Raw genomic sequence first — 141940 nt, forward strand, 5'->3', positions numbered from 1 at the left:
AGAGAAGGAGTGGCACCGTGGCACTGCGGCAAGCCAGGAATGATTGTTTTCTCCAGCTATCACAGGGGTGGACCTGGGGGTTGAGACATTCCTTATACTCGATGTCTGCCCAGAAACTGGCCGTTGTTTTGTTCCAGAGCTCTGCCTTTCTCCTGCTTACCACCTTTGCATATCTAAAAGACTGTTCGGTTTCTAGCAAGTTTATTTTTTTACTGATGTTTATACCCAAACTAGGACAGTTGCTTTGTCTCTGAATTGGCTAGTTCCTTCCTATGCAGGTTAATAAGATTGTCTTTCATTGTTTAGACAGGGTTTTGATGGCCGGTTTTTTTGTATTTCTCCAAGAAATTCAACATGATAAACTGGTACTAGAAACAAAGAAAAGAATAATTTTTTGAATTTTAGGTTAAAAAAAAAAAACAAAAATGGTAAAAGGATGTTCCCAAATAAAAGACCTGCTAAGGCAGAGTTATGTCCTTACAGAGCCCCCTGTCACTCAAAACAGCCAAAATAAGGATTAATGTTATTTCAAAATATTTTCTGATATTTGAAAGTCAGAAAATTCTAACATTTCAGCCATCAGCCCTTGTTTAAATGGGTGCTATGAGTCACAGGATAAACCTCTGCATATTAGCCTGATTACTGCAAAACCGGTCTATTAGGCCTGGGAGATAAAAAGTGATATGTAGCACTAATAATAATAAGTGATAACACTACTATTGCTAAGACTTTGCTATCAAATAAAAAGAAGGGATGTGAGGTTAACAGTGATGAATAAATATTAAGAGTGTGGTATAACTAAAAAAAACTAAAGACTTTTATGAGAAAGATTAAAAAATATACCGCGAAGAAAAGCAAGCCTAGCAATCAATCAAATTCCTTTAGTAGACAGCAGTGTTGAAATCTGCAATAATGGAGTAAACTAAGCAAAAGTATTAAATGAGTGCTGTATTTAGAGAGATGACGGAAGAGGTTGCCATATTACATCTTGAAGCTCAACTGCTCTGTCCCACAGTAGCTAAGAAAGATGTTAAATAGCAGCAGATAAAGTTACTACATTTAACCTGAAGGCCGAGGTCACCTGCACCTCATACTTATAAGATCTGACTGAGATTGTCTGACTGTCTTTACACAGCTGACGTTAAATTTAATAAACTCTTGGCATACTGGTAATGTTCCAGGGAATGGAAACAGTATTACAACACCAGCTGGGATGGCTTGGTGAGAGATTATACATGATATGGCCCCAGTTGTAAGCAAAATAACGGAACTCTTGGCACACGAGTTAATTGCTCATCAGTCACAAAGTAGTAATATAAGGAACCCCAGTTCAATCTAGAGCAATGTTAATTCACACCGTTCTAAACTGTAACAGTTTGAAGGAGCCACATGGGCACCTGGGATAAACCCCTCCCCTTCTTTGCTCAGAACACTGGGGATATGGTAGAGGATAGGGAACCCTGGGATGGCTGCATTGGCCTCTTTTGGTTGGGAATCCCCTGCCTGCATTGTGACACAGGATTTGGGTCCATACGAGCAGCCTCAGACTCTCGCTTAATCCCCCATCCTCAGGCTATTAATATTTATAACCAGAGTAATAACTTTTCTGCTCAGGAAATGAAAAGCTCAAAGAAAATTCATTAACATGTACTTTTTCTTGTAAGTGTTTCAGAACCTGATTTCTCAGAAGTTTAGCCAAGACAAATACTTTGCCACACAGCTTTCTATGCTTTAGAAACTGTCAATTCATGAAAAGCAGCTTCTGTCTGAAGCATGAGATCTCTGAGGGTATCATTTCACCTTCCCAGCCTCCTACAATTGCCATCTGGCAGACTATTAACAGCAGGGGTTGCAGAAGGGGGAAAACCATCTGGAAAGCAGTAAAGTCTAGGGGTCAGGGTCGAGGGTAGCACATCAGAGGTCAGAAGCAGGGACTGAAGTCTCAGCAGTTCATTTGCCTGTGACAGAGGTGGTATGCACAAGTAGAAAAGCCAGTGAGGGAAACCATTGATGCCACTATGAGAGTTGGCAGATGTTGACATCAGAAGGATGCTGATTGTTAGAGGCAGAAGTGTGGTCCGTCACACTACCAGAGGTGAGAGCTGAACTAGGTAAAGGCCTCCTCATGTGTGATAGACAAAGAACTCAGGTGCTTCAAATAGATCTACAGTAAGGAGGGGAATCATTACAATGATAGCTCATTTTTCCTGCCCTGCTCCTATTTTTCCTGTTCTCCTATTTCTTGTATTCTGCTCTAGACATCTCTGCCCAAGCAAAGAGATGTTTTCCTTCAGCTAGGAAGGACATTTACTAAAGGCTAACTTTCTTGACCACTCACTTGATCTGAGTGTCCAGACAGTGACAATTGGCTTTATTGACTTTAATCAGCAAGGGTGACTCTTGGTCCAAGGAGAGGATCAACACAAGGCCAGAGGCTTTAAACTACACTGACCACAGTGACAATCGGGATTTGTGCCAGCCCCTTGCATAGCTGTGAGTTTCCACATCAAGCAACCTGAGACAGTCATTGTTCCCACTACAAGTGACTCCACTGACAAGGTAGCCACCTTGACATGGAGAAAGGATCCATTCAACCTGTCTTGCCTGCAGTTCCCAGGGATTTTGGCAGAAATCTTGCCAAGGTCTAATAGGATCTAAGGGTCAAAACTGTCCAAGTCACCTAAGTAACTGCACAGCCTCAAATGAATTGCTCCACATCAGCTGAGCCACAGTAACCATTGGCACATGCACTTTCGGCCCACAACGTATGTGGGTCAATTCAGTTTAATGTGGCCTTGAATTAAAGAGATTTACCTAAGCTTTATCATTTTGCACTCATCACCAACTAAAAGCACAAGCACTGATAACTCTTGGCTCAGAAAATACATGGCAATTAAGCATGGTAACCATATTAGGATGCCTAATAGGAACTCGCATTTTCAAAATTGCTTCTTCAGAAGTGGGCAAAGTGAATTGAACCATTTTAGGGACAATAGGGGTCTTTCTCTGGGATTTACTGCAAACATAGTGTTTTGGATGTTCACAGATGGAGCCATGTGCATTTGTGTGGAGCAGGAGCAGAACCTTTAACACCTGTATATGCTGATGCTAAACTTCCTATTAGGACATAATTTTATGAGCGAGGAATGCTTAACCCTAGCTATCCCCTCATAAACACTTGGGAGGACACAGTATATGAGGTATTTTAAGACAGTGCAGAAACATCAGTAATACAATTCAAATCCCGGGGAAGATGCGTGGGGGAAAGCTCCCAGTAGGTCAAGCAGTTTCCAGAGTGCTTCTCTAGCATCTTGAATATCAACCATTTTATCATAAAGCTTTGTGTAATTAATAGCTGCAGTCAAAAACAACACAAAGCTATTTCTACAAATTTTGGGGAAAACATTATGGACTAAGCTGACTGTAATGTAGAAAACATAACTCCTGAAGACTCTGGCACTGAAAAGATTATTTTATGTACAGCCTTAAAAATCAAAGGTCCTCCAGGGATTCAGGAAGTTTTCTGGCATATCTTCAGATTGCCCTGGACAACTCCGACTGATAGGCTGAGGTGTGATTGTCCTTTGACTACCAGCATTGCAATTTAAGATGCAGCTTTCCCCGAAGAAAGTTTTTTTGGTCCAGGAAGACAAATGGATGTAAGAGGAAGCACCAGAGAGAGTAGTAAAATGATTAGTGGAAGGCAGACTTGAAAAAGGAGCTGGTACTTAACCGAGAAAACAGAGCAGGTACCAAATCCAGCAGTAAGAAATCAATGAGACTGAAAGAATGAACAGGGACAGAAGATGTAGACTTTGAAACCCTTTGGTGAGAAGGCGCAAGTTATGAGTGGGGACCCATTCAGTAGAAGGAATGAGTGCTAATCATTTCAATTCTGTACAACTGTTCGGCTCTATTTGCCACAGGGAATGAAAGGAATCCCGTTTTGTTAAATGCTCATCATGTCAAGTTGCAGTTTGTTCTGGGTGCAACTCACTTCTGTGTGGAACGCATAGCACCTGTAAACCACACCTTTCCCAAGACTGAGTGACATGCAGGCTTCTTCCTGCCTCTCTTGGAATAGGTGAATGGCTCCTGGTTAATGTACTTTCTACTTTCTCTGTCTAATGCTTTATTTTCCAATGTATAAAGTTCCACTTACCCAGGAACATTACCAGATGATCTGCATATCCATTGTATGCTACAGTAAAGGAATAGCGAATGGGCAAATTAAACCACTCTGGATGCTGCTTTTTCCCATCCTTCATCTGTCCTATCTAGGACATATCTCATTCTCTTTGTGATTCCCAAGGCCTCAAGCATGATATAGTCAACATGCAATTACAGTAGTCCCATCTCCACTCCGCCAGCCTTCAGTATCCTCTGGTTTCATCCTCAGACAAGCACAGGCACGCGCTCTCAGTGGTGGGTAAAACTTGCTATAAAATTGTCAAACCACCTTGCTGCCTGCTTAAGAGTTATTAACAAACAACAGAAAGGGCCCTTGCCTTGCCTTGCCTTGCCTTGCCTTGCCTTGCCTTGCCTTCCATGTGGTCCAGTCCTCTCCAAGAACTGTCAAGGTTCTTTCCCTGCATTGTACTTATGAGGCAATGGCTGTGCCTTGCTCACATAAAATGTTATAAGAATTGGCCTAAATAAACCAGAAGGTTCCCAGCAACAGGCAGGAGGCCAGGCCCTTGTGCTGGATGTGATTCCATTTCCTGCTGCACTATCACTCTCTAGCTTTGGTAGACCTGCTCCATCAGAATTCCTTCCTCTGCACTGAGCTGAGAAAAGTGAGGGGCATGTGGCATTATCCTAGTCACTCACTCTTTTCCAACCCTACTTCCTAAGCCCTTCCTTGTTTTCTGTTGTCACTTTAAGGGTGCTTGGGAGGGTAGTGGACACCAGCTCTATTGCATGCCGAGCAGGTCAGTCTGTGGCCCTCGCCACTGAAAGGCTAGGCGCACACTCTGTCCCCTAGCCTAATGCTGAACATTATGGCATTGTGAGCCAGGCTATCTGCAGTCCTCCATTCCAGTGCTCCATTGCAGTGCAGTGCTCCATTCCAGTATGCAGCACCTTGGGGAGATGCCATTCTAAATGGAATGGCATAGTCCTGATGAAAAGCCCTTTCGTCAGGAAGCAGAGGGGTCAGCTGCTGAGTTCAAGTGGAACCCAGATGTTGAAACCTACATCCAAAGCCTCAGCAGAAGCATCAGGACTTTCAGGTAGGAAGCAGGGGATGCCCAAGTGGCTACTATATCAAACCACAGGTTCCAGAACAACGCAGTGAGAAGCTGACCCTGGCTAACAGCCACCTGCCCATCCCCTCTGGTTGCTGGCTACATAATCCTGCAAAGTCTCACCAGTCAGCCAAGCCCCATTAGTGTGCGGCTGGACTCTGTACAGAGAGAAGCAGGTACTTTCTCGCTGAAGGAAAGTGCTGAGAAGAAATTAAATTATAAGCACTGGAATGCACTTAATCTTTGGCCCACATACCTTCCAGTGCTGTCTGATGAAAGGAGTGAATGTGCCATAATTCCCCGAGTGCATGCAAGTTGGGATGTGCAGCACATAATCACCAAGTTCACAACTTCACAGGCAGCACTTCCACTGCTTTCAGATCTTCAAAGCAATCAGCTGGAAAGCACGTTAGAGACTTTTTCCTTTCATTCAGCCATGTCATAGCCAGAAAGTAGTGAGCAGTGGGGACAGCTCTGGTATATCAGGAAGAATGGGAGAGCAAGTACTCTTGCTGAAATATAAAAGGCATTCATGGTTGAGTAACTTTCATCCATAAGCACAGGGACCGCCTAAGACTAGCACATCATTCAAATCTTGAGGAAAAAGTGAGGCCTGGATAGAAGAGCTGAAAAAGATACAAAAACAGAAGCTAAAACGCTGTGAATCTGAGCAGATAGGCACAAGGGCAAATTACTGCAGGTGAGGTAGGGCATGGGCTTATAAAACATTAGCAACTCTGTGGTTTCAGCCCCAGTGTGCACTGCTCCCTCCAACAACCTGTGGATAATGTGAAGCTCATTAAATGGAAGCAATACAGTTTCTGCAAGCTAAGTGTGTTTGAGTAGGTGGTTAGGATAGAATAGTTGAAGCCTTCCTTCTTCCCTTTTGGGTGATTAATTACCATTTTTAGCAATCACCTATCATTCTACTTTTGGTCACATAGTATGCTCATGGTTTCCAAGATCCAGCATGTAAATTTGGTAGGTAGTGATGTGCTGTGAACGCATATGTTAGTTCATAGCATCTGACTGTGACATGTTCACAATGTTGGCAATGGAGGAAAAAGCACCAGGTGTCTTGGTCCGACGGAGATGTTCAAGCCAGCTCCAACTGACTATATTTTTCAGAGTGACTTGATCTGCAAGTTTCTAGCACAAGTCAGAATTGCTTGAGTGGGATGCTCTAGTTTTGTCTCAGCAAGGTGCTGAAATGACTATTCAGCTTCCAGTTCTGGGTTTACTTCATTGTATCCCAAAGCTTCTGAGGTGTGGCCCTTTTTCTCGAGAAGTGTGGCTGTTTTTCTGGTCTGTTGAGGCATTGCAGGGTTGTAGACCTTGGCTGAGAACTCATGGAGGAAAACGTTTCCGAGGGCATAACTAATGCTACCTGAAAGCACTACTTGCCTGGAGTTAAGTGCTTCTGTATCCTGGGTTCCTGTTGTAACAGAGTACTTAGACCTTCATGGAGGTGATACCAGCACAGCTCAATTATCAGATCCAGCCAGCCAGCATAGAAGAGGTCAGGTGGTGCCATAACAGGCTGAGACAGCTCTGCTGCTGAGCCAAAGAGAAAAAGCTGGTTCTTGCAGCTTGCCTTGGAACAGAGTGGAGCACAGAGGAGAGGCCTCTGGGCTTCTCATCCTGTGTCTGTTAGAGGAATTGGAGCTGGCGGATGTTATCGCTAGGCCACTCTCCATCATCTTGGAAAGGTCCTGGAGAACAGGAGAGGTGCCTGAGGACTGGAAGAAAGCCAATGTCACCCCAGTCTTCAAAAAGGGCAAGAAGGAGGAGCCAGGGAACTACAGGCCTGTCAGCCTCCCCTCCATCCCTGGAAAGCTGAGGGAACAGCTCCTCCTGGAGGTCATCTCTAAGCATCTGGAGGACAAGAAGGTGATCAGGAGTAGTCAGCATGGATTCACCAAAGGGAAATCATGCTTGACCAATCTGATAGCCTTCTCTGCTGGAAGGACTGGCTGAGTAGATGAGGGCAGAGCAGTGCATGTTGCCTCCCTGGACTTCAGCAAGGCTTTGGACACTGTCTCCCATCACATCCTCCTAGGTAAGCTCAGGAAGTGTGGGCTAGATGAGTGGACGGTGAGGTGGCTTGAGAACTGGCTGGATGGCCGAGCTCCGAGGGCTGTGGTGAATGGTGCAGAGTCAAGTTGGAGGCCTCTAGCTAGTGGTGTCCCCCAGGGCTCAGTCCTGGGTCCAGTCTTGTTCAACGTATTCCTCAATGACCTGGAGGAAGGCATAGAGTGCACCCTCAGCAAGTTTGCTGATGATACAGAAGTGGGGGGAGTGGCTGATAGTCCAGAAGGCTGTGCTGTCATTCCGAGGGACCTGGACAGGCTGGAGAGCTGGCCAGAGAGGAACCTCCTGAAGTTCAACAAAGGCAAGTGCAAGGTCCTGCACCTAGGCAGGAATAATCCCATGGCCCAGGACAGGCTGGGGGTTGACCTGCTGGAAAGTAGCTCTGCCGAGAAGGACCTGGGAGTGCTGGTGGATAACAAGTTAAACATGAGGCAGCAGTGTGCCCTTGTGGCCAAGAAGGCCAATGGTACGCTGGGGTGCCTTCGGCAGAGTGTTGCCAGCAGGTGGAGGGAGGTGATCCTGCCCCTCTCCTCAGCCCTGGGGAGGCCTCACCTGGAGTACTGTGTCCAGTTCTGGGCTCCCCAGTCCAAGAGAGGCATGGCCCTACTGGAGGGAGTCCAGCGGAGGGCTACCAAGATGATTAGAGGGCTGGAGCACCTCTCCTATGGAGAAAGACTGCGAGAGCTGGGCCTGTTGAGCCTGGAGAAGAGAAGATTGAGAGGCGATCTCATCAACGTGTACAAGTATCTGCAGGGGGAGTGTCAAGAGGATGGGGCCAGCCTCTTCTCCGTGGTGCCCAGCAACAGGACAAGAGGCAATGGGCACAAACTGAACCACAGGAAGTTCCATCTGAACCTGAGAAAAAACTTCTTCACTGTGAGGGTGACAGAGCATTGGAACAGGTTGCCCAGAGAGGTAGTGGAGTCTCCTTCGCTGGAGATATTCAAAAGCCGTCTGGATGTGATCCTGGGCAATATGCTCTAGGTGACCCTGCTTGAGCAGGGAGGTTGGACTAGATGATCTCCAGAGGTCCCATCCAACCTAAACGATTCTGTGATTCTGTGATTCTGTGTGATTCACCCTTAAAAGGGACATGTTGGCCTATTGCTTCCTTAAAATGAGGAAGTGAAGAGACAGACAAGAAAAACCTAGGAAAAGGTGACATCTGGAAGGCCAGGATAGAGCCAGAAGAGGGGGAACTTTAAGGGGGTGAGGATTTATACTAGGAGAGATAAGGGTGAAGAAGTGAGAGGGTGTTAAAGGGCTTTGGCAGATCTATTTTTTGCCAGTGATTAGCACCCCACCCACCTCCCATCCTGGTTGCCTGCAGCTACTTCTTAGTACAACACACATACCCACAGAAAGGCTCTGCAACTTGCCCCTTGCACACAATTCACCAGACCAAGGACTGGAGATTCTGATATCCTGTGGTGCCCCTGTTGTCAAAAAACAATATAAATTGTCCTGAGGAACCAGTTTCCTTGTGGATCTCCGGGCATGAGGGTTATTCCCTCCGCTTCATGATGCTGAGATGATACTGGACGAGTGTTAATGGAGAGGAGAGGCAGGGGATGAAATTGATTCTGGTTAAACAAAACAGGAGATTTCAGGGGTTACTGGCAAAGGAGAATTCTGATCTACTGCTTTGGGCTCACCCAAATGGTTTCATTTAACCAGAAAGGGAAACCTCTATCTCTTCAGGTTTTTAAAATAAAAAGATATGCTAACAGAAATAATGTTGGCCAATTTTAGACAATGAAAAAACTGTCATTTAGAAAGAAAGAAGTCTGAACACTGTCACAAGGGAAATGTCAAAATGAAGCATTTTCTCATTTCCAAACCAAAACATTTCCATCCAGAAAATGTGAAAAATGAGGTGTTTTGACATGTTCAAAGAATTCTTCTGCTACCTTCTTTGCTGAAAATATTTGGCAAATTCTATCAGCATAAATGTTTAAAAAATGCAGTCTCTGAAACTTCCAGATTTTAGATAAATCAGTTCATCGGAGAACATGGCTCACCTCTGGCAACATGAAAGCTACTGGTGCCTGGAGTAGCAGAGGGAGGACCATATATTAATTAACTATACTGATCTCTGCACCTACCTCAAAAACCCCATTCTGGCCCTCATGCTGACATGCCAGTGGGTCTTAAAGTCATAACTGGGGAGATATCAGAGAGAAGTCTAAGTGCCCTGATTGGCAGCAGAGGTACCTTACATAAAATCCCAAAACAGCAGAGGCTCTATCTACCCAGTAAAAAGGGTAGATATCCTTGCCCTCTGCTTGGAATCAAGCCCATGTCTTGCAGCTGACCTCAGACCACTTATTAGTAATACATTAAATCCTAGTCGTTTCTTAATCCTTTTGAAATGGGATAACAGGGCAGTTAATTAGCACATACCAAAACATGCAATTCTGATGAAGAGGCGCTGGTTAACATACTGACTACCAAATGTCAGGATGCATTTTTAGCACTGAATGGAATTAATTTGCCAGAGTTCCCTTGTTAAATGTCAGATCCTTATGACTTGTATACATTAAACAATTCAGGAATTGGGAAGCACTTGTGTAATCGAGTTAAGCGTGAGATGAGCAGATTTCTTTCACCTAAACAAACCTGAAACTTTCCTTTTCCAATTAATATTTCATTTTATAACAGCCGCCACATTAATTCTTAATTAAATGCTTATTTGAGACACTCTACTGATTAGTGTGAACTAATGAGAAACAATATGAATTGTTTATTTAGCTTCTAGTTATTTTCCTTCATAAAATGAAGGGAGTTTGGATGTCTTCTTTCATGTCTTGCTGTGCCCTAAAATGACTTTCTTGCAGAGTAACTTCTGTAGAAATAACACCCATTTCAACTACAAGAGTGTTTACTGAGAATCTAGTCCATGGGGATTATCAGATTGCAGGAATGTCTGCAAAACACATATTTTGGGGTTAATACAAAGGTAAGTCCCAAAAGGTGAATTCAGCTTTGAGGACACTGAGCTTTGCTCCAAGAAAGCCCAAATGGGTCAAAAACACAAATGTGACCTTATGTAAAAGGAAAAAGAATCAGCAATACTCATATTTCCAACAATATAGAATTAATGATGGTGCATAACCTACAAATTGGGACAAAGCTGCACAAGTCATGACTAAATGCTAATAAATGTGTAGATAGTTGACCAGGAGAAGCTATTATGATTGCTTGTCTGCTCTACTTTTCTGCAGGCAAGCAAAGGGCAATACTTCCCCTAGTGTATCTTCTCAGCTTTTAGCAGATCATAGCCTAGGGACTTCTTGAACCAAAGGTTACATACATGTATTCCTATTCAAATCCCAGCAAAATATCTCCAACAGGAAATTGTCTATATGCTTTTTAACCCATGAGACAGCAACAAAAAGCAGAGGCAATGATGGTGCAATCCAGCCACTCACCAGGAGTTTGAGCTGTCCCACAGAGAGGCTGTGTCATACCTGTGAACAAGTTTCTTGCCACTCTCTTAATCTCTTCCACTTCTACTAAATCTTTTTTGAGGTGGGTGAAGCACAGGTACACAATATTCGAGATTTGGTAATGATATGGATTTGCACAGTGGCATTACACCACTCTCTGTTCCTTTCCTAATAACGTTGAAATTCTGTTTGCTGTTTTTGGCACTGCTGAATGCTGAACAGATATTTTCATGGAACTTTGCCCACTACCGAGATCTATTTAATTTACACCCTCTGATTATGCGTGTATATTCAAGGCTTTCTTCTAGGTTCGTGATGCAGCATTTATTGAGCATGAACTTTTCTGTTATTTTATCATCTAGCCTTTCAGAATTGCGAGATTCTCCTTCAGCCTTTCACAGGCAGCTTTAGATTTGACTGTCCTTTAGGTTTAGCTGCTGTTGTAGATTCACAGTAAATTATGTGAACTTTATAACTCATTCCTTTACCTTAATGAAAATGTCACAAGGCACAGGGCCAAGGCCAGATCCTTCAGAAACTCCATTGGCATTTTGCCTTCAAGCTGAAAGCTCATCATTTATTTCTATCTTTTGCTTCAGCCACTCACTAATACACAAACAGACCTTCTCCCCTTTTGCGGGACATATTAGTTTCTAAAAGAGTTGTTAGTGAAGGGACCTTACTGAAAGTTTTCTGGAAAGACAAATATTTCATCTGGATTTATCATTTATGCACTTATTAACCCTTTCAGAGAGCTCTTATGCATTTCTGAAGCAAGACTTCCCTATATTTCTAGTTATCTGCTCTTTTTGACTACTTTTATTAATTTTTCTAGTCAGTGTTCAGGATTGTATTTCTCCAGATTCTTAGAAATTCCTTTAAAAGTTGATTTCTCACTTTTTGCGTTTCATTGCTATAATACTGGGATTCATTTAAGTGATAGTTTGCATAACACAATGAGTAGTTCAGCAATTTCATATCTGAATTCCTTTAAACCTCTTGGGTGAATGCCATCTGTTCCCGCTCATTTCTTACTGTTCATTTTATCAGTTTTTTCTAAAATATCCTCCTTCAGTTCTGACAGTTGGTCAGACTCACCATCTGTAAAGAAGGACTCCCCTAAGCTCTCAATAATAAGCACCAATGCAAAGAAATAACCTTTCTTCTCTTCTGGGATCTTTAACTTCCTGGAGATCTTCTTTTATACCTCTGTCATCCAGCAATTTTCTGGTAAGACTCCTTCTAATGTGTTTGGAAAAAAATCCTTTTATTTCAAGCTTTATTCCTTCAGTAGGTAGTTTCTCAGAACCTGATTTGACTTACAATATTATGGTTTCATATTTAAGTCACAAGAGCTCTTCTCTATTTTAATTTATTTTAAAATGACTTATGCTTTTTAAAGAATTTCTGTTTAACTCTAATCATGTTGTTTAAACTGTCCTTCTCTAGTTTAGGACTGTTTATATCTTTTTCAGTGGATGGTATAACCTTACCACATGCTTCTGATGCTGTATGTCTAAATACATTTAAGACACCCAAACACATTTTACCCTTTTTGCAGCTCCTTTTACTTTCTTTTAACATGTTTCTCATTTTTCTTTTTCATATCATTTCTTCTTCATGCCTTTTTAAAGTTAAACTTTAATAAAGACGATTTTTACCTGTAGCTTTCTCACTTCTGCAAAGCTATATAAATGTAAGTTATAATGATCATCATTGCAGAGTTACTCTTTGAGATTTGTATCTCAAACAATATCATTTCACAACTCAGGAATAAATAAAGAACTTATTCTTTTCTGATGGGATCTCTGGGCACTTTGAGCAAGAAGATGTCATTTACAGTGTCTAAAAATTAGTTTCTATACCTTATCTCTTTCTAACATTTAACCTGTTTACATGGATGTAACTAAAGTCTCCCATTATGTTTTGTTTATTCCTACAACAGTGCCTTCATTCCCCTACATTTTAGCAAACTACAGCCTATACAAAGATCTAAGAGCTTGTACTTCATTGTATTATGCACTTAGTGTTTGGTTATGACTAGTCTACCTGGCAGTTCTTTGTGATGTGCAGCGTTTCTCCATCCGCACTGATACTTACAACTCCATTGAACTTCTGTGCCATATGCCAGCTTAACCTACAGTGACTCAATATTTTCTTCCTTGACATCATCAAAGATATTGAACATTGTCAGGTCAGAAGTCAGTCCCTGCGGAAATTCACTATAATTTCGTCATGTGAAACTGGGCTTGAACTTTATAACAGGATTATAAGGAACAATATTAAATAAAAGGAATTATAAAACTATGGGGAGATTAAGATCAGAAATTATTTCTCCAAAACACTATTTTTAAACTTTTTGGTTCTCCCTTCCCCCACCTGCGAAACCAAAACCGGTTCCTCAAAAAGTTCAATAGCAAAGTCTACCAAATATCTCCTGATGATACCTGACCTCTGCAGGGAAGAGGTTTCTAGTGAACGTGCCATGTAATAATTCAGCAGAACTACATGTTGAATTACTGGAACTCCTTTTAGACTCTGGTGAAATTCCTGACCCTGTAGAATTTCATAGTAAAGTCCTTTTGTACTTCAGCAAGGCTATGATTTCACCTCGTCTCTCTCTCTTACTATGTGTAGGCTCTGGCACCGCACAGGCAGTGTGCCTGTAGGGGGATAGGCAGATGCCACGTTTGGAGCTTTTCAGGCTTATTGGATTATCATCTTTTCATTTTTCCTCAGATTTCTCAACTCTCCTGCCTGTGGATGGTGTCTCTTGCCGCCCACTCCATTTCTATAATCAGGCAAGAAGCAGTAGCTAGTGAAAAAAGCTCAGATTGAGTAAGTCTTCTCTGAGAGCTTAAGGATATAGCTGTAGCTCTGTCCCAATTATCATTTTTACATAATTAGCTCTGGTATAGGGGGGAGGGGGGGTTAAGCTGCAGCCATGATTTCACAAGGCTATGACAAAACTTCTCCAACAATAACCTTCCCCTGCAGTCTTCCACTGGAAGATACTGGTGTATCCTGAACAAACTGAACAGTAAATCTGATGTAGGGAGCACTAAGCAGCTCAAGCTGGTGATTAGAAACTAAGATATATCTTGAATATAACAACAGGTAGCAACAAATATCTGGGAGTTTAAGAAAACTGTGGCAAATTGGAGGGTCATGCAAGCTGCTGATGCCAGCCCTTCCCACCAACACTGTATTTGGATGAGAGCCTTCCAGGCCTTCCTGTAAGGCCAACTGACTTTCAAAGGACTTGATCCTTGTAATGAGGACGCAGGACTCAGCAGGAACAGGAGCAACCAGCTCCTTCTCAAATGGAAAGCTTTATGTTTTCTGCTGTGATGGAAGTTCCCACAGAGCAGCCCATGCAGAACAAATTCAGCAGCTGAGACAGAAGTTTTCCTTGAGGGTTAGTATTCAGTTAAGAATTTCAGAAAAACAGATATTTCTCCCCCAAAACCCAAAAAGTTTCTAATTTCAATGACTTTTTTCAGGATTTCCTTTCAAAACTGAGGATTTTTTTGTTGAGGTTTATTTTTTTTGACAAAGATCTGGAGGCTTTGGAGAAGCATTTGGTAAATCTAAACTCTTTTATTGTTTTTATCAAAAGTTTTTATGGAAAGAACAGTGCTGGATAAATATGCCTCACCAAAGGGGAAAAAAAAAAGTACTTTGTAGCTGACTCTAATTGACTCTGAAGGTCTAAGAATCCCTCTCTAACTCAGTAATGGATTCAAGCTCAGAATATCACTTGCAATAATGCCAACAGTGAAAGCAGACATAACTTTATTTTGCTGCCATGGATATCAGGCAATTCCATTTTGAAAAATCTCGGGAAGAGCCAATTTATTCCTTTATCCTGGGTGTAAGATACGAGTAGACACAAATGTGTGTGGGCTGAACTTGTGTCGTGGACAATTTCCTGCCATACAGGATTGTAATTAAAATATTTTTTAGATACATGTATCAGCAGTTCTGCTGAAGGTCTTTTTCTTCCATGTGCAACCCAGGGCCATATAGAGCAACTTCAAAAGTAGGGTAGGAGATGGCCTTGCTTCCTGCTGCACTGCAACAGACCCTGTCTCTAAGAACAGGAAAGCCATTTGCTCTCCACTAAATCAGCACTAATGCCGGCAAAGAAGTAGCTTGTCTGAAGGAAAGAAGGAATATGCCAGTTCTCAGCTGGTGTTTCACTCTCCTAAAGACATTTTTCCAGGTTATGAGGTAGTAATTTCTATATGGCCTTTAAGATCTGTTCATCTTCAACATGCATTAAACAAGCAGCAGGATTTAGGTGAGATGGATGAGTCCTCACAGTTGTTGCAGAGATGCAGGTATTCTGAATGTCTTGAAAGAAACAGACCACAACTCCATCCCTCTCTGCATACATAAGGTGGTACAGATGGGGGGATTCTGGCTAAATTGATTCTTGCACTCTTGGGAGACATAAGGTGAGGGATATTTCTCCAATATGCATATTTTAAATGGCTGTGATGCCTGCCTACATGAGAAAAAGAGACATATAGCCCAGTCCAATTGTTATATTAGTGGAACAGTGGAAAAATAACAACCCAGCTAGCCAAATGAATATTGATTTGTTCCTAATCAAACCCAGGAAATGTCACATGGTAATATCTATGCAAGGCATATGATCCCCCAAATGGCAGCTGGTAATTGCCAGCTAAAGCATGTGATCCATGCCCCGAGTACATCAGGACAGCTTGGAAGTAACACTACTGACAGGAGTGGGATTTGCATCGAATGCCTGGCTATCACTAGGCTGAGGCAAGCTTTTGTATGAGTCTTGTGGCGGTGGTTTTCATCCAGGCTAATTTGTATACCTCATTTACCCTGTCCTTACGTATCCTCATCCTCACCTTCAAGAGAGCCTTCTAAGATGCAGCTAGCACAAGCAGCTCCTGTGGACTACTGAATTCAGGAGATAAGAGCTGCCCCATGCATTGCATTGCATTGCACGGCTGGTCCTGATACTTCTATACGTTTCTGCCACAGTGAAGTATAAGCTCAGGCTCCAGGGAGCAGGAGATGTCTGTTGCACAGTAAGAATGACTCTGTTTTATTCATAGAGGCAGGTTTGCAATTGCATATGGATCTGAAAGAAGCCATTTTATCCTCCTCCTCCGTCTCTTCCTTCTTCTCCTCTTCTGGGTCATGCATCTTTCATTTTCATTCTTTAGAGTGAATGACCAAAGGATGGTGCAGCCCTGTTCCCCTTGGAGATGTCACTGGTACTGTTTCCTAACTCAGCTTGAAGGAAGCTGGAAGGATCCTCTGTGCATGCCCTGAGTATCCGCTGCTGACCACACCGGCACTGTGGCAAATTGGACTTTGATCCCTCTACCAGGAGATGTTTATCTCATCTCTTCATATCTGCATCCTAGAGGGATTCGTCCCATTTGTCAAAACGTAGGGCAAAAGCTCTCAATTCAGCAGCTAGCCCTGGAAAAATGAGGCTCATGAAAGATGATAATTTTCTGTTATTAATTTAGATAGTAAATTTATCATAACTATGAGTTCCAGTGTTATTACAGATATAATCCTACTAACAAGATGAGCTGCCCAGCTGGTCATCTTACAGATGAGATATAATCCTACTAACAAGATGAGCTGCATCTGAAACTGCGAATTATATTACTGGAAAAAAACAGGCCATGTGGAACAGGAGCAGGGGCTGGCTACTGAAGTTTAAAGCTCACAAAGGGATCTCAGAAGAGGAACTGGGGCACTGCTAGACCAGCAGAGAGAGCTGGAATTTATGTCTGAGGGGTCATGCCTGTTCAAGTGTAATGGAGGAAAATGTATTTTCCATGATACAAAGACAAGGGATTTTCAAGTTACCTGACTTCTTTTAGGAGGAGATTAGGAGGAAAACAGGAAGAATAGAATTACTAAGAAAGAAAAGGCAAATAGAAAGTGTCAGAGGGAAGGTCAAGTCTGGGAAGGTCAGCATGTAAAGTGGGGAAGAGCATCACCCTACCTTGGTGATGTATTCTTGGTGTATCAACCCATGTTTAGTCATGGAATCATCCCCAGGTATTGTTCATCACTGCATGTTCCCTGCAGAGGACTAACCTACTTTCTTCTTCTCTGTGATGGTCAAGTGAAGCTCCCTCCTGAATCCTCTGGCCTATATAGTGAGCCTCCCTGACCCCAGCTCCCCTTTTCTTGCTCTAGCTTTCAGTGCCCCAGATTTCTCAGACTTTCAATGAGATCTGAGCCCAACCTGCACATTCAGGTCACACACAGTGGCGTAGCCCCTGAATTAATATTCGTAGAAATACTTGGGGGTTCAGAACATATTCCTCCCTCCACCCTTGTCCCATGCTGCACAGGATTTTTATTTATCTCCAGTTTCCATCTAAAAAACAAATACAAAAAGGAGATGATTTTTCAAAGGTCGAAGGGCAGAATAACACTGGCACTAAATGGAAGAGATCACAGCTCTGACCTCCCCATCAATCACTGCAGCATTTGGGGCCTTTGATATGTAATTTTCTCCTACAAATGGTCCCCATCTCTGGGGATTGTTCAAGGAACCCTGCTGTTGCCTACAACATGTTTTGTCAGTCCGTGACTGTCTAACTGAGGTTTTGCATTTGCCAAGAGAATATGGATTGATGCCGTGGGATGGGTGAGTCCCATGTAAAGCTAAATGATTCAGCAAAGAAGAAGTAACATAAAGATGAGTTAGGGTAGATGGCTTAGCTGAGATCTAGAGACAATTAAGATCATACTTGTTTAGTCTGTTCTGATAGGTATTATTTCTGAGTAATAGCAATGCATCTTTCTGGAACTTGCAGGCTCGGCCTTCATCTAAACCTGCCTCAAACTCTCTAAAACTCTAAAACTGCCTCAAAGTACAGGGAAGAAATAAAGATGACTGGAATGAAAATTTCATTGATCATGCAGCAGCCGCAGAAGCTTTGTTTTCCAGTAGCCTCATTATGCCCTGCCTGCATGGCTGCTTGTAACTCTGGAGGACAAAGACACTACCAGATTACCACTGTTTCCCACTAGCTTTGCCCTGGTCCAAGCCCCAAGGAAGTGATAGACTGAGGAGGACCACTCATGTTTGCACTCTGAGCTCTCCATTAGATCAGCATATACACAGCATATACATATGGCTGTGCATTACCTTGGATTCAAATCTATGTTTTCCTTAAAATTCTCTGGTGTGAAGAGTGGTTTCAAAATGTTTGGCAAATGCTCAGTGCCCCATCTCCCAGGCAGTGACAAACCTTCTTCAGGAACTCTGAATACTTTGAAAGTTTCTAAGAGCCTGGTATACCCAGGAACCACACAACAAGGAGCTGGATGTAGGTAGGTAACACTACAGAACTGGTACAGAAAGCACCTCTTAGGAAGCATTAGACAGTACCCGTTTGCAGGTGTCAAGAAGACAAAAGGTGTTTGACTAGATGTTTCCAGAGCATTCTTCTGTTCAAAAAGAGAAAGGAGAGCAAGCAGCATGACTGGCAGTCCTGAGATTGGTAACAGAACCTTTTTTTTTTTTTTTTGTGGTTATGAGAAAAAAAAATCCTAAACATTTTGTTGAAGTTTTTATCGCAAATAAAAATTTTCTCTGAGAATGACTTCTGTTTCTGAAGCACTGGAAAGCTTTTATGTCAAAGGACAGACATTCAAAAATTAGGATGGAAACACTAGAATAGAGCTGAGGTATGGTGGGAAGGACATGGTTGGAGCAAACAGCATCTCATCACAGGGCAGAGGAATTCTTGTCTAAACTGCAGAATGTTTCTAAATAACCAAGTCCTGAAGCTCTCTGCCTTGAATCTGGGTCATGTGCTATGGAGAAAGCCATCCTGTGGACCCTAGTGCCCCAGATTGTGTCCCTTTTGCACACTGCAGCCACAAGTTTGAATTATTACACTGAGCACTGACCTTGTAAAGGACGTGCCTTTGTGACACTGATCTTTCTGGGAGCTCTGTGTCGTCACCCTCTTGTGGTGCTCTGCAGCAGAGAGAGGTTGCATATAGGCCACCACTGCGCTGCAGACGAGCCTTGCAAGGAGTCTGAGTACACAGTGCATAGGGAGGAACAGTGTGCAAACAATAGGGCTGGGAGATTCCTATTACCGTGCAGAACTAATATGTTAAGTTAATGTCTATATAGTCAAGAAAGAGCAACTAAATATTGAATAATTTGCTAGTATGTGTAACTGCTCTAAAACTCTCCAGGTCACAGGAGTGTCATCAGCATCCTTAGCAAGCATCAGAAATGGTGTTTGAGGATGCAGAGCACGGAGCCTTTTGAGCAGATATCAACTAGTTTTAAGCTCAATGGTTAGTCTTAGGAACATCATAGGCAGGATTCAATAAGTTTAAAGCAGGCAGCTGTTTATACGCCTTGCAGAACAATTTTTTGAAGAGGAAGCATCAAGAAAGTCAGCAAAAGTTACTGTGCAAGACTTAGGTAATATTTTTAATTTGGTCTCCATCTCCTTGAAGGGGTCACAACAGGGTAGGTTCTAGAAACGTTCCTCTACTGAGCACTGCAAGACCAAAAATCCAGGTCCTTTAGGACATCCAGCTGTTGAGCTTTAGCTCAAGTCTCTGTCACTATGAATGATGTGACTGAGCAGCAGATGATGTTCGTGAAGTATTGCCAAGGCTGAGGTGGTGAATCTGTGAGTCTCAGGGCAGCACTTCAGAGGACCTGTCTTGGTTCCTGAGTGTGCCTCTGGATCCTCTCTTCTGGCATAATAGCTCAAGTCCAACCTTTTTGCTAAGGTAAATGTAGTACTTAAGCTCTGGAGGCTTCCCTGTGACATTCATCAGTTGAGCTGGGTGCTTTAAGAGGGCACTGGAGCCCTAGGAGTATCTGCAGAGCTGCAGAACCTGCTTTTTTGATAAAATCACCTCCAGGTGCTGAAAAACAGCCCATGGATCTGATTTCCACCATGATATCTCAAACAAAGTCCCAGAAAATGGGAGAAATAGTGGTCCAGAATCTAAGAGAAATAGTGGTCCAGAGACCACTAAGAGAAATAGTGGTCCAGAATCTAAACATCAACTTTTAATGCATTTGGATGGTGGACATACAAACCTACACCCAACACAGAATCCCTAACAGCTATGCAATAACCACGAGGAACAGTTTAACCCCTCTCTCCACACATAATGCATACTCCAGTTCCTACACCTCTAGAGCTGTGAATGACAGATTCGTGAACCCAAGAGGAAAGCAGGCTACAGGAGACCAGTTTTGTATCTTGCTGTGTGGGATTTCAACCAGTAGGGGCACTCTTGTGGTTTAGTCTCTGCTCTTGGAGTTATTTATTTATTTATTTATTGGTGCTACCTGAAGACCACTTATAACAAAATGGGTATGATAAGAGTGACCTGTAAACATGTAAGTCACATCCTGTTCATATCAACTTCCATTACAATCAGTGGAAGGACTCACACTGACTCAGCCTGGAATTTTATAAGACCTTATCTCAGCGCCATTATTAATATGACACAATTAATTAAAGGATGTGCTAAACTAGAGACCTGACCCTGAAATGTGCTGAGCTTCTGCCACTTGCTACTATTGAATACAACCTCTTGGAAATTGTGTCAGACCCTCTGGGAATACAGACTCTTTTCTGCCATTAGGAAATGGCTGCCATTAGGAGATGGCTGGGGCTGTTTCTGAGAAATATCTACCAGTAAAAATGAAGATATCTCAGCATCCCAGTTTATTAGTACAAATGATAGTAATTACCACCTGACTGTCAGTGTCTCTACAAACGGAAGAATCATTTGTCCTCATTATCCTCAAATCAAAAGCTGAAAAAGAAGTCAATGCAATGAATTGAAGTCTGGGCTGCAAAAGGGCGTGGGAGCTAATGGATCACGTCGAAGGAAAGAGTAACATACGAAGAGCTGAGAAGGTTGTGGGTCACAGGGGGACCTGCCTGTCTAGGTGGGGGAAGAGACACATGACAGAACATCAGTTTTTCCTTCTTAGGACTCCAGATTGCACAGCCTGTTCATGTGGCAAAGGTAGACACTATTGAAGTTTGCAATGTCCTTGCAGAGGCTCTTTTCACAAATTGAGTGGGGTAGGGAAGAAGCTATCATTTTTCAACTAAAGCTCTGATAAGAAATTTATTAGATACTGCTCCAAAATAAAACTCATCACTCCATAAAATGTCTCTATAAGGCATAATGTCAAAAACAGAGAGTTTATAGGAAGAGGGAATGTGGGGCATATTCTCAAGGCATGGGGGATCTCAGCACCGCCAGCATTAGGAATTCAGATAAGAGTTTAAGATTAACATTTAGAGTAATTTTAAGCTGTCATTTCCACAGATTGAAACGTTTTTTCTTGATCAATACTGTCTTTCACAACAAAAAAAGAAAGAAAAATCAATAATTTCACATTTTGCATAAAAATAAAATTAAACTTTTTGCTGAAGACTTTTAACCAGCTCCATCTTTTGCTGTTTATAGTGCTGATTCTGTCATCTTCAAAACTTTATGACTCACTGCTGCTTCCCTTCCTCGCCATAGAGAATATGAAGATACTTTATAACACAAGCCCAGATTTGTACCATGCCTGAAGCAAAGGTCATTCCATCCTCCTCCAAACCTAGTTTATGACAGCGGTTAGTAAAAGGTAAAGGACCAAGCTTGTCTTCTTCTGTTGCTGTATGGGCAGGAGCAGGTGTGGGTCTGCAGTGTCACTACTCCTTTGTCTGGGCTTGTCAATCATGGGGTCATTAGAGGGTGTACTCATAGGCTACAGCAACCCCACAGTGTATTGGCACCGGCCATGGTGCATCTGGCTTTCATTAACTTCTGGGGAGCACCCCAGAGCAGGCGCCTCTTCTATGGGCTGCACCATCTGGAGTCCCAAGCTTGCCTGTGTGGAACCTGCTCTTCACTCCTGTGAAGAACATGGTGGGCCACAGCTGCACCTCTCACCACTTCAGTACAACATGGGCCAGCTGCTGCCTTAGGGCATGGTCTTGCTATCCTCAGGCTCCCCACCCCAGCCACAGTCCGCCTGCCATTCAAAGCTCAAATCAGAAGCTATCATGTCCAAGCAGCTGCAGATGTTGGCAGGAGTACTCCAGAGCCTTTCATTTCAGGGAAGGGTCCTGAGATCCACCCTACATTGGAATGATCTTTTACCCTCTGGTCATTTTCCAGGGGCGCTGGTCATATTTCAGAGAAAACTTCTCTGGCTGATGTTCCATAGTGTCTCTGCAACTGTCCTGAGCCTCCTCCTGTGACAAAAGAGAGGGCAGGGCCATGTCTTCCTTTGTAGACATCTTTCCATTTAATTTTCCATCTACAGCTTATAAAATTCTGGTAATCCCATACAGAGTGCACTGGTACATTCATTTCTTCTTCTTCACCGTTGCCACATAACCCGATGTAACTGATATTATCACATCCTGCAGAAGTGTCGCTTCCAAGAGCTCTCTGATTTGACAGCCTTTTACCAGAGAACTTCAGAAGCTTTAAGTTTTTTTCCAAGATCTGGATTTATGCAACAGTTTTGGGGAGGATATCTTTGTGAGGTTCCCCCTGCCTCAGCTCCATGTCCCCATGTAGGTGTCTTCAGTTCCGCAGAGGTTGTTCTTGGCAGGCATCACCAGTGCCAGTCGTGTCTTGGGCTGCCTTCAGAGGATGTGGATGTCTTCCATCACGATATTGACAAGACATTGACTGTGCTTGACATTTACACTGAAGGCTCAACTTCTGAACCTTTTGCTGAGGTTCTGGCTGCACTTCCGCCTGCCTTCGTATCTATATTCTTCTCCTCTGAGTTCCAACAAAGTCAATACACTTATGCTTTTCTTGACCCTGGCCATTTGTAGCATGAAAAAGAAGACACTTGACAGTGAAGAGCCCATGACTGTGAGATTTATTGTCATACCTTGATTTGTCACAGTCTGGGAGGGTCACTGGACAACTGGGCAGTATCTAAAGCCTCTTTGAACATCTTCAGGCAGCAATTTCTCCACCCAGCTTGTCTCTATTTCTCAAAGTTGATTCCTCTATTCTGGTTCCTGGCAGGCTTTTCCATAATTTATTTGGAGACAGGCCTAGGCCCATCCTTATCTTGGAAAACTAAGAGTCAGTATGGCTAGTTACGTACAGTGAAGGAGGAACATAAGAACAGAGTAAGCATACAAGCTGTCCCCAGTATGCCTTCCCAGGGTGTGGTGACTTGTGACTTAGGAAGTTCTTGAGTCCAATGTTGTATCTTTGAATTTATTAGCCATTAACAGATTTCCCTTTCCTGAATTTCCCTATCTGCTTTGCGAAAACACAGAACTGTTGTGTGCCTCCAGTACCTTGTGGTAAAGCATTCCTCACATTAATGCTACATTGAGTGAAAACATATTTCCTTCAGTTTGTTTTGTATCTGCCACCATTTAATTGATGTTTTATATGAAACAAGACTGAACAATCTTTTTCTACGCAACTGCTCAAGGCAAATCAGTATCTTATATACTTCATCATATCCTCTCTTAGTTTTCTTTTTGATAACCTGAATAGTCTGGGTATATTTAATCTCCTGTCATACAGAGGTCTTTCTCTACCGCTGCCATACTGTTGTCCTCCTCTTCTGTTGTTTGTAGAGATCTTCCAGTTTAGAAACTACCAGCCCAAATGGAGGGTTCTGATGACTGTACCTATAAACAACTGGCTGTGTTCAGGCATGAATGTAACTGCAAGGGCAGCCAGGTGTAAAGATGCTTCTTTTCACTCCACGGTATTAAAACAGGAGACTCAATAGATCAGAGTGCTGGATCCAGGTCAAGGCAAAATATGAAGAGTATAGAGTCTTTTTTTGATCATCCTAAAGATCATGGAAAAAGCTTCCTTAGGTAGTGTTCCTATGTGAAATTATCCCAGTAGTTAGGTACTCCCTTAATTTCTAGCTTAAATCTCCTCAGCTGCAAAGCAAGCCAATTACCTGAAGAGGAGATGGAGAACAATTATTCACTCTTTGCTTCAGAATAACCTATTACATATTTTACACCACTGTTATATCCTTAATCATGTAGCTCTACTATTCTCTAGGGAAAACAGATTGATTTTTTTCAATCTTTTCTCATACAATCTGTTTCCAGCCTTTGTTCATTGTCCTCTTGTCATTTCAGGTTTCTCCATTTTGTCTCCATCTTCCTTAAAGTGCAGTGACCCAAATGGCAGATGACGTTCCTGATGAGGCCTAAAGAACCGCTCAGGTCCTACTTCTAAGTGGGGGTCAGTGACAACACTTGCACATCATGTTTGTAGGACCCTTTCTAATGGCCAGATCAATTTCTGCAGGGTTGCTACCACCTCACTTCAGTTTGTGTATTTGATTTCTCCTTCTTAAACATTGACTTCACGCTTGCCTTTCTTGCATTTCACGTGATTGATTCTGTGAAGCCTTTTTAACTGAATCAGGTATTGGCACATCTACCCCTTACCCCCAAGTTCAGTGTTATTCACAGAGCTGACAGATTGATTCCGTTGCCTCAACATAGCTGTGTTAGTGGCACTTCAGATGTGTTGGGTACTTAGGATAGCCTGTGATTGACAAATATGACATGGGGCTTACAGGAGAAGCACACCTTTTCAAAGTGGCAGCTGGACACCAGATGGGATACCCTGAGGCATCTAAAATAGAACAGATGTCCATATTTAAGCATTTCAGCTGTGTCTGATCAGCTCCATTGTCTAAATTGTTAATAAAAAAATTGAAACAAATAGCTATCTTATCATATCTTAAAAATGTGGCAGTATGAAGTATAATATATTAAAAATGTGGCAGTATGAAATATAATGCATTGTAGTGCTGGACTAATAGCACCGTCAGGTCAGATAGCTAGAAAAGAGGTAAAAGACTGAGTAGTACCTGGAATTATAGAATGTGTTCTTCACTTACACAGAGAAAAAAACACTTTGCCAGACAATAAACTTGTGTTCCCATTCTTGTAATATTAATTAGTAAATGTATGATTCATTAAAATTAAAAATGGCATTATATATTTTTATATACATTTACATATATGAATGAGACAAAAAAGGTGATTCTTTCTTAATAAGGATTTTTGTATATTTTTTCTTTATAAAGCAGCGTTAACATCAACTCCACTGAATCTGTGTATATTCTCCATGTGGATGTTGGTCTGGTTTTCTGTTTTAAGTTGTCTGTATTATAAGTTCAAAAATTTTTAAATGAACTGAGCCCAGGACAGATGCCTGAGAGACTTGAATTGCTTTTCCTGTGTCACAGCAGATTCCTGATAGTGAATTCAAAGTCTAATTTTTCAATCGTCCCTCTGCTGTGGTGGTTCACTTTCAGTCCTATTTCCCTAGCTGTAGGAGACTCTCATGTCAGACTGTGTCAAAAGCCTTACGAAAGTCCAGATATATCATCTCTATCACTTTCTGCTGTCCATAGGCCAGTGACCCCATTAAAGAAAGAGATTAGATTAGTTTGACATGATTTGCTCTTGACAAATTCATGCTGGCTGTTTCTTATCACCTTTTATCCAATAAGTGCTTATAAAGTGATTGGTTAATAATTTGCTCCAGTGTTTTTTAGGACATCGAAGTCAAGCTGACTAGCCTGTAATTTCCCAGATCCTCCTTTTCCCAGCAGCTCCTTTTACCGCATCTCACAAGTGAGGCGTAGGAAAATCCCCTGTGCTTTGAGAAGAACAGTGTCCATTCCTGTTTCATTATGTATGAAAGGCAGAAATATTGAAGCCCACTTTGCAGGGGAAAAGCTGGCTTGGGCTGATGGCAGACATAGGTATGTGTTAGTCACAAGGACCACACAGACTAAGGGATTTATGCATTGTAATGCTCAGCAAAACTGTTATTCCTAGCTAACTTAGATTCCTAATTAGCATCTACTGGCACTATGACGTACAAATGCCTTATAAAGTGATTGAGGAGAGTTACAACTTAAATCTGGGATTCACAGCTGTCAGCATGACCAGGTAGAAGGAAACACTACAAGAGAAGTCATATCTGAAAAATGTTTTTCTTGCCTGTGTCCTGAGCAGTCATGAGTTAGGCTGCCTCTCCGGCAGTAGGATTTCAACCTAGAAACTGTTTTTCATTCTTAAGGGTCTAAATGATGCTTTTGTAGCTATGTGATCAGATCTTTGCTTTCTTCTAAGCATGAAGAAAGACATGGAGATCATGTTGTACATACTAGCTGACTGAAAGAGCTCTCATTAGGGAATAGAAAGAGTTGGGATACAACGAATTTTCCACCTCTACTGGAGAGATCACCCAAGGCCCACAGGAGTGCTGTGCAGCCAGGAACACATGTCCTAAGCCCAAAGGTGCTAGAATACAAGGCTGTAACTCTCCGGGAGACTGAGGAGTTCTGGTTCCAGTCTGCAGCCCTTGGAGCATTTCTGCTTCTGCACAACGTCTGAAACACTAACTGTGACAAGTGCAGTTTGCTTTATTCATTCTTCACGGGCCATTAATCCTGAGTGCCCAATGGTACATTTCATTGCAGTGAGGTATTTCCCTGGTCATTTCAGTACACACGCACACACGCACACACACACACACACACACAACCAACCCCCCCCCCCACCCCTCACCCCCGGCCTGCTGAGAATGGTGTCTGGCCCTGGGAAAGGAAATCTGGAACTGTGGGAGAAAGAGATTTCTGAATTTTTCCTTAGCTGTAAAACCTCCCAGGCTACTGGAATTTCCTATTTATGTTGCAGGTTGAAGTTGTACGTTGACACTGCTGAAATCTCTGGCATTTTGGAAATGGGAGGGCCGTGTGAAGCAAACAGCAGCTGTTGTCAGGATTGATAACTCAGTTGACTTTGTGCCAAGCTAAATGTTGCTTCCCAGCTTTAATTAAATCCCCCATCCCATTTCTTAATGGAAATTCAACCTATGCACAACCTCCTTGCTTGGTCACTGGAGTGCAGGGACCACACTGCAGGATTTCAACTGTGGAACAGCTGAGGCTTTGGGAAATAAGTCTGATAAGTTGGCATTTGCCTCACAGACTTTCTGTCAAGCAACTTGCTCTGGCAGTGAGACAATATTCTGTGATGCTAAAGGTGAGGTGTCCCTGAAAAATATTCCACTCCTGCAGACATACAAAGATGCTGTCAGTCAGAGGCATGGATAAGCCCTGTAACAGAGCTCATCAGCCACTGGAGGGGAACTTATCTATATTCAGTGAGTTCTTCATTGAAGGGAATTATGCAGGGAAGTAAAGTTTTCTCTCTTACTTCATATTGTTTTCAATTTACAGGAAAAAATGCAAAGTTGTCACAACCCTTGAGAAAGCCTCTCCACCTCTGTTCCCCGGATAAGAGAAGGGCTCTCAGCTCCATTACCCTCATGAGAGCAAAGCAGTCCTTCTCTTATGAGTCGCCCCACCAGTCCCCACACTCCACTGACCCTCAGTGCCAGCCAGAGCCCTGCCAACTGCAAGAGTTATAACACGACACCGCCCACAGCAGTTGTGGGCTAGTCGACACCTGGAATGGACTGTATTTGTAGGGTGTCTAGGTCCTGTTCTCGCTGTCCTGTTCACCTATGTGTGTGAGTAACAGCAGGGCTCATCTCCCAGGGTATGGGGAACTGCAGCTTCAGCACTTGCTGCCAGAGCTCTGCCGGCCTCCAGGCTGCACCCCAAGCAGGGGGGCTGACTGGGACTCTGCCAGGGGATCTTTTGGTGTGGAGATGCTGGGGCAGCGATTTCGGTTCTCAGGAATCCACAGGGAGCACAGGGCTGGTGAAACCCTTCAACTCACCCCAGGGTCACTCACACGAGGTACAGGGAGTGGCATTCCTGTTGTTTGTTATGTTACAAAAATATGTTTGTTATGTACAAAAAAATAGAAGGCAAAGACCTTCTGCAGTTGCAGGAAGAGGTGGCAACCGATGAACAGATAACAAAGGCTTTATTCTCTGTTTCTTTAGCTGTTTAGCTGGAGGAAAAAATGAGCAAGAGCTTATAGGAAATCAGTGACGTGCTTTTGGGTGTATGATAAAGTAGATCATATAAAATTCCGCTTCAGAAGTTAATTTGCTGCAGCAGCCAATTGAAACAGCAAAGCTTGGAGCATCCTTTGGTAAGTTATTCACGTCTCCAGGAAACACCTTGTGAGCCATATACAAACCTAACCCCTCCTGACTGTAGTGCAGAATAAGCCAATGAGCTACAAAGACATTTAACTGGTTCATGCTGTAATCAAGTTTAGTCATCATTATGCAAAACTAATTAGCAAGTCAGAATCCTTTTTTTGTCATCACTAAGCCATTGCTGAATTTAGAAATAAGATCTCCAAGATCTTCCCTTTCCCTGCCCTTTCCCACTGCTATCCTGGCATTAAAAATTCTCTTTCCATCATGACAAAGGATATGGGAAATATAAAAAAGTCTTCTTCAGTTCTCCCCTAAAATATCAAAAACTGAAAAATAATTAGATTGCTTTCCCAATTATTCTGTTCTACGAATTCATTACTTCAGCAAAAAGTTGAGATATTTTGAGCATTTGAAAGACTCCTGAAAAAACGTACTTACTCCTGCAATCTTTGGCAAGTAGGATTTCCAATTCACAAGAAATGTTTGTTTAATATTCCTGTTTCCAAAGTGCACTTAAGCAGTGATGTTTGTTTGTTTGTTTTTCAATTCCCATGAGTCAGAAGCATCATGAAAACATTTTACAAAGATAAAAAAAAATCCTTTCCAAACTAAAATATACCCTTAGTTCCTTCTCAGTGAATGTATGTTCTTCACTGAGCACAGCAATGGTTCCCCAGGTTTGTGGCCCCTATGCCATTGCTGCAGGCAGATGTCTCAGCAGCAGGAATCCTAGCAGCCCATCCCAGACTGCAGACTTCTGAAATTTACATCAGTAGCAGGGATCCTCAAAGCACAGTTTCCAGTTATGCAACCAAAAGCTTCATGCCAATAAGAGTTGATACCCTGAGGTTTTCAGGTTACCTGCTCAATGGCATTGCTAGGTTCCAGGGTCCTGACTTACATACTGTGGAATTCCACCAGATAGTCTGTTATAATGATTATGACCATATGTTTCCTGGGTCCCTAAGGCTGGGATAGTCTGCCTTGCAAGTTTGTTGAAAACCCAGAAGTACAGAAACCTCAGAACCTTCGAATCTAAGTTGTGAGTCTTCTCCAAGGATGGAGATGGTACAATCTCTCTGGGCAACCTACTCCAAAGCTTGACTGTCCTCATTATGAAAAAGTTTCTCCTCAACTGTCTTGTAGCAGACTGGCATACTACCAGAGACTTCCCACACACCTTAGGATGTAAAAGGTAAGATGTAAAAGCTCTGCTTTTGCCTTATGTTATGAAGGACCAACAACATTTTGGAGAACAGGACTGGAATTCTAAAGGATCTCAACAAATCAAAGAGAAGATCTGTAAAATGTAACACGCAATTCAACAAAGGCAAATAAGGATTCTGCATTTAGATGTCCAGTGGCACCAAGACAGAATAGGGAATAACTAGCTACACAACAGTACTGTGGAGGAGGACTTCATCATCATGAGCTGAACATGAATCAGATGAGTTATGCTGTTGTAAAAAGAGGTAGACACCGTTCTGGGCTTGTTAATAGGAGAGCCTCAGGAGGCATATGGGATCTGGTTTGGAGTGTTGCAGTTCACAAAGGATGCAGATCAATTGGAAAAAAGTTGAGAATAAGAATTACTGGAGGTAACCTAAAAAGAAAGGATGAAGTAATTGGAGTTATTTAGCCTAGGAAAGACTTAGGGGAAACATAACAGTCTGCAGTTACATAAAAGGTTTCTGCAAAGAGGAAGAGAATAATTTGTTCTGCATGTTCATTTTAGCTAGGAGAAGGAGTAATTAAAAAACAGTTAAGAAAATTAAGATTAGTTATTAAGAAAAATCTTTCTAACATAAAGATATTTAAATACTGCAATAAACAACTATGCTAAACGACACAGACCTTAACCGGGGCTGCAGAGCTGGAAGAGGTGATCTCTCAAGATTTGTTCTAGCCCTATTTTCTATGGCTGACAGGTGGAGAGGTGCATATTCTTCAAAAGTATTTATGCACCAATTTCAACTCTAGAGATCTTAGTATCTTTAAAATTGGATATTAAGTCCCTTCTGAAAACAAGACTTAGGGGCCTAAAGTATTTTTGAAAATATTCATCTTGTTTTCACCATCGTGTAAACCTTTGACATCATTTTAGATAACATGAACGCAGTAATTAAACTTTAAGCAAGCAGGGTATTCACAGATCAAGAAATTCTGTACCTCTCCATAGCCTGCTCTGTCTCTACACATTCCCTGGTCTAGACAATTCAGTTTGATTTATACCAGGCCCATGGGATGCAGCTTCATGTACTATTACAATTTGGATGAGCCTAGGCCAGTATGTGCTAGTGACTGACTCACTGATGAGGGGTTAAACCTCACAGTGGTGACAGGTGGGAACATTCATTAGAGCCACAACTAGCATAACCTGATTGTCTCATAAGCCTGTTTATTCTCCACAATAAAAATCTAATGGGAAGTATTTGCTCCCCTATATAATATACTTAACCTTTTTTCACTGAATCTCTTCATATTCATGGCTGTATTTATTTTAGCACTAGTTGACCACCATTTTCCTACCGTGAAACAATTATTCTAGTATCACCCTGAGAGCCAAGGACAGATATGAAAACATCTATAACTGTGGAAGCAAAGAGAAGTAACCAAGGCAACTCATTCAGCTCTGCAAAGTAATGAGGACTTTTAGTTCCCATTGCCTTTGTGTGGCAGTGGTAATAACAACTCTTTTGGGATTTACTTTGGTGTCACACAAGATATGATTCAACTAATTCCTGTTTCTCCGTGTGTGCCTCCCAAAAAAATAGATGAAGGCCTAAACCAAAACCACCACTCTCAGGATGGATCCAGACCTAAACCTCTTACATCTTTAATCAGCTGAAACTAGATCTGACAAATAGAGCAGCAAATGCGTTTCATGTATCTTCCGTTGACTGTAAAATAAATGACCTTAGCCAGGGCTCATCGCCCTTCCCTACAATTTTGCCCAAGCAACAGAACTATATTACCTTGGCGGACCATTACACAGCATGTGGAGTGACTGGGCCAGGCTTCCACTGGAAACAATGTTTTTTTGCGTGTGTCTACAAGTTTTGGTGAGTTTGGAGTCAGACTCACATGTGTTTTGCAGCCTGTGTCTCACATACGAAAGGAAGACAAGGGCTGGCCAGGGATGTCAGCTACCAAAGGTTCTCTTCAGTAAAGCTGGCTGCTTTGATACTACAAGATAAAGGTTCCAGCATCAGCTCTATGACCAAGCTTGAAGGAGCTGTGCAGTAATAGTGTCTGTTTCCAGGGTTATAAAAAGGAATCTCATGATTCAGTGAGAAAAATCTCTGAATACAAATTTCTCTCTAAATCTGCCCTTATTGCTGCAGTATCCACCATCCCACAAACACCCTAAGAACTGCAACTTGGCCACTTAATTTAAACACTGAATTTCACAGGTTGCCTATTTCTCAGGATGCACTGATGTCAAACTTTTGATGTGAGATATCTTAACAGGGAGAAGAAAGGCATATGTGAGATTTGCTTATGGTACATTTTTTAGACTGCCATTAAACTGATCTATTGCTGGAACAAACAATAAAAGACTGATTAAAACTCAGCCCTTCATAAATTAAACATCGTTGTCTCTAGCTGGCAAGCCTGCCACTTGGCAGAAAGCTAGAACAATTGAACTTGGTGCAATGTGCATCTACAGAGTGACAGGCTGGGTGGATTTATTCCTCTTCCATACCACATTACCAAACAAAAGGTACATTGGTAAAATCAGAAAATTCCTAAACCCTGCTGGACTGATGGCATTTGCAAAATAACTGTCCCAGGTGAGCTACTTTTCAAGTAGATAAGCTATCAAACTGCCTGCTTGAAGGTTCTTGGTTTTTATGAATGTAGATATTTTTATTTAGGGTGATTTTTATTAACTACAAATGTTCTGCTGAGTGAATACAATAATAAACATTGTCCCTGATGCCTGGTGCTCTCTGAGATGGCCAGAGCAGGCACTCCTGGGCTAAGCAGTGCAAGCACAGGAAAAGGAAACAGTCCCTTTTCAATGAAGTTTTATTGCAAGAAAAGGAAGAGCAGGGGCAGGAAAGACTGGTGAGAGGGTCTGCAGATTTTATTCCCATCCTGTTAGGAAAACCCTGCTGAATCCCTGTCAGGAACATCACAACTTCTGCTCTGCACTCATGCACAGATTGGGCCTAAGGTAGTATGCAGAGACTGATTTAAGCTAGCCCTTTCTCTCATTTTGCAGTTCTCTTACTCCCACTCCAGATCCTTCTCTAGGAAGCACCAAGAGAACAAAGTATTTTTTTAAAGCTGCCTTCTATGCTTTTACGGACACCCAATGGCAGCCAGCTCAGTGATGCTGCGTTCCCCATAATACTGTAATCAACTGTGATGTTTCTTCCAAGAGCAGTGCATGAGCCATTCCTGTTCAGCAAAGGATCCCCTGAGCTTCAGTGTTACCCTTCTAATTGCCAGGGTCTTGATTCCTGACTCAGCTAGTCTGCCTTTTTTAACATTCCTTCTTCAGTCAGTCTTCTTTCTGTAGGCCCTGCCATCAAGATTGTCTGTTGTCCCATGTTTCCCATAAGCTGCTTCTTGCTTAATCGTATGGACTTTTGTCTATTCATTCAGAATTATTCTCTCTTCTTTTTCCATGGACTTCCATTGGGAATAAAAAGATTAAGGTATTGGAGTTCCTGACAGGTGCAGCTGATGTAGTCAGCTGAGACGAAATGAATAACTTCACTTGGGTCTGTCCCTGAGGCTCAAGTTTGCACAAAAGTTCAACATGATTTTAAATGTTCTTTCTCTCACCAGCCATATCATGAAGTGTTCATACCTACCTCTCATGCATTTGAGGGAAGACAGGTAATCTGTTGTGGATCCGTTTGGTCTCTCTATTCATTCTTCTTTTTAAGACCTTATTTATTTGTCTAATGGATTGCACTGCTGCACTGTATCATAGCATCTGGACATCTTCCATTCATAGGTGAATACGGGTTCAGAACCTGGCTTCTCTCTATTTTCAGGCTACAGAGAACTCTTCTTGTTCTATGAGTGTGGTGAGAAGAACAGAGATTGCTAGTATTTCTGTAGACTTGCAGGTCTGATTACAGCATGAAAGAGGCGTCTAAAGAGCTGAGGTGACTAAACATAAAGTGTGAGAAGTGCTGTGTATCATGATGGTTAGCCAAGACCTTGTTCTTATGATCCTTGGACATAACTGATTCTGACCATATGTCAAACTGAATCTGTCTCCTCTCAATACTGGGACAGACAGACTGTTTAGTAACTCTGCCAGCCTGAGAGTGTCGTGCAACTTGTACGGAGCTTCTCTGGAGTCACGGACAAACTCAGTCCATCCAGAAAAGGGAGCCCTGCCTCTTGTTCCCCATTGGCTTACCTCAGCAAAGGACCAAGCTGCATGCTCAGGGTCAAGCTCTTCCTCTAGGGCTGCTGGTTTGTACATGATACCCATTCCTCCTCTTGGCAGTAGGAGTTCTGCCTGAGGCAGAGATACACCATTTGTCTTCTCCGTGACATTGCTTATTTAGTGCCCCAGCAGAGATTCATCTGAGGGTCATCTGACCAGCCACTGTCTAATGATGGTATAAACTTACATTTGTGCTAATAAAGAGACCTTAAAATTCATGTCCTTGTGTCTTTTCCTTGCTTCTGTGTAATTTCTTTTTCAGCCTTGATGTTATCTGGCTGCAGACAAATAGCTCCTCTCTAAAGGACAGCTCCTCAGTATTGATTCTGACTGCTTAAACTTTGTTATTTCATTCAATCTGTGCTCAGTACAATACCACACATGGACACCTTGGGCTGCATACTTAGGCTTCAGCTATTATTGGTTTGCTATTAAATGGTCTATTTCAACATAAAATACACACAGTATTCATCTTAATTTTTACACGATAAAAAAGTATGGAAGTAGATGACATTTTCGATCAATTAACTGGCTCCTCTTTCTTCCCCAAACTGGCTTTCCACAAAGGGCTTCTGTAGCATGCAGCAAAGCAATGATGTCTTTAGGAAGAGAGGAAAGGAACTCAGAATAGAAACCATGTTACTGAACAGTAGGCAGCCCCTTACTGGCCTGGGATATCAGTAAATGACTAGTACTTGGAACAGGGCACTTCCTGTGCTAGACCTCAGCTCAGTTCCAGACACACAGCCACATTCCTGCATTGTTCAGCATGTGATCTCTGGGACTTCAGGTAGGCACATTTTGGCTATGATTCTCATACAGAGAATTGGGAATACATTATAGAGCTTTTCCTCTGTGCTTGCTGACTCACCAGCACTGCTTTGAAGCAGCTGGTGAAAAAGGAATACTGAAAGGAGCAGCAGTGCTGCAGAGATGCGACTGCAGCACATGCAGACATGCACAGCCACCTTGGACCTCGCTTTGGGACTCGCAGCAGTAAAGCTCTGCTAAAAAGGCCCAGCCTCCTAATTCCCAGTTCTCAGGGTGCCTGGGAAGGCTGTGCTGTGCTGTCACAATCGTCCTGTGGCTGTTACTCAACCTAGATTACAGTGGCACTACTCATACTCCCTGCTGTGCTCACCTCAAAGTGCGGTGGAGCCCCTTCCTCCCCAAGCTCCAGTCCAGTGGGCGTGCATCATCACTGTGTTTCATGCATAGCAGCCCAAGGCAGCCAAACTGGCTGGAGCAGTCTAGATGAGAGATTGCAGTTGGAGAAAAGTGGATATTTGTACAGAAACACTTTATTTCAATTGAAAATGTCTGGGCTTTCCCCAATGAAAAACATTAAGTGGGGAGGGGAAAACCGTAAATCTTCCTTCTATCAGAAGATCAACATTTATTACTAAAGGTGTATTTTGGAATGGCTAATATCATATGTTCCATTTTAATCAGAAATGTCCGCAAGGACTTTGGGGATACTTAGGTATATGCATATATGTATATAAACATATACAAATACGTAAACGTATACGTATACGTATACGTATGTATGTAACTTCTGAACTGAAACTCCAAGCTGCTTTTATAAAGAATCATTCCAGTGATTTTCCCAGCTAGAGGTTGGGCTGAAAAGCCCAATAAATCAGTTGGAAGACTCCTCTGTAGGTCAGCAGTGTAGCACCCTAGGTGAATGTCTTGCATTGCCCAACCTCATGTTGCCTGAATTCCAGTCACTATGGCAGAATAGAGCTTGTGCACACCTTGAACTGGTCTATTCAATGTGTAGCTACCCTTTCTCTCTAGTGGCTGCCGTCTTCCAGTTATGCTATTCATTAACTGTCCTCTTCTGTTCTGAGACAAGTGGACATGTTAATCATCTAGTTCATCAGCTGGTGCCTTCCCATGGAGGTTGGGGCAAAGTGCAAGCCTGTATATCTTAGCCTTACTTTGCTGACAGATCTCTCCTCCATAGCTGGAAGACAACTGATGCAACTTCTGAATGTCAATAAATCTACTCTAAATCACAGCCTTTCCCCCCTCCACACTTGTGGTCAATCAGGAATGAAAAGAAGCGCTCGACATAAACCCCTCACTCTGGGAAGCCCTTCTGTGATTCTGCATGCTTTGAATGCATTTCTGCTACTGCTCTCTCAGCTCCTGTAGGTAATAGCAAATACCCTTGCCGTGGCCATGCTCTTTTCCTACAGGTACTTCATTTAGTTTCTGTGTTTGTAAGTAAGCAAGGTGAGATGTGCCTACCTACTGGTGTGACCCCTCCCCACTGACTATAGAAGGTGATGATTAGCTCAGTGTGTCTAAGGCTAGTGAGAGGTATTTCACCCTTACTTGTGCCTCTATTCTTCAGTGGCCCTAGTTTCAGATTACCTTCACAGTACTCTACAGGGGTTACAAGTTCCTAGAAGAAGGCACAGTGCTGCACCATTATGATGCAGAGATTATTTTACCACAACCTGGACCATGGGGACTTGTCTGCATTGCACATCAATGAAAGGACGGTAACATCATGGGGTTTGTATGGCTGGAGACCCTTCAGTAGCTATGTGATTACAGGATGTTTCCCTGTTAGTCATTTGGTTATTGCAGAGAAGCATAGGAAAATGTTTTTCTTCATTTAAAAAAAAAAAAAAGACAGGATCTTATCAGTTTTGATAGGAAAACTAGTCTTTTATGAATTTAGATATTTTCTGGGGTGTTCAGTTAAGCAGATTTCTGACTCAAAAGAGCTTACTCATAGATGAGTTTGAAAGTATATATTCTATGTTAGTCAGCCAATATAATTGTTTTGCAGGAGGAGGGGTATGTTTCCTGAGCAGGTGATAGATTTTAGACAAGATAGCAATGAACAGCATGGAACAAGCTATTATAATTCACTATTGAGCGAATAAAGGATTGTGATAAACTCTGTGTAGTTTTGGATGTTGAAAATATTTTCAGCCAGACTCAGCAATTATCCAACAAACTTCTTGTTGATTCTTGTGTATTGAAATAATATTTGAGAAATCCTGCAGGGCTTGAGACAGACCTTGAAGATGGCTTGAATATAGCTCCGAATCAGGCACAAAACTCAACTATTACAGGGAAGGACAGCTGATATTTATTTCAGTGGTTGAAAGCACTGCTGTCAGTTGGAGAAAGTTAGGGAACAGGGGTGGGTGGGGAATGCTTCAGTCTCATCCCAAGCACTGAACTTCACCAAGGAGAGTGGAGGCAAGCTAGGAGCTACACAGCTGGAAAGGTTGGCCATGATGGGGAAAAACATGTGAAGTGATCTGAGGCCAAGTTTATGCTGTTACATATCTCATCTCTTGAGCATTCAGAAATTAGTGTGTGACAGAGGAAGAGGAAGTTTCCACAGCAGCATAGTGGCAATAGGACATTGCACAGTGTATTGCGAACAGGCAGCTACTGCTGCTGCTTACCCGGTCTTTCAGATCATTCTTATGCTGACATGTACACTTGATAGTGCAGAGATCTTGGTGAAGGGAGCATGTATATGCATATGAGTTTGGGTCAATCTGGATATCCAGCTGGGCTCTGCCATCTTTCCTTCACTGACAGGAAAGGGGTATTAGAACTGGAGCTGGCAATTCTGCTGACAATGTGCAGGATGAACTCACATCCCTCTTCTGCTTCTGGGCTAGTTGCCATTCTGTGGTGTCAACATTAGTAAGACCTTACCTTTAACAGTAAAGGAAAAAGCTAGCTGTGAGCCTCAGAAAAAGCTGTCATATACTGCCATTTACATTCAAGTACTGCTGTTACAAGAGAGACCTGCACACTGAAGCTTAAACCTCATATTGGATATATACACAAAGAAAAAGAGAAGAATTCAGGTTCAGTATTTCAAGTCAGGCTCTGGTCTGCAAAAGACTTTGTCATTTACTCATGGATGGGGCAAAAAAAATTCAAGTTAAATCTTAAATCTACAGAACTGAAATTTCAGTGTTAAAAATTCAGTGATGGCTTTAATTCTGTATTTGGTACACAGAGTCTTTTGTTATATAATCTCAAAATGTTGGGCATCCAGACAGGCCACGTGGCAAATCTTAATTGTACATATTTAAGCACTAATGAAAGCTAACTGAAGCAATATGTCATCTCCAAAGGTACTATGGCTGTTCACTGACTTTCCACATGAAAGACTTCCAGTAAAACATTGTGATACATGGAATTACCTAAAGCCACCAAGCACTGGGCATTTGGAGAGATTTCTCCCTTGGGAACTATCACTACATGCTCGCCCTGTTCTTGTAAACCTCTACTATTGGCTATTATTCATGATACGAGACTCAGGTAAATGAGCCTTAGTCATGACTACAACCCTTTTTTCATGAACTGAGATTATCAGAGACTCTTATGTGCCAGTCCAAAGAGAGAGAAGCAGCTGCTCAGCTCAGTGCACTATAAGTAAGGAATAATTTCACTAAAATATCCAGAGCTTTGCCTGCTACTAAAATGCAGAGATATAAATTAGAATTAACTCCTTTGACTACTGGAGCTTCCCTGGATTTACACTAAAATAAGGTGTTAAGATTAGAGATTGTTCTTGCCAGTTTAAGCCAGGTTCATATATTTCAACTGGATATGAACACAAAGAGTAAAGTATGTTTAACAGCTAGTAGACATACTGACTACTTACACTGCATATTTATTTTGCCTGCATGAATTCATTAAACCAAAATGAAATATCTTTTCTAAATTATTAATATTTCTAAATGTTTATGAAGATACAGAACAAATAAATATGACACACTGTGATTCAGATGAAATAAAAGATAATGATAATCCTTATATATTTGCATATGGAAAATGAAGAATTTTGAATGAATAAGATTTATCTTTCTCTCTGACTATTTCAGTGGAATATTTTTTTAAAGTCTATTAAACTTGAGATTTCCACATAAAACAATACAAAATACTACAAGAAGGAGACATCAGAGCAAATCTATTCTTCATGCCGGTCACAAAATCAATTGCATTTATTGTTCGGAAAAATTAAAAACCTTTCTACATTTTATTAAAGTGCACATCTCACCCATATAGAGAGATAAATAATTGATACGTTCCAAATACATCACCTACAAAATATTTATTGGAAAAAAATAACTGTTTTATCACCCATTTCCTTCAATAGTAGTGCTGCACTGTTATGATGTTTACAACTTTTTTTTTTTACAAGAAAACATGCTAGCTACTTATTTTTCATTGTACTTAACATTATTTTATAACAAACCATCAAATTTGCCCAAGATAAATCTCATTATTTAATGGAAAATAGCTGTACACCAACAGGTGTCGCAATTTGGTTCTCTTAGCAGGATAGTATCTCAGCATTTTCCCATGGAGTAATTTGTTTTCGCCATGTTAATGAGTTTGTTGATCCTTAAATTGAGACTGGATGTCTGTCTAGAGGATTTGTTCAAATTCTCCTGAAGGGGAACAGTGGGGCTTGGTGAGTTCCTTGCTCTGAAATGTGAAGATCAGGCTGGATAACCAGAGAGGCTCCTTTTGGGCAATAGATCTAGGATCTGCTGGGCATGAGCATGCATCAGTGCAGACAATTGAGAGCAGTGAAGCAGAGCTCTTCCCTGCAATCACAGCAGCCTGTGTGCAAAAGGGGAAGAAGGATGGTCCTGATCTCCAGATGTTCTCAGATCTGCTGTGTCTGACTTGTCTCACATGTACCAGGACATGAGACCTCCTGCCCTCTCCAATCGCCGATATCAGATCTTGAGGGAGACGATGGAGATGGATGTGAGACCCGCCTCAGAAAGCTTGACAGGTTCTACCCTGCTTTGTGTGCATTATACCTGGACAAGGAAATCATATTATGTACTGGCAAGGGTCCTAGCAAGAGATCTCAGGGATATCCTGAGGAGTGATTTCATAGCTGCCTAAAGTACTATATAACTCAAGTCCTCCAAACAGACAGTCTAATCTTTATTTTCCTTTTTCCTGCTCCACTGACTAGCTTATCTTCTGATGGTAAGGCATTCCAGCTTTTCTGAAATCAGTAGCAAAACTATCCAGACTTCATATATCTCCTTGTACATGATACCCATCGAGCTTTTTGCATGGTCTTCAGGCAGGCTGCTTCCTCCTTCAGCTGCTATCTCCTTTCTCTGTGGTTAAGAGGGGAAACTGATTTGAAAGACTTAATAGTTCACAGGCTTTTTTTAGCACATCTATACTACCACACTTCACTATGCTATATGCATTTATTCTTCCACCATCTTTTGACTTAAGAAATTACTGTAGTTTATAGTTAAGAGTAGGAAAGCAAGCCATAGAGAAAGCATGGAATGCAGAAGAAAATGGGCCTGAATGACTTGGCCAAGGTCACACCTTGATCCAAAGTTTTCTAAGTTTCCTTTGCAATGTTCTTCTTCTTATAATCTTGTAAATATTTAGTTACTTAAGAGATCAAAGGGACTGGAAAAAAAATCCCAGTCCCTGAGTCCAGGACCTGGCTTTTGGAGTTGCTCCTGACAGAGAGAGTTGCTCTTCTGTTAGGAAGTCTTTGTTTCCTATACCACCTGTGTTCATGATCTTTTTTCTCCACAGTTCCTTCTATGTTTGTTCTGTTTAAAATTTCCAACATTCAAGAATACATTTGAGAAACAAAAGCTGAACTTGTAATTTGCTATGTCTCTGAAAGCTTTAATGACAACAGAGGGTTTAGACTCCTGCATACCCCTATTAAAGACTTAAATCTTAAATCATGAACAACTATGGCATGTTTATTGACTGTAACATCTAATTAATAAGCAATTAATAGTTCAGCAAAGTTTACTACATTGAAGTGTGTTCTGAGGAACAGAGAATCACTTCTTGGCATCAGGAAATTCAAGAGTATGATGAAAATCACCAAATATCAGTCAGTATTGGACTTTACAAAGGGTACTAAGGACAAACAAGTAAAGTTTCTCCTGCGATACAAATGAAATGAGAACAAGGAAAGATCTATATCTGAAACAACAGAGAAGTAGAGATTGAATTAAGGACAAGTTCGTACAGCATGCAAAATGAAGTACCCAGGGTTCAAATGAAATACTAAGTACTGACCATGGGTTGGCCAAAGGGAAAAAAGGCATAGACATGAGAAGAGGTCAGAATTTAAGGGAGCGCAAACCCCAAAGTATCTAATAAACTTCAGTGAAGGAAACTCAGAAATCTCCATCTACAATTTGGAATTATCCAGTATGTTCAACCATGCTTCTTGTAGCAAATGCATTAAGTAGATTTATCAAGTCTGGGGTGACTGGATATGACTGCAGTGTAACAAGCAGTATCTACATCTGAAACAGAAATAAGCACCCCCAGCAGCCCTAGGCTTGTCAGTGTGACTTCACAGAATCACAGAATGGTTTAGGTTGGAAGGGACCTCTGGAGATCATCTAGTCCAACCTCCCTGCTCAAGCAGGGACCTCTAGAGCACATTGCCCAGGATCATGTCCAGGCAGGTTTTGAATATCTCCAGGGAAGGAGACTCCACTACCTCTCCGGGCAACCTCTTCCAGTGCTCTGTCACCCTCACAGAGAAGAGCCTGGCCTCATCCTCTTGACACTCCCCCTTCAGATACTTATGCACGTTGATCAGATCGCCTCTCAATCTTCTCTTCTCCAGGCTGAACAGGCCCAGCTCTCGCAGCCTTTCTTCAGAGGAGAGATGCTCCAGTCCCCTCATCATCTTCACAGGCCTCCGCTGGACTCTCTCCAGGAGTGCCATGTCTCTCTTGGACTGGGGAGCCCACAATTGGACACAGTACTCCAGGTGAGGCCTCCCCAGGGCTGAGGAGAGGGGCAGGATCACCTCCCTCCAAACGTGTCCAAAGCCTTGCTGAAGTCCAGGGAGACAACATCCACTGCTCTGCCCTCATCTACCCAGCCAGTCCTTCCAGCAGAGAAGGCTATCAGATTGGTCAAGCATGATTTCCCTTTGGTGAATCCGTGCTGACTACTCCTGATCTCCTTCTTGTCCTCCACATGCTTAGAGATGACCTCCAGGAGGAGCTGTTCCCTCAGCTTTCCAGGGATGGAGGGGAGGCTGACAGGCCTGTAGTTCCCTGGCTCCTCCTTCTTGCCCTTTAGGAAGACTGGGGTGACACTGGCTTTCTTCCAGTCCTCAGGCACCTCTCCTGTTCTCCAGGACCTTTCTGAGATGATGGAGAATGGCCTAGCAATAACATCCGCCAGCTCCCTCAGCACTCGTGGGTGCATCCCCTTAGGGCCCATGGATTTGTGGATGTCCAGTCTGGATGAAAGATCTCTTACCTGGTCCTCCTCAACCAAGGGAGGGTCTTCCTTTCTCCAGACTTCCTCTCTTGTCCCCAGGGTCTGGAATTCCCGAGGACTGGCCTTAGCAGTGAAGACTGAAGCAAAGGCAGCATTCAATAACTCTGCCTTCTCTACATCCTTCATCACCAGGGCACCCGCCCCATTCAGCAGTGGGCCCACGTTTTCCCTAGTCTTCCTTTTGCTATTGATGCATTTGAAGAAGCCCTTCTTGTTGTCCTTGACATCCCTTGCCAGATTTAATTCCAAATGGGCCTTAGCCTTCCTTGTTGCATCCCTGCATACTCTGACAATGTCCCTGTATTCCTCCCAAGTGGCCTGTCCCCTTTTCCACATTCTGTACACTTTCTTCTTCTGCTGGAGTTTTGCCAGGAGTTCCTTGCTCATCCAGGCAGGTCTCCTGCCCACTTTGCTCGTCTTCTCACTCAGAGGGATGCACCTGTCTGGAGCCTGGAGGAAGTGACGCTTGAATATTAACCAGGTCTCCTGGACCTCCCTTCCTTCTAGGGCCCTACCCCAGGAGATTCCCCTAAGTAGGTCCCTCAAGAGGCCAAAGTTAGCTCTCCTGAAGTCCAGCGTTGCAATCCTACTCTTTGCCCTGCTCCCTCCTCACAGGATCCTGAACTCCACCATCTCATGGTCACTGCAGCCAAGGCTGCCTCCAGCCTTCACATCTCCAACTAGACCCTCTCTGTTCGTTAGTACAAGGTCTAGCAGCACACCTCTCCTCGTTGGCGTCTCCACCACCTGGGTCAAGAAATTATCATCAATGCTTTGCAGGAACCTCTTTGACTGTTTGTGCCTAGCTGTGCTGTCTTCCCAGCAGATGTCAGGGTGGTTGAAGTCCCCCATGAGAACTAGGGCCTGTGATCGTGAGGCTACTTCCAGCTGTCTGTAGAAGGCCTCATCATGGCCTTCCTCCTGATCAGGTGGCCTGTAGTAAACCCTCACCACCACCGTGTCACCCATGTTAGCCTGCCCTTTAATCCTTACCCATAGGCTCTCCACTTGCTCTTCATCCACCCCGAGGCAGAGCTCCAGACATTCTAGTTGCTCCGTCACATGAAGGGCAACTCCACCACCTCACCTTCCTAGCCTGTCTTTCCTAAAAAGCACGTAGCCGTCCATGACAGCATTCCAGTCATGTGAACTATCCCACCATGTCTCTGTAACCGCAATGAGATCATGTTCCTGCGACCTCACACAGATCTCTAACTCTTCCTGTTTATTCCCCATGCTGCGTGCATTGGTATACAGGCATTTCAGAGAGCCAGTCAAGCACGCAGGCTTCCCAGGAGAGGTGCAAGAGGATCCTCCATAGCCATGTCCCATGCTGTCTCCCCTGGCAGTATGCACCCGCTGGAGGCATCCTGACTTGAGCGGTGTTTTACTGACTCTCCTGCCACTATACCACTCCCCTTCCCCCATCTTGCCTAGTTTAAAGCCCTCCTTACCAGGCTGGCCAACCTGTTGGCAAAGACATGCATGCCCCGCTTGGTGAGGTGGATCCCATCACTCCCCATCAGCTGGTGATCTTCAAACAGGGTCCCAGGGTCACAGAAACCAAAACCCTGCTGCCAACACCAGCGGCGCAGCCAGTTGTTAACTTGGAAGACTCAGCTACTTCTCCTCCCGTCCTTCCCCCTCACAGGCGAGATTGAGGAGAAAACGACCTGGGCTCCCAGACCCTTCACCACCATTCCCAGAGCTCTGAAGGCCTGCTTGATGGTTTCCAGTTTGCCTTTCGTGTCGTTAGCGCCCACATGGAAGAGCAGCCGAGGGTAGTAGTCTGATGCATGGACAAGCCTTGGCAGTCTTTCCATGACCTCTCTTATTCGAGCCCCTGGCAGGCAGCAAACCTCTCCGGACAAGAGGTCAGGTCAGCAGATAGGCGCCTCTGTCGCCTGCAGCAGGGAGTCACCCACAACAATCACTCGCTGCTTCTTCCGGGTGTTCCTGCACGGCACAGGGTCTGCCAGGCCAGTTGCCTCCCTTGGAGCCATGCTGAGCTTCTCCTCAGCTTGGAGGGCGCTAAACTTGTTCTTCAAGGGTAACTCTTGAGGAGGAGCAAGAGCCTTTCTCCTTCTATGAGAGGTCACCAGCTTCCAGCCCTCTTCAACAGCGTTATGATGCCCCTTTACACACGGTACAGAGCCCTCCGACAACTTCGCTGCAGTGGGGGGTGGGGACTCCTGGAGCTGCACAGTCTCCGAGAATACCCTGTCAATCTCCCGCTCATCCTCTCGGATGCTACGCAGCCTACTAACTTCCTCCCGTAACTCCTTTATCTGGTGATGCAACTGGTCAACCACAGCACACCTCGTGCAGGAGAGCTGACTGTCAGCCCAGGCCTCACGGAGAGGCCCCAGGCACTCCCTGCAGCCTGACACCTGCAGAGCTGCACCTGCTGTCTGAGGGTCTGTCTGGGTTGAAGCTTCAGACACAGCCGATGCAGCACCTCCAGCAGCCACTGGGGAACATGCTCTGCAGCATGTCATGACCATGCCCCGGGGAAGGACACACCACTGTGCAAAATGGAGAGGTGCTTTTTTTTGCCTTCTGGCACCCTTCTGCGTGAACTGCTGCACAAACTTCTGCATCTGTTTGCTGCCTCTGTTGACTGCACTGTAGGAGCTGTGCTCTGGGCCTGGCTCTTATATAGGCCTCTGCCTAGCAGTGACTCACAAGGGTGCTTGACCCACCCAATCAAGGGCCACCTGAATCAAAAGCCCCAGCTCCCTCTGACCAGGGCAGCCCAGAGAGCTCGTTAGCAGCAGCCCCACCTAGCTAGAACTTCCCAGGAGAAGTTAAGTCAAGGCCCCCTGCAGTTGTCCTTGCCTAGCTCTCCCTTCCTGCTAGCAGCAAGCACTGTCTAGTTCCTTGGGGGTCCCCAGAAAGTCTCCACAACTTCCAACAAGGCCTGCAAAAGGCCCAGGCAGAGCCCAGACACTGCTGCGCAAACTGCTCAAACTGCAAAGATGCTCTAGGGTCTGTCTTTCCCAGAATCACTGAACAGTGGGTTTGGAAGAGATCTCTGGACGTCATCTGGTCCAATCCCCCTGCTAAAGCAAGGTTACCTGGAACAGGTTTCCCAGGACCATATCCAGTCTAATTTTGAATATCTGCATGGATGGAGACTTCACAACCTCTCTGGGCAACCTGTTCCAGTGCTCAATCACCCTCATAGTGAAAAGATCTTTCTTTGTGTTTTAATTTGTGCCCATTGATTCTCATCCTGTCACTGGGCACCACTGAGAAGAGTCTGGCCTCATCCTCTTGACATCCTCCCACCAAATATTTCTAAACATTGATAAAATCCCCTCTGCACCTTCTCTTCTCCAGGCTAAACAGTCCCAGCTCTCTCAGCCTCTCCTCATATGAGGTATGCCTCTTTAATAATCTTTGTAGCCACTGACTGGACTTGCTGCAGTAAATCCATGTCTTGTCCTGTGAAGCCCAGCACTGGGCACAGCACTTCACACGTGGCATCACTAATGCTGAGTAGAGGGGAAGGGTCATCTCCCTTGACCTGTTGGCAATGCTCTTCCTAATGCAGCCCAGGATGCTTGTGGCTTTCTTTGCCAGAAGAGCTCATAGCTAGCTCGTGTTCATCTTGTCCTACAGGACCCCCAAAAGCTCTCGAGCTTCTTGGCTCTCAGCCTGTACTGGTGCATGGGGTTATTCCTATCCAGGTGCAGTACTTCCCTTTATTGAATGTCATGAGGTTCCTTTCTATCCATTTCTCTAGACTGTCAAGATTTCACTAAGTAGCAGTACTAGCCTCTGATGTATCAGCCACTCCTCCCAGTTTTGTGTCACTTGCATACTTGTTGGGGGTACACTCTGTCCCATCATCTAGGTCATTAATGAAGATGTCAAACACTGTTGGCCCCAGTATCAGCCCCTGGGGCACAGAACTAGGGACTGATTACAATCCTCCGAGTCTAATAGTTCAGTCAGTTTTCAATCCACCTCACTGACTATTTATTCAGCTCATGCTTCATCTGCTTGTCTATGAGAAGGTTATGGGAGACAGCATCAAAAACCTTACTAAAGTCAAGGTAAACAATATCCACTGCTCTCCCCTCATCCATCAAGCCAGTCATGTAATTATAAAAGGCTATCAGGTTAAATGTGATTTCCGTCTTGTAAATCCATGCTCCTGATCACCTTCTCCTCCCCCAGGGGTCAGTACTGGGTCTAGTCTTGTTCAACGTATTCATCAATGACCTGGATGACAGCACAGAGTGTACCCTCAGCAAGTTTCCCGATGATACTAAACTGGGAGGAGTGGCTATCAAAAGCTATCAGCTGGAATAGGAATAGCTATTAATTCACTAGCCTCAAGACAGTGCTTAGGGAGATGGAAAGAGGTGCAGGCCTTTCCCTGCCATGTAAAAGCCTTGCTTATGCTGTGCTTCACAGCTGCTTACCACCAGGGAAAATGCAGGCAGCCAGTAACCAGGGAAAAAGTTTCATTCATCATTCCGCAGTGCATTCTATTTCTCAGCTGTGTTGCTTGTTGCTATCTCTGCCTATCTTTCCTCAGTTTTGGATTACCCACCCTCCAAAGGGCTGTTTGCAGTGAAGCAGGTATAAGATGGAGCTTTAAAACCATTGTAGTAAGTTAAAGAATTTCCATTTTGAAGTTAGCAGAACATGTCATTTCTTATCAGGGATGAGATGAGCTTTGACATTTTTCTGTGCCAGGCATAGCACCCCAGCTGGTCATCTTTTTGAGCTTGCCACTGATATACACCTTGAAAGTGGTACTTTAGAGATGCCTGGAGGAAATGAATGTATTCTGCTCCAGCTTTGGTGGAATTTGACCAGGGTCAGTGTGCAACCTGTGTTCAACAAAGCTACCAATACCAGCATCCTGTGGGATCAGATTTTTGTCCCCTGGACACACCAGAGCCAGGTGTGAAGATGCCTGGCTCAGAGCTTTACTCAGTGCTGCAGCATCCCATGGGTTGGTAGCAGAGGAAGGTCCTCCTATGCTTTAGATTTACAGATTTACTGCCTGTTAAGATCACACAGCAGCAGGGGAGGAAAAAAAAAAGAGTACACAGACAAACAGAGCTGAACACTCACCACTTCCATGAAGGGCAGCTTTAACTGAGGAATAATTTGGAAGAAAACCGCTACAACCAACACAAAGCAAAGAGAAGAAAATAACATTGCAGGAATTGTTAACCTAGAGGACAAAGGTGTCTGCAGGAAAGCACTAGGAAGTTGCAAAGGGTATGTGCAGATAGCTGGAGCACAGAGCTCAGTAGTCCAGAACAAGCTATGTCAGGACTCCCAGTCCAAAGATCGACCACTTGCCCAATGGTTTGTCTTCCTGATATTCGGAATAGAGGAGATTTGTGAGTAATTTCCAAAGTTGTTTTCCCATTTCAAGAGTGTGATTTGAATCATCTGAAGAACTTAACACAAAAAGAGAGGAATAAGCAACAGGAGGAGGTCTTGACCCTGAGGCCTTGGTTGCCTCAAAGGGGAGATTACTTGACAAAAGAGCAGGACTTACATTGACAAGAATCTGCAGGCCAGCCATGCAAGCCTACCAAGAGAGGCAAGGAAGCAACTGAACACAACCTGATAGCCAGCACCTTCCATGTCTACATGCCACATGGTATATGTACATCTTCCAGTCCCTTCCTCACGGGTGACTTGACAACCTCCAGAACACAGGTTGGCTTCTTATCATAGCACAGCTGTACTTACTACAGATCTCTCATGTTTCTAGCCAACACTTCCCATGCACGCTGTGAACATGAAAGGATCATACTTCCTTTTCACAAGGCATTAAAAGAGTAAAGAAAGAAAGCATCTTATGTCCTCTCAGCCTCTCCTCTCTTGCCCTCTTGTGTCCCACATCTGCTTTGGCCACCGCAGCCCAAGATGCCAGCCCTTGGGGTGTTTCTGTACTCTGTGGCTTTGCTCTTTTTAGAAAGCAGTATTTTGTCATCAGCAACAATGTAGGCAATAATCATTACATAGCAGCTTCCCTCTTATACAAAACTGCAATAGTTCAGACCTGGACTTAAAAGAAATGTCATATTTCTCAGGCTAATGTAGGAAAACTGATCCCTGTGATGACAACTGAGCAATCATGAAGATAGACTTTTGCCAGTCAGAAATGCCATCTTGCCTCTATTTCATGTTCTCATACACACTGCTAGGGCAGTCTTGCACAGACAGTGCAGACTGCTTCTCCCTTTCTCAGTGACCTCCTCAAACCCACCTCCCAGTACACTGCCTTGCCTTAAGAATTACACAGCCCTTTGCTACCCTAGGACTGTGTGCTCTCATCTTCTACTAGACAATACCTCTAATACTTCTAAGCCTTGTTCAGACCTGACAAGCTTCTGGGCACCTGTCTTATCTTTTCCAAACTGCTACCTTGCAAATAAAAGGCTTAGCATCCATGGCTGTCTCTTCCCTTGACTATCATTTCAGTATGCTGCCAGTGATGCAGTGGGGCTGGCAACACAGAAATGCTTAGAGAAGAGGCAATTGCTTTGCCTCCAATCCAAGCAGAGTTGTGTGCCCCAGAGAGAGGATGTTGATTCGCATGACAGTGCCCTGCAGAGCAGTCCCATTCACACTTTAGCAGAGACGCATTTTAATTAATTGTCAACAGTTTTTTAATATATAGATTTAGCAGCTCTGCCTGGGTAAATGCTGTTTGAGAGATTAAATTCTGTTTGGATTAATGGCCTCTGACAGCTTTTCCTCCTTTGCAAACAAAGTGGGTTTGAAGTGTAATAAAACAGAGCGTGGGATGCATTGAACATGGAGAGCTATTCAAGCTGCCAGCCAAGTGAAACAGCATCAGCCTCCATCCAGAGGAGCCCACAAACACACCCTCTAAGCACAGTGATGTTTATCTGATGTGGCTTCGGGCTCTCTAACCTTATAGTTGCTTATGGCAAGGAACACTAGTCCTGTCTATGGAGTTTTTGATGGTAGGGCTTTTCAGATACCTGCAACATCTGCACAAGGAAGATACTGAACAGCTTTGTTTATTCTCTGTGTATCATGGTCAAGGAGAGACTCATCCATGATAAGATAATATAGAGTGGTAAAATCTATCTCCCTAGAAAGATCAAAGAACAAATGATTCTAACCTCAGGGCTACACAGGGCTCTGGGGAAGGTGTGTTTCATTCCCATGCTTACAGCAAGCTCCCAACTGGGACAGACTTTCAGATGGATCATGATGATAATTAGCAAAACCTTTCTACCCAGATGTGTATTCAGACATGACTGTTTGTTTTTCACATACAGTCCAACTTCCCTGTTTTTGAGATTGAGGATCAATTGTTTTAACTCCTAGAATGTCTATAATGGTGAAGAAATGAATAGACTCACTGAGAACCTTACATTCAACCATCCTGCCATGACATATGTAACTCTGCATTGACTACAAGGCAGCCATCTTCCAAACTCAGGCTCCAAGGCTAAGGTAAAAGTCCCTAATAGCCTCCTTTCCACAGTGCAAACAGATTTTCTCCTGGGTTTGTTGAAACTAGAGCAGGAAAGATGTTGGAGACAATGCCCACATGTACTTGGGCATTGCAGAGCGGACAGGAAGGTACAGGGCACCTGTTCCGTTTCTGTCCTTGCTGTATAGATTCTCCAGAGCTAGGGCTGAGTCTCTAGAACTGGCAGAGCTCTTGAAAGGATGCCTAACCTCCTTAGCTGTGGAAAGAATTTTGTTTAAAAGCCATATCAACCTTGAGAAACCTGTACATTCGTGGCATTTTTTCCCTGTAGACTATGGTATAGAGAAGAGCAGTAGAACGAATTGACTCATACACATAAATGATTGCATCTTCAGTGGCTTATCAATGAGAGTTGTCATTATTTTTACCAGGCTATATGCAGCATCCTCTCTCCTCCAGAAACAGTCATGCCTTTTAAGAGAAGAACTCGAGATATTTGATACGAAGAATTATGGACAGGTTATGTATGGTTTTCCAGAGCTACTCTTCCCATGGCTACTCAGGACAAGTTTAGGCTACTTCATCCTGATGTCTTCTCTGACTATGTTCTGTTATAAAACAGCCATGCCCTTTCTAAAACATTATTTTAAATCAACTTGTTGTTCTTGTTATTATGTTAAATGTATCAATCAACACAAACAGAAACTTGCCTTCTCATTCTATTCCAGATATGCTACACTTTTATGTATTTGATCATGGGTCAGTCCCCCTAAATTGTAGAGCCCATTTTGAGCTGTAGTTCAACTATCATGACCAAAATATTGTATGTCACTCTTCATGGTGAGGTCTATTTGTTCATCTACTGAAAACAAGATCATTTGGACAGTTAGATGTTTGTATATTGGTAAACATAACTCTCCCCATGTGGTGAAACCCAATACCTCTTGAGAATATCTGTACTCCTATCTCCAGAAATGAACAAGAATGTGTAAGTGAGTCATGCTGGAGTTTTTTGCCTCAGTCCGCACTCACAACTCATTACCACTTGCATGGTGCTGATCAAGTGCCTGTGGTGAACGACTCTTTTTCTCAAGGCTTTTCCTATATGCCCTTCTCCAGATATCTGAGACAACTGCATGACTGGATGGGATAAAATAAAAAAGACCACCATTCTGTCATTTAAACGCTGGAGTAAAGTGCTTCCTGAGACTCTGGGTATCATGGAAAGCCTGGCTCTTGCTACACTTATCAGCCAGGAGAAAGCAGGTTCTTTGAAAGTGCTAAACTTCAAGTGCATTGAAGTCTCCCAGTTCCAGCACTACATTTGCTCTGCATGCATCATGAGCATATAATTGGGGAAGTGCCCTTGTGTGCAGTCAGAGAGATCATCTCTATTCACAATACAGAGAGAATATGGCGAATGGCAAGGAAAAAGGCATATCCCTGCTAGTGAAGGGAAGCTAAAGTGGCCAACAGTGTAGTGACTTTTATTATGTTGACATCTCACATCAGAGGTCAGTTTATGAGGTTACCTGCCAAGACAACAGGTAGAAAACACATTGCTTGAGACATATCCTTCTTCAAACACCAATAAATTTGCATGATGTTCTCATATTTGCTGGAATATGGAAACCACTCTTTTTTATAAATGGCCAACTTTTTCAGGCCTCTGTCCCTAGAAGGATTCTTTGCAGTAATACCGTTTTCATTGAGTGTGCAGGGATGCGACAAGGAAGGCTAAGTAAGGCCCATTTGGAATTAAATCTGGCAAGGGATGTCAAGGACAACAAGAAGGGCTTCTTCAAATGCATCAATAGCAAAAGGAAGACTAGGGAAAACGTGGGCCCACTGCTGAATGGGGCGGGTGCCCTGGTGATGAAGGATGTAGAGAAGGCAGAGTTATTGAATGCTGCCTTTGCTTCAGTCTTCACTGCTAAGGCCAGTCCTCGGGAATTCCAGACCCTGGGGACAAGAGAGGAAGTCTGGAGAAAGGAAGACCCTCCCTTGGTTGAGGAGGACCAGGTAAGAGATCTTTCATCCAGACTGGACATCCACAAATCCATGGGCCCTAAGGGGATGCACCCACGAGTGCTGAGGGAGCTGGCGGATGTTATTGCTAGGCCATTCTCCATCATCTCAGAAAGGTCCTGGAGAACAGGAGAGGTGCCTGAGGACTGGAAGAAAGCCAGTGTCACCCCAGCCTTCCTAAAGGGCAAGAAGGAGGAGCCAGGGAACTACAGGCCTGTCAGCCTCCCCTCCATCCCTGGAAAGCTGAGGGAACAGCTCCTCCTGGAGGTCATCTCTAAGCATGTGGAGGACAAGAAGGTGATCAGGAGTAGTCAGCACGGATTCACCAAAGGGAAATCATGCTTGACCAATCTGATAGCCTTCTCTGCTGGAAGGACTGGCTGGGTAGATGAGGGCAGAGCAGTGGATGTTGTCTCCCTGGACTTCAGCAAGGCTTTGGACACGTTTGGAGGGAGGTGATCCTGCCCCTCTCCTCAGCCCTGGGGAGGCCTCACCTGGAGTACTGTGTCCAATTGTGGGCTCCCCAGTCCAAGAGAGACATGGCACTCCTGGAGAGAGTCCAGCGGAGGCCTGTGAAGATGATGAGGGGACTGGAGCATCTCTCCTCTGAAGAAAGGCTGCGAGAGCTGGGCCTGTTCAGCCTGGAGAAGAGAAGATTGAGAGGCGATCTGATCAACGTGCATAAGTATCTGAAGGGGGAGTGTCAAGAGGATGAGGCCAGGCTCTTCTCTGTGAGGGTGACAGAGCACTGGAAGAGGTTGCCCGGAGAGGTAGTGGAGTCTCCTTCCCTGGAGATATTCAAAACCTGCCTGGACATGATCCTGGGCAATGTGCTCTAGAGGTCCCTGCTTGAGCAGGGAGGTTGGACTAGATGATCTCCAGAGGTCCCTTCCAACCTAAACCATTCTGTGATTCTGTGTAATGCATGAAAACATTAAGAAGAAAGGAGAATAGGTAGCAGGAAACTCACTTTATCGAATAGTTACTCGTATCATATTTTTTATGAAATTGTTGAATTTCTAATTGTTTTAAGTACAGACCTGAGAAGTCTTAAATGTGTATATGTTTTATTCATGAAAATGGAACTTAAAAGAATTAAATAACATGGTTTATATGACAGTTTTACGACTTTAAATGAACGATTTTAACAAAGAATTCAAAATGTGTTAGGAAGTAATTACCAAATAGCTTGTAAATGATGTCCAAAAGCTTTAGCATGCCAGACCATTGCTCTGAACACTAAGCCCTGAGCTGATTTTCATGCCAGGAAGGTGCATTAGCTAACCCTGAATGCTAGAACAAACTGCAGCTTCTAAGGCAATGCAAATTTTAATTAGAAATAATATTCAGTAACTAATAATGATAAGGATTAACGGCACAGACAATGATAGTTCAACTAAAAGATTTTTTTTTTTAAGTTGGAACTGTGCCATAATCATTTGAACCAAAAGTTGCTTTCCCAAATTATGGTATTCCATAGCAAAATCATTTTCTTTGGCTCTCACATACCTTCTCTCTCTCTCCCTCTGAACACAGATTGCACTTTAATATAGAAAGGGATGGAATGATTGCAGATAAAGTATACATTGTCAACAGTAACTCACTGAAGCATGTGGTGGATCAATGGGAGTCTTTAAACCTAAATTGTGTGTCTCCCTTCTAAAGGTCTGCTTTAAATCAACACCATGTTGAGGTACAAAACACAGGGTGGAAACTATGCTAAGAGCTGGTGTAAAAGTAAAATGCTATCCTATGGGAAATTTCAAGATTTCAAAATTATGTTTTGCTCTAACTTGAGTTACAAAGTGAGTTAAAAAAAGAAACTAAATATTTCATTTTGACACTGGCTAAATATTCTGCTTTGGCTGCTTTTTTAAAATTTACTTTATATTTTTTTACTGTCAGCTCTGTTATTCATAATCAGATCATCTGTGTTGTATATTATCTATGCTTCCAGCATTAGGTGGTCAACTGTTCTTCCAGGCACAGCTCTGGTCAAAAGATTGTCATTTTCCTGTACTATGGACATTACCCAGCTTCATTCAAGACAATTTGTGTTTCTCTGTAGGGTGTTCCTGGGTCTAGCCCAACATATTATCTCAGATTCGGAGATGGAGAATCACAGAAAGGAGGTGGGAGTTTCCCTCAAATCAAGAGGGGAGTGAGGAAGAGCAGTGACTGGTGTGACTGAAGCACGTTCCCTTGACTCTGGGAGGATTTACTGGTGCAGGTGTGGTGCAGTGCAAACACATAGGTACTGTGCTTGAAGTAATTAGTGTTCCAGGAACTACAGGTTGTGGGGAACATGCTGTGGATGCACTGAGTGACTCTGCAGATGGGTCCCATATGGCTGACTGGCTCTGTGCCAAGTCCTCTTTGTGCTGGTGCTATCCTTGCATTTCGTTATCCAAGGTGTCCTAGCTCCCCATTGCCCTGGATAAAGGAGAGCTGACTGTGTATAGTAGCTTATGTTACACTATACAAATATATATATATAAAAGGTTATGGCAATATATAAATATGACTAAAACCAGCATAAATAGGTTGTTATGCCATGTTCTTCATAAATGTTTTCAGCACCACTATAGGGCCCAAAGGGAAATGCTCACTATTCATAAGGATCTGTACCGTTCAGGATACCAAGAACCTTCTGTGTATCAAAGAATTGTCTGAACAGAAGGATACATTTTAATTATTTGTTTATTTTTTGGGGGAATGCCCAAGCAATGTTCTTGCTGTAATGAAAGCAATGTAAGAACTGATATAATTCTTCTGAACCTGACCATTGGATGAATATGTCTAATCTAAGAGATCCAAACTGAGCCTCTGTCTGCTTTATTTGGAGCCATGAAGATGTGGAATAAAAGCTGCCCACTTTGAGTTAGAAAGGTGGCTGTTCAACAGCTTGCTGCTGAAGAAGAAAGTTCATTTCCACTCTCAGTAGGATCTCTGGAGAGGCATCCTTGAAATCTGCAGTTCTTTCATCTAGAGAAGAAGTTTTCTTATCACAGAAATACACTGAATTATTCTGGCACAGTTTACCTGTAGTAAACTATGATATATTTAATTCCATTTGCGAGTATCTTCTCCATTTTTGATATTTTTCATTCAACCATTACTGTAGAGCTTTTGCTAACACAGAGTGCAGCCAACAGAGGCAGCAGTTTGCGCAGCAGTGTCTGGGCTCTGCCTGGGCCTTTTGCAGGCCTTGTTGGAAGTTGTGGAGACTTTCTGGGGACCCCCAAGGAACTAGACAGTGCTTGCTGCTAGCAGGAAGGGAGAGCTGGGCAAGGACTCCTGCAGGGGGCCTTGACTTAACTTCTCCTGGGAAGTTCTAGCTAGGTGTGGCTGCTGCTAACGAGCTCTCTGGGCTGCCCTGGTCAGAGGGAGTTGGGGCAGAAACTTAACCACAGGAAGTTCCACCTAAACCTGAGAAAAAACTTCTTCACTGTGAGGGTGACAGAGCACTGGAAGAGGTTGCCCGGAGAGGTAGTGGAGTCTCCTTCCCTGGAGATATTCAAAACCTGCCTGGACATGATCCTGGGCAATGTGCTCTAGAGGTCCCTGCTTGAGCAGGGAGGTTGGACTAGATGATCTCCAGAGGTCCCTTCCAACCTAAACCATTCTGTGATTCTGTGATCTTGGGCAGTTTTACACAGTGAGGAAACAATGCAGGTGGCCTTGTGGCAGCTGCAACCATGCTGCTTCCCTGGATGCCCCCACTCCAGGGGAAGGGCAAAGGAGTACAGCAGAATAGGTGCCTGGGCTCGGATACCTGTTAGGTACAGGTACCATAGTTGTTAGGCACATACAGCATGGGCATGGAGAATTCACAGTTTCCAGCTGTGGCAGTACTGGCAGTTTTCCCCAGCTGGAGCACTTCAGTAACTATATTTAAACTACAGAGCGTGGTCAAAGCTAAATAGGCTATATGCTGAAAAATCGGATCTTTACATTAGTCTTGGCTCTCACAAGATGACTGCTGTGCTGCACTGCAGTGGATTTGCAGATGGATGGCACATTGATCTCCTGGAACTACTGCATGGTGGTGGAGAGGAATTGTCTATCTATCTTCTTCACTGTCTGCCTTTCCCACACACCTCCCATCTAGCTGCCTACAGGGGCAAATAATGCTAAGATGATAGGTAGTGATAAGGGCAGTCTCAGTCTGTTTTCATGTCTAATTCTGTGACCTTTGGCAATACGAAGGTGACATATCTGTGCTGTCCATGCTAGTGATGCTGGAGAAGCTTAGCCTAAACCTCTTCAAGAACCCCAGGGTGAAAAAACAAAGGGGAGAGGGTGGGATTAGCCAGACTTTCCAGACTGGTGAGTTCAGAAACAGATTGGGTCAGTTTTGGCATTGCTAAATGATGATATTGGAGGGAATGAAATATAAACTTTTATTTGATAGTGTCTGAGTGTGAAAGGCATGTCCAGTGTGCCTGTGGGCAGGGCCACCCTGACCTTGCTGCCAGGAGTGGGAGTGGAGTGAGGTGGGGAGCCTTGAGCAAGGGAAACAGTTTTGCCTGGGAACTCATTTCAGCTGTAGTTGACAGAGATGACCTTTTTCCTTTTCCCATGAATGACCATATTGTAGGAGCTTGGTGAGAAGTAATCCCACAAGTGATACTGGTAGAGGAGCTAGTAGGTAAGAAGCTTGTCAGCTTTGGGCTTATAGAAAATTAGGGCAGAATTTCCAGGGTAGCTAATTCCACCTTTCCAGCTGGAGTAAGCAGTCAGATCCCTGAAAACTGGGTGTTCATGATGTCAAGGGATTTATCTGCCCAGCAAATGGACTCTTTCAGCTTTGGGCAGTGATTTACCGGTTTTTGAACATTCAAGTTTCCAAATGGATGTTTTAGTGTTTCATTTTTCAGGTTGTATGGGAAAAAGTGGAATGTCGAGAAGATAGGTGATGGAAGCTATCCAGACTGTTCTGCGGGAAAAGGAGCATCAAAAGGGCATGTTGACCCATAGTCATGTGGCTGAGCCCATGCCAGTGTGGCGCTACACCTGGGCTTTGAATTGGAAGTAGCAATGAGCTCAATATGCTTACAATGCATGTGTATAGTACACTAAAACCTCATATAGTGCCTCCCCCCCCCCCGGTGATCCTCGTCATCAATCGACACTCAGGGGTGCCATGGACTCTCCTGCTCCATTATTGCCTCAATCAGGAAATCGCTGGGGAACCCCTGCTGAGGCGCAGAGGTAATAAATGCTCAGTATCGAGCCTAATGTGCCTTGTGTTTGTGTATCTGTCCCTGCCAGGAGTCCAGGCGGTGCCCCTGCCTTACCCTTACACAGGTGATTAAACCCCTTTAACTCAAAATCAGTGAATGAGAAGCTTTATTCCTTCAAGCATTCCCAGCTTGTGAAATGTAGTTTTCTAGGTGTTGTGATGGGGAATGTGAGCCAGTGACAGTTGTTTTCATAAAGATATGTAGAAAATGAATCTAACTTTGTTTTGATTATCAGGACATGCCTAGGATCACATCTGGAGTAAAATTTCTAAATAAGCCATTGACTCTAAGGGCTAATGAGTACCTGGATGACATGGCCAAGGAGAGCTGGGTTCCACATCTGGTCTGCTCTGCCAGGAGCCATGCCCTTCCAACCTCCTCCATAGTATCTAGCTCCTGGATTTTCTGCAGGGGGTCCAAGAGTGCTGTGGTCAGAAAGCCTGGGAGGATACCTCAGGAGTGCCTATTTCCCTACAGGAGATGTTTTTTAAATACCTTGTCCTTCAGAAATATGTCTTTCTACAGCACCCTGCAGTTGCTGATTTATATCTTCAAAGGCAGCTTATATAACCCAAACATTCCCGGCTTCATACCATATGCGTTGAGTGATCCTCCAGAATGATACATCTCTGGAAAGAAATTTTGTGATTAGACAGAAAGTTTACAGTTTGAGAGCTGAATTAAGGCAGTAGAGAGAGATGGCGCTCCTGCTTTTTGTTTGCTCCACACCTATGAGCACAATTTGGTGTGCGCAGGGACTCTGTTTCCAAGATACCCCTGAGTGCCCTCAGAATATGGTCTGAACTAATTCTCCTCATCTTTCCTGGAGCAACATGCCCCAGGTATTATCCAGAGGACCTAGCTAGTGCAATTATTCTGAAGGAACATTGAGGAACTCCAGACAGTCTCAGAAGAAGGGCATATTTTGCAAAATAGTGTGTCTTGTAAAATGTTCCAAGTAATTCAAGGATGTGATTATGCAAATAATCCCCATCTCTGGTCTCTGAGTAAACTCAGCTGTCCCTCGTAAAAGCCTGAAATATGTTTACCTATTCAGGCTGCATTTTGTGTGGAGGCACAGGGCTATGATCTCCTTGTGATTACAGAGACATGACTGGACAGCCCACATGACTGGAATGCTGCCATGGATGACTACATGCTCTTTAGGAAGGACAGGTGAGGAGGGGGAGATGACCTTTATGTAAGAGAGCAACTGGAATGTATGGAGCTCTGCCTAGGGGTGGACACTGGGCTGGCTGAGAGCTTATGGGTAGGGATTAGGGGACAGAGTGAGATGGGCTATACTGTTGTGGGTGTTTGCTACAGGCCATCTGATCAGGAAGAGGAAGTAGATGAGGCCTTGTACAGATAGTTGGAAGTGGCCTTACAATCACAGGCCCTGGTTCTCATGAGGAATTTAAAGCACCCTGATACCTGCTGGAGGAACAACACAGCAAGGCACAAGCAATCCAGGAGGTTCCTGGAGAGCATTGCTGATAGCTTTGTGACACAGGTGATAGCAGAGCTAACGAGGAGAGGTGTGCTGCTAGACCTCGTATTTACAAACAGAGAAGGTCTGGCTAGAGATGTAAAGGTTGGGGACAACCTTGGCTGCGATGACCATGAGATGGTGGAATTGAGGATCCTGCGAGGAGGAAGCAGGGCAAAAAGTAGGATCACAACCCTGGACTTCAGGAGAGCTAACTTTGGCCTCTTCAGGGACCTACTTGGAAGAATCCCATGAGATACAGCCCTAGAAGGAAGAGGGGTCCAAGAGAGCTGGTTAATTTTCAAGGCTCACCTCCTCCAGGTTCAAGATCGGTACATCCCAATGAGCAAGAAGTCCAGCAAAGGAGGCAGGAGACCTGCATGGATGAGCAAGGAGCTCCTGGCAAAACTCAAACTAAAGCAGGAAGCGCACAGAGGGTAGAAGCAGGGACAGGCCATATGGGAGGAATATAGGGACGTTGTCCCAGTATGCAAAGCTGGGACTAGGAAGGCCAAGGCCCGTTTGTAGTTTAATCTGGCGAGGGATGTCAAGGGCAACAAGAAGGGCTTCTTTAAATACATCAATAACAAAAGGAAGACAGGGAAATATTGGCCTCCTGTTGAATGGGGCAGGGGCCCTGGTGACGAAGGCTACAGTGAAGGCAGAGATACTGAATGCCTTCTTTGCTTCAGTCTTTACTGCTAAGACCAGCCCTCAGGAATTCCAGGCCCTGGAGAGCAGGGAGAAAGCGTGGAGAAAGGAAGACTTTCCCGTGGTAGAGGAACATCACAGCAGAGATCATTTCAGCAAACTGGACATCCACAAGTCCATGGACCCTGATGGCATGCACTCATGAGTGTGGGGGGAGCTGACAGATATCATTGTTAGGAGACTCTTGATCATCTTGGAATGGTCATGGCAATGAGGAGAGATGCTTGAGGGCAGGAAGAAAGCCATTGTCACTCCAGTCTTCAGAAAGGGCAAGAAGGAGGACCCAGGGAACTACAGGCTGCTCAGTCTCACCTTAATCCCTGGAAAGGTGATGGAGCAGCTCATGCTGGACACCATCTCCAAGCACTTGAAGGATAAGAAGGTGATCAGCAGTTGTCAGCATGGATTCACACAGGGCAAATCCTGTGTAACCAACTTGATAGCCTTCTGAGATGAGATGACTGGCTGGACAGATGAGGGGAAAGCGGTGGATGTCGTCTCCCTGGACTTCAGCAAGGCTTCCAACACTGTCTCCTGTCACATCCTCATAGACAAGCCCAGAAAGTGTGGGCTAGATTAGCGGAGAGGGAGGCGGATTGGGGACTAGTTGAATGACAGAGCTCAGAGGGTCGTGATCAGTCGAGCAAAGTCTAGTTGGAGGCCTCTAGCCAGCAGTGTCCCCCAGGGGTCAGTCCTGGGTCCAGTCTTGTTCAATGTATTCATCAGTGGCCTGGAGGAAGGGACAGAGCGCACCCTCAGCAAGTTTGCTGATGATACTAAACTAGGAAAAGCGACTGATACCCCAGAGGGCTGTGCTGTGCTGCCATTCCAAGAGACCTGGACAGGCTGGAGAGATGGAAGTTCAACAAAGGCAAGTGCCGAGTCCTGCATGAAGGCAGGAATAACCCCATACACCAGTACAAGCTGGCAGGTGACCTCCTGGGAGTGCTGGTGGACAAGAAGTTGACCATGAATCAGCAGTGTGTCTTTGTGGCCAAGAAGGTCAATAGTATCCTGCGCTGCATTAGGAAGAGGTCGAGGGAGGTAATCCTCCCCCTCTTCTCAGCCCTGGTGAGGCCTCACCTGGAGTACTGCATCCAGTTCTGGGCTCCCCCAATACAGGAGAGACCTGGAGCTACTGGAGTGAGTCCAGCAAAGGGCTCCTAAGATGATGAAGTGACTGGAGCATCTCTTCTATGAGGAAAGACTGAGAGAGCTGGCACTCTTCAGCCTGGAGAAGAGAAGACTCAGGTGGGATCTGATCTGTGTGTACAAGTACCTGAAGGGAGGGTGTCAAGCGCCTGGGGCCAAACTCTTTTCACTGGTGCCCGGTGATAGGACAAGAGACAACAGACACAAACTGAAACACAGGAAGTTCCATCTGCATCTCAACATGAGGAAAAACTTGAGGGTGCCTGAGCACTGGGATAGGTTGCCCAGAGAGGTATAGTCTCCACCTTTGGCGCTACTGAAAGGTTGTCTGGATACGGTCCTGGGCAACATGCTCTAGGTGATCCTATGTGAGAAGGGGGGTTGGACTAGATGATCTCCAGAGGTCCCTTCCAACCTCAGCCACTCTGTGATTCTGTGACTTGGCTGAACTCAGGTCACCACAGTGCATGCAAGCAGATTGTTTCCTCTAGCATTTTATGTTCCAGACAGGAAGTACCTGGAAAACTATGTGGCTCAGCTCTGCTCAGGAAGGCCCACAGTTCCATTTTGCTGCACAGTCAGTAACAAGCATCCACGGGGCTAATGCTCCTTCCCTTCAGTCAGGCAAGGAGCTGTAGCTGCAGTTTGGCGAGCAAAGGGCAGGACATCAGCAACATTGCAGAAAATAGTCTTGTGAGGGCACGCAAGGGGGAACATCCTCCCAGCCATAACTCCTGAAGCACACCCAGGTTTGACAAGGTGGCCCACACAGGTCAGCTAAGGCCCAGTGTGAAGTGAACAGCATCCCCAATTGATTTGGATGGAAAAAGAGACCAAAGCGTCACACAGGGAACTGCTATTGACAGGAAAGAGGGAGTCTTCTGGCATGAATTGGTATATGTTCCAGGCTGCTGCCTGGTGTAATAGCAGCCAGGAATGAGACTGCTTACTGCAGAAAGGTTGGAGAAGGGAGCAGGGGAAAGAGCATGTTTGGAGAGATCAGCCACAAGAAAGACTCTGAGTGTGAGGAGAAGGGAACCCGGTGTCACAAAGCCAGGCAGGAACACATCGCGGAGGTATGTTCCTTGAGCTGAAGCGATGGTTGTAGCTACAGGGCTATACATGCCACAGGACAGGAGGGAAGAAGCCTCAGCGATGAGGCAGGAGAGAAGCTGTATTCTGTGAAGAGTGATGCCATATGACAGAAAAGGATTTCTGTTTGTGCTAGTTGGAAATCCCTAACAAAACACACAGGGTATTATACATGCAGCTTGCATAGTCAATGCAACGTGCACCAGCCATGTGTAAAACCCAAAAGAGTTCTGGAAAGTGACAGAATTTCACTCTTTTGAAAGTGTCATGATCAAGAGCCTGTTCCACTCAGATCAGTATCGTTTTCCTGTATATCCTCCAAAAGTTGGACATTCCTTTCCTCTATGCAGACCACAGGGATATCCATCAGGACTTGCACTGAGACTAGCTAGCAGGTCATAGTTGCACACCTTCACAGCAGCAATGACAGTGAAACACCAAAAGACTCCAGTAACTCTAATGCTGCAGATCTTCAAGAGCCCAGCAGCATGTGCACTGCAATGGCAAGCCCTGTGTGAACTCAGTGGGAGGGAGCACATGCTGCAGAAGCAGGAAGGGTCTCACCAGAGTGAAGCAGGGGCATATGGGATTCCCAGAGGTGGTCCATTCAGTGTGCAGCATGGGTGCTGCTTGGGCACTATCAAGGCTTCCAGTGTGAACACAGACAACTGTTTCAGTTTGAGGAACAGCCCTGGCCTTATTTTTAAAGGGCCTTCTTAGACAGCAGCGTGGACGTTTCCAGTCTCCTGTACAGAGTTTCTGGCAGAAGGTCTAGAAAGTATCTTCAGGAGATTTCCTCTCCTATTCACTCACTCACCACAGATACAATCACTGATCCACTTGCCTACTTGGAAGCATGTTGTAGCTCATCCAGTATTCCTTCTCCTTTTAGTTGCAAACTGGTGCTATAAAACATGCTGAGCTTCCACACGTTCTGTGAAATCTCAGGCAACTACCTGACATGAGAAGTTTTGTCTCTCCCTCTCCCAAACACATACAAACATACACACAGACACACACACACGGACACGCACATACACAGGCAAATTGCTGACTCCCCTGAGGCTGGCCATTCTTTTAAGATCTCTGATAATTCTCACTGCTCTCCATAAGGTCCTCGCCAGATGGTCTGCAACTGTCTTGAATTGCAGCCCAAAGCACAGGGAAATGAGGCCTTGCCACAGCTAAGCCATACAGAAAGCTTTTGAAAGTCTTGCAAGCCATGTTTCTGTGTACACAGTCTATGGTTATGAAGATCAGCATGGCAGCATGTTTAGCCTGGAATCCACAGTAACCTCTAGCTCTGTTTCAAACAAAGTGCTTCCCAGAAAATTGCATCACTTGAGCTTATGCTCCATTTGTCCCTACCTCCATTAAATAGAATCACAGTTTTCCACCCCACAGTTCCACTGTGTAAATAGATCTATATCTGATGTAATCCCTTTCCCTTTCTTAGACTATATCTTGCTTTAAAGATTCTGAGGAGAAGGCAGCCACACAGGAAGACCCTAAACCCTTAATGTCCCAGTTACCCTTATGTGGTCTTGTTTTATCTGGTGGCATCAGCAGCTTCACCATTCTGTCTGCCATCTTTGAATAAGGACATTGAAGCTCTGCTTTTTGAAGGCATCAGAAGTGCTCATAGGTCAGGATTTTAACTGATCTCTGTGAAGAATGCATCTCCTACTTTTACTAACAGCAGGCAGCTGATTGGAGTAGATTCTTCTGTTCAGTACCCATTAGGAACTGTAATAAGAAATGTGTTAGATAGATGGGAGACCACAAAGTCATTGAGTACTTAGGGGAATCTCATGGTGTAGGACCCTAGAAGGAAGCGGGGTCCAGGAGAGCTGGTTAATATTCAAGTATCACTTCCTCCAGGCTCAAGAGCAGTGCATTGCTCTTGAGTAAGAAGACCAGCAAAGTGGGCAGGAAACGTGCATGGATGAGCAAGGAACTCCTGACAAAACTCCAACAGAAGAAGGAAGACTACAGAATATGGAAAAGGGGACAGGCCACTTGGGAGGAACATAGGGACATTGTCGGAGTATGAGACCACCGCTCTGCCGCCTCCTCACACCACCAGGGAGACATGACAGCCCCAAGCTTCGAGCGTTCCTCGCTCACCTTGTGTGGCTACTGGGGGATGGGGCCCTGGCTGGGGATGTCCCTGCCTTGCCGGGTATGTTGCTGTGTTTGATTCCTAAAGTCACCTAGGGATAGAATGTTGCCTGTAGAATCAATGCCGGAGTTGTGTACTTAATCATGTCTCCTTAATTCATATCCTTTGAATATCTCTCTAGTTTATGAAAGGCTGAGAGCATAGAGCAGGTAACCCTCAACTAACAAGTATAAAAAATCCTGTCTAGTAGTTCTGAGGGAACTGGAACTAACCCTTTCGACAACAAACTGAGAAGAGGAATCCTGTGGAAGTTCTGAGCAGTTGAAAACCTCTGTCTTTGTTCTATGTTTGTAGCTTCTTTATAAAAAGAAAACCTAAAAGAAGAAAACTAACTAAAACCCCTCAAACTCCTTAGTCTTATTCTACATATTAATCATTCATCAAGCAGAGTATCATGTTTCCTGCTATCAGCACCCAACAATCAGGAGCAACTGTGTAAACTAACAATTAGATACCAAGATATGTAATAGTACATGAGGCTTAAGCATGCAGCAATTTTCTCTCAGTTAAGCTGTTTCAGCGCAATCCCCTTTATTGAAAGATAATGGTAGTATATGTCATGTCTCGTCTTAGATTAGCAATATTTCCTTTTTTAGGGATTGGAAAAATGTAGTCAGTTAGTACCGACAGCCCTCTCTCCGCCCTTAAGAATTCTGACACACAGTTCCTGTTGTTTCCTACTTCTGTTCCTATAGGAGGATTGGAACAGTGTACCACAAAGGAATCTGCATAGCTTGGCCCCTTTACAACTTTCTCACTCTGATTTTAGCTCTGTGCGCAGGAGACTTTGAAGGACCCCTTGAGCTGAAGCAGCCAAATAAAATTCCTGGGTCCGATGCCTTGTGAAATTGAATGATATCTCCTGCCCGTTTTGAATGCTGCTTGCTTCGTAGTGACAAAGGTGAGTCCGTGGTTGTGTTGTACTAGAAAGCATGTTTCATGCCACAACCTTGAGGGGGAAAAAAAAAACACAAAGGAGATCAAGAAAAATGCAAAGGAGATCAAGAAACAGCATTAAGATGATAGGTGTAGAAGGGGACACTGAACCTACAATATATAAAGGTACAGAGGAACAACCTTGAACACCATTCATGGCAGAAGACCATGAACAGGAGAGGAGCTTTTGAGAGGAAAATGAACCCCTGCAGCTATGTTTTCTAGGCAGATTAGAGGAACAAGGCTGCAGGAGGCATACTGATAGTGAGCTAGAAGCATAAAGAAGGCCAAAAAACTGAGGCCCAGACTATAGGAGACATCATTTCAATAGAAGAGAATAGGAGAATCTATTTCAAGTTAGGGTTGTGCAGTCTAAAAGAGACTGGATATAAAGGATATAAGGTAGAACTATATCTGTGGATATAAAGCAAGTGAGGCATGAATATGCCAATTTCTGAGGCAAAATCTGGAAATGGAATGACTGGATATCATGCAGTTTCCTAAAGTGTTTGTGGGCTGGTCAGGAAAGTTCGTAGGGCAGGGGCCTGAGGAAGGGTTATACTGGGCCACAGACGAGGGGTGGCTGGAGCTCTCCAATGACAGGACTTGGCCATGATAGGAGAGGTCACCTTCACCTCCTGAAACAGATGGCTATAGATGTGGCAAGTTGCTTGGATCATGACTTTCTACTGCAGAAAGACTGTGATCCTGGTGATGCCTAACAAAACCATGCTGACAGCCCCTCTGGGAGAGGCTCCTAGCTCTGCCCAGAGTGAAGGTTGTGCAGAAAGGGCTTAATATACAATACCCCCCCACACATCCACCTTTCCTAGTGGCTCTACAGAGCTCCAAGATCATGAGACAGTCCTAGTGGAAAACTGGCAATTTAGACAGCCTCTGGAGTCAATGGTGAAGAGCTGAGGGCTGTAGCAGAGCCCTTGAAAGCAATGGAGAATGGTGCATTCTAGCACTATCCGAACAAGTTCCCTACTCTGTCTTTGCAGGGACTGGAGGCTGGAGGCTGGAGGCTGGAGGCTGGAGGCTGGAGGCTGGAGGCTGGAGGTGTGGACCTGGAGTGGATGCAGTGCAACCCAAGTTAGAAACAGCCAGTGTTCTCCTCTGGAAGCTGGCCAGGACCGCAGGGGTTGAAGCAACACCAGAGCATGGATAGGATGAGCTAGCTGGTACTGAGGTGATGGCAAGGAAGGCAATAGATTTCTCCTCCTCCTTCTCATGGTCGGGACTATGTAGGAGGGAGCTCTATGGCAAGAGCGCCTGCTTCTCTGCAGAGACCAATGCACTCAGCTCTCTAGCTCATGGGGAGCAACAGGGCTGACCTTCTCTTTGTGCTAATCTCTGGCTCAGGGAGGATCATGAGGAGAAAAACTTCTGCTCTGACTTGGTAGGGACATCCCAAGCTCCAATGTAAGACATACTTTTCAGTTGTTTGCAGGGTACTTCTAATTTAAACTTCCCATTTCAATGCAATTCCTAGTCCAAGGCCTTGTGGAAGAGAGTGGCAAAATAGTTAACTATTTTCTGAAAAAAGTTAGAAAGTCTCATTGATCCATATTCAGTAATGTGAAATTCCAGAGTGGCTTCAGAGACCAGTAGTTGTCAGCAGGAACGGAGTTTGCCTCATCTACTTTGCCCTACAAAGGTCAGATATTTAGCCTGAGATGGTCATTCAAGATCCCTCTATGATCAGTGGAGAAACAAAGATTAAATCATTTTCCCCCAGAAGCCCGAATCTATCCCAGCAGCAACAGAAATCAGCTTAGATCAGACATTTACACCACCTCATCCAAAATTTAACTCAATAGAAAACTACAATCACTGTGACTGCAGGGCTAGAATCAGATATCAGCTCTACTAGGAACTTGCAGATATATGTAGCAATTGACAAGATATAGTAAAAAATACGAAATTATCTGACGTCCTGGGAGCAGCCACTACCACACAAAATGGCATTGCAGCCATGTACAGTGCAAGACAATGCAACTAACAGTGATATTCCAGGAGGCCCCAGGAGTACACTAGGTTATTGACATACATAAGAGAAAGCAATAAGGACACAGAGTCATCTGTGTTGCTTGAGAAGATCACTGACAGGCATGGACCGCAGCAGAATTACGTGGCTAAGCCTCAGAAGACGGCACAGAGGGAAAGGGGTTCTCACAAGTCCATGTGATACGGCAAGGGGAACAAACAGTATTGAAACATTTTTATTTGGTAGTATTGAAATGTGCTAGTGTAAATTGTTAACTGTTAGTGTTATATCCGACGGGAGAGATCTGTCCAAGGGGCAAAGTGGAAATGACTGTGGCATTATGCAAGGCTCATGTTGCATAGAGCTTTCCAGTTAAAGTTTCAGACGAGTTGTCTCTGAGTGCTTCCTGAAAAACCACAGGCTCTCATCTTCACAGAGTCTCTGCAAAGATTTTGGAAATCTTTTTTCATCTTCCCCAGTGCTGCACAGTCTGCCCACCTCCTCTCACATTTCCCTGACTTGGTAACACATGTCCTCACCCAGCACACACCCTCTGTGTGCAAGGACACCCCCTTCACCAGCCCTAGCCTCAGGGAGAGGAATCAGGCTCTGCTTGCAGCCCCAGCTTCAGGGAGCAGCCTCCTCCCTCTGGAGAGCTGCCCCAGTGTAGGTCTCCACTATCCTCCACCCTAGATCCTTTTTCACAAGCCTAAGAGCCACCAGAAAGCTTACTGCATAGGACACATTTGAGGAAAAACTTCTTTACTGTGAGGGTAACTGAGCACTGGAACAGGTTGCCCAGAGAGGTAGTGGAGTTTCCTTTCCTGGAGATATTTAAAACCCATCTGGATGCGATCCTGGGCAACATGCTCTAGAGGACCCTGCTTGAGCAGGGAGGTTGGACTAGATGATCTCCAGGGGTCCCTTCCAACCTAAACCTTTCTGTGTGATTCTGTGTGATGTGGAGCAGGTGAACATTGCTGTCACCACACACTCCTGTCACCTGTGCTGTCCACACAGTACAGCTAGTGATACAGTTGTATAAAGTCATTTGGGTAGTAGACTGGCAGTATCTGCTTGAATCAGTCATAGCAGAGAGTTTTTCTTGATCTTTCTAAGAAAAAAAGTTAATGAGCTTAGCTGATTCACTGAAACAACAGAGTGATTATCCTACTCAGAGATAACGAAGGAAAGAGAACATAGGTGTGGATTCAGCACTTCTGAAGAAAGACTCGTGAGAGTTGCCCAGCTGAGGAAAGGACTTGAGCCGAATTTTCTAATGAGGTTTTGCAAAAACATACCACTTTTTTTTTCCATGCAAAGCCTACACTGAATGACATCAGGATAGAAAAGCACTCAGCCACAGATCGCTTTCTGTATTATGTTATTCAATAATAATCACAGTGCTCAACAATTTAACAACTAAACCCCCAAATGTAACAGGCAGGCCTGACATGTTGGATAGGGCTGTGTGTGTGTGCACTCACAAAAATGGAACAGATTCCTAAGTTTGAAAAAGCTTTTTAATATTATTATGAAATTTCAGTAATCTGTCTTATGCTGTGTGAAGTTTATAAACTGACACAGTTGGAAGAAGCTTAATGTGATAAGAAAAAAATGTTAGACTCTAAAGTCTGGGGAGTTTTTATGACCAATTATTTTCTTTCCCAAATAAAAGTTCAATGCCACTGCTATTTCAGTAGATCCACCAGAAAAGTGTTCTCATTCACAATGCTACTTATGTGGTACGAATAAAATTCCAACTGCTAATTCCTCAGGCTGCTCTTGCATACTGTACGGTTGGTCTGGTATACATCTTGGCAGATGTTTTGGCAGGAGAAGGTGTTAATGAATTGAAATTGCTGCTAATATTAAAATTAGATGATTTCATTTCAAATTCTTACAAACCCCAGAAAAAAAAAGGATCCTAATTTGCCAAGTGAGAGGAAAACTTTCAAAAAGGAAGAAGCACTGTTTCAGGGGGTATGAGGGTATTGCAAACAACAGTGCAGAGAAGAAATGTAACCCCACTGCTTGTTACAACAGAGGGATGATGAGGGCCATTAGGGGCATCGCCAGCCAGGGCCCCATCCCCCAGTAGCCACACAAGGTGAGCGAGGCACGCCCACGGATGGTAGGCGGGCTCAAGCAAGAGTCCAGACGGTCAGGCGCCTTCGTGGTGATGAGACAGCTCCGAGGTCAAGCCGGGAAACCAATGCACGGGCCAAGGTCAGGCTGAGGTCTGATGAGGGTCACTAGGGTGAGAGAGAGCCCGGTGAGGCACATGCCGCCTGTGGATGATGCCCGAGGGCAGCTGAGGAGGTTACCTAAGAAGCCTGGGAGATGTGGAGAGCAGAGGAGGATGCAGACAAGGAGCGGAAGCGGTGTTTGGGGCAGGCTGAGGAGACAGGTGCAGGCATTAGGAGTGGGAAAGAAGAGGAGGTGGGAGGAGAGGCCTAAAGTGGACGGGCAGGAGAGGGCAAGGAGGCAGTGGCCGTGGTGAAGCTTCAGGGTGGTGGCAACTTGGAGAGAAGGGAGAAAAGGAAAGGAAGGTGATGACAGTACCTTTTTAGGGCCACATCTAGCACCATGTGTTTGAGGAGGTGAGGGCCCCTTCTCCCGCCACGGCTGAGCCCTGCCGTAGGAGAGCTCCAGCTCCAGCCACCCTCACGGCTGGCGCAGCGCCACCCTCGGCCAGGAGACAGTGCTGCCTGAACGTGCCTTGGACACAGGCTGCTGAGACACAGCCGGCCGAGGTAGGGTTGCGGAAAAGGCCAAGCCTCCGAGCTGGCCAAGGAGCAGGACAAGCCCCGGGGGCAGGAGGGTGCAGGCAGCTCCTGACAGCGCAGCTGCAGGAGCAAGCTCTCAGGCCCCAGCCAGGACACGCATGACACAAACAGCACACCTAGGAGAGGATCACAGCACTTCACTTTTATTGCGTGCAGGCAGGCACAGCTGACAAGTGGCAGCTCCTCATGGCTCCTCCAGCCTGGAGCCTTTCCAAACACACGGTGTTTGTTTGGCACAAGCCCCAACACCCCGACGATATGGCAGGAACGGAAGTCCCTGAGCTCCTGCTACCCACTTGCCCCAGGGCAGAGAGCCAGAGAGCTGCAGGGCACAGCTGGTGTCCTGGTCCTGCAAGAGCAGGCGGTCACTGACCTACGGACCTGAAAGGGCCCAGGGGAGCCTTGGCAACGGGCCGCGCTCAGTGCTGCAGAGGAAGGCGAAAAACCCCCAGGGACTGCTGCCAATCTGTCCTGGGGGAAAATTCCTTCCTGACCCCAAACCTGGCGATCGGCTGTTCCCTGCGCGTGTGAGCAAGGCCTGCCACCTGGCCAGCCCTGGGAGGGTTCTCACGCCCACCGGGGGACACCAGCGCTGCCCGACCCCTTTGCTCTCTCCACCTGCAGCCAGCCACCTTTGGGGCTTCAGCCAATGGCAAAAAAAATCCCACAGCCCCGATCGAGCTGCGGGGCAGGGGCGGGGGAAAATCTTTCCTGGGCCCTGCAGGAGGCCACTGGCTGCTCCAAAGCGTTACTTGAGAGGTACGGCACTGATGATGACCACCTGCAACATCTTCACATCCCATCTCCTGCCTTTCCCGGGTGCTGCATCGGGCGCTGAAGGAGATATGCATGGGGAGCTGTGGAACGGTCTCCAGCTGCCGAGAATGGATGTCCGTCCTCTTTGCAGGCCATCCAGTTAACTTTTTCCACCGATCTCCAGCTGAAAAGGCCTGGTGCCCTGGGGGAACCTCGAGGTGTGTGGGGGGGTGTGTGTGGACGGGGTGCCTTCTCACCCTGCCAAGGGCGTTGGGGCAGTCTCTGAAGGACCACAGTTACTTCCAGCTTTGAATCGGAGCCTGCTTGGGGCAGGAATTGGATCAGATGCCCTCCAGAGAACTCTTGCAACATAAATTCTTCCACCGCCTGATGGCTGCCCAGTGGCTGAATCAGTTGTGAGATGTGGCCCTCCGCCTTCGCCTCAGGAAATGCCTGGGCACAGTCTCCGCTCGCAGAGGAATGGCTGCGGAGAGTGGTGGGCGGGCGGCGGGGGTGATGTCACTTTCATTTCCCCCAGTAGGCATGCCCAGGCCAGCGGGGCCCAGCAGCACAGCACGAGTGCAGGAACACACCCTTCAAGCCTGCTTGCCTTGGCCTCTTTGGGTCAGCTCAGCTGACGGGGCTTAGCAGAGGCCTGGGCTTGCAAGAGGCTGACCTCCCTCTGCTTTCCTGAGAGCGCAAACGCTGCCATTGCTGTCACGTGCTATTGCTGTCTGTGTGTTTGGAGGAGGGCCAGGCGGAAGAGGAACAGGATCCGCGGTCTTTCTGAGGCTCGGGCAAGCCGGAGGCCCAATGTTAGAGCAGGTGCTGGGCACTGCAGCAGGACTGTCTCCCTCCAAGTACGTGGTACCCACCAAAAGCCCTTCCTGGCACAGGCCCTTGTCTCATCAGGCTGGAAACTCCGCAGGGAACCTCTTCTGTGCCCATGCTGCTGCAACCTTGCACCCATACAGCCTGGCCTGAGGCGTCCAGCACAGGCGAGCAGAACTGGTAGCCCTGAGAGTCCCTTGTGCTCGGGGGGACGTTTGTGACGTGATGGGGAAGGTCCGCCAGCTTCCCAGCTACAGCAGCTCTGTGAAGCTTTGCCAGGGAGCTCTGACCTCCGATCTCCATCAGCCCCTCTGCAGCCCTCCTCCGAGGGAGGCAAGGACAATACCCTCACACCACGCTGATCAACAGCCATTTCCTGAGGCTCTTTCAAAGACCCATCTCCGCTGCCAGAGGTCAAACTCTGCCAGAGGGCCACTTGGCTCAGCATGCCGGGGAACGTGCTGCGCGTGGGGCAGTGGCCGCAGGCCGGGTCGTGCCGCCACGCCTCGAGCATCACGAGCCGCTCTTGCTAGTTTTACTCAAAGCAAAGAGCACTGCCTCACAACACGCAGCATGGCCCCCATTGCTGACTCCTGCCACCAGATGTAGTCCTGCGAGGAGAGAGCAGGTTCCTGTGCACTGGCATCTGCGTTCCCGGGATGGCAACACTGGCCAGGAAACGGCCATTCAGAAATGGTGAGACGGCGGCTCTCTTGTGGGAGCCTGTGGAAGGGCTGCGGTTCCCTCTCCACGAGAGCAGTGCAGTGGAGCTTTCCCTGGGGAGCTGGAAGCACAGGCTCCCCCTGCGTGACACTCAGCAGGCAAGCACTCTGGAAGGACACCATTTGGAGAGGCCCGCGGGCACAGCAAACGCCTTCCAAAGAGGCCCGAGGAAGACCTTCAAGACGGGAGCGCAAGGCCCTCCGGAACACGGCTTTGCAAAGCCGCTCTTCAGGGGAAGCGGCTTGTGTTTCGGCCACATGCAAACAAAGAGGGCTACAGCTGCACCAAGTGGTGCGCCCAAATTCGAGAGCCACACAGCTTGTCAGGGGCTCAGCGTTTTGCTGCCGCTGAATTACAAACAGCTCCACTGGACACGCCCAACGGAGCAAAGTCCTCGCTCGCTGAGGTGCCGCGGCCAGGGTGGCACATGAGCCCGGCAGGCTGCTTCAGGTTGCCCAAGTCTTGGCAAGCGTTTCTGCCTTTCTTAAGACAGGCGGTCTGATTTCCTGGCTGCTCTCCCTCCTGTTACCTGGAGCAAGGGAGTGCTCCACAGTAACATCCCGCACAGCTCCTCCACAGAGCCAACCGGTCATACGAGAGCCCTCAACAGTGCACTGCCTCCAAGCTCTGCGCGAGCGCCAGAACACGGCACCATGCACCTCAACACCAGCATGTGCCCACTGACCTCGCCTGCACATTCCACTGCCACAGCTCCCAAGATGGAGCAGCCCCAAGGCAATTTCTGCCATGCCCGCTTGAGCGCCTGACAGCCACCAGATGCCTGAGGTCGCGGAAAGCTTTTAGAGGGCGGCGGCAAACACCTAGCAGCACACCCTGAGCCAGCGCAAACAAGGCAGAACACAGCCAGCCTGTGAGCTGCAGAAAGGCAGCAGGGTTTTCTGCACCCCAAAAGCACACAACAGCTTTGGCTTTGGCTCAGCGCTGCTGAAGCTCACGCAGCCTCCTCTGAAAGCTGCTGACGCAACACCGATGGCCAACCCAAAGGGAGAAGCAAGAAGGGCAGGAAGGGCAGAGCAAGGGGCAGGCCGAGGTTGGCTCCACTGCACGGGAAAGTGGGAGGGCCACCACCAGGGAAGCCAGTTCCCGGCAGTGTGCTCCCAATGGGGAGCGCAGGCCAGTGTGGCCAGATGACAGACAAGCGCTTTGGGGCTGTCATGTCTCCCTCGTGGCGTGAGGAGGTGGCAGAGCGGTGCACCTCTCTTGGCTAGGCCCTTTGTCTTGGTGTCCTTGGCAAAGAGGCATCCGAGGGGACGTCCCACCATGCCTGTCTTCTCCATCGTGGTTTCCTTCAGGCCTCCAGGCTAAGAGGTTCTTCCTGCACTGTGGCAAAGCTGTCTTCCCGCTCCGGAGGAAAGCTTCCAGGCTTCCCTCAAAGGGGTTTCATTCTGACCCCGCCCACCGAGTCCTGCTGCATGTGCCAGAGGAGATTTCTCTTGGCCTTGCTCATTGCACCTTCGCCTTCCATGACACACACACAGCCCGCCTCCCGGCTGGTGGAGCAGCTCCCACATACGCCACTCAGCCCTCTCAAATTCCCCTGGCTCCTCAAAGACTTCCTCTAAGATCGCCAAGGGATCTTCCTCCAGAGTCTCCTGCAGAGCACCACAAAGAGAGAGTTCAGCTGTCCTGCGGGGACAGCTGAAGAGCCCGAGAGCTGCGCCCCAAAGCTCCTCGAGGCTCCGCGCTTTGAAGAGCCCGAGGTCGAGATGCTTCTTTACCTGGCGGCCCCCATCAGCCTGCTCAGGACCAAGCAGCTGCTCCAGCATCGTGGGCTCCTCCACCCCCAGGGCACCGATGGGCCCATGCTCTAGCCCCCGCCGGGGCTGCCTCCGCCAAGAGCAAGTGGCAGGTCAGCACCGCAGCCCCTCGCCTGCTCGGGCCGCGCACCCACAAGCGAGCTCCTCGCTCAAGCAGATGCGATCAAGCGCCTGACTGCTGCCATTAAGAGGCCCCTCGGCCCAGAGGAGGTGGGAGGCGCAAAGGCGGGAGGTGGCACTTGTGCTGAGAGGAGGGGTTCCTGGCGCGGGTGCGGGGTGGGAGGGAAGCTGCCGTTGGAAGTGGCAGGAGCTCTAGAGGGGGGCCGGAGGTGGTCAGGGGTGGCGGGAGGAGTGGTCTGGACGTGGGGATTTGTGCTGGGGAAGCGGGAGTGGGGACGCGAGGCAGCGTTAGGCAGCGTTAGAGAGCGAGCGGCAGGTGAAGGCACTTGGCGAGGGCGCGAGGCCGGGCGGTAAGTGGTCTGCGCAGCAAAGTAGGGCAGGTAAGGTGCAAAGCAAGGCCAGGAAGTAAGGTCGGAGGGAGGCCCGGAAGAGGTCTGCGTACCAAAGGGAGGTGCAGCTGCTGAGCGCTTCCATCATTGGGAGTGCTGAGGTGCAGGCACTGGTGCCCGCGGGTGTCCTGCGATACCCGGCTCGGTACGGGTCGATGCCCCTGCTGCCCTCGTGGGGGTGTGTGCCCAAGGAGGGCCTGCAGAGAGCCTCAGGCCTTGGCTGCAGCCAGCTCTGGGCCAGCTGCGAAGCTTGGCAGGCGGCCCGGGAGGGTCCGCCTCTTCTCCTGGCCCGGGGCATTGTGACTGCGTTGCCGGGGGATGACAGCACTATGACATGGGGGCCCCGGGGCCACGCCGCAGCCTCCCCTGCCAGCTGCCTGCTGGCCCAGCGTCGGCGCGCGGCAGAAGGCCCCTGGGGTGCCAGCCCTCCTGCCGGCCCTAGCCGGACTTTTGCAGGCACAGCACAGCAGCAGGTCCAGGAAAGAAGGCCTGTCTCCTCTAAGCACTATCCTCTTCACGAGAAGCACCACCTCTTGAAGGTTACACAGCGGCTACTGTGCCTGTCAACACTAATCCCAGGGCCTGAGGTGGCTGCCGCCAGGCCTTCCAGCCGTTGGCGTATGCAGTTTGCATCGCAGGTGCCTAGGAGTTCCCAAAAGGTCGGGATCTAAACCCCATCTCTTTAATCGGCTCGTGAAGCAAGCCGTTTCCGACTGACCCCCCTGGGTTCAAGTTTGTTGAAGACAGTCCACTCCTGTAGCTAGGGGACAGCCAGATGTGTGTGTACGCTTAGCTGCCTGTGGGGGGGGGGGGGTAGAACTCAAAGTCAGCCCTCACATTAAACTCTTAGGCGTCAATGCAGGCGACCAGAGATTGAGAAGCTGTTGTCCCAACCAACCTGGCGAACCACAGGTGAGGAGGAGCTTCCCCTGGCTCATCGATAAAGCCTTTGTGAACAACGTTCTGGTGGCTTTTTCCCCCCCCTCCTTGATAGCGTTGCGCAAAGGAAATGGCAGTGAGCAAGGCTCTGGAAGTGCAAAAGCCTGCGCGCTCTCTGGACTTGGACTGCGCAGGAAAGTTCCGATTTCCCAAGCGTCTTGAGCAGTGCTGGCAATTGTTGGTGTAGGCTCAGTTTACTGCCGTCAGCCTCTCCACTAGACCGAGCTCTCAGCCCCCTCTCAGCTCTGCAGGAGCTTTCTGAGGCCTCGCACATTCACCACTGTCTTCTTGTGGGCATGCCACCTTGTTCAGCAGCTAGCTGAGCTGCGCAACTCTCCAGGAGTTGGAGCAGACATCTTGTTGGGCATGACTGGTCTCTTTTCAGGAGACTGCACTTGACCCGTGCAGGCCCATTTTCTCGTTGTAGCTTTGACATTGTCAGGGCGCAGCAAGGGCCAGCTGCTCCCTCAGAGGCTGGGAGCTGGCAGCCAAACGCCAGCTGGCAAGGCAGGGACATCGCCAGCCAGGGCCCCATCCCCCAGTAGCCACACAAGGTGAGCGAGGCACGCCCACGGATGGTAGGCGGGCTCAAGCAAGAGTCCAGACGGTCAGGCGCCTTCGTGGTGATGAGACAGCTCCGAGGTCAAGCCGGGAAACCAATGCACGGGCCAAGGTCAGGCTGAGGTCTGATGAGGGTCACTAGGGTGAGAGAGAGCCCGGTGAGGCACATGCCGCCTGTGGATGATGCCCGAGGGCAGCTGAGGAGGTTACCTAAGAAGCCTGGGAGATGTGGAGAGCAGAGGAGGATGCAGACAAGGAGCGGAAGCGGTGTTTGGGGCAGGCTGAGGAGACAGGTGCAGGCATTAGGAGTGGGAAAGAAGAGGAGGTGGGAGGAGAGGCCTAAAGTGGACGGGCAGGAGAGGGCAAGGAGGCAGTGGCCGTGGTGAAGCTTCAGGGTGGTGGCAACTTGGAGAGAAGGGAAAAAAGTACCTTTTTAGGGCCACATCTAGCACCATGTGTTTGAGGAGGTGAGGGCCCCTTCTCCCGCCACGGCTGAGCCCTGCCGTAGGAGAGCTCCAGCTCCAGCCACCCTCACGGCTGGCGCAGCGCCACCCTCGGCCAGGAGACAGTGCTGCCTGAACGTGCCTTGGACACAGGCTGCTGAGACACAGCCGGCCGAGGTAGGGTTGCGGAAAAGGCCAAGCCTCCGAGCTGGCCAAGGAGCAGGACAAGCCCCGGGGGCAGGAGGGTGCAGGCAGCTCCTGACAGCGCAGCTGCAGGAGCAAGCTCTCAGGCCCCAGCCAGGACACGCATGACACAAACAGCACACCTAGGAGAGGATCACAGCACTTCACTTTTATTGCGTGCAGGCAGGCACAGCTGACAAGTGGCAGCTCCTCATGGCTCCTCCAGCCTGGAGCCTTTCCAAACACACGGTGTTTGTTTGGCACAAGCCCCAACACCCCGACGATATGGCAGGAACGGAAGTCCCTGAGCTCCTGCTACCCACTTGCCCCAGGGCAGAGAGCCAGAGAGCTGCAGGGCACAGCTGGTGTCCTGGTCCTGCAAGAGCAGGCGGTCACTGACCTACGGACCTGAAAGGGCCCAGGGGAGCCTTGGCAACGGGCCGCGCTCAGTGCTGCAGAGGAAGGCGAAAAACCCCCAGGGACTGCTGCCAATCTGTCCTGGGGGAAAATTCCTTCCTGACCCCAAACCTGGCGATCGGCTGTTCCCTGCGCGTGTGAGCAAGGCCTGCCACCTGGCCAGCCCTGGGAGGGTTCTCACGCCCACCGGGGGACACCAGCGCTGCCCGACCCCTTTGCTCTCTCCACCTGCAGCCAGCCACCTTTGGGGCTTCAGCCAATGGCAAAAAAAATCCCACAGCCCCGATCGAGCTGCGGGGCAGGGGCGGGGGAAAATCTTTCCTGGGCCCTGCAGGAGGCCACTGGCTGCTCCAAAGCGTTACTTGAGAGGTACGGCACTGATGATGACCACCTGCAACATCTTCACATCCCATCTCCTGCCTTTCCCGGGTGCTGCATCGGGCGCTGAAGGAGATATGCACGGGGAGCTGTGGAACGGTCTCCAGCTGCCGAGAATGGATGTCCGTCCTCTTTGCAGGCCATCCAGTTAACTTTTTCCACCGATCTCCAGCTGAAAAGGCCTGGTGCCCTGGGGGAACCTCGAGGTGTGTGGGGGGGTGTGTGTGGACGGGGTGCCTTCTCACCCTGCCAAGGGCGTTGGGGCAGTCTCTGAAGGACCACAGTTACTTCCAGCTTTGAATCGGAGCCTGCTTGGGGCAGGAATTGGATCAGATGCCCTCCAGAGAACTCTTGCAACATAAATTCTTCCACCGCCTGATGGCTGCCCAGTGGCTGAATCAGTTGTGAGATGTGGCCCTCCGCCTTCGCCTCAGGAAATGCCTGGGCACAGTCTCCGCTCGCAGAGGAATGGCTGCGGAGAGTGGTGGGCGGGCGGCGGGGGTGATGTCACTTTCATTTCCCCCAGTAGGCACGCCCAGGCCAGCGGGGCCCAGCAGCACAGCACGAGTGCAGGAACACACCCTTCAAGCCTGCTTGCCTTGGCCTCTTTGGGTCAGCTCAGCTGACGGGGCTTAGCAGAGGCCTGGGCTTGCAAGAGGCTGACCTCCCTCTGCTTTCCTGAGAGCGCAAACGCTGCCATTGCTGTCACGTGCTATTGCTGTCTGTGTGTTTGGAGGAGGGCCAGGCGGAAGAGGAACAGGATCCGCGGTCTTTCTGAGGCTCGGGCAAGCCGGAGGCCCAATGTTAGAGCAGGTGCTGGGCACTGCAGCAGGACTGTCTCCCTCCAAGTACGTGGTACCCACCAAAAGCCCTTCCTGGCACAGGCCCTTGTCTCATCAGGCTGGAAACTCCGCAGGGAACCTCTTCTGTGCCCATGCTGCTGCAACCTTGCACCCATACAGCCTGGCCTGAGGCGTCCAGCACAGGCGAGCAGAACTGGCAGCCCTGAGAGTCCCTTGTGCTCGGGGGGGACGTTTGTGACGTGATGGGGAAGGTCCGCCAGCTTCCCAGCTACAGCAGCTCTGTGAAGCTTTGCCAGGGAGCTCTGACCTCCGATCTCCATCAGCCCCTCTGCAGCCCTCCTCCGAGGGAGGCAAGGACAATACCCTCACACCACGCTGATCAACAGCCATTTCCTGAGGCTCTTTCAAAGACCCATCTCCGCTGCCAGAGGTCAAACTCTGCCAGAGGGCCACTTGGCTCAGCATGCCGGGGAACGTGCTGCGCGTGGGGCAGTGGCCGCAGGCCGGGTCGTGCCGCCACGCCTCGAGCATCACGAGCCGCTCTTGCTAGTTTTACTCAAAGCAAAGAGCACTGCCTCACAACACGCAGCATGGCCCCCATTGCTGACTCCTGCCACCAGATGTAGTCCTGCGAGGAGAGAGCAGGTTCCTGTGCACTGGCATCTGCGTTCCCGGGATGGCAACACTGGCCAGGAAACGGCCATTCAGAAATGGTGAGACGGCGGCTCTCTTGTGGGAGCCTGTGGAAGGGCTGCGGTTCCCTCTCCACGAGAGCAGTGCAGTGGAGCTTTCCCTGGGGAGCTGGAAGCACAGGCTCCCCCTGCGTGACACTCAGCAGGCAAGCACTCTGGAAGGACACCATTTGGAGAGGCCCGCGGGCACAGCAAACGCCTTCCAAAGAGGCCCGAGGAAGACCTTCAAGACGGGAGCGCAAGGCCCTCCGGAACACGGCTTTGCAAAGCCGCTCTTCAGGGGAAGCGGCTTGTGTTTCGGCCACATGCAAACAAAGAGGGCTACAGCTGCACCAAGTGGTGCGCCCAAATTCGAGAGCCACACAGCTTGTCAGGGGCTCAGCGTTTTGCTGCCGCTGAATTACAAACAGCTCCACTGGACACGCCCAACGGAGCAAAGTCCTCGCTCGCTGAGGTGCCGCGGCCAGGGTGGCACATGAGCCCGGCAGGCTGCTTCAGGTTGCCCAAGTCTTGGCAAGCGTTTCTGCCTTTCTTAAGACAGGCGGTCTGATTTCCTGGCTGCTCTCCCTCCTGTTACCTGGAGCAAGGGAGTGCTCCACAGTAACATCCCGCACAGCTCCTCCACAGAGCCAACCGGTCATACGAGAGCCCTCAACAGTGCACTGCCTCCAAGCTCTGCGCGAGCGCCAGAACACGGCACCATGCACCTCAACACCAGCATGTGCCCACTGACCTCGCCTGCACATTCCACTGCCACAGCTCCCAAGATGGAGCAGCCCCAAGGCAATTTCTGCCATGCCCGCTTGAGCGCCTGACAGCCACCAGATGCCTGAGGTCGCGGAAAGCTTTTAGAGGGCGGCGGCAAACACCTAGCAGCACACCCTGAGCCAGCGCAAACAAGGCAGAACACAGCCAGCCTGTGAGCTGCAGAAAGGCAGCAGGGTTTTCTGCACCCCAAAAGCACACAACAGCTTTGGCTTTGGCTCAGCGCTGCTGAAGCTCACGCAGCCTCCTCTGAAAGCTGCTGACACAACACCGATGGCCAACCCAAAGGGAGAAGCAAGAAGGGCAGGAAGGGCAGAGCAAGGGGCAGGCCGAGGTTGGCTCCACTGCACGGGAAAGTGGGAGGGCCACCACCAGGGAAGCCAGTTCCCGGCAGTGTGCTCCCAATGGGGAGCGCAGGCCAGTGTGGCCAGATGACAGACAAGCGCTTTGGGGCTGTCATGTCTCCCTCGTGGCGTGAGGAGGTGGCAGAGCGGTGCACCTCTCTTGGCTAGGCCCTTTGTCTTGGTGTCCTTGGCAAAGAGGCATCCGAGGGGACGTCCCACCATGCCTGTCTTCTCCATCGTGGTTTCCTTCAGGCCTCCAGGCTAAGAGGTTCTTCCTGCACTGTGGCAAAGCTGTCTTCCCGCTCCGGAGGAAAGCTTCCAGGCTTCCCTCAAAGGGGTTTCATTCTGACCCCGCCCACCGAGTCCTGCTGCATGTGCCAGAGGAGATTTCTCTTGGCCTTGCTCATTGCACCTTCGCCTTCCATGACACACACACAGCCCGCCTCCCGGCTGGTGGAGCAGCTCCCACATACGCCACTCAGCCCTCTCAAATTCCCCTGGCTCCTCAAAGACTTCCTCTAAGATCGCCAAGGGATCTTCCTCCAGAGTCTCCTGCAGAGCACCACAAAGAGAGAGTTCAGCTGTCCTGCGGGGACAGCTGAAGAGCCCGAGAGCTGCGCCCCAAAGCTCCTCGAGGCTCCGCGCTTTGAAGAGCCCGAGGTCGAGATGCTTCTTTACCTGGCGGCCCCCATCAGCCTGCTCAGGACCAAGCAGCTGCTCCAGCATCGTGGGCTCCTCCACCCCCAGGGCACCGATGGGCCCATGCTCTAGCCCCCGCCGGGGCTGCCTCCGCCAAGAGCAAGTGGCAGGTCAGCACCGCAGCCCCTCGCCTGCTCGGGCCGCGCACCCACAAGCGAGCTCCTCGCTCAAGCAGATGCGATCAAGTGCCTGACTGCTGCCATTAAGAGGCCCCTCGGCCCAGAGGAGGTGGGAGGCGCAAAGGCGGGAGGTGGCACTTGTGCTGAGAGGAGGGGTTCCTGGCGCGGGTGCGGGGTGGGAGGGAAGCTGCCGTTGGAAGTGGCAGGAGCTCTAGAGGGGGGCCGGAGGTGGTCAGGGGTGGCGGGAGGAGTGGTCTGGACGTGGGGATTTGTGCTGGGGAAGCGGGAGTGGGGATGCGAGGCAGCGTTAGGCAGCGTTAGAGAGCGAGCGGCAGGTGCAGGCACTTGGCGAGGGCGCGAGGCTGGGCGGTAAGTGGTCTGCGCAGCAAAGTAGGGCAGGTAAGGTGCAAAGCAAGGCCAGGAAGTAAGGTCGGAGGGAGGCCCGGAAGAGGTCTGCGTACCAAAGGGAGGTGCAGCTGCTGAGCGCTTCCATCATTGGGAGTGCTGAGGTGCAGGCACTGGTGCCCGCGAGTGTCCTGCGATACCCCGCTCGGTACGGGTCGATGCCCCTGCTGCCCTCGTGGGGGTGTGTGCCCAAGGAGGGCCTGCAGAGAGCCTCAGGCCTTGGCTGCAGCCAGCTCTGGGCCAGCTGCGAAGCTTGGCAGGCGGCCCGGGAGGGTCCGCCTCTTCTCCTGGCCCGGGGCATTGTGACTGCGTTGCCGGGGGATGACAGCACTATGACATCGGGGCCCCGGGGCCACGCCGCAGCCTCCCCTGCCAGCTGCCTGCTGGCCCAGCGTCGGCGCGCGGCAGAAGGCCCCTGGGGTGCCAGCCCTCCTGCCGGCCCTAGCCGGACTTTTGCAGGCACAGCACAGCAGCAGGTCCAGGAAAGAAGGCCTGTCTCCTCTAAGCACTATCCTCTTCACGAGAAGCACCACCTCTTGAAGGTTACACAGCGGCTACTGTGCCTGTCAACACTAATCCCAGGGCCTGAGGTGGCTGCCGCCAGGCCTTCCAGCCGTTGGCGTATGCAGTTTGCATCGCAGGTGCCGAGGAGTTCCCAAAAGGTCGGGATCTAAACCCCATCTCTTTAATCGGCTCGTGAAGCAAGCCGTTTCCGACTGACCCCCCCTGGGTTCAAGTTTGTTGAAGACAGTCCACTCCTGTAGCTAGGGGACAGCCAGATGTGTGTGTACGCTTAGCTGCCTGTGGGGGGAGGGGGTAGAACTCAAAGTCAGCCCTCACATTAAACTCTTAGGCGTCAATGCAGGCGACCAGAGATTGAGAAGCTGTTGTCCCAACCAACCTGGCGAACCACAGGTGAGGAGGAGCTTCCCCTGGCTCATCGATAAAGCCTTTGTGAACAACGTTCTGGTGGCTTTTTCCCCCCCCTCCTTGATAGCGTTGCGCAAAGGAAATGGCAGTGAGCAAGGCTCTGGAAGTGCAAAAGCCTGCGCGCTCTCTGGACTTGGACTGCGCAGGAAAGTTCCGATTTCCCAAGCGTCTTGAGCAGTGCTGGCAATTGTTGGTGTAGGCTCAGTTTACTGCCGTCAGCCTCTCCACTAGACCGAGCTCTCAGCCCCCTCTCAGCTCTGCAGGAGCTTTCTGAGGCCTCGCACATTCACCACTGTCTTCTTGTGGGCATGCCACCTTGTTCAGCAGCTAGCTGAGCTGTGCAACTCTCCAGGAGTTGGAGCAGACATCTTGTTGGGCATGACTGGTCTCTTTTCAGGAGACTGCACTTGACCCGTGCAGGCCCATTTTCTCGTTGTAGCTTTGACATTGTCAGGGCGCAGCAAGGGCCAGCTGCTCCCTCAGAGGCTGGGAGCTGGCAGCCAAACGCCAGCTGGCAAGGCAGGGACATCGCCAGCCAGGGCCCCATCCCCCAGTAGCCACACAAGGTGAGCGAGGCACGCCCACGGATGGTAGGCGGGCTCAAGCAAGAGTCCAGACGGTCAGGCGCCTTCGTGGTGATGAGACAGCTCCGAGGTCAAGCCGGGAAACCAATGCACGGGCCAAGGTCAGGCTGAGGTCTGATGAGGGTCACTAGGGTGAGAGAGAGCCCGGTGAGGCACATGCCGCCTGTGGATGATGCCCGAGGGCAGCTGAGGAGGTTACCTAAGAAGCCTGGGAGATGTGGAGAGCAGAGGAGGATGCAGACAAGGAGCAGAAGCAGTGTTTGGGGCAGGCTGAGGAGACAGGTGCAGGCATTAGGAGTGGGAAAGAAGAGGAGGTGGGAGGAGAGGCCTAAAGTGGACGGGCAGGAGAGGGCAAGGAGGCAGTGGCCGTGGTGAAGCTTCAGGGTGGTGGCAACTTGGAGAGAAGGGAAAAAAGTACCTTTTTAGGGCCACATCTAGCACCATGTGTTTGAGGAGGTGAGGGCCCCTTCTCCCGCCACGGCTGAGCCCTGCCGTAGGAGAGCTCCAGCTCCAGCCACCCTCACGGCTGGCGCAGCGCCACCCTCGGCCAGGAGACAGTGCTGCCTGAACGTGCCTTGGACACAGGCTGCTGAGACACAGCCGGCCGAGGTAGGGTTGCGGAAAAGGCCAAGCCTCCGAGCTGGCCAAGGAGCAGGACAAGCCCCGGGGGCAGGAGGGTGCAGGCAGCTCCTGACAGCGCAGCTGCAGGAGCAAGCTCTCAGGCCCCAGCCAGGACACGCATGACACAAACAGCACACCTAGGAGAGGATCACAGCACTTCACTTTTATTGCGTGCAGGCAGGCACAGCTGACAAGTGGCAGCTCCTCATGGCTCCTCCAGCCTGGAGCCTTTCCAAACACACGGTGTTTGTTTGGCACAAGCCCCAACACCCCGACGATATGGCAGGAACGGAAGTCCCTGAGCTCCTGCTACCCACTTGCCCCAGGGCAGAGAGCCAGAGAGCTGCAGGGCACAGCTGGTGTCCTGGTCCTGCAAGAGCAGGCGGTCACTGACCTACGGACCTGAAAGGGCCCAGGGGAGCCTTGGCAACGGGCCGCGCTCAGTGCTGCAGAGGAAGGCGAAAAACCCCCAGGGACTGCTGCCAATCTGTCCTGGGGGAAAATTCCTTCCTGACCCCAAACCTGGCGATCGGCTGTTCCCTGCGCGTGTGAGCAAGGCCTGCCACCTGGCCAGCCCTGGGAGGGTTCTCACGCCCACCGGGGGACACCAGCGCTGCCCGACCCCTTTGCTCTCTCCACCTGCAGCCAGCCACCTTTGGGGCTTCAGCCAATGGCAAAAAAATCCCACAGCCCCGATCGAGCTGCGGGGCAGGGGCGGGGGAAAATCTTTCCTGGGCCCTGCAGGAGGCCACTGGCTGCTCCAAAGCGTTACTTGAGAGGTACGGCACTGATGATGACCACCTGCAACATCTTCACATCCCATCTCCTGCCTTTCCCGGGTGCTGCATCGGGCGCTGAAGGAGATATGCACGGGGAGCTGTGGAACGGTCTCCAGCTGCCGAGAATGGATGTCCGTCCTCTTTGCAGGCCATCCAGTTAACTTTTTCCACCGATCTCCAGCTGAAAAGGCCTGGTGCCCTGGGGGAACCTCGAGGTGTGTGGGGGGGTGTGTGTGGACGGGGTGCCTTCTCACCCTGCCAAGGGCGTTGGGGCAGTCTCTGAAGGACCACAGTTACTTCCAGCTTTGAATCGGAGCCTGCTTGGGGCAGGAATTGGATCAGATGCCCTCCAGAGAACTCTTGCAACATAAATTCTTCCACCGCCTGATGGCTGCCCAGTGGCTGAATCAGTTGTGAGATGTGGCCCTCCGCCTTCGCCTCAGGAAATGCCTGGGCACAGTCTCCGCTCGCAGAGGAATGGCTGCGGAGAGTGGTGGGCGGGCGGCGGGGGTGATGTCACTTTCATTTCCCCCAGTAGGCACGCCCAGGCCAGCGGGGCCCAGCAGCACAGCACGAGTGCAGGAACACACCCTTCAAGCCTGCTTGCCTTGGCCTCTTTGGGTCAGCTCAGCTGACGGGGCTTAGCAGAGGCCTGGGCTTGCAAGAGGCTGACCTCCCTCTGCTTTCCTGAGAGCGCAAACGCTGCCATTGCTGTCACGTGCTATTGCTGTCTGTGTGTTTGGAGGAGGGCCAGGCGGAAGAGGAACAGGATCCGCGGTCTTTCTGAGGCTCGGGCAAGCCGGAGGCCCAATGTTAGAGCAGGTGCTGGGCACTGCAGCAGGACTGTCTCCCTCCAAGTACGTGGTACCCACCAAAAGCCCTTCCTGGCACAGGCCCTTGTCTCATCAGGCTGGAAGCCCTTGCCCTGAAGAAAGAATGCTATCATCGGGCCAAACTCCGCAGGGAACCTCTTCTGTGCCCATGCTGCTGCAACCTTGCACCCATACAGCCTGGCCTGAGGCGTCCAGCACAGGCGAGCAGAACTGGTAGCCCTGAGAGTCCCTTGTGCTCGGGGGGACGTTTGTGACGTGATGGGGAAGGTCCGCCAGCTTCCCAGCTACAGCAGCTCTGTGAAGCTTTGCCAGGGAGCTCTGACCTCCGATCTCCATCAGCCCCTCTGCAGCCCTCCTCCGAGGGAGGCAAGGACAATACCCTCACACCACGCTGATCAACAGCCATTTCCTGAGGCTCTTTCAAAGACCCATCTCCGCTGCCAGAGGTCAAACTCTGCCAGAGGGCCACTTGGCTCAGCATGCCGGGGAACGTGCTGCGCGTGGGGCAGTGGCCGCAGGCCGGGTCGTGCCGCCACGCCTCGAGCATCACGAGCCGCTCTTGCTAGTTTTACTCAAAGCAAAGAGCACTGCCTCACAACACGCAGCATGGCCCCCATTGCTGACTCCTGCCACCAGATGTAGTCCTGCGAGGAGAGAGCAGGTTCCTGTGCACTGGCATCTGCGTTCCCGGGATGGCAACACTGGCCAGGAAACGGCCATTCAGAAATGGTGAGACGGCGGCTCTCTTGTGGGAGCCTGTGGAAGGGCTGCGGTTCCCTCTCCACGAGAGCAGTGCAGTGGAGCTTTCCCTGGGGAGCTGGAAGCACAGGCTCCCCCTGCGTGACACTCAGCAGGCAAGCACTCTGGAAGGACACCATTTGGAGAGGCCCGCGGGCACAGCAAACGCCTTCCAAAGAGGCCCGAGGAAGACCTTCAAGACGGGAGCGCAAGGCCCTCCGGAACACGGCTTTGCAAAGCCGCTCTTCAGGGGAAGCGGCTTGTGTTTCGGCCACATGCAAACAAAGAGGGCTACAGCTGCACCAAGTGGTGCGCCCAAATTCGAGAGCCACACAGCTTGTCAGGGGCTCAGCGTTTTGCTGCCGCTGAATTACAAACAGCTCCACTGGACACGCCCAACGGAGCAAAGTCCTCGCTCGCTGAGGTGCCGCGGCCAGGGTGGCACATGAGCCCGGCAGGCTGCTTCAGGTTGCCCAAGTCTTGGCAAGCGTTTCTGCCTTTCTTAAGACAGGCGGTCTGATTTCCTGGCTGCTCTCCCTCCTGTTACCTGGAGCAAGGGAGTGCTCCACAGTAACATCCCGCACAGCTCCTCCACAGAGCCAACCGGTCATACGAGAGCCCTCAACAGTGCACTGCCTCCAAGCTCTGCGCGAGCGCCAGAACACGGCACCATGCACCTCAACACCAGCATGTGCCCACTGACCTCGCCTGCACATTCCACTGCCACAGCTCCCAAGATGGAGCAGCCCCAAGGCAATTTCTGCCATGCCCGCTTGAGCGCCTGACAGCCACCAGATGCCTGAGGTCGCGGAAAGCTTTTAGAGGGCGGCGGCAAACACCTAGCAGCACACCCTGAGCCAGCGCAAACAAGGCAGAACACAGCCAGCCTGTGAGCTGCAGAAAGGCAGCAGGGTTTTCTGCACCCCAAAAGCACACAACAGCTTTGGCTTTGGCTCAGCGCTGCTGAAGCTCACGCAGCCTCCTCTGAAAGCTGCTGACGCAACACCGATGGCCAACCCAAAGGGAGAAGCAAGAAGGGCAGGAAGGGCAGAGCAAGGGGCAGGCCGAGGTTGGCTCCACTGCACGGGAAAGTGGGAGGGCCACCACCAGGGAAGCCAGTTCCCGGCAGTGTGCTCCCAATGGGGAGCGCAGGCCAGTGTGGCCAGATGACAGACAAGCGCTTTGGGGCTGTCATGTCTCCCTCGTGGCGTGAGGAGGTGGCAGAGCGGTGCACCTCTCTTGGCTAGGCCCTTTGTCTTGGTGTCCTTGGCAAAGAGGCATCCGAGGGGACGTCCCACCATGCCTGTCTTCTCCATCGTGGTTTCCTTCAGGCCTCCAGGCTAAGAGGTTCTTCCTGCACTGTGGCAAAGCTGTCTTCCCGCTCCGGAGGAAAGCTTCCAGGCTTCCCTCAAAGGAGTTTCATTCTGACCCCGCCCACCGAGTCCTGCTGCATGTGCCAGAGGAGATTTCTCTTGGCCTTGCTCATTGCACCTTCGCCTTCCATGACACACACACAGCCCGCCTCCCGGCTGGTGGAGCAGCTCCCACATACGCCACTCAGCCCTCTCAAATTCCCCTGGCTCCTCAAAGACTTCCTCTAAGATCACCAAGGGATCTTCCTCCAGAGTCTCCTGCAGAGCACCACAAAGAGAGAGTTCAGCTGTCCTGCGGGGACAGCTGAAGAGCCCGAGAGCTGCGCCCCAAAGCTCCTCGAGGCTCCGCGCTTTGAAGAGCCCGAGGTCGAGATGCTTCTTTACCTGGCGGCCCCAATCAGCCTGCTCAGGACCAAGCAGCTGCTCCAGCATCGTGGGCTCCTCCACCCCCAGGGCACCGATGGGCCCATGCTCTAGCCCCCGCCGGGGCTGCCTCCGCCAAGAGCAAGTGGCAGGTCAGCACCGCAGCCCCTCGCCTGCTCGGGCCGCGCACCCACAAGCGAGCTCCTCGCTCAAGCAGATGCGATCAAGCGCCTGACTGCTGCCATTAAGAGGCCCCTCGGCCCAGAGGAAGTGGGAGGCGCAAAGGCGGGAGGTGGCACTTGTGCTGAGAGGAGGGGTTCCTGGCGCGGGTGCGGGGTGGGAGGGAAGCTGCCGTTGGAAGTGGCAGGAGCTCTAGAGGGGGGCCGGAGGTGGTCAGGGGTGGCGGGAGGAGTGGTCTGGACATGGGGATTTGTGCTGGGGAAGCGGGAGTGGGGATGCGAGGCAGCGTTAGGCAGCATTAGAGAGCGAGCGGCAGGTGAAGGCACTTGGCGAGGGCGCGAGGCCGGGCGGTAAGTGGTCTGCGCAGCAAAGTAGGGCAGGTAAGGTGCAAAGCAAGGCCAGGAAGTAAGGTCGGAGGGAGGCCCGGAAGAGGTCTGCGTACCAAAGGGAGGTGCAGCTGCTGAGTGCTTCCATCATTGGGAGTGCTGAGGTGCAGGCACTGGTGCCCGCGGGTGTCCTGCGATACCCGGCTCGGTACGGGTCGATGCCCCTGCTGCCCTCGCGGGGTGTGTGCCCAAGGAGGGCCTGCAGAGAGCCTCAGGCCTTGGCTGCAGCCAGCTCTGGGCCAGCTGCGAAGCTTGGCAGGCGGCCCGGGAGGGTCCGCCTCTTCTCCTGGCCCGGGGCATTGTGACTGCGTTGCCGGGGGATGACAGCACTATGACATTGGGGCCCCGGGGCCACGCCGCAGCCTCCCCTGCCAGCTGCCTGCTGGCCCAGCGTCGGCGCGCGGCAGAAGGCCCCTGGGGTGCCAGCCCTCCTGCCGGCCCTAGCCGGACTTTTGCAGGCACAGCACAGCAGCAGGTCCAGGAAAGAAGGCCTGTCTCCTCTAAGCACTATCCTCTTCACGAGAAGCACCACCTCTTGAAGGTTACACAGCGGCTACTGTGCCTGTCAACACTAATCCCAGGGCCTGAGGTGGCTGCCGCCAGGCCTTCCAGCTGTTGGCGTATGCAGTTTGCATCGCAGGTGCCTAGGAGTTCCCAAAAGGTCGGGATCTAAACCCCATCTCTTTAATCGGCTCGTGAAGCAAGCCGTTTCCGACTGACCCCCCTGGGTTCAAGTTTGTTGAAGACAGTCCACTCCTGTAGCTAGGGGACAGCCAGATGTGTGTGTACGCTTAGCTGCCTGTGGGGGGGGGGGGTAGAACTCAAAGTCAGCCCTCACATTAAACTCTTAGGCGTCAATGCAGGCGACCAGAGATTGAGAAGCTGTTGTCCCAACCAACCTGGCGAACCACAGGTGAGGAGGAGCTTCCCCTGGCTCATCGATAAAGCCTTTGTGAACAACGTTCTGGTGGCTTTTTTCCCCCCCTCCTTGACAGCGTTGCGCAAAGGAAATGGCAGTGAGCAAGGCTCTGGAAGTGCAAAAGCCTGCGCGCTCTCTGGACTTGGACTGCGCAGGAAAGTTCCGATTTCCCAAGCGTCTTGAGCAGTGCTGGCAATTGTTGGTGTAGGCTCAGTTTACTGCCGTCAGCCTCTCCACTAGACCGAGCTCTCAGCCCCCTCTCAGCTCTGCAGGAGCTTTCTGAGGCCTCGCACATTCACCACTGTCTTCTTGTGGGCATGCCACCTTGTTCAGCAGCTAGCTGAGCTGCGCAACTCTCCAGGAGTTGGAGCAGACATCTTGTTGGGCATGACTGGTCTCTTTTCAGGAGACTGCACTTGACCCGTGCAGGCCCATTTTCTCGTTGTAGCTTTGACATTGTCAGGGCGCAGCAAGGGCCAGCTGCTCCCTCAGAGGCTGGGAGCTGGCAGCCAAACGCCAGCTGGCAAGGCAGGGACATCGCCAGCCAGGGCCCCATCCCCCAGTAGCCACACAAGGTGAGCGAGGCACGCCCACGGATGGTAGGCGGGCTCAAGCAAGAGTCCAGACGGTCAGGCGCCTTCGTGGTGATGAGACAGCTCCGAGGTCAAGCCGGGAAACCAATGCACGGGCCAAGGTCAGGCTGAGGTCTGATGAGGGTCACTAGGGTGAGAGAGAGCCCGGTGAGGCACATGCCGCCTGTGGATGATGCCCGAGGGCAGCTGAGGAGGTTACCTAAGAAGCCTGGGAGATGTGGAGAGCAGAGGAGGATGCAGACAAGGAGCGGAAGCGGTGTTTGGGGCAGGCTGAGGAGACAGGTGCAGGCATTAGGAGTGGGAAAGAAGAGGAGGTGGGAGGAGAGGCCTAAAGTGGACGGGCAGGAGAGGGCAAGGAGGCAGTGGCCGTGGTGAAGCTTCAGGGTGGTGGCAACTTGGAGAGAAGGGAAAAAAGTACCTTTTTAGGGCCACATCTAGCACCATGTGTTTGAGGAGGTGAGGGCCCCTTCTCCCGCCACGGCTGAGCCCTGCCGTAGGAGAGCTCCAGCTCCAGCCACCCTCACGGCTGGCGCAGCGCCACCCTCGGCCAGGAGACAGTGCTGCCTGAACGTGCCTTGGACACAGGCTGCTGAGACACAGCCGGCCGAGGTAGGGTTGCGGAAAAGGCCAAGCCTCCGAGCTGGCCAAGGAGCAGGACAAGCCCCGGGGGCAGGAGGGTGCAGGCAGCTCCTGACAGCGCAGCTGCAGGAGCAAGCTCTCAGGCCCCAGCCAGGACACGCATGACACAAACAGCACACCTAGGAGAGGATCACAGCACTTCACTTTTATTGCGTGCAGGCAGGCACAGCTGACAAGTGGCAGCTCCTCATGGCTCCTCCAGCCTGGAGCCTTTCCAAACACACGGTGTTTGTTTGGCACAAGCCCCAACACCCCGACGATATGGCAGGAACGGAAGTCCCTGAGCTCCTGCTACCCACTTGCCCCAGGGCAGAGAGCCAGAGAGCTGCAGGGCACAGCTGGTGTCCTGGTCCTGCAAGAGCAGGCGGTCACTGACCTACGGACCTGAAAGGGCCCAGGGGAGCCTTGGCAACGGGCCGCGCTCAGTGCTGCAGAGGAAGGCGAAAAACCCCCAGGGACTGCTGCCAATCTGTCCTGGGGGAAAATTCCTTCCTGACCCCAAACCTGGCGATCGGCTGTTCCCTGCGCGTGTGAGCAAGGCCTGCCACCTGGCCAGCCCTGGGAGGGTTCTCACGCCCACCAGGGGACACCAGCGCTGCCCGACCCCTTTGCTCTCTCCACCTGCAGCCAGCCACCTTTGGGGCTTCAGCCAATGGCAAAAAAAATCCCACAGCCCCGATCGAGCTGCGGGGCAGGGGCGGGGGAAAATCTTTCCTGGGCCCTGCAGGAGGCCACTGGCTGCTCCAAAGCGTTACTTGAGAGGTACGGCACTGATGATGACCACCTGCAACATCTTCACATCCCATCTCCTGCCTTTCCCGGGTGCTGCATCGGGCGCTGAAGGAGATATGCACGGGGAGCTGTGGAACGGTCTCCAGCTGCCGAGAATGGATGTCCGTCCTCTTTGCAGGCCATCCAGTTAACTTTTTCCACCGATCTCCAGCTGAAAAGGCCTGGTGCCCTGGGGGAACCTCGAGGTGTGTGGGGGGGTGTGTGTGGACGGGGTGCCTTCTCACCCTGCCAAGGGCGTTGGGGCAGTCTCTGAAGGACCACAGTTACTTCCAGCTTTGAATCGGAGCCTGCTTGGGGCAGGAATTGGATCAGATGCCCTCCAGAGAACTCTTGCAACATAAATTCTTCCACCGCCTGATGGCTGCCCAGTGGCTGAATCAGTTGTGAGATGTGGCCCTCCGCCTTCGCCTCAGGAAATGCCTGGGCACAGTCTCCGCTCGCAGAGGAATGGCTGCGGAGAGTGGTGGGCGGGCGGCGGGGGTGATGTCACTTTCATTTCCCCCAGTAGGCACGCCCAGGCCAGCGGGGCCCAGCAGCACAGCACGAGTGCAGGAACACACCCTTCAAGCCTGCTTGCCTTGGCCTCTTTGGGTCAGCTCAGCTGACGGGGCTTAGCAGAGGCCTGGGCTTGCAAGAGGCTGACCTCCCTCTGCTTTCCTGAGAGCGCAAACGCTGCCATTGCTGTCACGTGCTATTGCTGTCTGTGTGTTTGGAGGAGGGCCAGGCGGAAGAGGAACAGGATCCGCGGTCTTTCTGAGGCTCGGGCAAGCCGGAGGCCCAATGTTAGAGCAGGTGCTGGGCACTGCAGCAGGACTGTCTCCCTCCAAGTACGTGGTACCCACCAAAAGCCCTTCCTGGCACAGGCCCTTGTCTCATCAGGCTGGAAGCCCTTGCCCTGAAGAAAGAATGCTATCATCGGGCCAAACTCCGCAGGGAACCTCTTCTGTGCCCATGCTGCTGCAACCTTGCACCCATACAGCCTGGCCTGAGGCGTCCAGCACAGGCGAGCAGAACTGGTAGCCCTGAGAGTCCCTTGTGCTCGGGGGGACGTTTGTGACGTGATGGGGAAGGTCCGCCAGCTTCCCAGCTACAGCAGCTCTGTGAAGCTTTGCCAGGGAGCTCTGACCTCCGATCTCCATCAGCCCCTCTGCAGCCCTCCTCCGAGGGAGGCAAGGACAATACCCTCACACCACGCTGATCAACAGCCATTTCCTGAGGCTCTTTCAAAGACCCATCTCCGCTGCCAGAGGTCAAACTCTGCCAGAGGGCCACTTGGCTCAGCATGCCGGGGAACGTGCTGCGCGTGGGGCAGTGGCCGCAGGCCGGGTCGTGCCGCCACGCCTCGAGCATCACGAGCCGCTCTTGCTAGTTTTACTCAAAGCAAAGAGCACTGCCTCACAACACGCAGCATGGCCCCCATTGCTGACTCCTGCCACCAGATGTAGTCCTGCGAGGAGAGAGCAGGTTCCTGTGCACTGGCATCTGCGTTCCCGGGATGGCAACACTGGCCAGGAAACGGCCATTCAGAAATGGTGAGACGGCGGCTCTCTTGTGGGAGCCTGTGGAAGGGCTGCGGTTCCCTCTCCACGAGAGCAGTGCAGTGGAGCTTTCCCTGGGGAGCTGGAAGCACAGGCTCCCCCTGCGTGACACTCAGCAGGCAAGCACTCTGGAAGGACACCATTTGGAGAGGCCCGCGGGCACAGCAAACGCCTTCCAAAGAGGCCCGAGGAAGACCTTCAAGACGGGAGCGCAAGGCCCTCCGGAACACGGCTTTGCAAAGCCGCTCTTCAGGGGAAGCGGCTTGTGTTTCGGCCACATGCAAACAAAGAGGGCTACAGCTGCACCAAGTGGTGCGCCCAAATTCGAGAGCCACACAGCTTGTCAGGGGCTCAGCGTTTTGCTGCCGCTGAATTACAAACAGCTCCACTGGACACGCCCAACGGAGCAAAGTCCTCGCTCGCTGAGGTGCCGCGGCCAGAGTGGCACATGAGCCCGGCAGGCTGCTTCAGGTTGACCAAGTCTTGGCAAGCGTTTCTGCCTTTCTTAAGACAGGCGGTCTGATTTCCTGGCTGCTCTCCCTCCTGTTACCTGGAGCAAGGGAGTGCTCCACGGTAACATCCCGCACAGCTCCTCCACAGAGCCAACCGGTCATACGAGAGCCCTGAACAGTGCACTGCCTCCAAGCTCTGCGCGAGCGCCAGAACACGGCACCATGCACCTCAACACCAGCATGTGCCCACTGACCTCGCCTGCACATTCCACTGCCACAGCTCCCAAGATGGAGCAGCCCCAAGGCAATTTCTGCCATGCCCGCTTGAGCGCCTGACAGCCACCAGATGCCTGAGGTCGCGGAAAGCTTTTAGAGGGCGGCGGCAAACACCTAGCAGCACACCCTGAGCCAGCGCAAACAAGGCAGAACACAGCCAGCCTGTGAGCTGCAGAAAGGCAGCAGGGTTTTCTGCACCCCAAAAGCACACAACAGCTTTGGCTTTGGCTCAGCGCTGCTGAAGCTCACGCAGCCTCCTCTGAAAGCTGCTGACGCAACACCGATGGCCAACCCAAAGGGAGAAGCAAGAAGGGCAGGAAGGGCAGAGCAAGGGGCAGGCCGAGGTTGGCTCCACTGCACGGGAAAGTGGGAGGGCCACCACCAGGGAAGCCAGTTCCCGGCAGTGTGCTCCCAATGGGGAGCGCAGGCCAGTGTGGCCAGATGACAGACAAGCGCTTTGGGGCTGTCATGTCTCCCTCGTGGCGTGAGGAGGTGGCAGAGCGGTGCACCTCTCTTGGCTAGGCCCTTTGTCTTGGTGTCCTTGGCAAAGAGGCATCCGAGGGGACGTCCCACCATGCCTGTCTTCTCCATCGTGGTTTCCTTCAGGCCTCCAGGCTAAGAGGTTCTTCCTGCACTGTGGCAAAGCTGTCTTCCCGCTCCGGAGGAAAGCTTCCAGGCTTCCCTCAAAGGGGTTTCATTCTGACCCCGCCCACCGAGTCCTGCTGCATGTGCCAGAGGAGATTTCTCTTGGCCTTGCTCATTGCACCTTCGCCTTCCATGACACACACACAGCCCGCCTCCCGGCTGGTGGAGCAGCTCCCACATACGCCACTCAGCCCTCTCAAATTCCCCTGGCTCCTCAAAGACTTCCTCTAAGATCGCCAAGGGATCTTCCTCCAGAGTCTCCTGCAGAGCACCACAAAGAGAGAGTTCAGCTGTCCTGCGGGGACAGCTGAAGAGCCCGAGAGCTGCGCCCCAAAGCTCCTCGAGGCTCCGCGCTTTGAAGAGCCCGAGGTCGAGATGCTTCTTTACCTGGCGGCCCCAATCAGCCTGCTCAGGACCAAGCAGCTGCTCCAGCATCGTGGGCTCATCCACCCCCAGGGCACCGATGGGCCCATGCTCTAGCCCCCGCCGGGGCTGCCTCCGCCAAGAGCAAGTGGCAGGTCAGCACCGCAGCCCCTCGCCTGCTCGGGCCGCGCACCCACAAGCGAGCTCCTCGCTCAAGCAGATGCGATCAAGCGCCTGACTGCTGCCATTAAGAGGCCCCTCGGCCCAGAGGAGGTGGGAGGCGCAAAGGCGGGAGGTGGCACTTGTGCTGAGAGGAGGGGTTCCTGGCGCGGGTGCGGGGTGGGAGGGAAGCTGCCGTTGGAAGTGGCAGGAGCTCTAGAGGGGGGCCGGAGGTGGTCAGGGGTGGCGGGAGGAGTGGGCTGGACGTGGGGATTTGTGCTGGGGAAGCGGGAGTGGGGACGCGAGGCAGCGTTAGGCAGCGTTAGAGAGCGAGCGGCAGGCGCAGGCACTTGGCGAGGGCGCGAGGCCGGGCGGTAAGTGGTCTGCACAGCAAAGTAGGGCAGGTAAGGTGCAAAGTAAGGCCAGGAAGTAAGGTCGGAGGGAGGCCCGGAAGAGGTCTGCGTACCAAAGGGAGGTGCAGCTGCTGAGCGCTTCCATCATTGGGAGTGCTGAGGTGCAGGCACTGGTGCCCGCGGGTGTCCTGCGATACCCCGCTCGGTACGGGTCGATGCCCCTGCTGCCCTCGCGGGGGTGTGTGCCCAAGGAGGGCCTGCAGAGAGCCTCAGGCCTTGGCTGCAGCCAGCTCTGGGCCAGCTGCGAAGCCTGGCAGGCGGCCCGGGAGGGTCCGCCTCTTCTCCTGGCCCGGGGCATTGTGACTGCGTTGCCGGGGGATGACAGCACTATGACATTGGGGCCCCGGGGCCACGCCGCAGCCTCCCCTGCCAGCTGCCTGCTGGCCCAGCGTCGGCGCGCGGCAGAAGGCCCCTGGGGTGCCAGCCCTCCTGCCGGCCCTAGCCGGACTTTTGCAGGCACAGCACAGCAGCAGGTCCAGGAAAGAAGGCCTGTCTCCTCTAAGCACTATCCTCTTCACGAGAAGCACCACCTCTTGAAGGTTACACAGCGGCTACTGTGCCTGTCAACACTAATCCCAGGGCCTGAGGTGGCTGCCGCCAGGCCTTCCAGCCGTTGGCGTATGCAGTTTGCATCGCAGGTGCCTAGGAGTTCCCAAAAGGTCGGGATCTAAACCCCATCTCTTTAATCGGCTCGTGAAGCAAGCCGTTTCCGACTGACCCCCCTGGGTTCAAGTTTGTTGAAGACAGTCCACTCCTGTAGCTAGGGGACAGCCAGATGTGTGTGTGCGCTTAGCTGCCTGTGGGGGGAGGGGGTAGAACTCAAAGTCAGCCCTCACATTAAACTCTTAGGCGTCAATGCAGGCGACCAGAGATTGAGAAGCTGTTGTCCCAACCAACCTGGCGAACCACAGGTGAGGAGGAGCTTCCCCTGGCTCATCGATAAAGCCTTTGTGAACAACGTTCTGGTGGCTTTTCCCCCCCCCCTCCTTGATAGCGTTGCGCAAAGGAAATGGCAGTGAGCAAGGCTCTGGAAGTGCAAAAGCCTGCGCGCTCTCTGGACTTGGACTGCGCAGGAAAGTTCCGATTTCCCAAGCGTCTTGAGCAGTGCTGGCAATTGTTGGTGTAGGCTCAGTTTACTGCCGTCAGCCTCTCCACTAGACCGAGCTCTCAGCCCCCTCTCAGCTCTGCAGGAGCTTTCTGAGGCCTCGCACATTCACCACTGTCTTCTTGTGGGCATGCCACCTTGTTCAGCAGCTAGCTGAGCTGCGCAACTCTCCAGGAGTTGGAGCAGACATCTTGTTGGGCATGACTGGTCTCTTTTCAGGAGACTGCACTTGACCCGTGCAGGCCCATTTTCTCGTTGTAGCTTTGACATTGTCAGGGCGCAGCAAGGGCCAGCTGCTCCCTCAGAGGCTGGGAGCTGGCAGCCAAACGCCAGCTGGCAAGGCAGGGACATCGCCAGCCAGGGCCCCATCCCCCAGTAGCCACACAAGGTGAGCGAGGCACGCCCACGGATGGTAGGCGGGCTCAAGCAAGAGTCCAGACGGTCAGGCGCCTTCGTGGTGATGAGACAGCTCCGAGGTCAAGCCGGGAAACCAATGCACGGGCCAAGGTCAGGCTGAGGTCTGATGAGGGTCACTAGGGTGAGAGAGAGCCCGGTGAGGCACATGCCGCCTGTGGATGATGCCCGAGGGCAGCTGAGGAGGTTACCTAAGAAGCCTGGGAGATGTGGAGAGCAGAGGAGGATGCAGACAAGGAGCGGAAGCGGTGTTTGGGGCAGGCTGAGGAGACAGGTGCAGGCATTAGGAGTGGGAAAGAAGAGGAGGTGGGAGGAGAGGCCTAAAGTGGACGGGCAGGAGAGGGCAAGGAGGCAGTGGCCGTGGTGAAGCTTCAGGGTGGTGGCAACTTGGAGAGAAGGGAAAAAAGTACCTTTTTAGGGCCACATCTAGCACCATGTGTTTGAGGAGGTGAGGGCCCCTTCTCCCGCCACAGCTGAGCCCTGCCGTAGGAGAGCTCCAGCTCCAGCCACCCTCACGGCTGGCGCAGCGCCACCCTCGGCCAGGAGACAGTGCTGCCTGAACGTGCCTTGGACACAGGCTGCTGAGACACAGCCGGCCGAGGTAGGGTTGCGGAAAAGGCCAAGCCTCCGAGCTGGCCAAGGAGCAGGACAAGCCCCGGGGGCAGGAGGGTGCAGGCAGCTCCTGACAGCGCAGCTGCAGGAGCAAGCTCTCAGGCCCCAGCCAGGACACGCATGACACAAACAGCACACCTAGGAGAGGATCACAGCACTTCACTTTTATTGCGTGCAGGCAGGCACAGCTGACAAGTGGCAGCTCCTCATGGCTCCTCCAGCCTGGAGCCTTTCCAAACACACGGTGTTTGTTTGGCACAAGCCCCAACACCCCGACGATATGGCAGGAACGGAAGTCCCTGAGCTCCTGCTACCCACTTGCCCCAGGGCAGAGAGCCAGAGAGCTGCAGGGCACAGCTGGTGTCCTGGTCCTGCAAGAGCAGGCGGTCACTGACCTACGGACCTGAAAGGGCCCAGGGGAGCCTTGGCAACGGGCCGCGCTCAGTGCTGCAGAGGAAGGCGAAAAACCCCCAGGGACTGCTGCCAATCTGTCCTGGGGGAAAATTCCTTCCTGACCCCAAACCTGGCGATCGGCTGTTCCCTGCGCGTGTGAGCAAGGCCTGCCACCTGGCCAGCCCTGGGAGGGTTCTCACGCCCACCAGGGGACACCAGCGCTGCCCGACCCCTTTGCTCTCTCCACCTGCAGCCAGCCACCTTTGGGGCTTCAGCCAATGGCAAAAAAAATCCCACAGCCCCGATCGAGCTGCGGGGCAGGGGCGGGGGAAAATCTTTCCTGGGCCCTGCAGGAGGCCACTGGCTGCTCCAAAGCGTTACTTGAGAGGTACGGCACTGATGATGACCACCTGCAACATCTTCACATCCCATCTCCTGCCTTTCCCGGGTGCTGCATCGGGCGCTGAAGGAGATATGCACGGGGAGCTGTGGAACGGTCTCCAGCTGCCGAGAATGGATGTCCGTCCTCTTTGCAGGCCATCCAGTTAACTTTTTCCACCGATCTCCAGCTGAAAAGGCCTGGTGCCCTGGGGGAACCTCGAGGTGTGTGGGGGGGTGTGTGTGGACGGGGTGCCTTCTCACCCTGCCAAGGGCGTTGGGGCAGTCTCTGAAGGACCACAGTTACTTCCAGCTTTGAATCGGAGCCTGCTTGGGGCAGGAATTGGATCAGATGCCCTCCAGAGAACTCTTGCAACATAAATTCTTCCACCGCCTGATGGCTGCCCAGTGGCTGAATCAGTTGTGAGATGTGGCCCTCCGCCTTCGCCTCAGGAAATGCCTGGGCACAGTCTCCGCTCGCAGAGGAATGGCTGCGGAGAGTGGTGGGCGGGCGGCGGGGGTGATGTCACTTTCATTTCCCCCAGTAGGCACGCCCAGGCCAGCGGGGCCCAGCAGCACAGCACGAGTGCAGGAACACACCCTTCAAGCCTGCTTGCCTTGGCCTCTTTGGGTCAGCTCAGCTGACGGGGCTTAGCAGAGGCCTGGGCTTGCAAGAGGCTGACCTCCCTCTGCTTTCCTGAGAGCGCAAACGCTGCCATTGCTGTCACGTGCTATTGCTGTCTGTGTGTTTGGAGGAGGGCCAGGCGGAAGAGGAACAGGATCCGCGGTCTTTCTGAGGCTCGGGCAAGCCGGAGGCCCAATGTTAGAGCAGGTGCTGGGCACTGCAGCAGGACTGTCTCCCTCCAAGTACGTGGTACCCACCAAAAGCCCTTCCTGGCACAGGCCCTTGTCTCATCAGGCTGGAAGCCCTTGCCCTGAAGAAAGAATGCTATCATCGGGCCAAACTCCGCAGGGAACCTCTTCTGTGCCCATGCTGCTGCAACCTTGCACCCATACAGCCTGGCCTGAGGCGTCCAGCACAGGCGAGCAGAACTGGTAGCCCTGAGAGTCCCTTGTGCTCGGGGGGACGTTTGTGACGTGATGGGGAAGGTCCGCCAGCTTCCCAGCTACAGCAGCTCTGTGAAGCTTTGCCAGGGAGCTCTGACCTCCGATCTCCATCAGCCCCTCTGCAGCCCTCCTCCGAGGGAGGCAAGGACAATACCCTCACACCACGCTGATCAACAGCCATTTCCTGAGGCTCTTTCAAAGACCCATCTCCGCTGCCAGAGGTCAAACTCTGCCAGAGGGCCACTTGGCTCAGCATGCCGGGGAACGTGCTGCGCGTGGGGCAGTGGCCGCAGGCCGGGTCGTGCCGCCACGCCTCGAGCATCACGAGCCGCTCTTGCTAGTTTTACTCAAAGCAAAGAGCACTGCCTCACAACACGCAGCATGGCCCCCATTGCTGACTCCTGCCACCAGATGTAGTCCTGCGAGGAGAGAGCAGGTTCCTGTGCACTGGCATCTGCGTTCCCAGGATGGCAACACTGGCCAGGAAACGGCCATTCAGAAATGGTGAGACGGCGGCTCTCTTGTGGGAGCCTGTGGAAGGGCTGCGGTTCCCTCTCCACGAGAGCAGTGCAGTGGAGCTTTCCCTGGGGAGCTGGAAGCACAGGCTCCCCCTGCGTGACACTCAGCAGGCAAGCACTCTGGAAGGACACCATTTGGAGAGGCCCGCGGGCACAGCAAACGCCTTCCAAAGAGGCCCGAGGAAGACCTTCAAGACGGGAGCGCAAGGCCCTCCGGAACACGGCTTTGCAAAGCCGCTCTTCAGGGGAAGCGGCTTGTGTTTCGGCCACATGCAAACAAAGAGGGCTACAGCTGCACCAAGTGGTGCGCCCAAATTCGAGAGCCACACAGCTTGTCAGGGGCTCAGCGTTTTGCTGCCGCTGAATTACAAACAGCTCCACTGGACACGCCCAACGGAGCAAAGTCCTCGCTCGCTGAGGTGCCGCGGCCAGGGTGGCACATGAGCCCGGCAGGCTGCTTCAGGTTGCCCAAGTCTTGGCAAGCGTTTCTGCCTTTCTTAAGACAGGCGGTCTGATTTCCTGGCTGCTCTCCCTCCTGTTACCTGGAGCAAGGGAGTGCTCCACGGTAACATCCCGCACAGCTCCTCCACAGAGCCAACCGGTCATACGAGAGCCCTCAACAGTGCACTGCCTCCAAGCTCTGCGCGAGCGCCAGAACACGGCACCATGCACCTCAACACCAGCATGTGCCCACTGACCTCGCCTGCACATTCCACTGCCACAGCTCCCAAGATGGAGCAGCCCCAAGGCAATTTCTGCCATGCCCGCTTGAGCGCCTGACAGCCACCAGATGCCTGAGGTCGCGGAAAGCTTTTAGAGGGCGGCGGCAAACACCTAGCAGCACACCCTGAGCCAGCGCAAACAAGGCAGAACACAGCCAGCCTGTGAGCTGCAGAAAGGCAGCAGGGTTTTCTGCACCCCAAAAGCACACAACAGCTTTGGCTTTGGCTCAGCGCTGCTGAAGCTCACGCAGCCTCCTCTGAAAGCTGCTGACGCAACACCGATGGCCAACCCAAAGGGAGAAGCAAGAAGGGCAGGAAGGGCAGAGCAAGGGGCAGGCCGAGGTTGGCTCCACTGCACGGGAAAGTGGGAGGGCCACCACCAGGGAAGCCAGTTCCCGGCAGTGTGCTCCCAATGGGGAGCGCAGGCCAGTGTGGCCAGATGACAGACAAGCGCTTTGGGGCTGTCATGTCTCCCTCATGGCGTGAGGAGGTGGCAGAGCGGTGCACCTCTCTTGGCTAGGCCCTTTGTCTTGGTGTCCTTGGCAAAGAGGCATCCGAGGGGACGTCCCACCATGCCTGTCTTCTCCATCGTGGTTTCCTTCAGGCCTCCAGGCTAAGAGGTTCTTCCTGCACTGTGGCAAAGCTGTCTTCCCGCTCCGGAGGAAAGCTTCCAGGCTTCCCTCAAAGGGGTTTCATTCTGACCCCGCCCACCGAGTCCTGCTGCATGTGCCAGAGGAGATTTCTCTTGGCCTTGCTCATTGCACCTTCGCCTTCCATGACACACACACAGCCCGCCTCCCGGCTGGTGGAGCAGCTCCCACATACGCCACTCAGCCCTCTCAAATTCCCCTGGCTCCTCAAAGACTTCCTCTAAGATCGCCAAGGGATCTTCCTCCAGAGTCTCCTGCAGAGCACCACAAAGAGAGAGTTCAGCTGTCCTGCGGGGACAGCTGAAGAGCCCGAGAGCTGCGCCCCAAAGCTCCTCGAGGCTCCGCGCTTTGAAGAGCCCGAGGTCGAGATGCTTCTTTACCTGGCGGCCCCAATCAGCCTGCTCAGGACCAAGCAGCTGCTCCAGCATCGTGGGCTCCTCCACCCCCAGGGCACCGATGGGCCCATGCTCTAGCCCCCGCCGGGGCTGCCTCCGCCAAGAGCAAGTGGCAGGTCAGCACCGCAGCCCCTTGCCTGCTCGGGCCGCGCACCCACAAGCGAGCTCCTCGCTCAAGCAGATGCGATCAAGCGCCTGACTGCTGCCATTAAGAGGCCCCTCGGCCCAGAGGAGGTGGGAGGCGCAAAGGCGGGAGGTGGCACTTGTGCTGAGAGGAGGGGTTCCTGGCGCGGGTGCGGGGTGGGAGGGAAGCTGCCGTTGGAAGTGGCAGGAGCTCTAGAGGGGGGCCGGAGGTGGTCAGGGGTGGCGGGAGGAGTGGTCTGGACATGGGGATTTGTGCTGGGGAAGCGGGAGTGGGGACGCGAGGCAGCGTTAGGCAGCGTTAGAGAGCGAGCGGCAGGCGCAGGCACTTGGCGAGGGCGCGAGGCCGGGCGGTAAGTGGTCTGCACAGCAAAGTAGGGCAGGTAAGGTGCAAAGTAAGGCCAGGAAGTAAGGTCGGAGGGAGGCCCGGAAGAGGTCTGCGTACCAAAGGGAGGTGCAGCTGCTGAGCGCTTCCATCATTGGGAGTGCTGAGGTGCAGGCACTGGTGCCCGCGGGTGTCCTGCGATACCCCGCTCGGTACGGGTCGATGCCCCTGCTGCCCTCGCGGGGGTGTGTGCCCAAGGTGGGCCTGCAGAGAGCCTCAGGCCTTGGCTGCAGCCAGCTCTGGGCCAGCTGCGAAGCCTGGCAGGCGGCCCGGGAGGGTCCGCCTCTTCTCCTGGCCCGGGGCATTGTGACTGCGTTGCCGGGGGATGACAGCACTATGACATCGGGGCCCCGGGGCCACGCCGCAGCCTCCCCTGCCAGCTGCCTGCTGGCCCAGCGTCGGCGCGCGGCAGAAGGCCCCTGGGGTGCCAGCCCTCCTGCCGGCCCTAGCCGGACTTTTGCAGGCACAGCACAGCAGCAGGTCCAGGAAAGAAGGCCTGTCTCCTCTAAGCACTATCCTCTTCACGAGAAGCACCACCTCTTGAAGGTTACACAGCGGCTACTGTGCCTGTCAACACTAATCCCAGGGCCTGAGGTGGCTGCCGCCAGGCCTTCCAGCCGTTGGCGTATGCAGTTTGCATCGCAGGTGCCTAGGAGTTCCCAAAAGGTCAGGATCTAAACCCCATCTCTTTAATCGGCTCGTGAAGCAAGCCATTTCCGACTGACACCCCTGGGTTCAAGTTTGTTGAAGACAGTCCACTCCTGTAGCTAGGGGACAGCCAGATGTGTGTGTGCGCTTAGCTGCCTGTGGGGGGAGGGGGTAGAACTCAAAGTCAGCCCTCACATTAAACTCTTAGGCGTCAATGCAGGCGACCAGAGATTGAGAAGCTGTTGTCCCAACCAACCTGGCGAACCACAGGTGAGGAGGAGCTTCCCCTGGCTCATCGATAAAGCCTTTGTGAACAACGTTCTGGTGGCTTTTTTCCCCCCCTCCTTGACAGCGTTGCGCAAAGGAAATGGCAGTGAGCAAGGCTCTGGAAGTGCAAAAGCCTGCGCGCTCTCTGGACTTGGACTGCGCAGGAAAGTTCCGATTTCCCAAGCGTCTTGAGCAGTGCTGGCAATTGTTGGTGTAGGCTCAGTTTACTGCCGTCAGCCTCTCCACTAGACCGAGCTCTCAGCCCCCTCTCAGCTCTGCAGGAGCTTTCTGAGGCCTCGCACATTCACCACTGTCTTCTTGTGGGCATGCCACCTTGTTCAGCAGCTAGCTGAGCTGCGCAACTCTCCAGGAGTTGGAGCAGACATCTTGTTGGGCATGACTGGTCTCTTTTCAGGAGACTGCACTTGACCCGTGCAGGCCCATTTTCTCGTTGTAGCTTTGACATTGTCAGGGCGCAGCAAGGGCCAGCTGCTCCCTCAGAGGCTGGGAGCTGGCAGCCAAACGCCAGCTGGCAAGGCAGGGACATCGCCAGCCAGGGCCCCATCCCCCAGTAGCCACACAAGGTGAGCGAGGCACGCCCACGGATGGTAGGCGGGCTCAAGCAAGAGTCCAGACGGTCAGGCGCCTTCGTGGTGATGAGACAGCTCCGAGGTCAAGCCGGGAAACCAATGCACGGGCCAAGGTCAGGCTGAGGTCTGATGAGGGTCACTAGGGTGAGAGAGAGCCCGGTGAGGCACATGCCGCCTGTGGATGATGCCCGAGGGCAGCTGAGGAGGTTACCTAAGAAGCCTGGGAGATGTGGAGAGCAGAGGAGGATGCAGACAAGGAGCGGAAGCGGTGTTTGGGGCAGGCTGAGGAGACAGGTGCAGGCATTAGGAGTGGGAAAGAAGAGGAGGTGGGAGGAGAGGCCTAAAGTGGACGGGCAGGAGAGGGCAAGGAGGCAGTGGCCGTGGTGAAGCTTCAGGGTGGTGGCAACTTGGAGAGAAGGGAAAAAAGTACCTTTTTAGGGCCACATCTAGCACCATGTGTTTGAGGAGGTGAGGGCCCCTTCTCCCGCCACGGCTGAGCCCTGCCGTAGGAGAGCTCCAGCTCCAGCCACCCTCACGGCTGGCGCAGCGCCACCCTCGGCCAGGAGACAGTGCTGCCTGAACGTGCCTTGGACACAGGCTGCTGAGACACAGCCGGCCGAGGTAGGGTTGCGGAAAAGGCCAAGCCTCCGAGCTGGCCAAGGAGCAGGACAAGCCCCGGGGGCAGGAGGGTGCAGGCAGCTCCTGACAGCGCAGCTGCAGGAGCAAGCTCTCAGGCCCCAGCCAGGACACGCATGACACAAACAGCACACCTAGGAGAGGATCACAGCACTTCACTTTTATTGCGTGCAGGCAGGCACAGCTGACAAGTGGCAGCTCCTCATGGCTCCTCCAGCCTGGAGCCTTTCCAAACACACGGTGTTTGTTTGGCACAAGCCCCAACACCCCGACGATATGGCAGGAACGGAAGTCCCTGAGCTCCTGCTACCCACTTGCCCCAGGGCAGAGAGCCAGAGAGCTGCAGGGCACAGCTGGTGTCCTGGTCCTGCAAGAGCAGGCGGTCACTGACCTACGGACCTGAAAGGGCCCAGGGGAGCCTTGGCAACGGGCCGCGCTCAGTGCTGCAGAGGAAGGCGAAAAACCCCCAGGGACTGCTGCCAATCTGTCCTGGGGGAAAATTCCTTCCTGACCCCAAACCTGGCGATCGGCTGTTCCCTGCGCGTGTGAGCAAGGCCTGCCACCTGGCCAGCCCTGGGAGGGTTCTCACGCCCACCGGGGGACACCAGCGCTGCCCGACCCCTTTGCTCTCTCCACCTGCAGCCAGCCACCTTTGGGGCTTCAGCCAATGGCAAAAAAAATCCCACAGCCCCGATCGAGCTGCGGGGCAGGGGCGGGGGAAAATCTTTCCTGGGCCCTGCAGGAGGCCACTGGCTGCTCCAAAGCGTTACTTGAGAGGTACGGCACTGATGATGACCACCTGCAACATCTTCACATCCCATCTCCTGCCTTTCCCGGGTGCTGCATCGGGCGCTGAAGGAGATATGCACGGGGAGCTGTGGAACGGTCTCCAGCTGCCGAGAATGGATGTCCGTCCTCTTTGCAGGCCATCCAGTTAACTTTTTCCACCGATCTCCAGCTGAAAAGGCCTGGTGCCCTGGGGGAACCTCGAGGTGTGTGGGGGGGTGTGTGTGGACGGGGTGCCTTCTCACCCTGCCAAGGGCGTTGGGGCAGTCTCTGAAGGACCACAGTTACTTCCAGCTTTGAATCGGAGCCTGCTTGGGGCAGGAATTGGATCAGATGCCCTCCAGAGAACTCTTGCAACATAAATTCTTCCACCGCCTGATGGCTGCCCAGTGGCTGAATCAGTTGTGAGATGTGGCCCTCCGCCTTCGCCTCAGGAAATGCCTGGGCACAGTCTCCGCTCGCAGAGGAATGGCTGCGGAGAGTGGTGGGCGGGCGGCGGGGGTGATGTCACTTTCATTTCCCCCAGTAGGCACGCCCAGGCCAGCGGGGCCCAGCAGCACAGCACGAGTGCAGGAACACACCCTTCAAGCCTGCTTGCCTTGGCCTCTTTGGGTCAGCTCAGCTGACGGGGCTTAGCAGAGGCCTGGGCTTGCAAGAGGCTGACCTCCCTCTGCTTTCCTGAGAGCGCAAACGCTGCCATTGCTGTCACGTGCTATTGCTGTCTGTGTGTTTGGAGGAGGGCCAGGCGGAAGAGGAACAGGATCCGCGGTCTTTCTGAGGCTCGGGCAAGCCGGAGGCCCAATGTTAGAGCAGGTGCTGGGCACTGCAGCAGGACTGTCTCCCTCCAAGTACGTGGTACCCACCAAAAGCCCTTCCTGGCACAGGCCCTTGTCTCATCAGGCTGGAAACTCCGCAGGGAACCTCTTCTGTGCCCATGCTGCTGCAACCTTGCACCCATACAGCCTGGCCTGAGGCGTCCAGCACAGGCGAGCAGAACTGGTAGCCCTGAGAGTCCCTTGTGCTCGGGGGGACGTTTGTGACGTGATGGGGAAGGTCCGCCAGCTTCCCAGCTACAGCAGCTCTGTGAAGCTTTGCCAGGGAGCTCTGACCTCCGATCTCCATCAGCCCCTCTGCAGCCCTCCTCCGAGGGAGGCAAGGACAATACCCTCACCACGCTGATCAACAGCCATTTCCTGAGGCTCTTTCAAAGACCCATCTCCGCTGCCAGAGGTCAAACTCTGCCAGAGGGCCACTTGGCTCAGCATGCCGGGGAACGTGCTGCGCGTGGGGCAGTGGCCGCAGGCCGGGTCGTGCCGCCACGCCTCGAGCATCACGAGCCGCTCTTGCTAGTTTTACTCAAAGCAAAGAGCACTGCCTCACAACACGCAGCATGGCCCCCATTGCTGACTCCTGCCACCAGATGTAGTCCTGCGAGGAGAGAGCAGGTTCCTGTGCACTGGCATCTGCGTTCCCGGGATGGCAACACTGGCCAGGAAACGGCCATTCAGAAATGGTGAGATGGCGGCTCTCTTGTGGGAGCCTGTGGAAGGGCTGCGGTTCCCTCTCCACGAGAGCAGTGCAGTGGAGCTTTCCCTGGGGAGCTGGAAGCACAGGCTCCCCCTGCGTGACACTCAGCAGGCAAGCACTCTGGAAGGACACCATTTGGAGAGGCCCGCGGGCACAGCAAACGCCTTCCAAAGAGGCCCGAGGAAGACCTTCAAGACGGGAGCGCAAGGCCCTCCGGAACACGGCTTTGCAAAGCCGCTCTTCAGGGGAAGCGGCTTGTGTTTCGGCCACATGCAAACAAAGAGGGCTACAGCTGCACCAAGTGGTGCGCCCAAATTCGAGAGCCACACAGCTTGTCAGGGGCTCAGCGTTTTGCTGCCGCTGAATTACAAACAGCTCCACTGGACACGCCCAACGGAGCAAAGTCCTCGCTCGCTGAGGTGCCGCGGCCAGGGTGGCACATGAGCCCGGCAGGCTGCTTCAGGTTGACCAAGTCTTGGCAAGCGTTTCTGCCTTTCTTAAGACAGGCGGTCTGATTTCCTGGCTGCTCTCCCTCCTGTTACCTGGAGCAAGGGAGTGCTCCACAGTAACATCCCGCACAGCTCCTCCACAGAGCCAACCGGTCATACGAGAGCCCTGAACAGTGCACTGCCTCCAAGCTCTGCGCGAGTGCCAGAACACGGCACCATGCACCTCAACACCAGCATGTGCCCACTGACCTCGCCTGCACATTCCACTGCCACAGCTCCCAAGATGGAGCAGCCCCAAGGCAATTTCTGCCATGCCCGCTTGAGCGCCTGACAGCCACCAGATGCCTGAGGTCGCGGAAAGCTTTTAGAGGGCGGCGGCAAACACCTAGCAGCACACCCTGAGCCAGCGCAAACAAGGCAGAACACAGCCAGCCTGTGAGCTGCAGAAAGGCAGCAGGGTTTTCTGCACCCCAAAAGCACACAACAGCTTTGGCTTTGGCTCAGCGCTGCTGAAGCTCACGCAGCCTCCTCTGAAAGCTGCTGACGCAACACCGATGGCCAACCCAAAGGGAGAAGCAAGAAGGGCAGGAAGGGCAGAGCAAGGGGCAGGCCGAGGTTGGCTCCACTGCACGGGAAAGTGGGAGGGCCACCACCAGGGAAGCCAGTTCCCGGCAGTGTGCTCCCAATGGGGAGCGCAGGCCAGTGTGGCCAGATGACAGACAAGCGCTTTGGGGCTGTCATGTCTCCCTCGTGGCGTGAGGAGGTGGCAGAGCGGTGCACCTCTCTTGGCTAGGCCCTTTGTCTTGGTGTCCTTGGCAAAGAGGCATCCGAGGGGACGTCCCACCATGCCTGTCTTCTCCATCGTGGTTTCCTTCAGGCCTCCAGGCTAAGAGGTTCTTCCTGCACTGTGGCAAAGCTGTCTTCCCGCTCCGGAGGAAAGCTTCCAGGCTTCCCTCAAAGGGGTTTCATTCTGACCCCGCCCACCGAGTCCTGCTGCATGTGCCAGAGGAGATTTCTCTTGGCCTTGCTCATTGCACCTTCGCCTTCCATGACACACACACAGCCCGCCTCCCGGCTGGTGGAGCAGCTCCCACATACGCCACTCAGCCCTCTCAAATTCCCCTGGCTCCTCAAAGACTTCCTCTAAGATCGCCAAGGGATCTTCCTCCAGAGTCTCCTGCAGAGCACCACAAAGAGAGAGTTCAGCTGTCCTGCGGGGACAGCTGAAGAGCCCGAGAGCTGCGCCCCAAAGCTCCTCGAGGCTCCGCGCTTTGAAGAGCCCGAGGTCGAGATGCTTCTTTACCTGGCGGCCCCCATCAGCCTGCTCAGGACCAAGCAGCTGCTCCAGCATCGTGGGCTCCTCCACCCCCAGGGCACCGATGGGCCCATGCTCTAGCCCCCGCCGGGGCTGCCTCCGCCAAGAGCAAGTGGCAGGTCAGCACCGCAGCCCCTCGCCTGCTCGGGCCGCGCACCCACAAGCGAGCTCCTCGCTCAAGCAGATGCGATCAAGCGCCTGACTGCTGCCATTAAGAGGCCCCTCGGCCCAGAGGAGGTGGGAGGCGCAAAGGCGGGAGGTGGCACTTGTGCTGAGAGGAGGGGTTCCTGGCGTGGGTGCGGGGTGGGAGGGAAGCTGCCGTTGGAAGTGGCAGGAGCTCTAGAGGGGGGCCGGAGGTGGTCAGGGGTGGCGGGAGGAGTGGGCTGGACGTGGGGATTTGTGCTGGGGAAGCGGGAGTGGGGACGCGAGGCAGCGTTAGGCAGCGTTAGAGAGCGAGCGGCAGGTGAAGGCACTTGGCGAGGGCGCGAGGCCGGGCGGTAAGTGGTCTGCGCAGCAAAGTAGGGCAGGTAAGGTGCAAAGCAAGGCCAGGAAGTAAGGTCGGAGGGAGGCCCGGAAGAGGTCTGTGTACCAAAGGGAGGTGCAGCTGCTGAGCGCTTCCATCATTGGGAGTGCTGAGGTGCAGGCACTGGTGCCCGCGGGTGTCCTGCGATACCCCGCTCGGTACGGGTCGATGCCCCTGCTGCCCTCGCGGGGGTGTGTGCCCAAGGAGGGCCTGCAGAGAGCCTCAGGCCTTGGCTGCAGCCAGCTCTGGGCCAGCTGCGAAGCTTGGCAGGCGGCCCGGGAGGGTCCGCCTCTTCTCCTGGCCCAGGGCATTGTGACTGCGTTGCCGGGGGATGACAGCACTATGACATCGGGGTCCCGGGGCCACGCCGCAGCCTCCCCTGCCAGCTGCCTGCTGGCCCAGCGTCGGCGCGCGGCAGAAGGCCCCTGGGGTGCCAGCCCTCCTGCCGGCCCTAGCCGGACTTTTGCAGGCACAGCACAGCAGCAGGTCCAGGAAAGAAGGCCTGTCTCCTCTAAGCACTATCCTCTTCACGAGAAGCACCACCTCTTGAAGGTTACACAGCGGCTACTGTGCCTGTCAACACTAATCCCAGGGCCTGAGGTGGCTGCCGCCAGGCCTTCCAGCCGTTGGCGTATGCAGTTTGCATCGCAGGTGCCTAGGAGTTCCCAAAAGGTCGGGATCTAAACCCCATCTCTTTAATCGGCTCGTGAAGCAAGCCATTTCCGACTGACACCCCTGGGTTCAAGTTTGTTGAAGACAGTCCACTCCTGTAGCTAGGGGACAGCCAGATGTGTGTGTACGCTTAGCTGCCTGTGGGGGGGGGGGGGGGGGGGTAGAACTCAAAGTCAGCCCTCACATTAAACTCTTAGGCGTCAATGCAGGCGACCAGAGATTGAGAAGCTGTTGTCCCAACCAACCTGGCGAACCACAGGTGAGGAGGAGCTTCCCCTGGCTCATCGATAAAGTCTTTGTGAACAACGTTCTGGTGGCTTTTTCCCCCCCCTCCTTGATAGCGTTGCGCAAAGGAAATGGCAGTGAGCAAGGCTCTGGAAGTGCAAAAGCCTGCGCGCTCTCTGGACTTGGACTGCGCAGGAAAGTTCCGATTTCCCAAGCGTCTTGAGCAGTGCTGGCAATTGTTGGTGTAGGCTCAGTTTACTGCCGTCAGCCTCTCCACTAGACCGAGCTCTCAGCCCCCTCTCAGCTCTGCAGGAGCTTTCTGAGGCCTCGCACATTCACCACTGTCTTCTTGTGGGCATGCCACCTTGTTCAGCAGCTAGCTGAGCTGCGCAACTCTCCAGGAGTTGGAGCAGACATCTTGTTGGGCATGACTGGTCTCTTTTCAGGAGACTGCACTTGACCCGTGCAGGCCCATTTTCTCGTTGTAGCTTTGACATTGTCAGGGCGCAGCAAGGGCCAGCTGCTCCCTCAGAGGCTGGGAGCTGGCAGCCAAACGCCAGCTGGCAAGGCAGGGACATCGCCAGCCAGGGCCCCATCCCCCAGTAGCCACACAAGGTGAGCGAGGCACGCCCACGGATGGTAGGCGGGCTCAAGCAAGAGTCCAGACGGTCAGGCGCCTTCGTGGTGATGAGACAGCTCCGAGGTCAAGCCGGGAAACCAATGCACGGGCCAAGGTCAGGCTGAGGTCTGATGAGGGTCACTAGGGTGAGAGAGAGCCCGGTGAGGCACATGCCGCCTGTGGATGATGCCCGAGGGCAGCTGAGGAGGTTACCTAAGAAGCCTGGGAGATGTGGAGAGCAGAGGAGGATGCAGACAAGGAGCAGAAGCGGTGTTTGGGGCAGGCTGAGGAGACAGGTGCAGGCATTAGGAGTGGGAAAGAAGAGGAGGTGGGAGGAGAGGCCTAAAGTGGACGGGCAGGAGAGGGCAAGGAGGCAGTGGCCGTGGTGAAGCTTCAGGGTGGTGGCAACTTGGAGAGAAGGGAAAAAAGTACCTTTTTAGGGCCACATCTAGCACCATGTGTTTGAGGAGGTGAGGGCCCCTTCTCCCGCCACGGCTGAGCCCTGCCGTAGGAGAGCTCCAGCTCCAGCCACCCTCACGGCTGGCGCAGCGCCACCCTCGGCCAGGAGACAGTGCTGCCTGAACGTGCCTTGGACACAGGCTGCTGAGACACAGCCGGCCGAGGTAGGGTTGCGGAAAAGGCCAAGCCTCCGAGCTGGCCAAGGAGCAGGACAAGCCCCGGGGGCAGGAGGGTGCAGGCAGCTCCTGACAGCGCAGCTGCAGGAGCAAGCTCTCAGGCCCCAGCCAGGACACGCATGACACAAACAGCACACCTAGGAGAGGATCACAGCACTTCACTTTTATTGCGTGCAGGCAGGCACAGCTGACAAGTGGCAGCTCCTCATGGCTCCTCCAGCCTGGAGCCTTTCCAAACACACGGTGTTTGTTTGGCACAAGCCCCAACACCCCGACGATATGGCAGGAACGGAAGTCCCTGAGCTCCTGCTACCCACTTGCCCCAGGGCAGAGAGCCAGAGAGCTGCAGGGCACAGCTGGTGTCCTGGTCCTGCAAGAGCAGGCGGTCACTGACCTACGGACCTGAAAGGGCCCAGGGGAGCCTTGGCAACGGGCCGCGCTCAGTGCTGCAGAGGAAGGCGAAAAACCCCCAGGGACTGCTGCCAATCTGTCCTGGGGGAAAATTCCTTCCTGACCCCAAACCTGGCGATCGGCTGTTCCCTGCGCATGTGAGCAAGGCCTGCCACCTGGCCAGCCCTGGGAGGGTTCTCACGCCCACCGGGGGACACCAGCGCTGCCCGACCCCTTTGCTCTCTCCACCTGCAGCCAGCCACCTTTGGGGCTTCAGCCAATGGCAAAAAAAATCCCACAGCCCCGATCGAGCTGCGGGGCAGGGGCGGGGGAAAATCTTTCCTGGGCCCTGCAGGAGGCCACTGGCTGCTCCAAAGCGTTACTTGAGAGGTACGGCACTGATGATGACCACCTGCAACATCTTCACATCCCATCTCCTGCCTTTCCCGGGTGCTGCATCGGGCGCTGAAGGAGATATGCACGGGGAGCTGTGGAACGGTCTCCAGCTGCCGAGAATGGATGTCCGTCCTCTTTGCAGGCCATCCAGTTAACTTTTTCCACCGATCTCCAGCTGAAAAGGCCTGGTGCCCTGGGGGAACCTCGAGGTGTGTGGGGGGGTGTGTGTGGACGGGGTGCCTTCTCACCCTGCCAAGGGCGTTGGGGCAGTCTCTGAAGGACCACAGTTACTTCCAGCTTTGAATCGGAGCCTGCTTGGGGCAGGAATTGGATCAGATGCCCTCCAGAGAACTCTTGCAACATAAATTCTTCCACCGCCTGATGGCTGCCCAGTGGCTGAATCAGTTGTGAGATGTGGCCCTCCGCCTTCGCCTCAGGAAATGCCTGGGCACAGTCTCCGCTCGCAGAGGAATGGCTGCGGAGAGTGGTGGGCGGGCGGCGGGGGTGATGTCACTTTCATTTCCCCCAGTAGGCACGCCCAGGCCAGCGGGGCCCAGCAGCACAGCACGAGTGCAGGAACACACCCTTCAAGCCTGCTTGCCTTGGCCTCTTTGGGTCAGCTCAGCTGACGGGGCTTAGCAGAGGCCTGGGCTTGCAAGAGGCTGACCTCCCTCTGCTTTCCTGAGAGCGCAAACGCTGCCATTGCTGTCACGTGCTATTGCTGTCTGTGTGTTTGGAGGAGGGCCAGGCGGAAGAGGAACAGGATCCGCGGTCTTTCTGAGGCTCGGGCAAGCCGGAGGCCCAATGTTAGAGCAGGTGCTGGGCACTGCAGCAGGACTGTCTCCCTCCAAGTATGTGGTACCCACCAAAAGCCCTTCCTGGCACAGGCCCTTGTCTCATCAGGCTGGAAGCCCTTGCCCTGAAGAAAGAATGCTATCATCGGGCCAAACTCCGCAGGGAACCTCTTCTGTGCCCATGCTGCTGCAACCTTGCACCCATACAGCCTGGCCTGAGGCGTCCAGCACAGGCGAGCAGAACTGGTAGCCCTGAGAGTCCCTTGTGCTCGGGGGGACGTTTGTGACGTGATGGGGAAGGTCCGCCAGCTTCCCAGCTACAGCAGCTCTGTGAAGCTTTGCCAGGGAGCTCTGACCTCCGATCTCCATCAGCCCCTCTGCAGCCCTCCTCCGAGGGAGGCAAGGACAATACCCTCACCACGCTGATCAACAGCCATTTCCTGAGGCTCTTTCAAAGACCCATCTCCGCTGCCAGAGGTCAAACTCTGCCAGAGGGCCACTTGGCTCAGCATGCCGGGGAACGTGCTGCGTGTGGGGCAGTGGCCGCAGGCCGGGTCGTGCCGCCACGCCTCGAGCATCACGAGCCGCTCTTGCTAGTTTTACTCAAAGCAAAGAGCACTGCCTCACAACACGCAGCATGGCCCCCATTGCTGACTCCTGCCACCAGATGTAGTCCTGCGAGGAGAGAGCAGGTTCCTGTGCACTGGCATCTGCGTTCCCGGGATGGCAACACTGGCCAGGAAACGGCCATTCAGAAATGGTGAGACGGCGGCTCTCTTGTGGGAGCCTGTGGAAGGGCTGCGGTTCCCTCTCCACGAGAGCAGTGCAGTGGAGCTTTCCCTGGGGAGCTGGAAGCACAGGCTCCCCCTGCGTGACACTCAGCAGGCAAGCACTCTGGAAGGACACCATTTGGAGAGGCCCGCGGGCACAGCAAACGCCTTCCAAAGAGGCCCGAGGAAGACCTTCAAGACGGGAGTGCAAGGCCCTCCGGAACACGGCTTTGCAAAGCCGCTCTTCAGGGGAAGCGGCTTGTGTTTCGGCCACATGCAAACAAAGAGGGCTACAGCTGCACCAAGTGGTGCGCCCAAATTCGAGAGCCACACAGCTTGTCAGGGGCTCAGCGTTTTGCTGCCGCTGAATTACAAACAGCTCCACTGGACACGCCCAACGGAGCAAAGTCCTCGCTCGCTGAGGTGCCGCGGCCAGGGTGGCACATGAGCCCGGCAGGCTGCTTCAGGTTGCCCAAGTCTTGGCAAGCGTTTCTGCCTTTCTTAAGACAGGCGGTCTGATTTCCTGGCTGCTCTCCCTCCTGTTACCTGGAGCAAGGGAGTGCTCCACGGTAACATCCCGCACAGCTCCTCCACAGAGCCAACCGGTCATACGAGAGCCCTGAACAGTGCACTGCCTCCAAGCTCTGCGCGAGCGCCAGAACACGGCACCATGCACCTCAACACCAGCATGTGCCCACTGACCTCGCCTGCACATTCCACTGCCACAGCTCCCAAGATGGAGCAGCCCCAAGGCAATTTCTGCCATGCCCGCTTGAGCGCCTGACAGCCACCAGATGCCTGAGGTCGCGGAAAGCTTTTAGAGGGCGGCGGCAAACACCTAGCAGCACACCCTGAGCCAGCGCAAACAAGGCAGAACACAGCCAGCCTGTGAGCTGCAGAAAGGCAGCAGGGTTTTCTGCACCCCAAAAGCACACAACAGCTTTGGCTTTGGCTCAGCGCTGCTGAAGCTCACGCAGCCTCCTCTGAAAGCTGCTGACGCAACACCGATGGCCAACCCAAAGGGAGAAGCAAGAAGGGCAGGAAGGGCAGAGCAAGGGGCAGGCCGAGGTTGGCTCCACTGCACGGGAAAGTGGGAGGGCCACCACCAGGGAAGCCAGTTCCCGGCAGTGTGCTCCCAATGGGGAGCGCAGGCCAGTGTGGCCAGATGACAGACAAGCGCTTTGGGGCTGTCATGTCTCCCTCGTGGCGTGAGGAGGTGGCAGAGCGGTGCACCTCTCTTGGCTAGGCCCTTTGTCTTGGTGTCCTTGGCAAAGAGGCATCCGAGGGGACGTCCCACCATGCCTGTCTTCTCCATCGTGGTTTCCTTCAGGCCTCCAGGCTAAGAGGTTCTTCCTGCACTGTGGCAAAGCTGTCTTCCCGCTCCGGAGGAAAGCTTCCAGGCTTCCCTCAAAGGGGTTTCATTCTGACCCCGCCCACCGAGTCCTGCTGCATGTGCCAGAGGAGATTTCTCTTGGCCTTGCTCATTGCACCTTCGCCTTCCATGACACACACACAGCCCGCCTCCCGGCTGGTGGAGCAGCTCCCACATACGCCACTCAGCCCTCTCAAATTCCCCTGGCTCCTCAAAGACTTCCTCTAAGATCGCCAAGGGATCTTCCTCCAGAGTCTCCTGCAGAGCACCACAAAGAGAGAGTTCAGCTGTCCTGCGGGGACAGCTGAAGAGCCCGAGAGCTGCGCCCCAAAGCTCCTCGAGGCTCCGCGCTTTGAAGAGCCCGAGGTCGAGATGCTTCTTTACCTGGCGGCCCCCATCAGCCTGCTCAGGACCAAGCAGCTGCTCCAGCATCGTGGGCTCCTCCACCCCCAGGGCACCGATGGGCCCATGCTCTAGCCCCCGCCGGGGCTGCCTCCGCCAAGAGCAAGTGGCAGGTCAGCACCGCAGCCCCTCGCCTGCTCGGGCCGCGCACCCACAAGCGAGCTCCTCGCTCAAGCAGATGCGATCAAGCGCCTGACTGCTGCCATTAAGAGGCCCCTCGGCCCAGAGGAGGTGGGAGGCGCAAAGGCGGGAGGTGGCACTTGTGCTGAGAGGAGGGGTTCCTGGCGTGGGTGCGGGGTGGGAGGGAAGCTGCCGTTGGAAGTGGCAGGAGCTCTAGAGGGGGGCCGGAGGTGGTCAGGGGTGGCGGGAGGAGTGGGCTGGACGTGGGGATTTGTGCTGGGGAAGCGGGAGTGGGGACGCGAGGCAGCGTTAGGCAGCGTTAGAGAGCGAGCGGCAGGTGAAGGCACTTGGCGAGGGCGCGAGGCCGGGCGGTAAGTGGTCTGCGCAGCAAAGTAGGGCAGGTAAGGTGCAAAGCAAGGCCAGGAAGTAAGGTCGGAGGGAGGCCCGGAAGAGGTCTGTGTACCAAAGGGAGGTGCAGCTGCTGAGCGCTTCCATCATTGGGAGTGCTGAGGTGCAGGCACTGGTGCCCGCGGGTGTCCTGCGATACCCCGCTCGGTACGGGTCGATGCCCCTGCTGCCCTCGCGGGGGTGTGTGCCCAAGGAGGGCCTGCAGAGAGCCTCAGGCCTTGGCTGCAGCCAGCTCTGGGCCAGCTGCGAAGCTTGGCAGGCGGCCCGGGAGGGTCCGCCTCTTCTCCTGGCCCAGGGCATTGTGACTGCGTTGCCGGGGGATGACAGCACTATGACATCGGGGTCCCGGGGCCACGCCGCAGCCTCCCCTGCCAGCTGCCTGCTGGCCCAGCGTCGGCGCGCGGCAGAAGGCCCCTGGGGTGCCAGCCCTCCTGCCGGCCCTAGCCGGACTTTTGCAGGCACAGCACAGCAGCAGGTCCAGGAAAGAAGGCCTGTCTCCTCTAAGCACTATCCTCTTCACGAGAAGCACCACCTCTTGAAGGTTACACAGCGGCTACTGTGCCTGTCAACACTAATCCCAGGGCCTGAGGTGGCTGCCGCCAGGCCTTCCAGCCGTTGGCGTATGCAGTTTGCATCGCAGGTGCCTAGGAGTTCCCAAAAGGTCGGGATCTAAACCCCATCTCTTTAATCGGCTCGTGAAGCAAGCCATTTCCGACTGACCCCCCTGGGTTCAAGTTTGTTGAAGACAGTCCACTCCTGTAGCTAGGGGACAGCCAGATGTGTGTGTACGCTTAGCTGCCTGTGGGGGGGGGGGGGGGGGGTAGAACTCAAAGTCAGCCCTCACATTAAACTCTTAGGCGTCAATGCAGGCGACCAGAGATTGAGAAGCTGTTGTCCCAACCAACCTGGCGAACCACAGGTGAGGAGGAGCTTCCCCTGGCTCATCGATAAAGTCTTTGTGAACAACGTTCTGGTGGCTTTTTCCCCCCCCTCCTTGATAGCGTTGCGCAAAGGAAATGGCAGTGAGCAAGGCTCTGGAAGTGCAAAAGCCTGCGCGCTCTCTGGACTTGGACTGCGCAGGAAAGTTCCGATTTCCCAAGCGTCTTGAGCAGTGCTGGCAATTGTTGGTGTAGGCTCAGTTTACTGCCGTCAGCCTCTCCACTAGACCGAGCTCTCAGCCCCCTCTCAGCTCTGCAGGAGCTTTCTGAGGCCTCGCACATTCACCACTGTCTTCTTGTGGGCATGCCACCTTGTTCAGCAGCTAGCTGAGCTGCGCAACTCTCCAGGAGTTGGAGCAGACATCTTGTTGGGCATGACTGGTCTCTTTTCAGGAGACTGCACTTGACCCGTGCAGGCCCATTTTCTCGTTGTAGCTTTGACATTGTCAGGGCGCAGCAAGGGCCAGCTGCTCCCTCAGAGGCTGGGAGCTGGCAGCCAAACGCCAGCTGGCAAGGCAGGGACATCACCAGCCAGGGCCCCATCCCCCAGTAGCCACACAAGGTGAGCGAGGCACGCCCACGGATGGTAGGCGGGCTCAAGCAAGAGTCCAGACGGTCAGGCGCCTTCGTGGTGATGAGACAGCTCCGAGGTCAAGCCGGGAAACCAATGCACGGGCCAAGGTCAGGCTGAGGTCTGATGAGGGTCACTAGGGTGAGAGAGAGCCCGGTGAGGCACATGCCGCCTGTGGATGATGCCCGAGGGCAGCTGAGGAGGTTACCTAAGAAGCCTGGGAGATGTGGAGAGCAGAGGAGGATGCAGACAAGGAGCAGAAGCGGTGTTTGGGGCAGGCTGAGGAGACAGGTGCAGGCATTAGGAGTGGGAAAGAAGAGGAGGTGGGAGGAGAGGCCTAAAGTGGACGGGCAGGAGAGGGCAAGGAGGCAGTGGCCGTGGTGAAGCTTCAGGGTGGTGGCAACTTGGAGAGAAGGGAAAAAAGTACCTTTTTAGGGCCACATCTAGCACCATGTGTTTGAGGAGGTGAGGGCCCCTTCTCCCGCCACGGCTGAGCCCTGCCGTAGGAGAGCTCCAGCTCCAGCCACCCTCACGGCTGGCGCAGCGCCACCCTCGGCCAGGAGACAGTGCTGCCTGAACGTGCCTTGGACACAGGCTGCTGAGACACAGCCGGCCGAGGTAGGGTTGCGGAAAAGGCCAAGCCTCCGAGCTGGCCAAGGAGCAGGACAAGCCCCGGGGGCAGGAGGGTGCAGGCAGCTCCTGACAGCGCAGCTGCAGGAGCAAGCTCTCAGGCCCCAGCCAGGACACGCATGACACAAACAGCACACCTAGGAGAGGATCACAGCACTTCACTTTTATTGCGTGCAGGCAGGCACAGCTGACAAGTGGCAGCTCCTCATGGCTCCTCCAGCCTGGAGCCTTTCCAAACACACGGTGTTTGTTTGGCACAAGCCCCAACACCCCGACGATATGGCAGGAACGGAAGTCCCTGAGCTCCTGCTACCCACTTGCCCCAGGGCAGAGAGCCAGAGAGCTGCAGGGCACAGCTGGTGTCCTGGTCCTGCAAGAGCAGGCGGTCACTGACCTACGGACCTGAAAGGGCCCAGGGGAGCCTTGGCAACGGGCCGCGCTCAGTGCTGCAGAGGAAGGCGAAAAACCCCCAGGGACTGCTGCCAATCTGTCCTGGGGGAAAATTCCTTCCTGACCCCAAACCTGGCGATCGGCTGTTCCCTGCGCATGTGAGCAAGGCCTGCCACCTGGCCAGCCCTGGGAGGGTTCTCACGCCCACCGGGGGACACCAGCGCTGCCCGACCCCTTTGCTCTCTCCACCTGCAGCCAGCCACCTTTGGGGCTTCAGCCAATGGCAAAAAAAATCCCACAGCCCCGATCGAGCTGCGGGGCAGGGGCGGGGGAAAATCTTTCCTGGGCCCTGCAGGAGGCCACTGGCTGCTCCAAAGCGTTACTTGAGAGGTACGGCACTGATGATGACCACCTGCAACATCTTCACATCCCATCTCCTGCCTTTCCCGGGTGCTGCATCGGGCGCTGAAGGAGATATGCACGGGGAGCTGTGGAACGGTCTCCAGCTGCCGAGAATGGATGTCCGTCCTCTTTGCAGGCCATCCAGTTAACTTTTTCCACCGATCTCCAGCTGAAAAGGCCTGGTGCCCTGGGGGAACCTCGAGGTGTGTGGGGGGGTGTGTGTGGACGGGGTGCCTTCTCACCCTGCCAAGGGCGTTGGGGCAGTCTCTGAAGGACCACAGTTACTTCCAGCTTTGAATCGGAGCCTGCTTGGGGCAGGAATTGGATCAGATGCCCTCCAGAGAACTCTTGCAACATAAATTCTTCCACCGCCTGATGGCTGCCCAGTGGCTGAATCAGTTGTGAGATGTGGCCCTCCGCCTTCGCCTCAGGAAATGCCTGGGCACAGTCTCCGCTCGCAGAGGAATGGCTGCGGAGAGTGGTGGGCGGGCGGCGGGGGTGATGTCACTTTCATTTCCCCCAGTAGGCACGCCCAGGCCAGCGGGGCCCAGCAGCACAGCACGAGTGCAGGAACACACCCTTCAAGCCTGCTTGCCTTGGCCTCTTTGGGTCAGCTCAGCTGACGGGGCTTAGCAGAGGCCTGGGCTTGCAAGAGGCTGACCTCCCTCTGCTTTCCTGAGAGCGCAAACGCTGCCATTGCTGTCACGTGCTATTGCTGTCTGTGTGTTTGGAGGAGGGCCAGGCGGAAGAGGAACAGGATCCGCGGTCTTTCTGAGGCTCGGGCAAGCCGGAGGCCCAATGTTAGAGCAGGTGCTGGGCACTGCAGCAGGACTGTCTCCCTCCAAGTATGTGGTACCCACCAAAAGCCCTTCCTGGCACAGGCCCTTGTCTCATCAGGCTGGAAGCCCTTGCCCTGAAGAAAGAATGCTATCATCGGGCCAAACTCCGCAGGGAACCTCTTCTGTGCCCATGCTGCTGCAACCTTGCACCCATACAGCCTGGCCTGAGGCGTCCAGCACAGGCGAGCAGAACTGGTAGCCCTGAGAGTCCCTTGTGCTCGGGGGGACGTTTGTGACGTGATGGGGAAGGTCCGCCAGCTTCCCAGCTACAGCAGCTCTGTGAAGCTTTGCCAGGGAGCTCTGACCTCCGATCTCCATCAGCCCCTCTGCAGCCCTCCTCCGAGGGAGGCAAGGACAATACCCTCACCACGCTGATCAACAGCCATTTCCTGAGGCTCTTTCAAAGACCCATCTCCGCTGCCAGAGGTCAAACTCTGCCAGAGGGCCACTTGGCTCAGCATGCCGGGGAACGTGCTGCGTGTGGGGCAGTGGCCGCAGGCCGGGTCGTGCCGCCACGCCTCGAGCATCACGAGCCGCTCTTGCTAGTTTTACTCAAAGCAAAGAGCACTGCCTCACAACACGCAGCATGGCCCCCATTGCTGACTCCTGCCACCAGATGTAGTCCTGCGAGGAGAGAGCAGGTTCCTGTGCACTGGCATCTGCGTTCCCGGGATGGCAACACTGGCCAGGAAACGGCCATTCAGAAATGGTGAGACGGCGGCTCTCTTGTGGGAGCCTGTGGAAGGGCTGCGGTTCCCTCTCCACGAGAGCAGTGCAGTGGAGCTTTCCCTGGGGAGCTGGAAGCACAGGCTCCCCCTGCGTGACACTCAGCAGGCAAGCACTCTGGAAGGACACCATTTGGAGAGGCCCGCGGGCACAGCAAACGCCTTCCAAAGAGGCCCGAGGAAGACCTTCAAGACGGGAGTGCAAGGCCCTCCGGAACACGGCTTTGCAAAGCCGCTCTTCAGGGGAAGCGGCTTGTGTTTCGGCCACATGCAAACAAAGAGGGCTACAGCTGCACCAAGTGGTGCGCCCAAATTCGAGAGCCACACAGCTTGTCAGGGGCTCAGCGTTTTGCTGCCGCTGAATTACAAACAGCTCCACTGGACACGCCCAACGGAGCAAAGTCCTCGCTCGCTGAGGTGCCGCGGCCAGGGTGGCACATGAGCCCGGCAGGCTGCTTCAGGTTGCCCAAGTCTTGGCAAGCGTTTCTGCCTTTCTTAAGACAGGCGGTCTGATTTCCTGGCTGCTCTCCCTCCTGTTACCTGGAGCAAGGGAGTGCTCCACGGTAACATCCCGCACAGCTCCTCCACAGAGCCAACCGGTCATACGAGAGCCCTGAACAGTGCACTGCCTCCAAGCTCTGCGCGAGCGCCAGAACACGGCACCATGCACCTCAACACCAGCATGTGCCCACTGACCTCGCCTGCACATTCCACTGCCACAGCTCCCAAGATGGAGCAGCCCCAAGGCAATTTCTGCCATGCCCGCTTGAGCGCCTGACAGCCACCAGATGCCTGAGGTCGCGGAAAGCTTTTAGAGGGCGGCGGCAAACACCTAGCAGCACACCCTGAGCCAGCGCAAACAAGGCAGAACACAGCCAGCCTGTGAGCTGCAGAAAGGCAGCAGGGTTTTCTGCACCCCAAAAGCACACAACAGCTTTGGCTTTGGCTCAGCGCTGCTGAAGCTCACGCAGCCTCCTCTGAAAGCTGCTGACGCAACACCGATGGCCAACCCAAAGGGAGAAGCAAGAAGGGCAGGAAGGGCAGAGCAAGGGGCAGGCCGAGGTTGGCTCCACTGCACGGGAAAGTGGGAGGGCCACCACCAGGGAAGCCAGTTCCCGGCAGTGTGCTCCCAATGGGGAGCGCAGGCCAGTGTGGCCAGATGACAGACAAGCGCTTTGGGGCTGTCATGTCTCCCTCGTGGCGTGAGGAGGTGGCAGAGCGGTGCACCTCTCTTGGCTAGGCCCTTTGTCTTGGTGTCCTTGGCAAAGAGGCATCCGAGGGGACGTCCCACCATGCCTGTCTTCTCCATCGTGGTTTCCTTCAGGCCTCCAGGCTAAGAGGTTCTTCCTGCACTGTGGCAAAGCTGTCTTCCCGCTCCGGAGGAAAGCTTCCAGGCTTCCCTCAAAGGGGTTTCATTCTGACCCCGCCCACCGAGTCCTGCTGCATGTGCCAGAGGAGATTTCTCTTGGCCTTGCTCATTGCACCTTCGCCTTCCATGACACACACACAGCCCGCCTCCCGGCTGGTGGAGCAGCTCCCACATACGCCACTCAGCCCTCTCAAATTCCCCTGGCTCCTCAAAGACTTCCTCTAAGATCGCCAAGGGATCTTCCTCCAGAGTCTCCTGCAGAGCACCACAAAGAGAGAGTTCAGCTGTCCTGCGGGGACAGCTGAAGAGCCCGAGAGCTGCGCCCCAAAGCTCCTCGAGGCTCCGCGCTTTGAAGAGCCCGAGGTCGAGATGCTTCTTTACCTGGCGGCCCCCATCAGCCTGCTCAGGACCAAGCAGCTGCTCCAGCATCGTGGGCTCCTCCACCCCCAGGGCACCGATGGGCCCATGCTCTAGCCCCCGCCGGGGCTGCCTCCGCCAAGAGCAAGTGGCAGGTCAGCACCGCAGCCCCTCGCCTGCTCGGGCCGCGCACCCACAAGCGAGCTCCTCGCTCAAGCAGATGCGATCAAGCGCCTGACTGCTGCCATTAAGAGGCCCCTCGGCCCAGAGGAGGTGGGAGGCGCAAAGGCGGGAGGTGGCACTTGTGCTGAGAGGAGGGGTTCCTGGCGTGGGTGCGGGGTGGGAGGGAAGCTGCCGTTGGAAGTGGCAGGAGCTCTAGAGGGGGGCCGGAGGTGGTCAGGGGTGGCGGGAGGAGTGGGCTGGACGTGGGGATTTGTGCTGGGGAAGCGGGAGTGGGGACGCGAGGCAGCGTTAGGCAGCGTTAGAGAGCGAGCGGCAGGTGAAGGCACTTGGCGAGGGCGCGAGGCCGGGCGGTAAGTGGTCTGCGCAGCAAAGTAGGGCAGGTAAGGTGCAAAGCAAGGCCAGGAAGTAAGGTCGGAGGGAGGCCCGGAAGAGGTCTGTGTACCAAAGGGAGGTGCAGCTGCTGAGCGCTTCCATCATTGGGAGTGCTGAGGTGCAGGCACTGGTGCCCGCGGGTGTCCTGCGATACCCCGCTCGGTACGGGTCGATGCCCCTGCTGCCCTCGCGGGGGTGTGTGCCCAAGGAGGGCCTGCAGAGAGCCTCAGGCCTTGGCTGCAGCCAGCTCTGGGCCAGCTGCGAAGCTTGGCAGGCGGTCCGGGAGGGTCCGCCTCTTCTCCTGGCCCAGGGCATTGTGACTGCGTTGCCGGGGGATGACAGCACTATGACATCGGGGTCCCGGGGCCACGCCGCAGCCTCCCCTGCCAGCTGCCTGCTGGCCCAGCGTCGGCGCGCGGCAGAAGGCCCCTGGGGTGCCAGCCCTCCTGCCGGCCCTAGCCGGACTTTTGCAGGCACAGCACAGCAGCAGGTCCAGGAAAGAAGGCCTGTCTCCTCTAAGCACTATCCTCTTCACGAGAAGCACCACCTCTTGAAGGTTACACAGCGGCTACTGTGCCTGTCAACACTAATCCCAGGGCCTGAGGTGGCTGCCGCCAGGCCTTCCAGCCGTTGGCGTATGCAGTTTGCATCGCAGGTGCCTAGGAGTTCCCAAAAGGTCGGGATCTAAACCCCATCTCTTTAATCGGCTCGTGAAGCAAGCCATTTCCGACTGACCCCCCTGGGTTCAAGTTTGTTGAAGACAGTCCACTCCTGTAGCTAGGGGACAGCCAGATGTGTGTGTACGCTTAGCTGCCTGTGGGGGGGGGGGGGGGGTAGAACTCAAAGTCAGCCCTCACATTAAACTCTTAGGCGTCAATGCAGGCGACCAGAGATTGAGAAGCTGTTGTCCCAACCAACCTGGCGAACCACAGGTGAGGAGGAGCTTCCCCTGGCTCATCGATAAAGTCTTTGTGAACAACGTTCTGGTGGCTTTTTCCCCCCCCTCCTTGATAGCGTTGCGCAAAGGAAATGGCAGTGAGCAAGGCTCTGGAAGTGCAAAAGCCTGCGCGCTCTCTGGACTTGGACTGCGCAGGAAAGTTCCGATTTCCCAAGCGTCTTGAGCAGTGCTGGCAATTGTTGGTGTAGGCTCAGTTTACTGCCGTCAGCCTCTCCACTAGACCGAGCTCTCAGCCCCCTCTCAGCTCTGCAGGAGCTTTCTGAGGCCTCGCACATTCACCACTGTCTTCTTGTGGGCATGCCACCTTGTTCAGCAGCTAGCTGAGCTGCGCAACTCTCCAGGAGTTGGAGCAGACATCTTGTTGGGCATGACTGGTCTCTTTTCAGGAGACTGCACTTGACCCGTGCAGGCCCATTTTCTCGTTGTAGCTTTGACATTGTCAGGGCGCAGCAAGGGCCAGCTGCTCCCTCAGAGGCTGGGAGCTGGCAGCCAAACGCCAGCTGGCAAGGCAGGGACATCACCAGCCAGGGCCCCATCCCCCAGTAGCCACACAAGGTGAGCGAGGCACGCCCACGGATGGTAGGCGGGCTCAAGCAAGAGTCCAGACGGTCAGGCGCCTTCGTGGTGATGAGACAGCTCCGAGGTCAAGCCGGGAAACCAATGCACGGGCCAAGGTCAGGCTGAGGTCTGATGAGGGTCACTAGGGTGAGAGAGAGCCCGGTGAGGCACATGCCGCCTGTGGATGATGCCCGAGGGCAGCTGAGGAGGTTACCTAAGAAGCCTGGGAGATGTGGAGAGCAGAGGAGGATGCAGACAAGGAGCAGAAGCGGTGTTTGGGGCAGGCTGAGGAGACAGGTGCAGGCATTAGGAGTGGGAAAGAAGAGGAGGTGGGAGGAGAGGCCTAAAGTGGACGGGCAGGAGAGGGCAAGGAGGCAGTGGCCGTGGTGAAGCTTCAGGGTGGTGGCAACTTGGAGAGAAGGGAAAAAAGTACCTTTTTAGGGCCACATCTAGCACCATGTGTTTGAGGAGGTGAGGGCCCCTTCTCCCGCCACGGCTGAGCCCTGCCGTAGGAGAGCTCCAGCTCCAGCCACCCTCACGGCTGGCGCAGCGCCACCCTCGGCCAGGAGACAGTGCTGCCTGAACGTGCCTTGGACACAGGCTGCTGAGACACAGCCGGCCGAGGTAGGGTTGCGGAAAAGGCCAAGCCTCCGAGCTGGCCAAGGAGCAGGACAAGCCCCGGGGGCAGGAGGGTGCAGGCAGCTCCTGACAGCGCAGCTGCAGGAGCAAGCTCTCAGGCCCCAGCCAGGACACGCATGACACAAACAGCACACCTAGGAGAGGATCACAGCACTTCACTTTTATTGCGTGCAGGCAGGCACAGCTGACAAGTGGCAGCTCCTCATGGCTCCTCCAGCCTGGAGCCTTTCCAAACACACGGTGTTTGTTTGGCACAAGCCCCAACACCCCGACGATATGGCAGGAACGGAAGTCCCTGAGCTCCTGCTACCCACTTGCCCCAGGGCAGAGAGCCAGAGAGCTGCAGGGCACAGCTGGTGTCCTGGTCCTGCAAGAGCAGGCGGTCACTGACCTACGGACCTGAAAGGGCCCAGGGGAGCCTTGGCAACGGGCCGCGCTCAGTGCTGCAGAGGAAGGCGAAAAACCCCCAGGGACTGCTGCCAATCTGTCCTGGGGGAAAATTCCTTCCTGACCCCAAACCTGGCGATCGGCTGTTCCCTGCGCATGTGAGCAAGGCCTGCCACCTGGCCAGCCCTGGGAGGGTTCTCACGCCCACCGGGGGACACCAGCGCTGCCCGACCCCTTTGCTCTCTCCACCTGCAGCCAGCCACCTTTGGGGCTTCAGCCAATGGCAAAAAAAATCCCACAGCCCCGATCGAGCTGCGGGGCAGGGGCGGGGGAAAATCTTTCCTGGGCCCTGCAGGAGGCCACTGGCTGCTCCAAAGCGTTACTTGAGAGGTACGGCACTGATGATGACCACCTGCAACATCTTCACATCCCATCTCCTGCCTTTCCCGGGTGCTGCATCGGGCGCTGAAGGAGATATGCACGGGGAGCTGTGGAACGGTCTCCAGCTGCCGAGAATGGATGTCCGTCCTCTTTGCAGGCCATCCAGTTAACTTTTTCCACCGATCTCCAGCTGAAAAGGCCTGGTGCCCTGGGGGAACCTCGAGGTGTGTGGGGGGGTGTGTGTGGACGGGGTGCCTTCTCACCCTGCCAAGGGCGTTGGGGCAGTCTCTGAAGGACCACAGTTACTTCCAGCTTTGAATCGGAGCCTGCTTGGGGCAGGAATTGGATCAGATGCCCTCCAGAGAACTCTTGCAACATAAATTCTTCCACCGCCTGATGGCTGCCCAGTGGCTGAATCAGTTGTGAGATGTGGCCCTCCGCCTTCGCCTCAGGAAATGCCTGGGCACAGTCTCCGCTCGCAGAGGAATGGCTGCGGAGAGTGGTGGGCGGGCGGCGGGGGTGATGTCACTTTCATTTCCCCCAGTAGGCACGCCCAGGCCAGCGGGGCCCAGCAGCACAGCACGAGTGCAGGAACACACCCTTCAAGCCTGCTTGCCTTGGCCTCTTTGGGTCAGCTCAGCTGACGGGGCTTAGCAGAGGCCTGGGCTTGCAAGAGGCTGACCTCCCTCTGCTTTCCTGAGAGCGCAAACGCTGCCATTGCTGTCACGTGCTATTGCTGTCTGTGTGTTTGGAGGAGGGCCAGGCGGAAGAGGAACAGGATCCGCGGTCTTTCTGAGGCTCGGGCAAGCCGGAGGCCCAATGTTAGAGCAGGTGCTGGGCACTGCAGCAGGACTGTCTCCCTCCAAGTATGTGGTACCCACCAAAAGCCCTTCCTGGCACAGGCCCTTGTCTCATCAGGCTGGAAGCCCTTGCCCTGAAGAAAGAATGCTATCATCGGGCCAAACTCCGCAGGGAACCTCTTCTGTGCCCATGCTGCTGCAACCTTGCACCCATACAGCCTGGCCTGAGGCGTCCAGCACAGGCGAGCAGAACTGGTAGCCCTGAGAGTCCCTTGTGCTCGGGGGGACGTTTGTGACGTGATGGGGAAGGTCCGCCAGCTTCCCAGCTACAGCAGCTCTGTGAAGCTTTGCCAGGGAGCTCTGACCTCCGATCTCCATCAGCCCCTCTGCAGCCCTCCTCCGAGGGAGGCAAGGACAATACCCTCACCACGCTGATCAACAGCCATTTCCTGAGGCTCTTTCAAAGACCCATCTCCGCTGCCAGAGGTCAAACTCTGCCAGAGGGCCACTTGGCTCAGCATGCCGGGGAACGTGCTGCGTGTGGGGCAGTGGCCGCAGGCCGGGTCGTGCCGCCACGCCTCGAGCATCACGAGCCGCTCTTGCTAGTTTTACTCAAAGCAAAGAGCACTGCCTCACAACACGCAGCATGGCCCCCATTGCTGACTCCTGCCACCAGATGTAGTCCTGCGAGGAGAGAGCAGGTTCCTGTGCACTGGCATCTGCGTTCCCGGGATGGCAACACTGGCCAGGAAACGGCCATTCAGAAATGGTGAGACGGCGGCTCTCTTGTGGGAGCCTGTGGAAGGGCTGCGGTTCCCTCTCCACGAGAGCAGTGCAGTGGAGCTTTCCCTGGGGAGCTGGAAGCACAGGCTCCCCCTGCGTGACACTCAGCAGGCAAGCACTCTGGAAGGACACCATTTGGAGAGGCCCGCGGGCACAGCAAACGCCTTCCAAAGAGGCCCGAGGAAGACCTTCAAGACGGGAGTGCAAGGCCCTCCGGAACACGGCTTTGCAAAGCCGCTCTTCAGGGGAAGCGGCTTGTGTTTCGGCCACATGCAAACAAAGAGGGCTACAGCTGCACCAAGTGGTGCGCCCAAATTCGAGAGCCACACAGCTTGTCAGGGGCTCAGCGTTTTGCTGCCGCTGAATTACAAACAGCTCCACTGGACACGCCCAACGGAGCAAAGTCCTCGCTCGCTGAGGTGCCGCGGCCAGGGTGGCACATGAGCCCGGCAGGCTGCTTCAGGTTGCCCAAGTCTTGGCAAGCGTTTCTGCCTTTCTTAAGACAGGCGGTCTGATTTCCTGGCTGCTCTCCCTCCTGTTACCTGGAGCAAGGGAGTGCTCCACGGTAACATCCCGCACAGCTCCTCCACAGAGCCAACCGGTCATACGAGAGCCCTGAACAGTGCACTGCCTCCAAGCTCTGCGCGAGCGCCAGAACACGGCACCATGCACCTCAACACCAGCATGTGCCCACTGACCTCGCCTGCACATTCCACTGCCACAGCTCCCAAGATGGAGCAGCCCCAAGGCAATTTCTGCCATGCCCGCTTGAGCGCCTGACAGCCACCAGATGCCTGAGGTCGCGGAAAGCTTTTAGAGGGCGGCGGCAAACACCTAGCAGCACACCCTGAGCCAGCGCAAACAAGGCAGAACACAGCCAGCCTGTGAGCTGCAGAAAGGCAGCAGGGTTTTCTGCACCCCAAAAGCACACAACAGCTTTGGCTTTGGCTCAGCGCTGCTGAAGCTCACGCAGCCTCCTCTGAAAGCTGCTGATGCAACACCGATGGCCAACCCAAAGGGAGAAGCAAGAAGGGCAGGAAGGGCAGAGCAAGGGGCAGGCCGAGGTTGGCTCCACTGCACGGGAAAGTGGGAGGGCCACCACCAGGGAAGCCAGTTCCCGGCAGTGTGCTCCCAATGGGGAGCGCAGGCCAGTGTGGCCAGATGACAGACAAGCGCTTTGGGGCTGTCATGTCTCCCTCGTGGCGTGAGGAGGCGGCAGAGCGGTGCACCTCTCTTGGCTAGGCCCTTTGTCTTGGTGTCCTTGGCAAAGAGGCATCCGAGGGGACGTCCCACCATGCCTGTCTTCTCCATCGTGGTTTCCTTCAGGCCTCCAGGCTAAGAGGTTCTTCCTGCACTGTGGCAAAGCTGTCTTCCCGCTCCGGAGGAAAGCTTCCAGGCTTCCCTCAAAGGGGTTTCATTCTGACCCCGCCCACCGAGTCCTGCTGCATGTGCCAGAGGAGATTTCTCTTGGCCTTGCTCATTGCACCTTCGCCTTCCATGACACACACACAGCCCGCCTCCCGGCTGGTGGAGCAGCTCCCACATACGCCACTCAGCCCTCTCAAATTCCCCTGGCTCCTCAAAGACTTCCTCTAAGATCGCCAAGGGATCTTCCTCCAGAGTCTCCTGCAGAGCACCACAAAGAGAGAGTTCAGCTGTCCTGCGGGGACAGCTGAAGAGCCCGAGAGCTGCGCCCCAAAGCTCCTCGAGGCTCCGCACTTTGAAGAGCCCGAGGTCGAGATGCTTCTTTACCTGGCGGCCCCAATCAGCCTGCTCAGGACCAAGCAGCTGCTCCAGCATCGTGGGCTCCTCCACCCCCAGGGCACCGATGGGCCCATGCTCTAGCCCCCGCCGGGGCTGCCTCCGCCAAGAGCAAGTGGCAGGTCAGCACCGCAGCCCCTCGCCTGCTCGGGCCGCGCACCCACAAGCGAGCTCCTCGCTCAAGCAGATGCGATCAAGCGCCTGACTGCTGCCATTAAGAGGCCCCTCGGCCCAGAGGAGGTGGGAGGCGCAAAGGCGGGAGGTGGCACTTGTGCTGAGAGGAGGGGTTCCTGGCGCGGGTGCGGGGTGGGAGGGAAGCTGCCGTTGGAAGTGGCAGGAGCTCTAGAGGGGGGCCGGAGGTGGTCAGGGGTGGCGGGAGGAGTGGGCTGGACGTGGGGATTTGTGCTGGGGAAGCGGGAGTGGGGACGCGAGGCAGCGTTAGGCAGCGTTAGAGAGCGAGCGGCAGGCGCAGGCACTTGGCGAGGGCGCGAGGCCGGGCGGTAAGTGGTCTGCGCAGCAAAGTAGGGCAGGTAAGGTGCAAAGCAAGGCCAGGAAGTAAGGTCGGAGGGAGGCCCGGAAGAGGTCTGCGTACCAAAGGGAGGTGCAGCTGCTGAGCGCTTCCATCATTGGGAGTGCTGAGGTGCAGGCACTGGTGCCCGCGGGTGTCCTGCGATACCCCGCTCGGTACGGGTCGATGCCCCTGCTGCCCTCGCGGGGGTGTGTGCCCAAGGAGGGCCTGCAGAGAGCCTCAGGCCTTGGCTGCAGCCAGCTCTGGGCCAGCTGCGAAGCTTGGCAGGCGGCCCGGGAGGGTCCGCCTCTTCTCCTGGCCCGGGGCATTGTGACTGCGTTGCCGGGGGATGACAGCACTATGACATCGGGGTCCCGGGGCCACGCCGCAGCCTCCCCTGCCAGCTGCCTGCTGGCCCAGCGTCGGCGCGCGGCAGAAGGCCCCTGGGGTGCCAGCCCTCCTGCCGGCCCTAGCCGGACTTTTGCAGGCACAGCACAGCAGCAGGTCCAGGAAAGAAGGCCTGTCTCCTCTAAGCACTATCCTCTTCACGAGAAGCACCACCTCTTGAAGGTTACACAGCGGCTACTGTGCCTGTCAACACTAATCCCAGGGCCTGAGGTGGCTGCCGCCAGGCCTTCCAGCCGTTGGCGTATGCAGTTTGCATCGCAGGTGCCTAGGAGTTCCCAAAAGGTCGGGATCTAAACCCCATCTCTTTAATCGGCTCGTGAAGCAAGCCATTTCCGACTGACACCCCTGGGTTCAAGTTTGTTGAAGACAGTCCACTCCTGTAGCTAGGGGACAGCCAGATGTGTGTGTACGCTTAGCTGCCTGTGGGGGGGGGGGGTAGAACTCAAAGTCAGCCCTCACATTAAACTCTTAGGCGTCAATGCAGGCGACCAGAGATTGAGAAGCTGTTGTCCCAACCAACCTGGCGAACCACAGGTGAGGAGGAGCTTCCCCTGGCTCATCGATAAAGCCTTTGTGAACAACGTTCTGGTGGCTTTTTCCCCCCCCTCCTTGATAGCGTTGCGCAAAGGAAATGGCAGTGAGCAAGGCTCTGGAAGTGCAAAAGCCTGCGCGCTCTCTGGACTTGGACTGCGCAGGAAAGTTCCGATTTCCCAAGCGTCTTGAGCAATGCTGGCAATTGTTGGTGTAGGCTCAGTTTACTGCCGTCAGCCTCTCCACTAGACCGAGTTCTCAGCCCCCTCTCAGCTCTGCAGGAGCTTTCTGAGGCCTCGCACATTCACCACTGTCTTCTTGTGGGCATGCCACCTTGTTCAGCAGCTAGCTGAGCTGCGCAACTCTCCAGGAGTTGGAGCAGACATCTTGTTGGGCATGACTGGTCTCTTTTCAGGAGACTGCACTTGACCCGTGCAGGCCCATTTTCTCGTTGTAGCTTTGACATTGTCAGGGCGCAGCAAGGGCCAGCTGCTCCCTCAGAGGCTGGGAGCTGGCAGCCAAACGCCAGCTGGCAAGGCAGGGACATCGCCAGCCAGGGCCCCATCCCCCAGTAGCCACACAAGGTGAGCGAGGCACGCCCACGGATGGTAGGCGGGCTCAAGCAAGAGTCCAGACGGTCAGGCACCTTCGTGGTGATGAGACAGCTCCGAGGTCAAGCCGGGAAACCAATGCACGGGCCAAGGTCAGGCTGAGGTCTGATGAGGGTCACTAGGGTGAGAGAGAGCCCGGTGAGGCACATGCCGCCTGTGGATGATGCCCGAGGGCAGCTGAGGAGGTTACCTAAGAAGCCTGGGAGATGTGGAGAGCAGAGGAGGATGCAGACAAGGAGCGGAAGCGGTGTTTGGGGCAGGCTGAGGAGACAGGTGCAGGCATTAGGAGTGGGAAAGAAGAGGAGGTGGGAGGAGAGGCCTAAAGTGGACGGGCAGGAGAGGGCAAGGAGGCAGTGGCCGTGGTGAAGCTTCAGGGTGGTGGCAACTTGGAGAGAAGGGAAAAAAGTACCTTTTTAGGGCCACATCTAGCACCATGTGTTTGAGGAGGTGAGGGCCCCTTCTCCCGCCACGGCTGAGCCCTGCCGTAGGAGAGCTCCAGCTCCAGCCACCCTCACGGCTGGTGCAGCGCCACCCTCGGCCAGGAGACAGTGCTGCCTGAACGTGCCTTGGACACAGGCTGCTGAGACACAGCCGGCCGAGGTAGGGTTGCGGAAAAGGCCAAGCCTCCGAGCTGGCCAAGGAGCAGGACAAGCCCCGGGGGCAGGAGGGTGCAGGCAGCTCCTGACAGCGCAGCTGCAGGAGCAAGCTCTCAGGCCCCAGCCAGGACACGCATGACACAAACAGCACACCTAGGAGAGGATCACAGCACTTCACTTTTATTGCGTGCAGGCAGGCACAGCTGACAAGTGGCAGCTCCTCATGGCTCCTCCAGCCTGGAGCCTTTCCAAACACACGGTGTTTGTTTGGCACAAGCCCCAACACCCCGACGATATGGCAGGAACGGAAGTCCCTGAGCTCCTGCTACCCACTTGCCCCAGGGCAGAGAGCCAGAGAGCTGCAGGGCACAGCTGGTGTCCTGGTCCTGCAAGAGCAGGCGGTCACTGACCTACGGACCTGAAAGGGCCCAGGGGAGCCTTGGCAACGGGCCGCGCTCAGTGCTGCAGAGGAAGGCGAAAAACCCCCAGGGACTGCTGCCAATCTGTCCTGGGGGAAAATTCCTTCCTGACCCCAAACCTGGCGATCGGCTGTTCCCTGCGCATGTGAGCAAGGCCTGCCACCTGGCCAGCCCTGGGAGGGTTCTCACGCCCACCGGGGGACACCAGCGCTGCCCGACCCCTTTGCTCTCTCCACCTGCAGCCAGCCACCTTTGGGGCTTCAGCCAATGGCAAAAAAAATCCCACAGCCCCGATCGAGCTGCGGGGCAGGGGCGGGGGAAAATCTTTCCTGGGCCCTGCAGGAGGCCACTGGCTGCTCCAAAGCGTTACTTGAGAGGTACGGCACTGATGATGACCACCTGCAACATCTTCACATCCCATCTCCTGCCTTTCCCGGGTGCTGCATCGGGCGCTGAAGGAGATATGCACGGGGAGCTGTGGAACGGTCTCCAGCTGCCGAGAATGGAGGTCCGTCCTCTTTGCAGGCCATCCAGTTAACTTTTTCCACCGATCTCCAGCTGAAAAGGCCTGGTGCCCTGGGGGAACCTCGAGGTGTGTGGGGGGGTGTGTGTGGACGGGGTGCCTTCTCACCCTGCCAAGGGCGTTGGGGCAGTCTCTGAAGGACCACAGTTACTTCCAGCTTTGAATCGGAGCCTGCTTGGGGCAGGAATTGGATCAGATGCCCTCCAGAGAACTCTTGCAACATAAATTCTTCCACCGCCTGATGGCTGCCCAGTGGCTGAATCAGTTGTGAGATGTGGCCCTCCGCCTTCGCCTCAGGAAATGCCTGGGCACAGTCTCCGCTCGCAGAGGAATGGCTGCGGAGAGTGGTGGGCGGGCGGCGGGGGTGATGTCACTTTCATTTCCCCCAGTAGGCACGCCCAGGCCAGCGGGGCCCAGCAGCACAGCACGAGTGCAGGAACACACCCTTCAAGCCTGCTTGCCTTGGCCTCTTTGGGTCAGCTCAGCTGACGGGGCTTAGCAGAGGCCTGGGCTTGCAAGAGGCTGACCTCCCTCTGCTTTCCTGAGAGCGCAAACGCTGCCATTGCTGTCACGTGCTATTGCTGTCTGTGTGTTTGGAGGAGGGCCAGGCGGAAGAGGAACAGGATCCGCGGTCTTTCTGAGGCTCGGGCAAGCCGGAGGCCCAATGTTAGAGCAGGTGCTGGGCACTGCAGCAGGACTGTCTCCCTCCAAGTATGTGGTACCCACCAAAAGCCCTTCCTGGCACAGGCCCTTGTCTCATCAGGCTGGAAGCCCTTGCCCTGAAGAAAGAATGCTATCATCGGGCCAAACTCCGCAGGGAACCTCTTCTGTGCCCATGCTGCTGCAACCTTGCACCCATACAGCCTGGCCTGAGGCGTCCAGCACAGGCGAGCAGAACTGGTAGCCCTGAGAGTCCCTTGTGCTCGGGGGGACGTTTGTGACGTGATGGGGAAGGTCCGCCAGCTTCCCAGCTACAGCAGCTCTGTGAAGCTTTGCCAGGGAGCTCTGACCTCCGATCTCCATCAGCCCCTCTGCAGCCCTCCTCCGAGGGAGGCAAGGACAATACCCTCACCACGCTGATCAACAGCCATTTCCTGAGGCTCTTTCAAAGACCCATCTCCGCTGCCAGAGGTCAAACTCTGCCAGAGGGCCACTTGGCTCAGCATGCCGGGGAACGTGCTGCGTGTGGGGCAGTGGCCGCAGGCCGGGTCGTGCCGCCACGCCTCGAGCATCACGAGCCGCTCTTGCTAGTTTTACTCAAAGCAAAGAGCACTGCCTCACAACACGCAGCATGGCCCCCATTGCTGACTCCTGCCACCAGATGTAGTCCTGCGAGGAGAGAGCAGGTTCCTGTGCACTGGCATCTGCGTTCCCGGGATGGCAACACTGGCCAGGAAACGGCCATTCAGAAATGGTGAGACGGCGGCTCTCTTGTGGGAGCCTGTGGAAGGGCTGCGGTTCCCTCTCCACGAGAGCAGTGCAGTGGAGCTTTCCCTGGGGAGCTGGAAGCACAGGCTCCCCCTGCGTGACACTCAGCAGGCAAGCACTCTGGAAGGACACCATTTGGAGAGGCCCGCGGGCACAGCAAACACCTTCCAAAGAGGCCCGAGGAAGACCTTCAAGACGGGAGTGCAAGGCCCTCCGGAACACGGCTTTGCAAAGCCGCTCTTCAGGGGAAGCGGCTTGTGTTTCGGCCACATGCAAACAAAGAGGGCTACAGCTGCACCAAGTGGTGCGCCCAAATTCGAGAGCCACACAGCTTGTCAGGGGCTCAGCGTTTTGCTGCCGCTGAATTACAAACAGCTCCACTGGACACGCCCAACGGAGCAAAGTCCTCGCTCGCTGAGGTGCCGCGGCCAGGGTGGCACATGAGCCCGGCAGGCTGCTTCAGGTTGCCCAAGTCTTGGCAAGCGTTTCTGCCTTTCTTAAGACAGGCGGTCTGATTTCCTGGCTGCTCTCCCTCCTGTTACCTGGAGCAAGGGAGTGCTCCACGGTAACATCCCGCACAGCTCCTCCACAGAGCCAACCGGTCATACGAGAGCCCTGAACAGTGCACTGCCTCCAAGCTCTGCGCGAGCGCCAGAACACGGCACCATGCACCTCAACACCAGCATGTGCCCACTGACCTCGCCTGCACATTCCACTGCCACAGCTCCCAAGATGGAGCAGCCCCAAGGCAATTTCTGCCATGCCCGCTTGAGCGCCTGACAGCCACCAGATGCCTGAGGTCGCGGAAAGCTTTTAGAGGGCGGCGGCAAACACCTAGCAGCACACCCTGAGCCAGCGCAAACAAGGCAGAACACAGCCAGCCTGTGAGCTGCAGAAAGGCAGCAGGGTTTTCTGCACCCCAAAAGCACACAACAGCTTTGGCTTTGGCTCAGCGCTGCTGAAGCTCACGCAGCCTCCTCTGAAAGCTGCTGATGCAACACCGATGGCCAACCCAAAGGGAGAAGCAAGAAGGGCAGGAAGGGCAGAGCAAGGGGCAGGCCGAGGTTGGCTCCACTGCACGGGAAAGTGGGAGGGCCACCACCAGGGAAGCCAGTTCCCGGCAGTGTGCTCCCAATGGGGAGCGCAGGCCAGTGTGGCCAGATGACAGACAAGCGCTTTGGGGCTGTCATGTCTCCCTCGTGGCGTGAGGAGGCGGCAGAGCGGTGCACCTCTCTTGGCTAGGCCCTTTGTCTTGGTGTCCTTGGCAAAGAGGCATCCGAGGGGACGTCCCACCATGCCTGTCTTCTCCATCGTGGTTTCCTTCAGGCCTCCAGGCTAAGAGGTTCTTCCTGCACTGTGGCAAAGCTGTCTTCCCGCTCCGGAGGAAAGCTTCCAGGCTTCCCTCAAAGGGGTTTCATTCTGACCCCGCCCACCGAGTCCTGCTGCATGTGCCAGAGGAGATTTCTCTTGGCCTTGCTCATTGCACCTTCGCCTTCCATGACACACACACAGCCCGCCTCCCGGCTGGTGGAGCAGCTCCCACATACGCCACTCAGCCCTCTCAAATTCCCCTGGCTCCTCAAAGACTTCCTCTAAGATCGCCAAGGGATCTTCCTCCAGAGTCTCCTGCAGAGCACCACAAAGAGAGAGTTCAGCTGTCCTGCGGGGACAGCTGAAGAGCCCGAGAGCTGCGCCCCAAAGCTCCTCGAGGCTCCGCACTTTGAAGAGCCCGAGGTCGAGATGCTTCTTTACCTGGCGGCCCCAATCAGCCTGCTCAGGACCAAGCAGCTGCTCCAGCATCGTGGGCTCCTCCACCCCCAGGGCACCGATGGGCCCATGCTCTAGCCCCCGCCGGGGCTGCCTCCGCCAAGAGCAAGTGGCAGGTCAGCACCGCAGCCCCTCGCCTGCTCGGGCCGCGCACCCACAAGCGAGCTCCTCGCTCAAGCAGATGCGATCAAGCGCCTGACTGCTGCCATTAAGAGGCCCCTCGGCCCAGAGGAGGTGGGAGGCGCAAAGGCGGGAGGTGGCACTTGTGCTGAGAGGAGGGGTTCCTGGCGCGGGTGCGGGGTGGGAGGGAAGCTGCCGTTGGAAGTGGCAGGAGCTCTAGAGGGGGGCCGGAGGTGGTCAGGGGTGGCGGGAGGAGTGGGCTGGACGTGGGGATTTGTGCTGGGGAAGCGGGAGTGGGGACGCGAGGCAGCGTTAGGCAGCGTTAGAGAGCGAGCGGCAGGCGCAGGCACTTGGCGAGGGCGCGAGGCCGGGCGGTAAGTGGTCTGCGCAGCAAAGTAGGGCAGGTAAGGTGCAAAGCAAGGCCAGGAAGTAAGGTCGGAGGGAGGCCCGGAAGAGGTCTGCGTACCAAAGGGAGGTGCAGCTGCTGAGCGCTTCCATCATTGGGAGTGCTGAGGTGCAGGCACTGGTGCCCGCGGGTGTCCTGCGATACCCGGCTCGGTACGGGTCGATGCCCCTGCTGCCCTCGCGGGGGTGTGTGCCCAAGGAGGGCCTGCAGAGAGCCTCAGGCCTTGGCTGCAGCCAGCTCTGGGCCAGCTGCGAAGCTTGGCAGGCGGCCCGGGAGGGTCCGCCTCTTCTCCTGGCCCGGGGCATTGTGACTGCGTTGCCGGGGGATGACAGCACTATGACATCGGGGTCCCGGGGCCACGCCGCAGCCTCCCCTGCCAGCTGCCTGCTGGCCCAGCGTCGGCGCGCGGCAGAAGGCCCCTGGGGTGCCAGCCCTCCTGCCGGCCCTAGCCGGACTTTTGCAGGCACAGCACAGCAGCAGGTCCAGGAAAGAAGGCCTGTCTCCTCTAAGCACTATCCTCTTCACGAGAAGCACCACCTCTTGAAGGTTACACAGCGGCTACTGTGCCTGTCAACACTAATCCCAGGGCCTGAGGTGGCTGCCGCCAGGCCTTCCAGCCGTTGGCGTATGCAGTTTGCATCGCAGGTGCCTAGGAGTTCCCAAAAGGTCGGGATCTAAACCCCATCTCTTTAATCGGCTCGTGAAGCAAGCCATTTCCGACTGACACCCCTGGGTTCAAGTTTGTTGAAGACAGTCCACTCCTGTAGCTAGGGGACAGCCAGATGTGTGTGTACGCTTAGCTGCCTGTGGGGGGGGGGGGTAGAACTCAAAGTCAGCCCTCACATTAAACTCTTAGGCGTCAATGCAGGCGACCAGAGATTGAGAAGCTGTTGTCCCAACCAACCTGGCGAACCACAGGTGAGGAGGAGCTTCCCCTGGCTCATCGATAAAGCCTTTGTGAACAACGTTCTGGTGGCTTTTTCCCCCCCCTCCTTGATAGCGTTGCGCAAAGGAAATGGCAGTGAGCAAGGCTCTGGAAGTGCAAAAGCCTGCGCGCTCTCTGGACTTGGACTGCGCAGGAAAGTTCCGATTTCCCAAGCGTCTTGAGCAATGCTGGCAATTGTTGGTGTAGGCTCAGTTTACTGCCGTCAGCCTCTCCACTAGACCGAGTTCTCAGCCCCCTCTCAGCTCTGCAGGAGCTTTCTGAGGCCTCGCACATTCACCACTGTCTTCTTGTGGGCATGCCACCTTGTTCAGCAGCTAGCTGAGCTGCGCAACTCTCCAGGAGTTGGAGCAGACATCTTGTTGGGCATGACTGGTCTCTTTTCAGGAGACTGCACTTGACCCGTGCAGGCCCATTTTCTCGTTGTAGCTTTGACATTGTCAGGGCGCAGCAAGGGCCAGCTGCTCCCTCAGAGGCTGGGAGCTGGCAGCCAAACGCCAGCTGGCAAGGCAGGGACATCGCCAGCCAGGGCCCCATCCCCCAGTAGCCACACAAGGTGAGCGAGGCACGCCCACGGATGGTAGGCGGGCTCAAGCAAGAGTCCAGACGGTCAGGCACCTTCGTGGTGATGAGACAGCTCCGAGGTCAAGCCGGGAAACCAATGCACGGGCCAAGGTCAGGCTGAGGTCTGATGAGGGTCACTAGGGTGAGAGAGAGCCCGGTGAGGCACATGCCGCCTGTGGATGATGCCCGAGGGCAGCTGAGGAGGTTACCTAAGAAGCCTGGGAGATGTGGAGAGCAGAGGAGGATGCAGACAAGGAGCGGAAGCGGTGTTTGGGGCAGGCTGAGGAGACAGGTGCAGGCATTAGGAGTGGGAAAGAAGAGGAGGTGGGAGGAGAGGCCTAAAGTGGACGGGCAGGAGAGGGCAAGGAGGCAGTGGCCGTGGTGAAGCTTCAGGGTGGTGGCAACTTGGAGAGAAGGGAAAAAAGTACCTTTTTAGGGCCACATCTAGCACCATGTGTTTGAGGAGGTGAGGGCCCCTTCTCCCGCCACGGCTGAGCCCTGCCGTAGGAGAGCTCCAGCTCCAGCCACCCTCACGGCTGGTGCAGCGCCACCCTCGGCCAGGAGACAGTGCTGCCTGAACGTGCCTTGGACACAGGCTGCTGAGACACAGCCGGCCGAGGTAGGGTTGCGGAAAAGGCCAAGCCTCCGAGCTGGCCAAGGAGCAGGACAAGCCCCGGGGGCAGGAGGGTGCAGGCAGCTCCTGACAGCGCAGCTGCAGGAGCAAGCTCTCAGGCCCCAGCCAGGACACGCATGACACAAACAGCACACCTAGGAGAGGATCACAGCACTTCACTTTTATTGCGTGCAGGCAGGCACAGCTGACAAGTGGCAGCTCCTCATGGCTCCTCCAGCCTGGAGCCTTTCCAAACACACGGTGTTTGTTTGGCACAAGCCCCAACACCCCGACGATATGGCAGGAACGGAAGTCCCTGAGCTCCTGCTACCCACTTGCCCCAGGGCAGAGAGCCAGAGAGCTGCAGGGCACAGCTGGTGTCCTGGTCCTGCAAGAGCAGGCGGTCACTGACCTACGGACCTGAAAGGGCCCAGGGGAGCCTTGGCAACGGGCCGCGCTCAGTGCTGCAGAGGAAGGCGAAAAACCCCCAGGGACTGCTGCCAATCTGTCCTGGGGGAAAATTCCTTCCTGACCCCAAACCTGGCGATCGGCTGTTCCCTGCGCATGTGAGCAAGGCCTGCCACCTGGCCAGCCCTGGGAGGGTTCTCACGCCCACCGGGGGACACCAGCGCTGCCCGACCCCTTTGCTCTCTCCACCTGCAGCCAGCCACCTTTGGGGCTTCAGCCAATGGCAAAAAAAATCCCACAGCCCCGATCGAGCTGCGGGGCAGGGGCGGGGGAAAATCTTTCCTGGGCCCTGCAGGAGGCCACTGGCTGCTCCAAAGCGTTACTTGAGAGGTACGGCACTGATGATGACCACCTGCAACATCTTCACATCCCATCTCCTGCCTTTCCCGGGTGCTGCATCGGGCGCTGAAGGAGATATGCACGGGGAGCTGTGGAACGGTCTCCAGCTGCCGAGAATGGAGGTCCGTCCTCTTTGCAGGCCATCCAGTTAACTTTTTCCACCGATCTCCAGCTGAAAAGGCCTGGTGCCCTGGGGGAACCTCGAGGTGTGTGGGGGGGTGTGTGTGGACGGGGTGCCTTCTCACCCTGCCAAGGGCGTTGGGGCAGTCTCTGAAGGACCACAGTTACTTCCAGCTTTGAATCGGAGCCTGCTTGGGGCAGGAATTGGATCAGATGCCCTCCAGAGAACTCTTGCAACATAAATTCTTCCACCGCCTGATGGCTGCCCAGTGGCTGAATCAGTTGTGAGATGTGGCCCTCCGCCTTCGCCTCAGGAAATGCCTGGGCACAGTCTCCGCTCGCAGAGGAATGGCTGCGGAGAGTGGTGGGCGGGCGGCGGGGGTGATGTCACTTTCATTTCCCCCAGTAGGCACGCCCAGGCCAGCGGGGCCCAGCAGCACAGCACGAGTGCAGGAACACACCCTTCAAGCCTGCTTGCCTTGGCCTCTTTGGGTCAGCTCAGCTGACGGGGCTTAGCAGAGGCCTGGGCTTGCAAGAGGCTGACCTCCCTCTGCTTTCCTGAGAGCGCAAACGCTGCCATTGCTGTCACGTGCTATTGCTGTCTGTGTGTTTGGAGGAGGGCCAGGCGGAAGAGGAACAGGATCCGCGGTCTTTCTGAGGCTCGGGCAAGCCGGAGGCCCAATGTTAGAGCAGGTGCTGGGCACTGCAGCAGGACTGTCTCCCTCCAAGTATGTGGTACCCACCAAAAGCCCTTCCTGGCACAGGCCCTTGTCTCATCAGGCTGGAAGCCCTTGCCCTGAAGAAAGAATGCTATCATCGGGCCAAACTCCGCAGGGAACCTCTTCTGTGCCCATGCTGCTGCAACCTTGCACCCATACAGCCTGGCCTGAGGCGTCCAGCACAGGCGAGCAGAACTGGTAGCCCTGAGAGTCCCTTGTGCTCGGGGGGACGTTTGTGACGTGATGGGGAAGGTCCGCCAGCTTCCCAGCTACAGCAGCTCTGTGAAGCTTTGCCAGGGAGCTCTGACCTCCGATCTCCATCAGCCCCTCTGCAGCCCTCCTCCGAGGGAGGCAAGGACAATACCCTCACCACGCTGATCAACAGCCATTTCCTGAGGCTCTTTCAAAGACCCATCTCCGCTGCCAGAGGTCAAACTCTGCCAGAGGGCCACTTGGCTCAGCATGCCGGGGAACGTGCTGCGTGTGGGGCAGTGGCCGCAGGCCGGGTCGTGCCGCCACGCCTCGAGCATCACGAGCCGCTCTTGCTAGTTTTACTCAAAGCAAAGAGCACTGCCTCACAACACGCAGCATGGCCCCCATTGCTGACTCCTGCCACCAGATGTAGTCCTGCGAGGAGAGAGCAGGTTCCTGTGCACTGGCATCTGCGTTCCCGGGATGGCAACACTGGCCAGGAAACGGCCATTCAGAAATGGTGAGACGGCGGCTCTCTTGTGGGAGCCTGTGGAAGGGCTGCGGTTCCCTCTCCACGAGAGCAGTGCAGTGGAGCTTTCCCTGGGGAGCTGGAAGCACAGGCTCCCCCTGCGTGACACTCAGCAGGCAAGCACTCTGGAAGGACACCATTTGGAGAGGCCCGCGGGCACAGCAAACGCCTTCCAAAGAGGCCCGAGGAAGACCTTCAAGACGGGAGTGCAAGGCCCTCCGGAACACGGCTTTGCAAAGCCGCTCTTCAGGGGAAGCGGCTTGTGTTTCGGCCACATGCAAACAAAGAGGGCTACAGCTGCACCAAGTGGTGCGCCCAAATTCGAGAGCCACACAGCTTGTCAGGGGCTCAGCGTTTTGCTGCCGCTGAATTACAAACAGCTCCACTGGACACGCCCAACGGAGCAAAGTCCTCGCTCGCTGAGGTGCCGCGGCCAGGGTGGCACATGAGCCCGGCAGGCTGCTTCAGGTTGCCCAAGTCTTGGCAAGCGTTTCTGCCTTTCTTAAGACAGGCGGTCTGATTTCCTGGCTGCTCTCCCTCCTGTTACCTGGAGCAAGGGAGTGCTCCACGGTAACATCCCGCACAGCTCCTCCACAGAGCCAACCGGTCATACGAGAGCCCTGAACAGTGCACTGCCTCCAAGCTCTGCGCGAGCGCCAGAACACGGCACCATGCACCTCAACACCAGCATGTGCCCACTGACCTCGCCTGCACATTCCACTGCCACAGCTCCCAAGATGGAGCAGCCCCAAGGCAATTTCTGCCATGCCCGCTTGAGCGCCTGACAGCCACCAGATGCCTGAGGTCGCGGAAAGCTTTTAGAGGGCGGCGGCAAACACCTAGCAGCACACCCTGAGCCAGCGCAAACAAGGCAGAACACAGCCAGCCTGTGAGCTGCAGAAAGGCAGCAGGGTTTTCTGCACCCCAAAAGCACACAACAGCTTTGGCTTTGGCTCAGCGCTGCTGAAGCTCACGCAGCCTCCTCTGAAAGCTGCTGATGCAACACCGATGGCCAACCCAAAGGGAGAAGCAAGAAGGGCAGGAAGGGCAGAGCAAGGGGCAGGCCGAGGTTGGCTCCACTGCACGGGAAAGTGGGAGGGCCACCACCAGGGAAGCCAGTTCCCGGCAGTGTGCTCCCAATGGGGAGCGCAGGCCAGTGTGGCCAGATGACAGACAAGCGCTTTGGGGCTGTCATGTCTCCCTCGTGGCGTGAGGAGGCGGCAGAGCGGTGCACCTCTCTTGGCTAGGCCCTTTGTCTTGGTGTCCTTGGCAAAGAGGCATCCGAGGGGACGTCCCACCATGCCTGTCTTCTCCATCGTGGTTTCCTTCAGGCCTCCAGGCTAAGAGGTTCTTCCTGCACTGTGGCAAAGCTGTCTTCCCGCTCCGGAGGAAAGCTTCCAGGCTTCCCTCAAAGGGGTTTCATTCTGACCCCGCCCACCGAGTCCTGCTGCATGTGCCAGAGGAGATTTCTCTTGGCCTTGCTCATTGCACCTTCGCCTTCCATGACACACACACAGCCCGCCTCCCGGCTGGTGGAGCAGCTCCCACATACGCCACTCAGCCCTCTCAAATTCCCCTGGCTCCTCAAAGACTTCCTCTAAGATCGCCAAGGGATCTTCCTCCAGAGTCTCCTGCAGAGCACCACAAAGAGAGAGTTCAGCTGTCCTGCGGGGACAGCTGAAGAGCCCGAGAGCTGCGCCCCAAAGCTCCTCGAGGCTCCGCACTTTGAAGAGCCCGAGGTCGAGATGCTTCTTTACCTGGCGGCCCCAATCAGCCTGCTCAGGACCAAGCAGCTGCTCCAGCATCGTGGGCTCCTCCACCCCCAGGGCACCGATGGGCCCATGCTCTAGCCCCCGCCGGGGCTGCCTCCGCCAAGAGCAAGTGGCAGGTCAGCACCGCAGCCCCTCGCCTGCTCGGGCCGCGCACCCACAAGCGAGCTCCTCGCTCAAGCAGATGCGATCAAGCGCCTGACTGCTGCCATTAAGAGGCCCCTCGGCCCAGAGGAGGTGGGAGGCGCAAAGGCGGGAGGTGGCACTTGTGCTGAGAGGAGGGGTTCCTGGCGCGGGTGCGGGGTGGGAGGGAAGCTGCCGTTGGAAGTGGCAGGAGCTCTAGAGGGGGGCCGGAGGTGGTCAGGGGTGGCGGGAGGAGTGGGCTGGACGTGGGGATTTGTGCTGGGGAAGCGGGAGTGGGGACGCGAGGCAGCGTTAGGCAGCGTTAGAGAGCGAGCGGCAGGCGCAGGCACTTGGCGAGGGCGCGAGGCCGGGCGGTAAGTGGTCTGCGCAGCAAAGTAGGGCAGGTAAGGTGCAAAGCAAGGCCAGGAAGTAAGGTCGGAGGGAGGCCCGGAAGAGGTCTGCGTACCAAAGGGAGGTGCAGCTGCTGAGCGCTTCCATCATTGGGAGTGCTGAGGTGCAGGCACTGGTGCCCGCGGGTGTCCTGCGATACCCCGCTCGGTACGGGTCGATGCCCCTGCTGCCCTCGCGGGGGTGTGTGCCCAAGGAGGGCCTGCAGAGAGCCTCAGGCCTTGGCTGCAGCCAGCTCTGGGCCAGCTGCGAAGCTTGGCAGGCGGCCCGGGAGGGTCCGCCTCTTCTCCTGGCCCGGGGCATTGTGACTGCGTTGCCGGGGGATGACAGCACTATGACATCGGGGTCCCGGGGCCACGCCGCAGCCTCCCCTGCCAGCTGCCTGCTGGCCCAGCGTCGGCGCGCGGCAGAAGGCCCCTGGGGTGCCAGCCCTCCTGCCGGCCCTAGCCGGACTTTTGCAGGCACAGCACAGCAGCAGGTCCAGGAAAGAAGGCCTGTCTCCTCTAAGCACTATCCTCTTCACGAGAAGCACCACCTCTTGAAGGTTACACAGCGGCTACTGTGCCTGTCAACACTAATCCCAGGGCCTGAGGTGGCTGCCGCCAGGCCTTCCAGCCGTTGGCGTATGCAGTTTGCATCGCAGGTGCCTAGGAGTTCCCAAAAGGTCGGGATCTAAACCCCATCTCTTTAATCGGCTCGTGAAGCAAGCCATTTCCGACTGACACCCCTGGGTTCAAGTTTGTTGAAGACAGTCCACTCCTGTAGCTAGGGGACAGCCAGATGTGTGTGTACGCTTAGCTGCCTGTGGGGGGGGGGGGGTAGAACTCAAAGTCA

General features: G+C 53.0%; 1 long non-coding RNA gene across 1 annotated transcript; it reads left to right on the plus strand.

Annotated features, from left to right (window-relative positions):
• Positions 1-11881: 11881 nt before the first annotated feature.
• On the plus strand, positions 11882-67676 carry LOC104142163 (uncharacterized). Its single transcript, XR_693660.2, has 4 exons — positions 11882-12016; positions 23947-24052; positions 63768-63899; positions 64939-67676. It is a non-coding gene; the product is annotated as an uncharacterized lncRNA (long non-coding RNA).
• Positions 67677-141940: the final 74264 nt, after the last annotated feature.

The sequence above is a fragment of the Struthio camelus genome, chromosome 17, assembly GCF_040807025.1.
Source record: "Struthio camelus isolate bStrCam1 chromosome 17, bStrCam1.hap1, whole genome shotgun sequence".
Taxonomy (NCBI): Eukaryota; Metazoa; Chordata; class Aves; order Struthioniformes; family Struthionidae; genus Struthio; species Struthio camelus.